Source organism: Pseudorasbora parva, chromosome 21, assembly GCF_024679245.1.
Source record: "Pseudorasbora parva isolate DD20220531a chromosome 21, ASM2467924v1, whole genome shotgun sequence".
Lineage (NCBI taxonomy): Eukaryota > Metazoa > Chordata > Actinopteri > Cypriniformes > Gobionidae > Pseudorasbora > Pseudorasbora parva.
Window position 1 is genome coordinate 12,248,090 of NC_090192.1, and position 124,974 is coordinate 12,373,063.

Consider the following 124,974-nt stretch of genomic DNA (forward strand, 5'->3'; position numbering starts at 1 on the left):
TGGGTGGCTGCTGTCAGCGACGACTGAGAGGGCCCCTTTGAGGGGGATTCCGATAACAGTGTCATTGCACTTTACTGCATTGGCTATCAAAGGGGCGCTCAAGCAGTTTGTCCTTGCATGTTATTCTTAACCTGTCGTTGTCTTGAGGTCCCAGGCCAGCTCGGGGCCCCAAGCAATTGCTTGACTTTCACTTTCGAACGGGTACCCGAATATGGAAGTGAATGAGGCTTTGCGAATTTTTTTTTTTTGTATCTAGGCCTACGTGAAATTCTGCATCCATTGTACGATTTTTTTATTAATTTTTTTTCCACCTCGGAAGGGCAACATGAGTCGAGAAAGGCATATGGGCAGTTGCCCGGGCAACCTGAGCAACCCCCCTGTGCACGTCCCTGCATATGATGATGGTATTAAACATCTGCTCAAACTGAATCCTTCCAAGCTCCAAAAGGTAACGAAAAAGGATTTATTTTATTCTTCTGTAAGTGTTACTCTAACATCAGGAGTTTTATATATTATCACGACAGAGGTCTATCCATGTTAAATATAGATCCGGGACGCTAACCCGAATATGTAAGAATGTTTGGCGAAACGGTCATGCATTTAAGGGTTAATAAGTTTGCTTTTAAATTCGTTATCTGATGCTATAAAAATGGGGGTGTGACATCATGATTCTCTGAGTAAAGTTTTTTCGTGATTTTCAGGAGGAGATTGGAGCTTTAACTTTAATTTCTACATTTTCACAACGGTTTATTTCACACCAACATAATGAAATGTTTCTGCAACTAACAGATACTGCAGGAGTGTGGATGGGGTTTTGATAGCGGCTCCTGCACTCTACTGCTCAGACTCCAGTCCCATTTACATTTACGCATTTGGCAGACGCTTTTATCCTAAGCGACTTACATTGCATTCAAGGCACACATTTTTACATTGTTATTTCTTGCTTTCCCTGGGAATCGAACCCATGACCTTGGCGACCACGCTCTACTGGTTGAGCTACAGGAAAGAGATGACTACTGCGCAGAATCGGGAGATGTCAGCGCCAAATTCAGACTGGCAAATTCACTTCTCTCCAATAGAAGATAGTGAAAGGGCGTCTGTTATATTTTTAACAAGTAATCTTTTGTTTACTGTAAAAAACAACAACATTTTACTCTGTTTTTTTTCTTTCTTTTTAATCTTACACCTTTCAAAATTCTCAGTTTAGGCCGCGACACACTAGACGATTTTCAAATCAATTTATAAAACTGAGGGAGACCACAGACATAAGGGCAGTTTCAACTGATTTTAGCATTACGATCCTCTAAATGCACATAGAAGTTTCGCCAGGACCGCGAGACCACACACCTGTCGATTGTAACGTTTTCACAGTGAGATGAGATCTCACAGAGACTCGCCAGGAATAGAAAAACAACTGTAGGGCAAACAACGTCATCAGCACGTTCTCCTGGCGTGAGTTTTGTTTTACGGAAAGAAGAAAAAGGAGGAAAAAAAGAATATGGGTGATCTTCTTTCTCAATACTCCACTTTTGTGGCATGTTGTGGCTGCCAAGTTTCAACATCTGGTTGGTAAAGCTTGATCGCTCTCATTGGGCATCAGCGGCAGCCCAATCAAGACTCGTAAATAAGATACGACTATCTGGTAAAGATATATTTTTGTTATACAAAAATGAGAGTTTTGAGCAGAATTTTGTGGTTAACTTAATAATTATGTTATGTATGGAAAATACCATATACACAAACAGAAATGGACAAATAATAAACCTAACATTATACTATTTAATTAAAACTGAACTTAAACATTATATTGAGGCCCTAAATGCAAAAAAATAAAAAAGCGAAAAGAATGTATATAATTTTTGAAGCAATTTTTTTTTCAAAATGCTTTCCTCTATAAAGTTTCTTTTTAGTTTTTATTTTATTTTCCTTTCTGTTGTTTCCTTTGATGCTATTATGAATGTAATTATGTAGTGTAAATAATAATACACTGTGATCCTCTGTATGTATATACCATACCAATATACCATTACCAATTTGTCTCATAAACACACAATTGCAGCCGCCAGAGAAAAGCTAATGTTAAGCAGTCAAAAAAATAAAAAATAAAAATAATAATTAATTTGGGGAAAATTGCTTCACATACCTATGTCATTTGTTATTACACAGAGGCATTTTTTGGCCCTCATATCTTACATTTTGGGGCCACATTTATATGTTTATGGATTTCGTACCTTGCTGGATAATTGCACACAACATTCTAGAATTGTGGTGGTGAGATTACATGGAAAAGCAGCAGTCACATTTTCTTTGCAAAATATAGTGATAATGCCTAAACATCCACTTTAACATAATAATAAGCAATGTCAGACACTTCCAGTTATTACAGCTGTGCAAAAGAAGATTATTATCCCGATCGATGTTGCAAACAGTTAGTGTATTTTTTAATATTACTGGTTTGGCACATTTGACCATTTACTGTACTTTGTTATTATTCTTGTTATTATACCTCTAGCAGCGAATGAAGTCTTACACATTCACAGGAAATAGCTTACTTCTGCGTTGAAAAATAAGGATAATTTGGTTCGAAACTCAGCAGTATTAATACTGATGTGTAATACAAGACAATCCACTTGTAAAAAAATATTGGCTCTTTATAATCTTTCTTGCCCATCTTTCTCCTCGGTGGCATCTTTCCTGTGAAAGCCTGTGTTTGTTGAAGTTACTGTTACCAGCGCCACCTCACCAAGGGTGTATTTTAAAGGGAGATTGGGTGGGATTGATACGATGATATCATAGATTGTATCGATTCCAGAAGCACACTTTTCACGGAACATTACAGCACAGGACACACATCTAATTAGTGATAATGCTTTGTGAAGAAATGCCATTACATAATAAAACAGCATTCTGTATGTAGTTCAGTCTGTAATGTATGGCCTGTATTATAATGTTGACTTATGTTTTGCAAAGTGATAAAGTCAGTCATATTTACAGCATCTTGGATATGGCTGAGGTCCCACATGTAGGTTCATCGGATTTTAAAGCTGCTTTATCACCAGGTGAAATCAAACGGCAACATCCCGCAGTTTCTCTTGAAGCCAATACGAAAGTAACTTAAACTGCAATCCCTCGACTGGCCACTAGGGACGGCTCCAGAAGGGAGCAGAATCTCATCGAGCCCCATGTTAAAATTCCCATCTTTACAGCAGAATAAAACATGTTTACAGCCTGGAACAAATTGTGGTTTTGGTTTATATGTGTCACATGCCTGTCCTGTCTTGTGTGCACATTTGGGTTTTGTCAGTAAGGCCATTTGTGCTTCTGTCATTGTCTGATCCCTCCCCCCTTGTTACCTAATTAGTGTTTGATTTCTCCCACCTGTGTTCCCTCGGTCTCTGCCTCATTTGTTCCCTTTTATAAGCTCCTGGTGTTTGTCAGTCTTTGTCAGATCGTTGCTATGTCTACGTCTCCCGTTCCCTGTGATTTCCCAGTTGGTATGTTTTAGGTTATGTTTGATTATTTATTTTGCCCCCTCGTGGGTTTTGTTTTGAGTTTATGTTTTATGTTGTAAATAAATCACCTTTTCTTGCACTTAAATCCTCGGACCATTTTCCTTTGTGTTTGTGTCGTAACAATATGGCTACTTTTGGCCTTCATGACAACTGTGAGGGGGTGATTTTATTGTATAACTGTGTGGCCACTTTGATTGACTGGTGGATAGCCATTTATCTGCTGTCTGTTAGCCATTACATCACCTAAGCTCCGCCCATATCCCGCCTCTGCCTATTTTCTGTTATCTGGGCTTGACGCAGGATGATGCGTTGCCAAGATGGCGACGGCCAGCTCGTCTCTACTTTACGCTTCAAAACTGCACTCCAGAATCTATGGGTGAAATGTGAAATGGGTGAAATGTGACCATTGAGGAAATCAAAAGAACATTTGAAGTATCATTCATGTCTGTAAGTACAAATGGTACTTGAGTTGCTGGAGTTGGAGTTACTGAGCTGAGTGTGGATGCAGTATCTCTCTTGCTGTCCTTGCATGCTGAAGAAAAGTATAAATTACTTCTTTTTTTTAAAGGAAGTGTATGTAAGATTGTGGCCAAAACTGGTACTGCAATCAATTTCAAATGACTGTAGAGCGGTGTATTCCCTCTCCCCCTGGCTCGAGGTTGACAGATAGGCTGCATGATCTAGCAGGAACGTTTGTAGCTGCAGCTGTGGAAACTAGAGCAGATCTGGCAACCCGGATGCCCAAACATTACTGACTTCACGATTGGTCGATCGGTGGAGGGCGGAGCTTCAGGCCAAAGCACAACATGTCAACATCAACATCAGTTGAGGGCTGCAACAACAACTTTTAAATGACAATAACCTGGCCGGACTACTGCTGTCAGTGATATAGGTATTTGAAATTAACATGTTTCTTAATGTCTAGGGACATATCAGGGTCATTTTATGATTAACTGAAATACATTTCTCACATACAGTTCCTTTAAGTCTTACTGAACCCAAACATTTTTTGAATGGTAGTGCATTGTTTTATCACTAAAATACATTGCCTTAGTCTAACAGAGAAGCACGCAAAACACTTTGAGAAGAGAGTAAGGAAGTGGAGAAAAGCAGGTGCAGACAAAACTATAAAAAATAATAGGCTGATTTATAAACTGCAAGCTACTTCCTTTGAGCCAGCATGGAGGAAGGTGCTCACAATCTCCTTTTGTTTCTTTTTAAACAATAATTTCTCCAGGATGTATCACAGCTGCAAAGCTTATTGTGTTGATCCATTGTGTTGATCCATTCCAGAGCAGTAGTTCTTCAACACTTTTCATCATAAAGAGCTGAGCAAAAAAGTTGGCAATTTTACACGTAGCCATAGTGTAAACACACTGACTCGCATATCATGCTGTGTGCTAAACTACAGCTAAACACAGATTTGTCTGACATGCTGTTCTGCATTGCGTGTTTCTGTAACTAAGCCCATATTCCCTGCATCCATTCATCTGGCTGTTCACTTCCCACTTTATGATGTGAGTGTATCAAGCTGGGCTCATGTCAGATAGAGCACAGCATTCCGGGAAAACTGGCCTACCTCCTCCCCGAGTTTCCTGAAACAATCCCCAGGACAAGTGAGTCACTCTTTCAGAGCATTATTTCACTCAAACAACTTTCAATTCTGGCACATCATTTGGTTTTGCTATGAATCAATTAGGTCAAACGTAAAAGAGACTAGAGAAAATTGACTTTATCTCAGAATGCTGACTTTTTCCTTGCAATTGCAATTGCATTGAAATAAAAGTTTATATTTCACAATTCTGTCAAATTTTCTCAGAATTGTATAGGATATAAACTTTGTGGGTGAATTTCTGCTTCTATACCATTTGACTTTGCAAATTGATTCATTATAGTAATTGTGAGAAAAAAACGTCTAAAAATATCTCACAATTCTGGAAGAAAAAAATCAGCAATTGCAATTTTTCATGCAAAAAACGTTATATCTTGTAATTTTGACTGTATAACTCGCAATTGATTGTTTACTACATATCCCAATTCTGAAAAAAGTCAGAAATGTGAGATGTTATAGCACAATTGAGTGAAAATAAATGTCAAAACTGTGAGATAAATAGTAATTACATTAGATTTTTTTAAATTTCATGGCAAAACCAAGCTCCCACAGAAAGAGAAGCTGAATTAAAAACACATAACAATCACGTCTGTGTCTGAATATCCCCTGTGTCTGAAACCTCTGATAATAAACCTTGCACTTGCACTAATCCCTCTGTCCGCTTCTCTCAGACCAGGCTTTCCTGGCCAAACTCAGCACAGACCTTCTGGCTTCTGACTTCTGAAAAGTTACAAATTCACATAGACCTTCAGAATAATTTTAGATAAGCTATCACCAGCATATCTTAACAACTACTATATGACAAAATGCTACAACCTGCTAGCAATATGTTAGCAACATTTTAAACATAGAAATTAGATAAAACATGTAAGGATCATAACAACAATGTTAAAACATTAGCAAAGGAAACATGCTAGCGTCGTGCTAAACATGCGATGTGTCCAAGCATTCAAACATCATCACGTTATTCTGTTAAAATACGCAAACATGATGAAAATGTGCTAAAACATGTTAACAACACTGAATCATACTGACAAGTTTTTCATGTGCTAACAATGTTATAAAGGGTACAATTCTCACTATTAAAGTTGTTTATTAGCATGCATATGATATGGCTGTATATATTAGTAGCCTACTTATTAATAGGCTACTTATTAATATCATCACATATTTTTCTGCATGACCATTTTTATATATCTTAAAGGGGTGTTGAATTGAGAAATGAACTTTCCCTTGAGCTTTTGATATATAAAAGGTCATGGTAATATAAACAACATCCTGTACGTTTCAGAGCTGAAAACTTCCTGGTTAGTCAAAGAAAAGCTTTTATAGACACCAGGCCCAGGAAACAATCAATTTCAGAATGTGCCTCATCTTGACGCATAGTGTGATGAAACACCGCCTCTACAGAATAATAAGTATGCCAAATTCTGTACCTCTGCCCACCGACTCGTGGAGCTGTTCAGATCGTGCTAACCAGCAGCAATAAACATGCCGAAGATAGCAAAATATAGCACTATTCCTGTTTGTGGAAGAACACAGTCGCTGCATAAGGTTCCTTCAGATCCTAATATTAAGGAAATAAATAAATAGTGAAATAACATTCCTTTTTTGATCTGTGTTGATCACTCTCTTGACTTGACTTCATATTTGCACACGTGTGTGTGTGGTTCGTGCTTATCGGGCGGGCCAATTAATACAAAAATAATATACCAATCAATCACGGGTGGATTGATAAAGACGTTTACGAGCTCTGTGATCGAGAAAATCATTCCGGTTGCCGCTTTCAAAACAACCCCTTCCTCACGTGAACTGAACTGACAGGGAAGCTGAAGCTCATTAAATATGCAAATCTTATCCAATCCTAGCCGTGGGCGTTTACTTCCAAGTCTCCAGTGCGGCACGCCCATTAAAACCCAGCGTTCAGAAGACAGCCTCAAAACCAGTGTAGAAAATAGCCTATTACTTATTAGTTATTATGTTGTTGAATGTAAAAACCACATGAACATCATTAGTTGACCTCAGACAACAGTATACAAAAATAAAAGCCGGTTCATGACACTTTAATCCCACCCAATATCTAAAGTTAACAAATACCTTTCTAACTAATAAGCAATAATTAGGAGTTTATTGAGGCAAAAGTTGTAGTTAATAATTTGTTAATACTGAGAATTGGACCCTTATCTACAGTGTGACCCATTAGGTCTTTGAGGTCTGATAAAAATAAGTCAGACAAAACCCAGTGAGATGCCTACCTTTAAAGGGGGGGTGAAATGCTGTTTCATGCATACTGAGCTTTTTACACTGTTAAAGACTTGGATTCCCATCCTAAACATAGACAAAGTTTCAAAAACTAATGTTGGACGTTTGATGGAGTATTTCTGTGTCAAAAATACTCCTTCCGGTTTCTCACAAGTTTCGGAGAGTTTTTTTCGAGTATGGGTCTACTTGACGTTAAATAGATCGGAAGGTCCTTGTATGGGCCGTACGGGCTCTTCTCCCGGTAGGGTGCGCGCGCGCGCGTGACTAGAGCGAGAGAGGAAATGCACGCCCGTAAACACACTCTCAGGTGCAGATCCAGTCCTCCGTGAAGACTTATGTCGCGCGCCGCGCTCCACTTTATTCCTATGGGTGACGTCGAGCGACTTCAACGCTTCAGCACAGCATTCCGGGAAGGCAGCGCTGCATTTGAACCGATTTGAACGCAGAAATGACGGGAAGCTTCAAAGCATCGCTTCAGTCGCGTCTCAAAGTGGATTTCCACCGTTCACTGCTGTCACAGGACTTCACCAAATCATACCAAAGAAGTGTGTTTTTGACGGAGCGGTCCCAGCGATAAAGGTTCGATCCTGCTTTGGAAGCAGCCGGTGAGTAAATCAACTTCAAATGTCTCTGCTATTGGCTACCGTCGCATGAGTAAACATCCGTAAACGACATGATCGCATGCTTCGTCATTCAAATGCGCTAACGGTTACTCCATTGTTGTTCTGTATAACGTTACACTAGTCTGACTCTGACGTGAAAAACCGTTTTGCTTGCTACATCTAAGGTCTAGTCGCATACAATAGTCCATAAACCGAATCATGTCCTCATAAACTGCTTGTAAAGACACAGAAATGTTGACAGGCCCCTAAATACAGTACATACCACAGAGACCGACGTCCTGATGTTGCCGTTTCTCCTGTTCAATTGATTTCTGCCTCAGATTTGATTGTGGATCATTATCTGTATTAGCTGAGATAGCCATTGGGTTTCTCCACGCTTGAGGACGTCACCGCTTTGCGCGCTTGTCATTCTTTAGCTCCGCCCACACGATACGCCTCCAGGCGCTCGGTTTTTTCCGGAAAGACTCGGTACAGCCCATATTTCTTTTATAAATATGATAAAACTAAAGACTTTTCGGAGATATGAAGGATGCAATACTACTCTATAGGTACTCAAGATTGACATGAGATTGACTGAAACTGAGTGTTTCACCCCCCCTTTAAAGTATTTTAAGGCATCATTGGTGCACTCCTGATGCAAAAGCTCTTTCAAAAGTAATATATTTATGAATTGTTTTACCCACTGTTTGTTTGTGCTGAATGTCATTAGCTTAGCAACATGCTGCTAATGTTAAACTCTGGAATCGATTGTGAGTCGAAACTTAAGGTTTTAAACAAAAGCATTTGAACTACTCTATTTTTTTAAATCACAGGACCATAGCGTGCTTTGCCTAACCTTTTTTTTCCCGACAATGCATTGGTGGTCCTGATTATTATCCATAACCAGCTGTGCCTTATGACGCAGGCCTGTGAACGAGCTGTGTCAATGCCTTTGGGAAGCAGTTATGAAGTCAAGGTCCAGTGAGTTCCTGATATCGTTCATCATTTCTAAACTGAACTGAATCTCCACAGTTAAAGCGACTATTACTCTTTTGTTGGTATTGGTACATTATCATAATAATTGGTGCTGAAATATTTTACATTCAATCATCTTGCACAGTGATTCTAGAGGATCTGATTAGCTATATAAATTGGGTGTTAAATAAAGGACACATCCAAAATGAATGAAATGCCAGATTCCAGGACCAAGGCCGAGAAATACTGACAAAGCAGATGTTGAAAATGAGAAAAAATATTGGTAATACTTTATTTTGAAAGTCCCCTTCAGACATTCTACTGACTATAAGTAACTTGGCAACTCAGCCACTAAGTGGTAGGCCCCGTAAAATCATAGTGCGGGGTCAGCGCATGCTGAGGTGCACGGTGAGCAGAAGTCGCCAACTTTCTGCAGAGTCAATAGCTACAGACCTCCAAACTTCATGTGGCCTTCAGATTAGCTTACAAACAGTGCATAGAGAGCTTCATGGAATGGGTTTCCATGGCAGAGCAGCTGCATTCAAGCCTTTCATCAACAAATGCAATGCAAAGCGTCGGATGCAGTGGTGTAAAGTATGCTTTATTCGTCTGGAATGACGAATCACACTTCTCTGTCTGGCAATCCGATGGACAAGTCTTGGTTTGGTGGTTGTCAGGAGAAAGGTACTTGCCTGACTGCATTGTGCCAAGCGTAAAGTTTAATAGAGAGGGGATTATTGAGGGGAGTTGTTAAGCTTGGCCCCTTAGTTTCAGTAAATTGAACATTTTAGACAATTTCATGCTCCCAACTTTTGTGGGAACAGTTTGGGGATGGCCCCTTCCTGTTCCAACATGACTGCGCACCAGTGCAAAAAGCAAGGTCCATAAAAACATGGATTTTGTTTGGTGCAGAGGTGCATTGACTTGCCTGCACAGAGTCCCAACCTCAACCCAATAGAACACCTTTGGGATGAATTAGAGAAGAGACTGTGAGCAAGGCCTTCTCATCCAACATCAGTGCCTGACCTCACAAATGCGCTTCTAGAAGAATTGTCAAAAATTCCCCAAAACACACTCCTAAACCTTGTGGAAATTCTTCCCAGAAAAGTTGAAGCTGTTATAGCTGCAAAGGGTGGGCCAACTCCACAATAAACTCTACGGATTAAGAATGGGATCTCATTAAAATTAATTATATAAAGGCAGGTGTCCCAAAACTTTTGGCATAGTATATATTAAAAAGTGTATTATCTCCATAAGGAGTAACGTTGAATGCTCAACTGTTTTCTTTTTTCACAAGGGAAGGTTTAATACATTCCAAATCATAAAGATTTTTGGCCATTTCAGTGTTATGGCTGCAGAGATAAGATTTAGCCATGTGTTAGCCGAATAAACAACCCTAAAATCAGCCATCACCTAAGCAATGGCCAAAATTTGCTCTTCCAAATGTTCATGGATTTTAAGTGAGGATTTATCAAATACAGATATTCATGAGCCCTTTTGCCAGCACTTATATAAGAGCATTAATCATAGCCTATCAACTCAAACCATTTATCAGTTTATCAAATCCACTCTTTTATGTTTTAATGATCTTTCAAAGAAAAAAAGAAAAAAATGTCACATTTTAAAGGGTATTTTTGTTCCTTATTTACCCCTAAAATGAAATACCTTAGGTGTACAGATTACTAGTAGAAACTGGTCAACATTCTTAAAAAAATAAAAAATAAAAAATATGTTCCTCAAAAGACAGAAAGTCGCACAGGTTTGTAATGAAAAGAGTGAGAGTAAATAATGACATAATTTAACATTTTGGAATATCAAGGTAAAGGTAGGCTACTGCAGTGGCAATCTTTTGTCCTTCTCCTAAAGGTAGGCTACCATTCTTTTTTTCTTCTTTTACTGAGAGTGTACGCTGAAAGATGAACAAAGCACTCAAACCAAATGAGTCAGCCCCCTGAAATGTACAGTTGTGGTACATTTGTGTCTTTTTAAGGACAAAATTATAAAAAATAAAATAAAAAAAATCAATCATCGTGATTGAAAGACCGAAACCGAAAAGAGATTAAGCGGTTGTTATTAAGAAACTATACAGTAACAGGATCAAACCAGCAGAGGGCACTATATGAACATCGTATGAAGGATACACAGGCCTGAACAACAAATCAATCTTCAACCGTTTAATACTAGCTAACTATGACACAAATATATGAATCAATAGAGAAAATATGTGACTGCATTGAGTGTTTTTCTACATGAATATGGTTCGAAAGTACCGTAGGGCTAAAATGTATTTGGGCATATGGACTAAACTGAACTTCTGTTACTCGCTGCATTTTGACCACTGGGTTTGTTTTCTTCTTTAATCTCTTGCAGTAAAATGGGGGGCTAGGGGTGGGGGGTTTCGGGGGTATAAAACTCCTAACATTTGTAATTTGGCCTATACTGCCGTTCTAAAGTTTTTGAACTGTAAGATTATGCTTTTAGAAGAAGTAGCCTATCTTATGCTCCAAGAATGCATTCACTTTATAAAATGTAATCAACTGTTCTATTTATTTATATTAAAATGTAATTTATTTCAGAATTTTCAGCATCACTACTGCAGTCTTCAGTGTCACATGATCCTAGACATAATTATAATGACATTTGATTATTATCAACGTTTAACCTTGTTTGTTTGTTGTTTTAGGATTTTTTGAATGAATAGAAAGGTAACAAGGATGCTTTTAATTGATTAAAAGTGACAGTAAAGACATTTATAAGTCACAAAAGATTATATTTAAAATAAATGCTGTCCTTTTGAACTTTCTATTCATCAAAATTCCTAAAAATAATAATAAATAAAACGGAACTGTTTTCAATATTGATAGTAATCATAAATGTTTCTTGAGCAGCAAATCAGCATATTTGAATGATTTTTGAAGGATCATGTAACACTGAAGACTGGAGTAATGATCCTGAAAATTCAGCTTTGCATTACAGTAATAAATTACATTTATTTAAATAGAAAGTGTTATTTTACATTACAATAATATTTTACAATTTGACAGTATTTTTGTAGGGGAGAGCAGGGGCGAAAGTACCTTTTTCAGAAAAACTTAATTTAAAAAAAATATATTTTTAGACAGAGATATATATTTGCTCTGGTCAATAACTCACAAGTCTGGTCTATCAATAGCAGGTGGTATTTTGAACAAATGCAGAAAGACTACAGTATAATTTTACTTTAAACGTAAGATGCAGATTGTTACTTTTGACCCCATCAGTTGGGACGAAAGTAACACACAGGTGGGTCAAAAGTAACACAACAATATAAGCTAGATTGTTTTGTGTTACTCTTGTTTTTATTAAATATAGCTGACTATGAACTTGTTAATATGTAACTGCAAACATATTTTGTAGCTACTTTATTTTTGCAAAAATAATAATAATAACATTTTCATTTTCAATTTTAAGTGTAATCAAATGTTTCAAATATAACCTGACAAAACAAACTTGTAGGTTTAGAATATTTTTTTGTGCAATGTCAATCTATTTGATAATTTTTTTCTTCAACAATATGAACAATAAGAAAATTAAATTAGCATAATATATGATTTACTTTTATACTGAAAAACTCTGAAAAGACAGACCTTCAGGATGTGTAACAGCAATAAATAATCTGTAGAGTGACCATTACTGTGACACATGAAACGAGAAACACAACTTGTAATTAGAAAAAAAAGTACTGCTTCAGTAATTTACTTTTCGTACTCGAAAACTATATTTTGGACCCAACCGCAGGAACGATGACGAAAAAACATGATTTTTGGCAGATCCATCAAAGGTTCCGTGCTGAACGTGCTGTCATAGCTTGGAATGCAAATGTAGTCTGGGCTTTGAGAAAATCGCTGTTACTTTCGTCCCGCATTACTTTCGCACCGGTTCTCCCCTACTTTTAATAAAATAAAGGCAGCTTTCTTCTTCTTCTAAAAAAATATTTTTTAAACTTTTAAACAGCATTGTGTTTTTTTCCGTTTTCTAGTAGTGTTACAACAGCTCTGATGTGCCGATGCATGGACTCCACAAGACCTCTGAACTTTTCCTGTGTATCTGGCACCAAGACCTGCAAGTTGCATGGATCGGATTTGTTGGTCCAGCACATCCTTCTCAATCGGATTGAGATATGGGGAATTTTGGATGCCAACTGCACTCTTTGTCATGCTCAAACCATTCCTGAACAATTTTTGCAGTGTGGCAGGATGCATTATCCTGCTGAAAGAGGCCACTGCCTTCAGGGAATATCATTGCAATGAAGGGGTGCGCATGCTTTGCCACAGCCTTTAGGTAGGTGGTACTGTCAGATTTACATCCACATGCATGCCAGCCAGGACCCAAGGTTTATCAGCAGAACATTGCCCAGAGCCTAGCACTGCCTCCACCGACCTTCCCACAGTGCATTCTGCTGCCATATTTTCCCCAGGTAAGTCATCCACCTGATCTAAAAGAAAACGTGATTCATCAGACCAGGCAACCTTCCTTTTTATTTTCATAGCAGTGGACAGGTGTCGTCATGAGCTCTCTGGCTACGCAGCCCCATACACCCACCAAAGTGTGATTATAATAATAATTTGTTACATTTATATAATGCTTTTCTGGGTACTCAAAGCGCTTTACACATAGAAGGGGGGAAATCTCCTCAACCACCACGAATGTGCAGCATCCACCTGGATGATGTGACGGCAGCCACATTTTTCTAGAATGCCCACCACACACCAGGTTATTGGTGGAGAGGAGACGGAGTAATGAAGCCAATCCTTATATGGGGATGATTAGGAGGCCATGATGGACAGACGACAATGGACAAATTTGGCCAGGACGCCAGGGTTACACCCCTACTCTTTTTCCAAAGGACACCCTGGGATTTTTAACAACCACAGAGAGTCAGGACCTCGGTTTAACGTCTCATCCGAAGGACGGTGCTCTTTGAGAGTATAGTGTCCCCATCACTATACTGGGGTGTTAGGACACACACAGACCACAGTGCTGACCTGCTGACCTCACTAACACATCTACCAGCAGCAACCTGGTTTTCCCAGGAGGCCTCCCATACAGGTACTAGCCAGGCTCAGCTTCACACTACAGGGCTTGATGCCCAATAGAGTGGTGCAGGTTTGATGTCAGAACCTGAAAATCTAATTTGCCACTGGTTCCTATGGCCCTTTTCAATGAGTAAAATAAAGCCGGCGGTAAACATAACTTAATGATACTTTGACGTTTTGTTCTACAATGTACACTACATGCTCACAACCCAAGCTGTCTTATCTAGTAACTTATTAACTCTTTCCCCATCAGCGTTTTTGAAAAAAAGTTGCCAGCCACCACCATTTTTGACAATTTTCAGGGCCCACTAAATATTTTGTTGTATGAATATCTGAACATGTGCTATGTCAAAAGAAAGAACAGACCCTCTGCTTTTAAACAAACAAACCTAAAGTTTTATTCTAGCTTCATGCATTCCTTCATCTACTCTCGCAAATGGGTAATTTTCTTTAAAAAAAGATCAATTGTGAGCAAAAGGCTGAGCTCCAGATCAGATTCAGAATGATGAACAACCAAGGTTTTACAGTTCTATATCTCATCCTAAGTTGACATTTCATTGAATAACATTAGGCAGTTTTGATGTTTGATAAGTGCATTATTTTACATATGCATCTGTTTACATATGATATTATTTGTTTCGGCTTCTTTTTTACCTTTTACCTGTCTTTGATCAGGAGATCCAGTACTCTTTCAGAAGTTGCGTAATAGAGCCCCCTACCATATAACAGTGAAACATGTAAAGCCAAAAATGTTCGTCAAAGGGGGGAAAACGCTGTTTCACAAATGGACATTTCCATCAATGTCGTCGGGAAGTGCTAAAATTTTATTCAAGAGAGTTTATTCAAAATTCACATTTTCGATATGGGTTTGTGTAATTTGCCTTGTAAAACAGAACGTCTTTAGCCTAGAAATCTAGATGCACCCTAGCGGCAGCAAATCTAATCTGCCCGCGAGTGTGGTCTAGCAACTCTCAATACCCTTCTGAGCTGTAATCGCCAAACTCTTGCCGGGCCAATCACATCGTGTATAGAGTCGGTGGGCGGGGCCATAATGACGACGGCCGAGTTGCGCTTGCGTGCTTCTAGTAACACAGAAACTGGCGAACGGCGGTCTTTCAAATCAGCTTTGACCAAGACCCTTGGTTGTAGCGCTATCCTATCGCGTGCAGAGGGAGTTTGAAAGACAACCGTTTATCCCGCCCCTCGGATTGAGCCCTGTCAATGGTGAGTTTCCAGACCAAACATCTTGATGTGGATCTGGCTTGTCAGGCTAGAACGTCACAGTATAGTAAAATTATTGTTTACTACAGGCTTTATTTTACATGTATATCGAAAAAGCCCATTAGGAACATTTCAAAGGATAGAGCGGCGAATTAGACTTCCGGGTTCTGGTGTCATATCTGCACTACTCTTCCAATGTGTTACTATATCCTTTTTACATCCATCTGTGTTATCAACATCCATAAATGTTGATATCTGATATGGGCCACCTTTTAAAGATTAAAGGTGACCCATATCTGATATCAACATTTACACTATATATTTGGTGAAACAACCCAAGGTAGATGACCTGAAAAGGAAGTCAAAATGCAAATGCAATGGATGCAGATGAAATAATAATACAAGCTTTTGTATCGAAGAAGGAAAAAAAGAGCCATGCCCTTGTTAAATCCTGGGCATTGAAAAGAGTCATGTGATTGTTGGTGTCCACCTGAGTTGATGTCATGTGCGTATCTGATTCAAATCAGATTTATTTCCACATAAGAAAGGCCCGAACTCATTCTGAGTATATCGGAATGCATGTTCTTTTTTCCAGCCTACACATTTGTGGGTCATATCCAATCTGTGCCACATCAGAGAAAGAAAAAGTAAATTCACAATTCGGTCACTTGAAAGTAAATGAATCCCAAATGACCCCAATCTTTACAGCTGTATAATGCATACTTCGCCTAATTTAATATTTACTTAAAGAACTACAGTATGAAACAGCAGGCTGGATGAGGCCCATTAAAGGGTTAGTTTACCCAAAGATTAAAATTAGCCCATGACTTACTCATCCTCAAGTCCAAGTTGTATATGACATTCTTCTTTCAAAAGAATTCAATCAGTTATATTTAAAAAAAATGTGCTGGCTCTTTTAAGCTTTATAATGGTAGTGACTTGTTGGGTCATTTTTGAAGCCCATAAAAGTGCATCTATCCATCATATAACTGCTCCATATGGCTCCGGAGGGGTTACTAATTATTAATTTGGAGAATGCGAGTCCAGGCTGGTCCCTGTTACATGTGGTGTTCAGCAGGGGTCGGTTCTCAGCCCAATCTTATTCATTCTCTACATGCTTCCCTTCGGTCCTGTTATCAGCAGACATGGACTGTCCTTTCATTGTTATGCTGATGACACGCAACTTTATATCAAAACTGCCCCAAGCCCCTCCACAGCTCTGTCACGACTCACCACTTGTCTTGAGGAGATAAAGGCATGGATGAGAAGTAACTTCCTCCAGCTGAACTCCAGTGAAACTGAGGCACTACTGGTTGGCACCCCTCATTAGATCACTCCTCTCCCATATCCCAGGTCATCACTTTCTCTTCCTCCGTCACTAACCTAGAGCTTCGGTTTGACCCCCAGCTGACCAATGACCATATTAAACACATCTGCAAAACCTCGTTCCATCACCTTCGAAACATCTCCAAACTCCGTCCCCTTCTAACCTTTCCAGATGCAGAGAAACTTGTCCATGCTTTTATCTCCACCAGGCTGGACTACTGCAACAGACTCTTCAGTGGTATTTCTGGCAGAAATATCCAGATGCTTCAATACATCCAGAAGAGCACAGTCCTTATGAGAGTCTGTAAATATGATCACATAAATACCATTCTACACTCCCTACACTGGCTCCCTGTTACATCCTGAATCGACTACAAAATCCTCCTGCTCACACATAAATGCATCACCGGACATGCACTACCGTATCTACAGGAACTCATCACTCTGAAATCCTTCACTTGCACCCTTAGATCATCAGGCCAGCTGCTTCTTCAAGTCCCCACCACCAGGCTCCGTACAATGGGAGACCGAGCTTTCTGCTCGGCTGCACTGCGGCTTTGGAACCACCTTCACAGTGAACTGAGAGCAGTACAGAGCCAGGACCATTTTAAAGCAGAACTGAAGACTTTTCTGTTCAGAAAGGCTTTTATGTGTTGTTTGTTTTTATTATTCTATATTTTGACTTTTCATTTTTTGTTATTTTCCTTTTTCCATTGTAGCACTTTGAGATTCTTCTGAATAAAAGGGCATTATAAAAGGGGTGATGAATTGAGAAATCAACGTTCCCTTAAGCTCTTGATATATAAAAGGTCATGTAATATAAGATTATCCTGTAAGTTTCAGAGCTGAAAACTTTCTTATTAGTCAAAGAAAAGCTTTTAAAGACACCAGGCCCAGAAAACGATCGTGTGCTTCATCCTGACGTCATCTAGTGGTGCAACACCGCCTCTACAGAATAAGCACATGCAATTCAGTAGCCCCAAGCTTACCATGGCAAGATATTGTGAAAGACCGCAGTCGCTGCATAAGCTTCCTTTGGATCCTAATATTAGGAATGTGTGATACTTCATTTATTTTTAATGAAGTTCCAGCTCACGTGGGGAAGAACGTATAGGTGTGTTTGCTTCATTTCACTCCGGAATCGTTTGTAAACAAGTCTCAGGTGCTGGATTCGCAGACACAATGCTGCGCCTTCTATATTGGATCCGACAGGAATAGTGCAAAAAACTTATGTGAGTAAAATGTCTTTTTTATATGTAATAGTAGTCCTGGGGCTGTGTGTTTTCCGGACAGGTACCAAAACGTATGCCCGCACGTGTGTGTGTGTGTTCGCGCTTATATCCTCAGATCGTGCGGGCCCTGTAATACAGAAATAATATTCCAATCATCCGTGGCTAGATGAGAAACAAATAATTGTGTTTGTTTGATAAAGACGTACTTCAATCATTCTGGTTGCCGCTTTCAAAACAACCCCTCCCTCATGTGAACTGCACTGACAGGGGCATATGGGCGTTTACTTCCAAGTCTCCAGTGCGGCACACCCATCAAAACCCAGTTCAGAAGACAGCCTCAAAACCAGTGTAGAAAATAGCCTATTACTTATTAGTTATGATGTTTTTGAATGTAAAAACCATATAAACATCATTAGTTGACCTCAGACAACAGTATAAAAAAAAGAGAGAAAAAAAGCCAGTTCATGACACCTTTAATAAAGGCCTTATGAAAAGAATTGGTGTGTTTGTGTGAGAAAAATAGACTAGTACTAGCAGTACGCAAGTCGACTTACGGCGAAAGAGTTACACAAAAGTGCTACTTCACTTCAGAAGGCCTTTATTAACCACCCGGAGCTGATGGATAGATGCAATTTTAAGGACTTTAAAAATGACCCAATATATTATAAATGCCATTATAAAGCAGAAATGTTTAATACAACTCAGATTTTATTCATCTGAAAGAAGAATGTCATATACACCTAGGATGGCTTGAGGGTGAGTAAATCACGGGCTAATTTTTATTTTTGGGTGAACTAACCCTTTGATATAAGCATGCAAATGTCAGTGTTCGCTCAGAATACGGCTCCGATTATAGTATTCGTTGTAGCCTATATTGTATTCAAATCAATATCTGCTAATAATGCTGGAAATGTGGTCGTTCAATATTAAACAATTAAAATGAATAATAAAAAGTAAAATACTGTTATAATTGCAACACCAAAAAAAGAAAAAAGATTAAAGCTTAAGAGAAAGGTTTTTAATTTTAATATTTTAAAATTGTATTTTTAATTCAGCATCATGTGCGAACCTTCAGAAATCATTCTAATATGCTGATTTGGTGCACAAGAGACATTTATATTATTTAACACATTTTATATCAGGATAAGGACATTTTCTATGGCCTTAACAAAATCCTTAAACCTACCCTACATGAGCAAAACAGTAGATTAAAAAAATAAAAAACATGTTTTGGCAGATTTATAAGCCATTTTTAACTAGTGAGGATAAGTAAAATGTCCTGATGTTGACAATATTAGTGAGGACATTTGTCCCTCACAAGTGTGTGCACACACGTGATACGTTTTCATGTTTTATGGGGACTTCCCATTGACATAATTTTTATTACTGTACAAACTGTACATTTTATACCTACAACCTACCTATCAGTTCTTATTTTTTCATTGGGGCAAAAATGTCCCTACATGGACAAAGATTTTAGATATTGCCATCTTTGTGGGGATATTGTATCCTCATAACGTATAGGCCAGGGGCCTATTGTATAAAACTAGGATAAGGGATTAAGCCGGGATATCTTGGTGATCCTGGCTCAATGTATCCTCTAATATAGTTATCTTTCGTTAACGTTTTCGGTGTGAGTGTGCCTTCATGGTACGTTTACATGACAGCAGTGTACTAAATTTTGCATACAGATGATAAGATCACCATGATATCCGGCTTAATCTCTTATCCTAGTTTTGTGCAATAGGCCCCTGGTTTCACAGACAGGGCTTAGATTAAGCCAGGATTAGGCCTTTCATAAACATGTCCTAGAGAGAGAGAGAGAAGAAAAAAAACATTATTAATGTGCATCTTGATACAAATCTTGACATATTTTAAGATATTTCATTTCAAGATTGTTTCAGTTAAATCAGCTGCAACACGCAATTTAGTGTAGGACTAACATAAAACCTTGTCTGTGAAACTGGGACACGCACACATGTTTGTTTTTGTGAAATGTGGGGACATTCCATAGGCGTAATGGTTTTTATATATAAGCATTTTGAAGAGTGGGGACATGGGTAATGTCCTCATATTTCACCCTCTCCTTGTAATACCTATATCATACCCATACACATTTGTATCCTGATATTTCATAGAAACAAGCACACGCACACACAATACTTCTTTTGATTTGATATAAAACTGCTTCTCATTAGTATCGACTAACCATGACTCAAAACTCTAACCCTAAAAGATCAGCAAAAACATTATTTTGACTCATTTAAAAAAGTTAATAATTCTTCCAGCCAAATACATACTTTACAGGAGGGGGAAAAAACATGGTGCAGCAAATGAATCCACAATCAAACAACATGCAGTGTTTTATCACTGGAGTCATCGAATCAGTTTACATTCACACTAATACTAACATATGGACCCTTTTCACATTTCCAGGGTTCGTAGAAGCGGGATCTTCTATAGTAGTGAATGGAAACCAAAACAAACATAATTTTACACGTTCACATTTGTGTGAATAGTGTTTCTGACTTTCACAAAAAAGAGAGATTAAAAAAAGAGAGATTAATAATGATCAGAAGAGAAATATGTCAAATTTGCCATCACTCCTCAGTCATTGTAGAAACATTCATGCAGCAGCGTTAACTAGTTGTCTGTAATTTATTGCCAAGGTAACAACGCATAATGCACGATTTAAATACATATATCAGACCTTACAACTAGATTTACAATGTTAACAACTGGAAATGCATCAGAAGTCTGTGAAAAGGGTCTATACAGCTGCATTTTACGGATGCCTGTGCTTTGTTGGAACTACTTTAGGTTCAATTCATTAACATTAATTAATGCAATCGGTTTAATGAACTAGCAATGCAAAATCCTCAGCATTTATAAATATATTTGAAAGATTTATTAATTAATTCATCTCGATTGTGTTAGCGTTCATGATAGCCTGTGTAATACATAAACCAATATTAACAAATTAAATCTTTTTGCCTAACTGGTATCAAACATCTCTGGAGTGTTTCTCGGTGTAGAAATATACAGTCATGCGTTCACATGCAACTGCTAAACAAAAGTGCCACTTAAAAGAGAGCTTTAACTCAGCTTAAGAGCGGCAGTATGTTACACTGAAATACAAGCACATTCTCTACAGCATTATGGAAAAGCTATTTCTATGTTGTTTCGGTCAAACACTACCACAAAGTCCAATTCAATTCATACATAAAGCATTCAAAACAGAAAATGCAATTCAATTGACAATAAACACAAGAGCAAGGATCAATGACCTATCAAGAAGGAATATGTTACTATAGGGAAAAAGCCTAAACTTGTACCCCAACAAAAAGGATGTAAAAGAATAACTCAACTAGGATAACTCAAACAAAACCAACCAGAACTTATGACATGTTGATCCTAGGATGCAGGATAATGAGCGGCCTTTCTCGGCCATGATATTAGCAATAGATAGCCTTTTTTTTATTCATTTATCAGTATCAGTCTGATTTGGTCAATACTGGAAAAAATTATTAAATCATAATATAATAAATAATATTATAATTAAGTTATTTTTATTACATTTGAAAAAATAAATACATTATTTAAACAATATAGTTTTCCAGTTTAAACCATATAGCCTTGTACTGAACATCCACATTCTTGACTGTACATTGACGCCTGCAGCAGCTCATTTGCATTTAAAGGGACACACAAAAACGACGTGTTTTTGCTCACACCCAAATTGGGGCAAATTTGACAAGTTAGAATAACATATTTCAGGGTATTTTGAGCCGACACTTTCAGACAGATTCTGGGGACACCAGATTTATATTCAATCTTGTGAAAAGGGGCATGATATGTCCCCTTTAACTGAACTGCAGCCAGCAACTTATTGCTCATGTCCGCACTTATGCGCACGTAACATACAAGACCAGACTGATCTCATGAAATGGCGTATGTATGACACGCCAATTCGCATGCAATTTTGGCGTGCTATGAAGACGCATAATCACTTTTTAGCGTGTTTATCAACGCCGTTTCATTCTATCCCCCTACACTGTCCCTACCCCTAAACCTACCCATCACACACACACAGCCCCTAAACCTACCCATCACACACACACCTAAACCTACCCATCACAGGAAACATTCTGCATTTTTACATTTTCAAAAAAACATAATTTAGTATATCTATACATCCATTTACCTTGTGTACACACACACACACACATATTCAGACACATTTTAAACGCGTAACTCAATCCCTTCCCTAAACCTACCTATTTATGCATTATAAAAAAACAGGATATAACAATTTATTCAGAGAGTACAACTATTCCAAGTATTCCGAGGCCAAACGATTGATTTGTGTGAAGAAAACCCCCAAAAGTGATCAGAACATTGAGTCCATCCGCCAAAGATTAAAAATACATTTCAAATATTGCCGCCAGAAGAAACGTCACGTCAGCTTTGACAGCATTGGCTGTCGTGTGTCTCGTGACCAAATGCGTCATTACTTTAGCTTTGATTGTAAAATGCCATTGGCTCTCGTGTGTCTCGTGACCGATCGAGTCATTCTAAACTTGTGTGTATCATTTGAATCAGAAATATGAACGAGTGCATGCGTGTTCTGTTCAAAAAGGAGCGCGATCATCATTTCAACGACTAAAACATTAAGATCAACTCTGTTCTTCACATGAAGATATCGTATGACATCAGAAGACTTGGAATGCAACATGAGTTCATTTTATACAGTTTTTTGGTCCGTTTTTGCAATAAATACATGTGACTGTACACTTATTTGCCTGTTACGTGTTTTATATTGTTGAGAGTTGGTAAGTTTAGGGTAGGAGTGGAGTTAGTTGCTCCAAAATATAAAATTAGGCTATAAATATTAATTCTTTGAGATCAGGTTGGCGGAATCACATGGCGTAGACATACACATGGATATGATGGTTTGTTTAGGCGTAGACATACACGCGGAATCACACGCCATAAACATACACGCGGATAGCTCAAAGTGCGTATAGATAACACGCCACTTGGCTTTGAAAAGGGGCGTGTATGTTTACGCAAAGTCATGATGTCATGTTGTACAAGACACTGAATGGGATTCAGTGCCCTGAAATACTCACAGCAAAGTTCTATTTCCCTAGTGATGTGGATGTGTTTAGTCTACAGGCTCTCATAGACAACCTGGGAAGTCGGGGAAGTCTTGTTTGTTACATTTCGTTTCAAGCTGTTCACACTTTGGCAATAAAAAGTGATTAATACATGTTACATATAGACTATTAAACAAACGGTCTAGTTGATGAATCTAGGTTATAGTGTACAGTTCTTCTGAAAGGCTTGAGAATGACCATGGGAAACTCCAAATTCCATAGTCCTCCATATCCCACGATGCAATGGGCTCGATTCACATTCATCCTGAGGCCCTGTTCTGCTTTTGACGTTAATAATTTGTTGTAATATGTGTGTGTAATATACCAATTACATTGTTACACTTTGGTAACATTCCGGCCTTTATCTTTAGGGCCATCCGGAGGCTGCGTTACGTCGCTTCTCCGTTGCCATGGCGACGAGTCATCAGCATTTACTTGAAGATTTGGGGCGACTCCTGAAGCGACAGGCGTGCCCGGGCCCCGGGCGGCAGGCTGTTCAGGTCTGGCCCCTCCCACGCCATGCTGAGGGCCCGAGGGGGAACGGCATTCTGGGTAGTGGAGTTCGGTGGGGAGGGGAGAGCGAGGAACTGGGAGACACGGTTCACTGTAGTAGAAGATGGAGGTGGGTTCAGGTTGCTCCTGCAGAGATTGAGTAACGGTTACAGAAACAGCATGGCTAGAATGCAGCAATTGCCACGTCAGAGAAAACTGCTTTAGTAGAGAGGGAAGACGGAGCAAAGAGTCAAGAACAAGGTGCAGGTGAAGCAGGAAGGCACAGCAGGAAGTTTAGAACATTTTAGGACATGGGTCACATCAGCAAACAGTGGCAGTGAAATGGCAGACTGTAGATCATTCTGGGATATAGCAGGAACAGGACAGCTGGTAGTGCAGAAGAAGGGCTTGTTTTTGGATTGTTAGTGTCTCAGTGTCACATCTAATCTCTGAAAGGAGAGAATGAGAAGTGGACATCAGCTTAAACGGCATTAGAAGGAGGCACAGACAGGACAAGGATTCTACATTAGGCAGATAAAAAAGCATTGAGGAGATGGTATTCCTCTTCCATCGTTTTTTAGTTCGAAAATAAATGTCTGTTTAGACCAAGACGAATGTTTGCATTTTTATTTGAATGAACAGTTGTTCATGCGTCTGTTAAGATTGACAGGAACATTTGCATGCATAGTGAATTTGCGTTTTCATTCAGCCCATCTGCTGTTTGTTTCACATTGACATGAACAGATAGCAAAAATAGGATTGAAACGTCGTGATGCACATTTGTGCTGGTGTGAACAGGCCTTGACATTAAAAGAATCCCTTGTGAAAAAGAAGTACACTTTGGTATGTTTTAAAAAGAGAACTTACGGAAATCATATAATTGAAAAGAAACTGAATGTAATATTTTCAGACAACTGCTTAAATGCTTTTTAGAATTAATAAAATGAAATGTAATGAAAATGTATAATAGTTATACTCGTATAACTTAAGAGTCCTTTTTTGAACTTACGCACATTTTTGTATGTAGTAATTTTATAATTACTTCTTTTGTCTTTGAAATATGATTTCAGGATCTGACAGGCAATTATGGTAAAAATAATAATAATTCATATTAAGACAATATGATAATATGTCATGTTTTTACATAGATTTGTAGCTACGCATTTGCAAAGCTGAAGTTGCAATTTAGTATTTATTTTAATAAAATAAAAAAACTTATATCAAATAACACTGCAGTTAAAATTACGACCTAAGTACTTTACATATGCTTTGTAACGCATCAAAATAAGTGTAGCCTACTTCTTTAAAACATGAAAAAAGATTATTACAACATAACGATTTACAATGTACTTACTTGACATTATTGAAAAGTTCACCTTTTAAAAGTAATGTGTAATGAAGGGCCCTATTTTAATGATCTGAGTGCATGGTCTGAAGCGCATGGCGCAGGTGCCCTTAGGGCGTGTCCGAATCCACTTTTGCTAGTTCATCAATGGAAAAAACGGTCAGCACGCCCGACACGATCTAAAACAGTTGTACCTAGTCTCTTAAAGGGATCCCCTGTTGTGGAGACTTGTATGGCTTAATATAACATAAATGATGTCTCTTACTGAATTATGTAGTAGAAAACCCATGAAAGATCTACGTTATTTTAAAAATCGATTTTATATTTGGACCATGGGCGGCGCCATTTTGTTTGCGTTCTAGGTTGATGACGTAGAGTGGTTGAACTCCTCAATCAGCTGGCATTACCCGTAGCTATTTTTACCACAACGCAACTCGAAAATTGTTTCAGAGTTAAACAAAACCAATGAATTCCTTTGTAATTATACTTAAAACACACTCAAACATACATGTGCACACAAACTCACCTACACAAGTCACAAACAGATCGGCGGGCGCGCACACGACAGGCTCTGTCTCAATCGAGATGTTGGGCTGCTCAGTCTCCACGACAGGGGCTGAATCTGAAATCGACCCTATACCCTTAAATAGGGCATTATTTGAAGGGACGGCCATTTGTAGTGTTGTCCGACACCATAGTGGACATGTTCGAGTGCAGTCATTCAGTCTCACGTTCCACCGCAATAACGAGTAAAGCCGATTTACAAACAGCTGTCCGACTTCACGCACCCAAACATACATGTGCACACAAACTCTCTCTCTCACACAGACTCTCACACACACCCCAACAGATCGGCGCGAACACACACACCCCAACAGATCGGCGCGAACACACACACACCCCAACAGATCGGCGCGAACACACACACACACACACGCACGCACTGCGCGCGCATACATAACCCTCAATCTATTCCCTGTGTTGATATCCTGTTCAACACATCCTGTTCCCTAGATAGACTGTTGATAGTAGATTAAATATAATGCCTAATGTGACCAGCAGAGGGAAACATCTAGGTAGGACGATGGGATAAAGTAACGTGAGGAAGAGAGGCAGGATGTTTTGGTGATGATGCATGCGATTGAGACAGAGCAGTCAGGTGTGTGTGTGTGCGCGCCCGCCGATCTGTTTGTGACTTGTGTAGGTGAGTTTGTGTGCACATGTATGTTTGAGTGTGTTTTAAGTACAATTACAAAGCAATTCATTTGTTTTGTTTAACTCTGAAACAATTTTCGAGTTGCGTTGTGGTAAAAATAGCAACGGGTAATGCCAGCTGATTGAGGAGTTCAACCACTCTACGTCATCAACATAGAACGCAAACAAAATGGCGCCGCCCATGGTCCAAATATAAAATTGATTTTTTAAATAACGTAGATCTTTCATGGGTTTTCTACCACATAATTCAGTAAGAGACATCATTTATGTTATATTAAGCCATACAAGTCTCAACACCATGGGATCCCTTTAATGAGTCACGGTTGTGTATTGCGTTCAATAAACCAATCAGGCTGACGGCTCCCATTCTGAATGAAAAACTGAACGCTTCTCCAGAGAGGAATCCCTAGATTCCTCTCATTCCTCAATAATGAACTGCTTACACAGGGAGCGTGCTTGGGACTATTTCCAGGTGCTGCGTAATATCATAGCGTCTGCGGCACCCATGGTACGGCAGCAAAGTTGCTTGATTATTATGCAGGAATGAGAGAATAGTTCTTAGCCATATCGGCCTAGAAAACCTGAACTTTTTACTTTCCGTCTGTTTTAGTACACGATATAAATACAGAAGAGTCAAGTTTTAAATAGGAAAAATATTGAAAGTTTTTGGTCATTTTGTGTGATGCTAACGGTCTAATCAGATTCAATGATCTATGCTAAGATATGCTAAAAGTGCTACCGCCAGATACAGAGATCAGCTGAATGGATTCAAAAATGAGGGAGTTGGAAAATGAGCCTGTTTTCAAAAAAAGTCGTTTCTTTTAGAAATATAGTCATGAAAGGGTAACACTTTATTTTAAGGTGTCATTTTACACTATAATCATACATTTAAGTACTGAGTAATATTAAGTACATGCACTTACTATAGAGTTAGGATTAGGGTTTGGTTTAGGATTAGTTGCATGTAATTATGCATAATTTATAGTTATTACTATAGTAATTGCATGTAACATATGTAACAATGACATTGTAAAATAAAGTTTTACCCATGAAAGTGTACTCACTTTAAGTGCACTTCATTTAATATTTCTTTCATATTTCATAAGTGCACTCCCAAAACAATCAAATACACTTCTTTTTCACAAGGGATAGCTTAGTCAGAAATTAAAATTCTGTCATAATTAATTCATCCTTTGTCACTCCAAACCTGCATAACTTGCTCTCTTAAGTTAAGTTCATGCATATTCAAATCAACAAAATTAGGGTGCCCAAATTATGACAGAATGTTTTGCTGAATTTTCCTTAAAAAGGTGCACCCAATCCATTTTTGTTTGTTTTGCTGGCTGATTCATCTAAAATGTGTGTTTATGAACTTGGTTCTTCATAAAATGTGTTAGTTACAGTCTCCCGTATCACCTCTGTGGAATTCACAACATGCATTGCAGTTTAGTTAAACAAACTTGTAACTCTTTTCACTAGTATTACAATTTTGATATTCCAAAACATAGTCCCTGTAACATCAAACATTAAAACATTTTTAAAGTAAAAGCAGGTGAGGTTATGAAATGGATTGTTAAATGTAAGTAAATAGAAGTAAATTTAAATGTTGGTTAGGGTTAAATATAATGAATACAATACAATATAGATTTGATATATATGTTGAAGATAATGTACTGTACAGTACTGTATATGATGAAGAAATGTTGCTAATGATTATGAATATTTGGCCAGTCTAGCCAAATAACCAAAGACCTAAACTTACCAACTGCATACTACATATCAGAACCTTCAGAACGAAGAAATACGAACAATTTGTTCCTGTGTGTGTGGGATAGGGTTACAAGTAAAAACTTTAAACCACCCTGACAAAAGACCTGCATGGGTCAACATTTTCAAACTATTTGATACATCACGTACACTCTGGTCCTCTTCGTTTGACGGTCACACTTGTCCTCTTCCCGGTTAAAAGTGACCGAAGTGAACGAAGCCTTAAAATGTAGCTCCCACCCCCACCCCCAGGAAACCAATGACATTTATTTTAATTCAATAATATTTTTGGATTATTATTTAGAATTTGGAGGGTATTTTGTGATAATATTCAATATTTATACAATTTTTATTAGCTATTTTTCCCCATTGAAAATATATATATATATATATATATATATATATATATATATATATATATATATATATATATATATATATATATATATATATATATATATTATTATTATATATTTTTAAATTAAAACAGTATTCCATGTTAAAATAGAGACAGGGCTTTCAAAATAAAACATTTTTGAAGGTAGTTATTGCCCTCTGGTGGCAGTAAATAAAGAAAAACGGATGTAATGCCCTGTTATGATATATGGTTCCTATATATCCTTTATAACTCATATAAAGTGGCTTATAAATTCTTTAGTGTTTTTAGACACAAATACTTATTTTCATTAAGTTGTGGATTTGGATTTATACTTACACATTCTCAAAGACTACTTTTTGTCAAGGTTTAGATTTTTTTTTATTTTACTTTTTTATGTTGATTTGAATATCAGTTTTTGCATTAATTTTACTACACTCAAACCTGAGCACAGAGGAGAACATTTTTAAAATATAACATCAAAATTCAATAAAAAATAAACAAAAATGAACAGGTATGTTTTATCACCGCATAATAGATCTGATTTTAACCTCTTATTTGAAACTTTTGGCTCAATTTTACCACATTAATAACAGCCATACCAGCTTATTTGTATGCGTATTATTGTGGTTTGTGTGTGTGTCTGTTAGTGTGTTTACATGTGTGTGTGTCTGAGTGTCTGTTCTGAACTCTTGATGTATTAGTGTAACCTCTTCCTTGTTTTTGTTTTGTTTTTTACTGCATTGTGGCTAAATTATTGATTTTGTTTCACACATTTGCAAAAATGTGCTCTGTGTTATAGTCGCACTATATATGTGTGTGTGTGTGTGTGTGTGTGTGTGTGTGTGTGTGTGTGTGTGTGTGTTGGGGTGGGTGGGCTAGGGTTGGTTGTGTCTGTTTTGCATTCTTGATATTTTAGAGTGTCACTCCTACATTGCTATGCACTTTTTTCTGGTTCTGGTTCATTGCTGATTTGCCATGAAAAACAAATAAATGTTACATTTATTTAAAATAAATGTTCTTATCAATCAGTGTGGACAGACACACTAGTAAATATTGATCAGCTGTGCTGGGAAATGTTATGATTCAAATATTGTTTTCAGGCATCACTGTGATATCCAGTGGTGAAGCCAGAGGGTTGCCCGGGGTGTCCCCTGACATCTGATTGGCCACCCCCGGGTTCCACCCTAAAATTAAATTAGCTGCTTTCATATCGCCTCCTGTTGAATGAAGCATTGATTTCGATGTGTGGAACATTTTTAAGGCATTAACGTAGATTATTAAAGTTAGTTGCAAATGATGATGATTAAGAATAAAAGGGGTGCACAAATGCAGCTTTTCAAAATCCTGCTGTGCCTCAGAGCACCACTCGCATAGTTTTCCATTAAATGACATAATTTATCTCAAATCCTTGGTAATGTATCTACATAATGACTTCACCCTAGGCTGCAAAAGTGTGTATAGACATTTTTCAACATTAAAATGTTTGTGTATTTAATAAAGTCTGTACTTATGGAGAGATCATTTCCTTCCTGTTCGCGAAGATTTTACAGCAAAACACATCGACGCTACGTTTTTCATTCTCGTAGTGAACTTTTGGCCTGTATGGTGAAAAGATTCAGTGTTTCAATGATTCAATGTTTGGCGCTTTGAACTTGAGAACGCATCTGGTGTGAGGCATATGTGATGCTTTATCCATAGCGTTCACACAGAGTGCACAACTACTCTTTTTACTCTTGAACAATACAAATAAAATGATGGCAAAATAGCTGTCTTGGCGAGTATCATAATAAACACAGTCAGTTATGTCTTAAAGGGGTCATGAATTGAGAAATCCACTTTCTCAAGATATCAACATTTGATATATAAAAGGTCATGATAATATAAGAATATCCTGTAAGTTTCAGAGCTAAAACCTTCCTTGTTAGTCAAAGAAAAGCTTTTTTTGACAGCTGGCTCAGCAAAGATTGATCTGTGAATGTTCATACCCGTGAAGTCAGAGAGTAGTGAAATGCCACCTTAACCGAAGAAGACAAACACCTTCTGTAGTCCTGCCCACTGATTCGTGCCTGGCATGTTAGTTAAATAACAGGCCTATGTGATCGAAAAAACTGGATCGAAATTCTAAGCAATAAAGCTTATGGCATGTTTAATCTTCCTTCGGATTCCAAAATGCATCTCAGCTCACGTCGGGAGCAAGACCCAGCTCAAGTCGAGAAGACGTGCATTTGTTTGCTTCATTTCAATCAAGAGAATGGATTTGCAGACAGAATGAGATTAAAAAACAATGCTGTGGCTTCTGGATCTGAAAGGAATGAAGCAACACAATTATGTGAAAAAAACGTTTTTTTTATATGTGATTGTATTGCACTGTTACGTTTGATATCTACCGATTATGTACATGCCTTACAAAACATAACTTCCACGCTGTCACAGGCTTTGTTTTTGAGGTTTCGTTGGTTCATTCTCCTGCGATTCATGATCAGACTCGAACATGTATGGGCCAGGGCTCACAATCTCAAATAGTGAAATGCTGTGTGTTATGCACGGTTCGCAGTTATATCCACCGATCGGGCCGGCCAAGTAATAAAAAATAACATTCCAATTAATTGCGGGTGGATGTGAGATGAATCAATTTGTTTGTTTGATAGAGACATTTTGCAGGCCCTGTGGGCGCATTATTCCGGTTGCTGTTTCTCAATATTGGACGTTTTTTAAACAATTCCTCACGTGTAATGACTGGGAAGCTAAAGCTCATTTTAATATGCAAAACTGTTATCCAATCGTAGCAATGGGTGTTTTTTTCCAAGTCTTCAATACGGCACACCCCCATAAAAACATTATTCATTATGATGTTCTTGAATGTAAAAACCACGCAAACGTCAAGTTGTACTTAGACAATAGTACAAAAAATAAAATAAAAGCCAGTTCATTAACCCTTTAATCGAATGTAAAACGTTCATAAAAAAATCAGATGTGTGTCAATATTTTGGATGCAATATATTCTATTCGGTCTTAAAGTGTCAGCAGCCTAAAATAACCTGCCTGCTTTCTAAACAAACCTCTGTAAATCACAGTTATGAAATATTTGCATTACTGAGCCCCAGAGAGAACTGTTGGTGAGATGAGTAATGAGATTTAGTTTAGTATGGATGTTTCAAAGGTATATTAAAAGAGTAAATGGGATGATGGATGTCAAAAGGTCACTCTAGCAAGATATGGCTGGTTTTAGTGCGGTTTGTCTGCGGGGATGGATTGTTTAGGTGAGGCAGCTCTACCCTGCTCAGATCTAGTTAAAGGTCTACAAAGCCTCTAAACTCTAAGCAGGGGGCTGAGTGCAAACAAACAGGGACAAAGTGCGAGAGGTTTGATCTCAACACATACGTGCTGCATTCACCATTGCAGGATGTATACCTCTGTATACAAGGGTTTGAGAGCCGTCTGGCCTGACGCATCTGCAACACAGCGCACATTCATTAGGCACGGAAACGGCAGAAAAAGAGACAAAAGGGCTTTTCACACTGGAACTTAACCCCAGTATGTTGTCATTATAGACACAGTTTTTAACCCTGGGTAAAGGAACGTTTCACACATTTAATTTAAAAGTGGGGTTAGCACGGCTTTTTACCATTGGCAGAGATTAGGGAGTCCCTACCTCCCCAGACCCACATTTTTTCTGAGCTATGAATACAAAAAAAGAAATAATTATAGAATATGTTTTTTCTTATCTTATTATTTTAGAGTAGAATGAATAAAGCTGTTTGTTGCTAGGATGACAAAAAGTTTTAACACTTATATTTTAAGGCTGATCTAAATGCTTGTAAATGTCAAAATGATCGAGATGGCCAATCAAATCAAAGAAGGTGGGTCTTACTGTCACTGTCAAAACACAACAAGATTTTGCGGAAAGATGTAAGTAGATAGCCTGACAAGCCAGACCCACATCAAGATATTTGGTCTGGAAACTCACCATTGACAGGGCTCAATCCGAGGGGCGGGATAAACGGTTGTCTTTCAAACTCCCTCTGAATGCGATAGGATAGCGCTACAACCAAACAGAGCAACGAAGGTGAAGCGGAGCTAGTTGATAGATTAAACTTTCGCTGTATCTGGTCGGCAAAACTCTGAACACATCTTCCCTTTTTAAGAATGACTCCAGTGCCGTTCTTTTATCAGAGAAAAGCTTAATGGGTTAGTTTACCCAAAAATGAAATTTATGTCATTAATGACTCACCCTAATGTCGTTCTACACCCGTAAGACCTCCCGTAAGACGTTCCATCTTCAGAACACAGTTTAAGATATTTTATATTTAGTCAGAGAGCGTATCCAAGTGTATGCACACTATACTGTCCATGTCCAGAAAGGTAATAAAAACATCATCAGTCCATCTGTGACATCAGTTAGTTAATTAGAATCTCTTGAAGCATCGAAAATACATTTTGGTCCAAAAATCACAAAAACTACGACTTTATTCAGCATTGTCTTCTCTTCCGCGTTTGTTTTCAAACCTCAAATAAAGATTTAAACTGTTATGAATTGATTCGTGATTGATTTATTAGCGTATTGATTCATGATTCGGATCGCCAATGTCACGTGATTTCAGCAGTTTGACACGCGATCCGAATCATGAATCAATACGCTAATAATCAATCACGAATCAATTCATAACAGTTTAAATCTTTATTTGAGGTTTGAAAACAAACGCGGAAGAGAAGACAATGCTGAATAAAGTCGTAGTTTTTGTTATTTTTGGACCAAAATTTATTTTCGATGCTTCAAGAGATTCTAATTAACTAACTGATGTCACATATGGACTACTTTGAGGATGTTTTTATTACCTTTCTGGACATGGACAGTATAGTGTAAATACACTTTCATACACTCTGACTAAATATAAAATATCTTAAACTGTTCCGAAGATGAAGGTCCAGAAGGTAATGAAAACATCATCAAAGTTGTCCATATGTGACATCAGTTGGTTAGCTAGACTCTTTTGAAGCGTCGACAATACATTTTGGCTCCAAAAATAACAAAAAATACGACTTTATTCAGCATTGTCTTCTCTTCCGCATTTGTTTTCAAACCTCAAATAAAAATTCAAACGGTTATGAACCAGCGTATTGATTCGTGATTCGTATTGCCAATGTCACGTGATTTCAGCAGTTTGCCAAGCGATCCTAATCATGATTCATGACCGTTTGAATCTTTATTTGAGGAACATGGTGGAGAAGACAATGCTGAATAAAGTCATATTTTTTGTTATTTTTGGACCAAAATGTATTGTCGACGCTTCAAAAGAGTCTTCGTGGACAGCAAGAGGACATACACTTACATTCAAAGGACAGAAAGCCCTCGGACTAAATCTAAAATATCTTAAACTGTGTTTCAAGGATGAAAAGAGGTCTTACGGGTGTGGAACAACATCGGGGTGAGTTATTAACTAAAGAAATTTAATTTTTGGGTGAACTAACCCTTTAACTCAAAGTCTTCCAGAGTCGCGGTCAAAGCTGATTCGAAAGACCGCCGTTCGCCAGCTTCTGAGTTTACTAGTAACACGCAAGCGCAAATCCGTCATTATGGTAATGAATGTATTCTGAATGTATTCTATTTGGTCTTAAAGCCCTGCCCACCGACTCTATACACGATGTGATTGGCCTGACCAGAGTTTGGTTTTTACAGCTCAGAAGTGTATTGAGAGTTGCTAGACGACAATCGCGGCAGATTAGATTTGCTGCCGCTAGGGTGATAGATTTCTAGACTAGTAAGTAGATGTATGTATTAGACAACTTTTTTAAGATTTTAAATTAATGCTACAAGAAACATTCATGTTTTCGACATATTAGACATACAAATAAGAGTGAATGTGTGTGCATGTTCAAGTGTTATTTGTTATTGCACAGTTTAAATCAATTACTACAATTAGACCTAGACCTTATTTTACCTTCCTCATTTATTCCTTAAAATTCCCTTTAATCCTTTAATTCTTTAATTCCTTTATTATTATTAATATTATTATTATTTATCAAGTAATAACCCCCCCACCCCACCCCACAACAGCCAGTGTTAACCCCACACTGTGGTACCAAAATTTTACATTGTGAAACGATGCAGTGTTTGAATTATGCGACTAGATGCTTAGCAACCGACAGCCAATTACATATATCCACGTGCTTTGGACAGCCACAAAAACACTGCAAGTTGTATAAACAGTGTCAGTGTTTGAGGGGAAAAATGTAAAATAGTGACTGGAACAAGAAAACTGGATTGAAGCGACCATTTAATTCTTACCTTTATAGTCTGAAAAGCCCAGATAAAACAAAACCAATGAAACATGGCAATATATAATATGAGGATGCACAATACTACAGCCTTTATATAAATGTATCCAATGCTGCATTCTTCCAATCAGTGACACTGACACAAATATGCAAATAAGGACATTAACCCAGGGTTTAAGAATATCCAGGATTGATTGTAAACCATGGGTAAATTATAAGCAATGTAAAACTTGAAGCAAGATAACCCAGGATTCAGTTTACCCATGGTTTACAATGTCTTTCAAGTGTGAAAAGCCCAAGAGAGACATACAGACAAAAAGAGGATATCGTAGAGTAGGCCCTCTGGTAAAACGTGGTAAACTCCGGTAACGTTTAAGATTGGAACTTTGGCTGTTCCATCAGCCAACCTTGAAGAGAAGCATGGTTGGGCTGGACATGGACAGTGTAGTGTAGGTGGCTACAAAACCTTTGAAAAAAGGCAAATAAGACCAGAAGCGCAGAAGTCCGCTGAGAACTCAAAATATGTCACTAAACAAAGTCAAATCTTACAGAGGCTGCTGAGCGTCCAGGACCCCGTTGGGCCACTATGGCCCCAGAGATAGCCTTGATCCAGCCGTGCATCTCCTCTGGGCTGTCCGACTGAGACAGAAAAATACAGACAGATTTATTGGTTTTATGTTAAAAGGTTTTGTAAAAATGATTTGAAAACAATCAATTAAAACATTTACTCACGCTTGAAATTATTTACATCAGTGTAAAACCTAAAAAGACTTATTCCTTGCAACAAAATTATATTTATAATTTTTTTTAGACAGGATTCAGGCCCCATCATATCACAGAAAAGGGATGTGTTAAAGGGATAGTTCAACCAAAAATGAAAATTATCCCATAATTTACCCACCCTCAAGCCATCCTAGGTGTATATTACATTCTTCTTTCAGATAAATAAAATCAGTTATATTAAACAAAAAATCATGTCCTGGCTCTTCCAAGCATTATAATTGGAATGAATTGATGCCCAAAAATTGATGGGTTTGTGTAAATTAAAAAAAAAAAAAAATCATATTTCAAAACATATTTCATGGAATTGTCACCGAATGGGGCCGGATCGCTTGAATTGTGGGCTCATTAGCTTATTATTCTTAATGAAAACCCCAACAACAAAACAGTACAATGACAAACTCGCTTAAATAGGCGCTTTTATATTTAGCTTCTTTGCTCTCGAGATGAGTGAAATCTGACTCCTGCTGCTGGTCTGTGCTGCGACTCTCGTTTGGCTCACACTGTATTGAACAGACACTTTAGTTTTTAATTGTATTGTCTGCTCTAAACTAAATCATTTTATTACTATACAAATGAAAACGACGGTGGGGGCGTTGCCGCGGTGGGTAAGTGATGTAACCGGTAGGCGTGGCTTGGGAGTGGCCTCGTAGAGCAGAAAAGCAAGTGCATTCTGGGAGTTGTTGTCATTCATTCACATGAGCCAAAAATACATTTTCTGGCTTTTCTCAGTCCAGAAGGCACCAACTTCTAGAATAATTTCGCATTTCTACTAGATAAATTATCTAATTAAACTACACATTCATCTTTCCAGCAGTGAAGTATCCCTTTAAGTTCTTCCCTTTTCACTCAGTTTAGATGTGTTGTCATCTGCCTTGAGATTGTTTGTGATGAAACTACATTTTGAACTTGATTAATCTTTATTAGTCTTCCTGCCTGCACGTACCCGTGACAGTTGTTTTCTCTATCCTGAGTACTTAGTGGATTCTGGATTGTGTTTAACAAATAAAAGTTCCACCATTAGTTCCACAAGCAGAGACATATATAGAAATTGTATAGTGATAGAAATATATGAATGATACATTTATAACCCTTTTCTTTGGCCAGATTGTTGTGATTGTTTCAGTTACTGAATTTGAATAAATACTTAAATATTTAAAGGTGTTATCTGTAATCTTACAGTGCAAAATGATAACTTACAAAGTATTAAATGCATCACAGTTATTTAATGAACAAATCACAAAGCCCTAAATCAGACAAGTAATCGCGGGTCGGTCGCCCAAGCAGGATTTTACCACCTCCACCTCATTTTGAGCCAGGAAAAAACCCTGAGCAATTGTTTTTTTTTACCTGCCACTGAAACGTTATTGTAATATGCATTTAGTTCACCAAATCAATGCATAATTATATAAAACCCACTGGAGAATTAACATGAATGTGACATTCCTACCTGAATGTAGAAAGTTCTTGAGGTAGTAACCAGTTCAAAAAGATTATCCCTCATCATCAAGTCACTAAAAATATGAATCAACATCAGACATAATTATGGGTACAATTTTCAACCGTTGAAACATTGCATGCAGTACAGCTGCATGATGAGAAAGCTGTCATTGTTTTTAATAATGTTTGCTTGTACAGTATTATGAAGGGTCTGCCCAAGTCCCAAAGCACGGAACTTTTAGACATTTTGAACTTTGTCACATGTCAACATTAAGATAAACTTGGCTGCCTGGATATAAATAAAAATATAACAAATGCCATGTTTGCCTGAGCTACCCTGACAGCACACATATATCACCATGACATTTGCTCAGAGGGTGTTTTCAACCAGAAGATGCAATTTTTAAAATGTTTTCTCATCTGTAAGATAATGTTAACATCACTAATGTTTCCTAAGAACAAACAAAACAAAAGCACAAATCAAGTAGTACTGACCTTTGTTTACACTCCTGCACCTTATTTACTTCTTTCAGAGGAACAACTCGTAATGGTTCTCGGTCCTAAAAACAGAGATTAATTCAGCGAATTAATATTGTCTTCATGTGAATGACTGTATAAGTACTGAGCAAACATTCCAGCCGCGCTGAGTGCGTGCCGAGAGGAAGTAAAGGCCTGAGCAGGATGCTGCAGCGAGCGTAGGCCTGTGATTATCAGCCCTGAAATAGCCTTTATTGACATCTACTGTATGATTTAGCTTTTGACCAAGCCTCTTCATGCCTACAATTTGTCTGCCCTCACACACACACACACAAGTTTGTTTTTCTGAAATGTGGAGACATTCCATAGGCGTAATGTTTTTATACTTTACAAACCGTATTTTCTGTCCCCCTACACTACCACTACTCCTAAACCTACCCATCACAGGAAACATTCTGCATTTTTACTTTCTCAAAAAAAAAAACTCATCCTGTATGATTTGTAAGCATTTTGAAAAATTGAGATATTGGTAATGTCCTCATATTTCACCCTCTCCTTGTGATAACTATTTCATTATGTCATTATGTCATTATATACATTTGTGTCCTGATATTTCACAAAAAACAAACACACACAATCTTTCTGGGGACTCACCATAGACGTAATGGTTTTTATACTGTATAAACCATATATTCTGTCTCCATACACTGCCCCTACCCCTAAACCTACCCATCAGAGGAAACTTTCTGCATTTTTACATTTTCAAAATAACTCATTATGTATGATTTATAAGATTTTGTACACATGGGGACCTCAATTTAGGTCCCCACAGTGACAAGAGTCCCCATGAGTCTGTGTGCATTCAGGCTGAAGTCCCCACCAGGCTAGAAAAACACGCACACGTACACGCACACTGTTACCAAAAACATCACTTAGTATGATTTACAAGCTCTTTTCCTCAAGGGGACCAAAAAATTTCCCCACAAGGACAAGGATTGTGGGGAAATTTTGTCCCCATAAATGTAAGGTTTACCAGTTTATTAGTAATATAAATAAAACGGGTGCAATTTCTGTTAAGTATGACTGACAAATATATCACATTAAGCTTATTAGTTTGCAATTCAACTACTTAAATCTACAATTTTAGGCTTACATATTTTTGGTCCAACTTTATATTAGGTCCTTAACTAGTATGTACTAACATTTAATAATTAAATTTAAAAAAAATAATTAATAATTTGTATACATCTGTTGTCTACATTATACATCTATAATTACACTGTTGACCCTTCCCTTCTCCCTTAACCCACCCTTAAACCTAACCATACCACCAAACCTGTCCCTAACATTGCTCATCTCTCACCACAGTAAAAGCAAAGTGTTTGCTGAGTGTGCAATACCTTTTTTTTTTTTTTCACTGTCAGAGGCAGAAGATCTGTCTCTGCTATTTTTAACTTCATGGGAATAAAAATAATTAGGCTACTATAAATCTGTGGGAAATAATATTTGTCAAAAAACTTTCAACAGGAAGTTGTGTGTTTGAACAGTGTTGGACCGACTCTCCATTGTTCTGCCCCCTCAGTCAAAACAATTTATAACCGTTTACCAGGATTTTAAACCACTACAGCCAAACAGTGAGCCAATGATGGTTCCCTCATCAGACAAGACATGGCAGTCCCTTTATTTGAGAGGAACTGTACGTCACATGCCAAACAAATGTCCACCCATCCGTACTCCCCAACCCTTTACCCAAGGTAAGTAATTCACAATTTTAAAAAGCAGGGCTTCATAACCCAGAGTTGAAATTGGAGTCAACCTTACAAAATTACTAGTGGCCTTGACCTGTTTGATACACATGACATATATTACTTATAGCATAAAAGCCTATTTATATAGTTGTGCCTATTTATAGTTAGTTTTATTTGCATGTTTTTTTCCCCTCTAATTAATGTTGCGTTTTTAAACTACCTCTGAACACAATTGGATAGAGCTACAACCCACCAGAGCAACGAAGGTAAAGAAAGCGAGTTAAACTTTTGTCGTATCCGGTCGGCAAAACTCCGAACACATCTTCCCTTTTTAAGAATGAATTCAGTGCTGTTCTTTGTGATTCGAAAGACCGCCGTTCACCAGCTTCTGTGTTTACTAGAAGCACGCAAGCGCAACTCTGCCGCCATTATGTTAAGCCCCGCCCAATGACTCAATACACGATGTGATTGGCCTGACCAGAGTTTGGTGTTTACAGCTCAGAAGTGTATTGAGAGTTGCTAGACGACACTCGCGGAAGATTTGATTTGCTGCTGCTAGGGTGCGTCTACATTTCTAGGCTAGTAGAACACTAAATCTGCATTTAGATTTAGCTACTATTGAGGTGGAATGGTTCAAATGAAGGTATGTATATGCTCTTATAAGTACTTAAGTACTTGAACTGATTAATTCATATTTTCCTGTCATTGATTCTGATTGGTGAATAGCTGATAAAACATGGCTATGACCGCTTATACCATGGTCTGTTTAAATACTCGATTCTGATTGGCTGGAAGGTGTGCAGTAAAACCGTTTAATGCACAGGTAGTTCCAGTCAGTTTGATTACAGTTCGAAATTAATCCGCCACTATTAACGCTGGTAACCATGGTAACACAGTTACGCTTCCAAACAGAGTGACAGTGGCAGTCATAGATATGTATACGTATAACGTTACATATCTATGGCAACATTAAGTGACATGAGACATGACGTGACACACAGAAGCCAATGACCATGGTATAAGCGGGATAATCCACGGCTAGCCATGCATTAAATGATTTTAATGCACGACCTAGAGGCAACCACTCCGCTTCGCGTCGGGCAGTTCTTCGCCTCTACGCAGTGCATTAAAATCCTTTAATGCATGGCTAGCTGTGGATTATCCCTTACGCCGCATTCACACGGGGCGTAGGCGTTAACGCTTGACGGAGGGCGTGGCTGAAGCTGGGTGCTGACGCGATCGTCATAGTGACAACAGCCAATCACATTAACTTGCCGCTTGGACCAAAACACAACACAAAAAAGCGCCTTTTTATGACAGCTAGTCTGTGAGACGAAATGGATGCCGATTTGGTTGTATGTGCGAGTGCGATTGCCCGTGTAGTTGTGCACGAAGCTGTTAAGTACATTAAATCCTGAAAAAGCGCAGACAGCGGGAAGAATATCACGTAGTGGTCCGGGAGCTGCGTCTGGATTTTTAACGGTCTATGGTGTGGATGGTTCACGGAGCAGTAATGAACGCAATTGGCTAGCGTCTGCTGTAGGATATTTGCATACGGCGATCTGATTGAATGACGCCTGCGCTGGCGCTTGAAAAGTTGAGAATTCTTCAACTTCTGCCGCTTGCAACGCGAGTGAAGCGCCGCGACGGAACCCACAATTCAGTTCGGCAACGGATGATGTCACCCATTCAAAGTAAATGGAAAGCGTTAACGCCTTCGCCCCGTGTGAATGCAGCGTTACTTCATCAACGGTTCTGTGTATCACTGCACAACACCCTTAGCAACCACTCTTAGCAACATAAACATATATTTGTTCTCAATTGATATTGTTCATTTAAGCTTGTATTATGTAGATTATATTACTGTATTATGTATTGTGAAAGAGAGATTGAGTGACTGAGTGTATTATATGCATTCAGATTTCACATTTTCCTTCAGGTCAGTCCTATGGTAATTATAAAAAATCAGTTTGAATGTCCGCTGCGATATCTTGTCTTTTAACAATGTCTGTTAATGGGTTTCCTCGTGTCCTGACACTAGCCGCGTTTCCATTACCCTTCAAATTGCGCAAATTGAAATTGCGAATTGAAAATACGCCCAATGGAAACGCGGCAATTTAGCAAAAACTCCCATATATCGCAAAAAAGTTTTTACACTCTCATGAGGTGGTTTTTCAGGCAATTCGAAAAAGGACATTTTCGCAAAACTGCAATGGAAACGTTTTTTTCACATTTACATGTCACCTGTTGCGGTGACGCATTGCTGCAACATATTTTCATATTACGATTCTTGCGCATGCTGCTCACTTTTCATAACCAACATATAAATTAAAATAATAATATTACAGGCTAATGTTTATGCCTAAACGTAGCCTATTTAGTTTCGTAGTTAGGCTATGTTTTCTTTAACCCACGGCCGATAAAAGCGCCGACGGTCTCATTTTTTCCTTCTTCCTTTAAGAGAGATGAAACAATTTACAATACTCTTGTCATTTTTAGCTATACAGATGAGTTCAAGACATAATTATAAACTATAAACTGTCTATTTTTAATTATTAATTATTTTGCATGCACTCACTCCAAACGCTGTCTCCATTTCAAAAAAATTATTTTGTTTATTAAAAGCCAATTTTTTCTTTTCCAAAGCATTTCTGAATTCAGTTCAAATGCCAATCAAACGAAATATCTAGCCAAAATAACGAAATTGGTAAAAATAAAAAAACATTTGAGTTAACATGGAAATTCAAACATTTCGCTCTACTCTATATGCGTCAACCTGCCGCGCGTAAAAGTCGATCATTCTTTACAGATGACGGGTTCGGTTTGGAGAGAAGACGAGACGGAGTTCTTTATTAAACTCATAAAAGACAATATAGGATTACAGTAATACTGGATTCTAAACACAGAAATTCTACATTATCATGAAGACCTTGAAGCAGATCTGACACACACACACACACACACACACACACACACACACACACACACACACACACACACACACACACACACACACACACACACACACACACACACACACACACACACACACACCTCATATCCGTGCCGCTTAAGTAAACTAAGGGGCTTTCCTTGCCAATAATTCTTGGATAACACATATGTCTCCTTCCAATAAAAATAATGGCTAGTGTGATGGATGGGATATACAAACCTACCAAGTGCCATCATTTTGGACTGACCTATCGCGAGAGGAAAGTAATATGTTTTAGTCGCATAACTGCAGCTATGGAAACGCTGTCATTTCGCAACAGTTTTTTAGCGACATTTAAGAATTATCGCAAAAGTTTTTCGCAACTCTGTAATGGAAACGCAGCTACTGACAGCGGTAGTCAAAGCATTTGTCAGTTATGTCTAGTTCTGTGTTCACAATAAGTTTCACGCCCTTCAATATAAAAAATCCTCACTACTGACTGACTCACACATAAAGACAGTGTTTGCCACCATTTAATGGCATAATAATGAACCTTCTGTTGCTGTTCGTGGTTGGGACTATTTTTGTTCCAGCGGAAGGAAGGCTTTTAGTGATTTTACTTCATGAAAGTTGTTTTACTTCATGAAAGTACTTCATTGATACATATTTTTTGGCTTTAATATTTGTATTGTCTGGTAACTTGGTCTGCGTTGTGCCTAACAACACCATTCAGCCGTGACTTATTCACAATACAGCACAGCCTTGTACATTATTGCTTACATATAAAATGCGTCAAAATATTTGAAGTAAAACTGAATTCTTTTTGTTTCTAAATATAGTTATAAGCTGCCCAAATTCTGAGGAAATTTAAAAGGGAAATGTGCTTCCTGTGAAGTCCTAAAGCAATCGGCAATAATGCAGACATGTTTAGACACTGACTGACTGTTAACACAGCGAGAGGAATTCATAACACTGTGAACGAGTTCAAACAACCACCCAAGTACATGCGTGCACACGCGTGCACGCACGCACACACACACACACACACACACACACACACACACACACACACACACACACACACACACACACACACACACAATAGCCTCCACTAGACTTTCACTCCCACATGAGTCACTGGTCTAATTCTGGGGACACATGAAATATGCTTCATTGCTGAAATGTGATTGGACACAGGATCAGAGGGCATTAACAAAACACAGGCCGGACTTTCACTTATCAGATGGGAGCTTACAGACGGGCTCACGGACGCACAGGTGCAAAACACAATGAAAACAAAGAGTCAAACAGGTCAATGGGTTCTAGCAGCATTCAAGGACGCAGAGCTCTGGAGACATGAAGGAGGAGGTAGATAGAGAGAGACTGACCATTTCTGATTTAAAGTAGCTGAATGCATTGTCATCCAACATGAAGTATCTCCTCTTCCAGTTTTTCATCTACAGAAAGACAAAAAGACAACTCAGTTATAAAAACTATAAACAGAAGTTAAAGGCACATAAGCAGTATGATTATACATTTGACACACTACAGATGTTTATTTAGGAAACAGCAGAAAGGTTGTTAAAGGCGCGCAATTGCGTGTTATAAAGTCATGATTAAGTGATATGAAGGTGCAACTGCGTGTTATAAAGGCTTTACAAAGTTAAAGGCACTTCATCATTTCACTTTTTACTTACCACGGCTCCCTGTTTGACACAATACCCGGCTTTTATAACCGACTGGTCTTGGTTACTCCTGCTCAGGTAATACGGCAGCGCACCTTGAGGTTTCCTCAGCCCACTCCTGTCTGCACCATTCTGACCTTCACCCTTTTCCTGAGAGTCAGTGCAAAGCAACATATAAAAAAATCCATATTTTTTATTCAAATGTGTTACATTAGCTTCATCAGTACTGATACAGCACTAAAAAAAAAACTAAAAAAAATATATATAAATAAATACATTAGGTATATAGTAGTAAGTGTATATATTCATAAGTATAATAATTCATTTTCATGTTGCATATCAAATTATTCACCTTGATAATCAAAGTATTAGTGCTATTTTTAAGTTTTTATTTATATTTTGAATTAGATTTTATTTTAATATTTTTAGTTTTCATGTAAAAGTTTTTTGTTATTTTTTATGTGCTTTTGTCAATTTAATGTGTTTTAATTTATTTTAAATTTTTAGTTTTAGTTTATATTTATCCAGTTTATAATTTTAGTGCTTCAACTTTATTTTATTGTATTTCAATTAAAGCTACACTGTGTGATATTTTCCCCCATCTAGCGGTGTAAAGGTATATGACCATCCAGTGAATAATAGTTTCTGTTCCTCTCAATTCCAATTTCGTTTTAACTCCTACGGTGGCCGATTTAGTCCAAGATTAACATGGCAATCCCCCTCTTCACTTTCAACACGGTGCCGTTGAGTGTTAAAACGCGAAAGGCGAAGCTTGAATTTACAGGTATGTCCCTCTTTGGCTACTGTACTTTCAAAATGGAGGGACAAAATGGCAACCGGCATTCAAACCCCTCACCCGTATGTGTTTTCAATGGCATATTATAAACTTACGAGAATGCTTTATTACTTGAAAGAAGTAAATATACATTAATGAGCACATATATTTTTGTGTTATATAATTTATGTTTTTTTCGCTAAGAATAAACAAAAAAAGTTACACAGTGTAGCTTTAACAGAAAAGTTTTATTTGTTTTAGTTGACAATAAGTCAAGTCACGTCAACTTTATTTATATACGTAGTGCTTTTACAATGACGATTGTTTTAAAGCAGCTTCACAGTGTTAAACAGGAAAATATTGCAACAAAATTTGATTGGGCTGTACAGTTGTTCTGGAGAAAACAGTGATGTTATCAGCTCATTTTAATTTATCATATAGTGACAATGTGGGCAGATGATATAGTTGATATAGTTAATTTAGTAATTCATTTTATTTGGATATTTAGTTGAAAACATAGATCGAAATTGTAGTATCCCCAACTGAACAAACCAAAGGCGACAGTGGCAAGGAAACAAAACTCCATCAGGGCATGATGGAGAAAAATAAACCTTGGGAGACACCAGACTCAGTCGGGGCACCAGTTCTCCTCTGGCCTATTAACAAACAGTTTATGATTATTATTCTGGCAACCTTAAAGGTCGGAAATCATATTAGATCGGAATATTAAAAATGTCTGGGTATCACGCAAGATACGGGTTTATTAAGGATGACGTGTCGATTTCACACAAGAATATGAATATTTGAAGGATCAGAGTCATCACGCCAGAGACGGGTTTATTTAGGATGACGTGTCGAGTAAACAATTATTGAATAGAAATATTTAAAAGAGATCGGAGTCATCACGCCGGAGACGGGTTTATTGAGGATGACGTGCCGGTAAGGCAATAATAACCCTGGTATAAACTATGTGATATATGTCAAGATGACTCATGGGGTTAAAGGCTGCTGTGTGTGACCTGTGTGGTGGTGATGATGGGCACTCCAGCGATGATCTCGGTCTTGTAGGACACTTGTTTCGTGACACCCGGCGTGTCCACACACGCTTCTGCTGTATTATGAGCCACCTGCTCGCCTGACTTTGGCACCTGGAGAAGAACAGAGGAAACACAAACAGTATAAATTGACAGTCAATTTATAATGTTACAAAAAAAGCTATTTAAAAATAAATGCTGTTCTTTTGAACTTTCTATTCATATAATCCTGAAATGTATCAAGGTTTCCATGAAAATATTAAGTAACACAACTGCTGTCAACTGATAATATTACGTTTCTTGAGCACCAAATAAGCATATTAGAATGATTTGTGAATGATTTGTTTGAAGACTTTTAAGACAATTCAGTTTTGCCATCACAAGTATAAATTACACTTTAAAATATTAAACTAGAATTTAAAATAACAACAGTAACAATATTAGTGTTCTACTGTATTTTTGTGTGTTATTGTATACTGTGCCTTAGTGAGCATAATATATCCCAATTTGTTATTCGGGTGTTCTGGAATAACAGTATTTAGCAAAGTTTGTAATGCTTTTTTATGTTATTGGAATAAAAATACTGAAATTTAGCCTAGAAAAAAAAACTAGATTTTTTCCTCTCAGTTAAATGATTAATTTGTCCTGGTCCAGCAGATTCAGTGATAAACCGCCTGCTAGTAAACATCGACTGACATTAAAGCAGCATCTGTGGGGATGGCAGTTAATCATTCACTGCCTTTAGGCTAAAAGCACTTCAACTGATCAATACACCATCACTACACGCGCTGACTCTGACCCAAAACAAACTGTCAGTGGTAATCATTTTAACATCTTAGCATTCAGTGGTGAAAAGATGCATCATAACACTGCCATTAACATTCAAAACAATGGTATTAACAGCATAGAAATTATGATTTGACAGTGTTCACTTTGAACATTCTGATTATGTATGCAGCATAAATATCCTAACGTGTTTGCAATACAATGATTAAGCTGTATGTATAACGAAAAAACATTTACAAGTCTAGACATCATATCCGGGAAAAGTCAGTAAATTTGAGTAAAATCACAGGCTTTGCTTATCCCGTGCGAAAGTGTGTCACATGCCTGTCCTGTCGTGTGTGCACTTGTGGGTTTGTTATGTTGAGCATGTGCTCGTGTCCCTGTCAGTTCCCTCCCCCTTGTTATCTGATTATTGGTTAATTTGCCCCACCTGTTCTCCCTCATTATCTGCCTTGTTTGTTCCCTTTATAATCTCCCTGTGTTTGTCAGTCTGTGTTGATCCTTGTGTAATGTCTGCGTCTCCCGTTCCCCCAGTGACTTCTGTTGGTATGTTTTGAGTTTTAGTTTATGTTCTATAATGTGTTTTGCCCCCTCGTGGGTGTTTGTTTGGTATTTGTTTTATTTGTTATAAATATATATCCTTTTCTGCACTTGAGTCCTCGCACCATTTCCTTTGTCTGTAACGTGACAGACAAAGGAAATGGTGCGAGGACTCAAGTGCAGAAAAGGATATATATTTATAACAAATAAAACAAATACCAAACAAACACCCACGAGGGGGCAAAACACATTATAGAACATAAACTAAAACTCAAAACATACCAACAGAAGTCACTGGGGGAACGGGAGACGCAGACATTACACAAGGATCCAACACAGACTGACAAACACAGGGAGATTATAAAGGGAACAAACAAGGCAGATAATGAGGGAGAACAGGTGGGGCAAATTAACCAATAATCAGATAACAAGGGGGAGGGAACTGACAGGGACACGAGCACATGCTCAACATAACAAACCCACAAGTGCACACACGACAGGACAGGCATGTGACAAAGTGCCACGCAAGACTCAGATGTGGGGGAGTAATTTTGTTTAAATCACAGAGGTCCCATAATAATCCTGTGCGAATAGTACTATAGGAATTAATTTGAAACTTTGAAAAATTTTGCTCCACACCGCTCTGTTAACAACTGCCCTGAGCCGAGCGCTCTGAGTGCGATCCCACCCCCCATGGACTGGTTGAAAACATGCAGAAATAGCTCCCTCTACTGGCTGTAGTCTTTAGCCTCTGGCCAAAATATCTGGCAAAATGACGATATTTGCATTATCGGAGGATTTTTCCAGAAATAAAATACATAAATCTCTCATCTAAGATGGATATTGGGGGAAACACGATCATTCAAATATACCGAGTTTCTAATGAGTATATATACTCATATTTTCTGAGTATATATACCGAGTTTCTAATGATACAAAGCCAAATGCTAAATTGCTGAAGTAACCCTTTAACGCATGCGATTAATTTAAAGTCCTTAATGCGTTAAAATAATTTACACAATTAACGCAAATAATTTACAGAAGTACGTAAAGCTGCGTCATTAACATAATTTTCGCCACACAGTCAAATGATGTTAAAAGAAAATTCTAACTCTTTAACCCGATTCTGCTTCTCTTTTTGTGATCAGGCCATTTTAAGGCGTTAAACTTTAGGAAAGTGTTCAGTGTCTTCGACTATTCGGGGTCACCCCTAGTACTTGCCAATACCAAGTACCTGTATTTTCATAGCATTTATTTTTTATATTGGGCAGAGAAACCAAAAGAATGCTGTCTCTTTCACTAGTATCCTTTCACAAGGCAAGTATCCTTGTGCAACATAACCGACTATGTTTCACAAGAATACTTGCCTATACGAGCATTTTGACACAATTTTGTTTCAATTTGAACAAAACTTTTGAACGACTTAAAAGAGAACTCAATTCAGTGGGCTATTCTGTATGTGCACTTTGGATTTAGACCCAGAAGACTTGAAAACCATTGAAAACCATTGAAAACGTCATATGATTACTGTACCGCCTTTCTGTAATAATTCAGGGAATCACTAGTTATACATAAATCATGTAACAGTCGTACTGTATGCATCATTCTATGGTGGTTAAGCAGTGAGTTACATCATTGTATGAGTTAGTAAGAAGAATCTGATCCAAGGTCAGGGACTCACTGTGATTTTGGTGGCGTTGTTGAGTGCACTGATCCACTCCACTAAATCCTGCTTATCATTCGCCTGCAAGTAAAACTTCCTCATTCCAGCGTTGATGACTGTGGCAAGACACACAGATTTATATTTAAACAATCTGGAGGTGTTGATATAATTACATTTTTGTGGCCTAAATAATTGGGCAACATGTCGTACAGACAGTCTCTTCCTCTTTTAAATGTGCACTCTTAGGCCTGAATAATGGTGCATTCACACCAGCACTTTTAGAGTGCACCTGGGTTTGTTTTACAGCAAAGTTTGGTTCATTTCGTATGATGTCAATGCAGTTTAACAAACTTGCCCACCAGGGTTAGTAGTTAACTAAAACTAAACCAATAAAACTGTTACTTGAAATAAAATAAACTTTAACTGAAATAAAACTAAAACTTAATTTAAACTACTTTTATTTAAGCTATTTGCCAAAGTAAAAATACTCATTTTCATTTAGTTTAACTAGATATATAAAATGAAGTAAAAATGAAATGTGGTGCTAAACACATTTCAGAGTTAGACCCAGCACATATAAAACTAATTTAATACTTGCATGCAAAAAAGCTAATTAAATCACCTGTGATATCAAGAAATATTACAACATAATAGCATGCCATGATGCTGGACTGTCTTACTACATAATAAAAGTATGGACTTTCCCATGACAAGTGAAGAACATACTAGTTGGTGAAGTGAGCCATATACTATATTGCCAAAAGTATTGGGACATCCCTCCAAATCATTGAATTCAGTTGTTCAATGACTTCCATAGCCACAGGTATATAAGCACCTAGGCATGTAGATGCTTCTACAAACATTTGTGAAGGAATGGGTCGCTCTCAGGAGCTCGATGAATTCAAGTGTGGTGCCGTGATAGGTTGTGACCTGTGCAATAAATCCATTCTTAAAATTTCCTCATTACTAAATATTCTTCAGTCAACTTTTAGTGGTATTATAACAAAATAGAAGCAATTAGGAAAAACCTCAAAACTTTGAGCGGTCTTGAGATTAAATCAATAATGGCTTGAATGGCTGAGCAGCTGCATTCAAGCCTTATATCAATGCAAAGCATCGGATGCAGTGGTGTAAAGCACACCGCCACTGGCCTCTAAAGCAGAGATGTGTTCTCTGGAGGTATGAATCACACTTTTCTGTCTGATAATTCGACAGGCGAGTCTGGTTTTGGTGGATGCCAGAAGAACGCTACCTGCCTGACTGCATTGTGCCATGTGTAAAGTTTAGTGGAGGGGAGATTATGGTGTGGGTTGTTTTTCAGGGGATGGGATTGGCCTCTTAGTTCCAGTGAAAGGAACTCTTGATGCTTCAGCATACCAAGACATTTTGGGAAATTTCAAGCTCCCAACTTTGTGGGAACAGTTTGGGGATGGCCCCTTCCTGTTTCAACTTGACTATGCACCAGTGCACAAAGCAAGGTACATAAAGACATGGATGAGCGAATTTGGTTTGGTGTGGTCCTGACCTCAACCCGATAGAACACCTTTGGGATGAATTAAAGAAGAGACTGCGAGCATCAGTCCCTGACCTAACAAATGCACTTCTAGAAGAAAAATTCCCATAAACAGACTCCTAAACTAGGAAAATATGAATGTAAAGGCAGGCATCCCAAACCTTTTGCCAATATAGTGTAGTTAACATTACAGAATGAAAAAGAGCAGTTTCCACTGCAGCTAAATCACTTCAGGAGGGTCGAAATAAGGTCGGGTTTACACAGATTGCACTTTTGTGTTGAGATGAATGTCAGTGGAATGGAAAACGTTTAAAAAACAAAACACAAAAAGATGCAAGAGCAACAGTCAAATACAAGAAAAGCAGCACAGTGAAAAGCAAAAACATGTATAACGGCTGCTATTAAACACTTAACACTAGTTAAGTTTAGTATCTTTATTATGTTGCTGACACACATATGTCTCAAAAAACACATTTGACTTTGCCCTCCAGTCTAACTCCGCCAGGTAAAGACCCAAAACCTCAAGTGTATGATTGTCTCTGGCTCTGATCTCAGAAACAATAGCTGGGGTCAGGGGTCATGGTGTAACATGCCCCCTGGTCGCCCTTCCCTCTGCATACTGTATCCTCTAAGAAACATGGAGAGAGAGAGTCGCTGGCTCACCAAAGCAGAACTCCGCCTTTGGCCGCAATTTGGTGGCATCGCTAACCTTTAATGACAAAATAAGAGCAGATAAATAACACTGTACACACATATTCAAAGGTGAAAACAAACATTTTCCTATATAAAATATTATGCCCCTAAAGGAAAAATCTGGGTACCTATAGAGTAGTATTGCATCCTTCATATCTCCGAAAAGTCTTTCGTTTTATTATATTTCTAAAAGTAATATAGACTGTACCAAGTCTTTCCGGAAAAAACCGAGCGCCTGGAGGCGTATAGTGTGGGCGGAGCTAAAGAATGACAAGCGTGCAAAGCGGTGACGTCCTCATTCAGAGGCTGAAATAAATTGAACAGGAGAAACAGCAACAGCAGGACGTCCGTCTCTGTGGTATGTACTGTATTTAGTGGCCTGTCAACATTTGTGTGTCTTTACTTGCAGTGTATGAGGACATGATTCGGTTTATGGACTATTGTATGCGACTTAATCTTAGCAGTAGCAAGCAAAACGGTTTTGCACGTCAGACTAGTGTAACGTTATACATAGAACAACAATGGAGTAACCGTTAGCGCATTTGAATGACCAAGCACACGATCGTGTCGTTTACTGATGTTTACTCACACGACGAGCCAACAGCATAGACATTTGAAGCAGTTTTACTCACCGGCTGCTTCCAAAGCAGGACCGAACCTTTATCGCTGGGACCGCTTCGTCAAAAACACACTTCTTTGGTATGATTTGGTGAAGTCCTGACAGCAGTGACCGTGGAAATCCACTTTGCGACACGACTGAAGCAATGTTGTGAAGCTTCCCATCATTTCTGCGTTCAAATCGCTTGATGTCACCCATAGAAATAAAGTGGAGCGCGGCGTGACAGAAGTGTTCACGGATGACTGGATCTGTACCTGAGAGACTGTTTACGGGCGTGCATTTCCTCTCTCGCTCTAGTCGTGCGCGTGCACCCTACCGGGAGAAGAGCCCGTAGGGCCCAAACAAGGACCTTCCACTCGACGTCAAGTCGACCCATACTCGAAAAAAAACTCTCCGAAACTTGTGAGAAACTGGAAGGAGTATTTTTTAAACTTTGTCTATGTTTAGGATGGGAATCCAAGTCTTTAACAGTGTAAAAAGCTCAGTATGCATGAAACAGCATTTCACCCCCCCCTTTAAAACTTGTTATCTGTGTTCTGTTATTAATTGTCAAATACTTAATTTCAATCAATTAATTCAATCAATCAACGCTGAAAAAATATGTGTAGAAACAAATCTCTGATGCAACATGAGTAGATCTAAATGTAATGCCACAATTCACACTTTTCATGAATTTTCACATATCTCTTTAATCGCGACAGCTGTAATAAATTTTGTTTAATAGCACAAGGGCATTTCTTCACCCCTTATATTTAATGTACAATCACATACATTCAGATGAAGAATCCTATACCGGTCTAGATTTTTTTAAAATTAAGCATAAGAGTGAACCTTCTCATGGTATTTGGTTCAGAACGGATTACGACTCATTTTATCACTAGGAGAAAATTATGAATATGTAGAAAAGTCATAGCACACTTTTTCTGCACAATTTGAAGTATCATTCATGTCTGTGAATATAATATAGGCAATAAATAGTTAGCATTAATCAGAAATGGCAAACCTTGGATATATATGTCAGTTTTAGGGAGCCGACGTTGAATGTTCGTTCTGGAAGATTCTGTAGAGAGAGAGGGTTGAAGTCATTAAAACTGAAATGATGAATATAAAATGATACACACCGACTTGATGTGAGAAGTGAGTTTGTTTTGAGCAGTATCTGAAAAAAAAAAACGTGGACAGAATACATTTGTGGCGAGTGTACGGTTTTCTCCAAAGTTGTAGAATTGCACAGGGGTCTATGAAAGTTTTAGCACACAACTACAGATGCAGTGAGGTAAATTATTCAAAGTCAGACGTGGCATCAATAAAAGATGCTGGCTGGGGCTACTGACTGAGTCTTAGATAAAGTGATTGGAACAGAACCTGCAGCAGCCAGGAGAAAAAAGGGAATCCATTAAAATAAACAAAGAAAGAATATCAAGAATCAGAAAAGACAGGTCCTGACATGGGCTCTTTCTTAGAGAACCAGAGTTTGCTTTTACTCTAAGCAAAAGTATGAGTATCACTTTACAAATAACTTCCCAGTACTTCAAGTTTAGTAAATGCATTAACATTAACTGACCATGAACAATACATTTATTACAGCATTTAATAATCTTTAGCCCCTCTCATACAGGGCGTTGATCCCGAAAAATTGCAATAAAATTGCGATAAAATTGCCAGTGCCTGTCTGTGTGAATGCAAACATGTCCTGGGATTGATTCCGGGATCGATCACGGAATGGGGACCTAGTAACTGTGCGCACTGTGTGAACAAAAGCCTTAATTAATGCCATAAGGGGAGTGTCATAGTTTCTAAACATTACACGTCACATCGATGTCACATGTCTTTACAGGATCTTTATGGGATGTGTGTGAACACACGCGCACAGATTCTGGGAAAACACTGGCAGTGTGACTGAACCAAAATCAGTTCCTGGGACAAATCTGGGACACATTACTATTTTATTATTTTCAAGAATCTCTATATGAAAGTGACTTTTGTTAAAGGAACTGTATGTAAAAAATGTATTTCAATTAATCATAAAATGGCGCTGACATGTCACTAGACATTAAGAAATCATGTCATTTCAAATAATTATTTCACTGACAACAGTAGTCCGGCCAGAATATTGTCATTTAATAGTTGTCTGAGCCATCGGATTTCAACAAAAATATCTTCATTTATGTTCTGAAGATGAACGGAGGTCTTACGGGTGTCGAATGGCATAAGGGTAAGTAATTGATGAGTTTTCACCCATTTTTGGGTGAACTAGCCCTTTAAAACCTGAAATTGCAGTTATTTGAGGAATTATTATCTTTACATGGGTTGTGCATCGGCAAGGCTCCTCAGCGCGGATGAACTTTTGAGGAGTATATGTGGCTGTACTCCATGTTTTCCGGTGTGGATACTGTACATCGGAATCACAGACCACAGAAGAATCTTTCCTGCAAAATGTCATCTGAACAAGTAACACGTCTGCCACTTTTGTTCTGACCAACTGAGAAAAAAGCATTACAATAATCGTGCTACCAACGGCTTATAATACATAAAACCGTGCAATTTATTATTATTGTTATACTTTGTCTTCAAATTGTTAATATTAACAACAACAGCATTGCATGACTATGTGTATAGTGAGTATTAGCATTAGATATAGATTTAAATGTCTTATGAGTGATCCACCACCTGCATCATCCTCACATGCGATAGCCTACTAGTCGGACTCCTTCTTTATTATACAGAAGTGACGTAATGACGCAAAGACGAACATGCTCAAATTTTCCTGTGAAAATCCAGCAGTACCATTCAAATTATGAAACATTGGATGAGTCCGAAAACCTAGGCAGCTGACTCGTTGCCTCGCTGCCTTTTGAGACAAAGGCAGAATTTTGTGCATGAAGGCACCTCACGAAACTGATTTCGGACAGACTTCTAAGGCAGTGTAACAGTTCAAGGATCTACAGCAAAATAGAGAGAGCTTTGGTGAAAAATTAAAAAAAAATATTGATTTACTACATTAGTAATTTCTAGAAATGACATCAGAAGTGAAAAATATTGGTTAAAAAAAGCTAACGCAACTTTCGGACACCCTTTTCTCCCCAGCTCAACTGTCACTGAATGGAAAGCAAAGGATTGTGGGATATCAAAGACAGCGAAGGATACATGTATGCTGCCTTGCCTTCAAAAATCGATCAGATGAAGGTATCTCAGGAGACAGGATGTGAACAAAACATTCGTTTCGGGCGTGGCTTGATGCCTTCCTGCCTTGAAATGTGTCCTCCGGAGGCAGCATTTTCCAGGTTTCGGACGCAGTCATTATTACAAGCTTACCGTTGTAAATCTTGCTAAGGCATTTTGAACACTGGCTGGTTATGTACTTGCTCAAAAATGTATTTAGGATAAATAAATAAAAAGTTACAGACTGCAGCTCTAGCAAATGGAACCTTACTGTAAAGTGTCACCAAATCATGTAATCTACGCATGGTTTTAGAGTGTATTTCTATAGCTAAGAGAAGTTAAAGGGAACCTAGAATGAGTTGAAACAATATGTTCTCTGATATCTACATAGAAATTGTTCTCTGATATCTACATAGAGGGTATGTGGCTTATTTAAGGGCAAAAATTGTTTACACCTCTAGAAATTGTCCCTGGGATGTAATGCTCTGTTTTTGCCTTATTTAGAAGAGTCATTAATATTAAAATTAGAGCTCTGCTCTGATTGGCTTATTTCAGCCGCTCACAGCTCACAGCAGTTCAGTTCAGTGAACCCGCTCGTGAGTCCTGACTGTCCTGACAGAAAACAGACCGACTGAATGACACTTTAAGCAGAACATCTCAAATGGAGATTGCTAAAATTCAGCTTACTTGTTTATTGGTGTTTTCAGATCATCCGTACGCGAGAGAGAGCTCGCGTGCATATGGTTGCCAGATTATACAAGTTTAGGTAAAACACCGGATAGTATACGTGTTCTTTTCACAGAAAAGCTCTGTTTGGGTGATTTAAATGACTGAAATCTGGCAACCGCACGAACGCTCTTTTTTCCCAAACCAAAACCAGTGATTTTAGAATCGGCTTTTTTCATCAACGATATTGCATGTTTATATAACGTTAGTCACACAATGTAGGCAACGCAGTGACTGTGATGTACTCTGAAATACAAGCATACAAAAACATCATACTTAAGTTCTCAAAAAAATAAAATAATAATTATATATATATATATATATATATATATATATATATATATATATATATATATATATATATATATATATATATATATATATATATTAGGGATGCAACAATACAGTTAGTCCACGGTTCAATACATACCTTGGTGTTTAGGTTCGTTTTTTTTTTGCTATTCTATTCTTAGGCAACAGGAACAGAGAAAGGTTAAGGAGAAAATGTTTTTATTGCAATACTCTTTCTTTATTTTACTTAAAAGACTTGAAAACCCTAACTTAAACTTAAAACTTTACCTAAAAACCCTTTGTAAACATTCCCAGTGTATTGTATAATATAAAATAAATATATATAAAGATTTACAGTGGCAGCTCAGAGATGTACAGTAGCATTTAAGTATGAAATTGAATGAATAAATGAAGGCTTAAATTAAAACTACATCGTCTTCAATATACAACATTTATTAAAAGCTACTGGCATTAACATAATTTTAGAGGTGAACTGTCCCTTTAAGGACAGCGTGTTCACTAGGCTGCGCTGCTGTCAATTGAAGACCTGCTCACATTTCATATTTAGACGCATGCGATTTTACTTTCACTTTAGATATAAGTTAACCTTGTGTGTATTTGACAGTATTGGCGCAGTAAGACTGTCCAGTAATCGCGTGTGTTTGACAGACGTTTAGTGCGCACTCAATGCAAAACAGTGCATGCATTGAACAGTCCGTGCCTTGCCAGTTAAACATTTCATTCGTGTGCATGAAATGTTTAACCGACAAGGCTTTAAAATGCAGCTAAACACCCCTCTGCACAGCCTCAACATGACCATGAGCTGCCGTTTTCGCTATCCTTGAGTGTCGCTTGTTTACCTGCAGTTACGATGATTCGGCTCCATCAGTTCCGCCTGACAATGAACATGTTTGGACAGATGCAAATGTTAGGGGCGTGCATTTAAATGATCCCCAACGATTGTGTCACAGTTGGCCTTATGTTGAGAATCACTTATTTTTCCATGGTGTTTTTAATGCACGAGATTTACATATGAAGGAGGAGGCAATGGTGTTTGAGACTCATAGTATGTGATGTCCATGTACTGAACTCTTATTTTTTCACTATGGCAAGTTTAATTCCATTTTCATTCTAGGGCACCTTTAAGAGAAATTTCAGAGAAATATGTATATGCGTTAAAATCTATATGGTAGTACACTTCCTAAATTCAACAACAAACTTTTGCAGAATACACAGTATACAAATGTACAGTTCTCTCTTCAGAGAAAACCAACTAAAAATATCAAATGACAAGCTTGCACAGTTTTTGTTCAACAAAATGTGAATGGAAAATGATATGAAGAGCACATAGCGTTTTTCATTTTCAAGTTTTCATGTTTTTACAATAGTGAAATCATAATCTCATGGTAATTATTTTTTTGTAGGTTCCTGCCATGTAACTAAAGACAGTCAGGATTTAGTTTGCTAGTCTTGAAACTCAAACAAAGAAAACCTCATAAAGGTGCACACAGTAAAGCAAAGTGTGCCTCACACAGATGCATACATTTATGCACATACATACACTGTAACTGTGTTCACTTTTAATGTGTAAAGTGGTCTGGAGGCAAAGACAGGTCAATGAACTCAAAACACTTCTTGAGATAAGAAGTCAACCAGAGGCCACAATGCTCATATCCTTCACCTAGAGGATCAGGGGAAGTGAAAGTCAATATCTGCGATGACAGTTGACAAACTGATGCTTTTCAAAACTATAATAATACCAAGGTGTGTAGGAGAGGAAATGTTAGTGTCACACACGTTTTGCATAACAAGATTCTACATATGATAGCTTAAAAAGGTCAACTGTGGCTCAGATGGCTTACTGCAGAAGTATTGTGTACAGCAGTGGTCGGCAACTGGCGGCCCGCGGGGCAAAACTCCCCTTATGTCAAGAGACGCTCTAGTCTAGTGGCTTATGCAAATAGTTGCAGTGCAAGTTGTTGTTAGAGCGTCAGACTCCCATGCGGAAAGACCCAAGTTCGAGCACCGCTTATAGCGTGCGGTGTGACCCAAAGAAATTACAAAAACAGTTACTCACAATCAGTTTGTCTTTAGTGATTTTGCCTTCAAAAAAAGTATGATAACATTTTTGCAGCAATGTTTTATTTTGGGATGAATTCAGAGCTTTTAATTTGAAAAGTTCTGAAAGACATTCAAAAGAGTCTGTGGAATGGAAAGAGCCGCCATGAAATGTGTGGTATGATAAAACGAACAGAGAACCGGACTTTGCTTATAACGCGGGGCCTCAGCTCCAACATGTGGACAATAACAACTCAAATTCAGCTTCCTTATTTCAAAATCAAATACATTGACAAGAAATTAGCCAAAAAAAAAAAACAAAAAAAAAATCAAAGTGCCATGCTTCATCTCATGGTGCCATCTGATATTATATTCTTTACAAACAGCCACAACTTCGTTGCAGATACGCCGGCTTTGCATTCACAAAATGAACGTATAGTTGTCTTTCCATTCTTCTTTGTATGCCCTATTTTCGCTGTCACCTTTCCTGTTTTAGGCTCTTTGATAGTGCCAGCTTAAATGTTAACATCACTCTGCACGCAACGTAATAATCGCGTACCTTAAGTATGCAAAACAATTGGAGGATGCCAAGGAATAATTCAGTGTAAAAGTATGCTACGTCAAATAATTATTACAATAAGTAAGGCTCCATTGTCAATTATTATTTACAATATGAAGAGAGTAAATAATAAAACAGATTGTTAAGAGCATGACTCAAGCATGCCATTAATGGGCTTATTCAAGTCCTCTTTTATTGTTTGAGTTATTTTATCCATTCTGTTGCAATTTAGTGAATGAAGATACTTGCCAGGTTACATGTCACTACTGCTTTATTCATTTATCCAGTTTTTTTTAACAGAGTAACAGCTCTATACCAGTAACAAAGGACAATGTAACAGTATGTCAGGGCAACTATAGTTGTATTTTTCATCAATTTATTTCTTAAATTATCCCTTGACTATATTCTGGGCCGCCATCTATTGGCGTTTTTTTTTTTGGCCCGTGTATGTACAGTATGTCTACCCAGTGGTGTAGTTTGCAGGGGGAAGGGGGTGAGGTAATAAATGTATTACTTTTATGTTTATCATACGAAGACTTTTTTCAACAATTTTAAAGCATTCAGTACAAATGTGCCGACAAATTCAGTACAAATTCAGAACCGTGCTGTCTGAGAGACGGTTTTCTCTGCACTCATACCCAGAACGCACACACATAAAGCTGCCCCTCAAACAGCTTGCGAGTACCAAACTGAGTGTTTTTTGCAGCTTATTTCACTTAAATAGTCAAAATTAGAGATCTGTCGTTGTCCTGATATTTAAGCATTTTCCTAGCCTGGGAAAACCCATACAACTTCCGGCAAATTTAGATTTGCTCAGCAAGTAGTCTGGCAAAGAACCCATTCAAGCCCATTTCTAATCTGGCGAAATCGCGGCACCAATCAGAAACATTGAGGCGGGCTTTAAACAATGACAACAGCGCAGTGATGGTGAAGCAGGATGACGCTGTGGAATATCACTCGTTCAAATCAGCTATCGCGCCCGTTTTAAGCGATTTAAACTTTTCGTTAAAACCTGAGCAAAGAACAACACTCGGCTACCAGATGTGGATTACACCGGCTACTTTGATGAGGAGGATGGAGAGTGTGATCATTTGCTAACACCACACAGCAGCTCTGGATCTGGCCTTTCTGTGGTTATTTCCTCACACTAGACCTGGTAATCATGTAAAAAAACAATTATTGTAAATAAATAACTAGCGTAACTATGCTCAAGTCTGAAAATGTTCTAACACATCTGAAATGACTGAATTTGAATAAAGTTTGTGAGACAATTTTCCAAACAATCCTCAATATTATTTTCTTTTCAAAATATTGCAAATCGTAATACAAATGCCTTACAAATGGGCAAATGCAATCAGAGCTTTATGTTTTCTGTTCGACCGTCAATCCGAGATGTTTCAATTGGTCTGAGATGCTATTAGGTTTTCCAAATTGTTGATGGAGTGGCCGTGGACACCAGCTATTATCATATTTATTACGCCAAAAGTCGTCAGAAGCCATTGCAACATCTTCCCCAAAATCACAAACAGAGAATAGTAGTCTCAGATGTTTCTCCGTCGATCTGCATAGGCTAGGCTACGTCTTTGTCCGTTGGTGACGCTCCTTTGGAAATGATTTGTCTATGAAGCTTTGCCAGACCACAACTCAGTTACTACTGAAAATGGTCTGGTTTTAATCAGGCTAGCATTTTTCCATAATAAGGCATCAGTTTTGTAATATCGGATTTCACCGATAAATGTGCAATCTTATGGCTGTTTTAAAAATAGCACACAAGACCACCATTTAAGCTCTGTGTCTGAGGGGAGATGAGTCAACATCGATGTTCGAAGGTAAAATAACTTGCACCCCTTAATAAACTTTATTTAACATAGCAGCCATTAATGCAAAAAGCTCAGTGCCAATAAAGATGTAACTTTACGTGAATTAAATAAAACAGCCATGAATGAGTGCATTTTAGAAATAAAAGCGTTTTTATTTTATTTATTGCGCTCTCATGCTAATTTGCCCTGTTCAGTAAATCAGGGGCCGTATTCACTAAACATCTTAAGGCTAAAAGTAGCTCCTAAATTGCAGATTTAGAGAAACTCTTAAAAATAATGGGTGTGTCAGTCTTAATTTTAGGACTCCAAAATTTTTGCTCTAAGAGTATTTCACAAAGCATTTTGGCACTAAAACTAGTTCCTAAATCCATGAAACGCTAGGAGTAGTCAAGGGGACTTGTAACTGTGGGTTCACACCGCCGCCGGCGAGAGCGTAAAAATTTGCTTTTGCCGCCCTGTCAACAACGCTGTAGAAAGCTTTGTGGACGCGCTGACACTCTGATGTAGATCAAATGGTTAGTCTTTTTTTAAACTGTATTTAAAGGGGCCGCAAAGCAAACAAGCAAGTTAACCTCATGAAATCGTTTGAATGTGAAAGTAAGAATGAATTGCATTCCCGCTGAAAAACGAGTGTCCTAGTGCCTATAAAATAGTGTTGCACGCCTTCTTAACAAATTACATATCACTATGAATGATCACGTCTTAAATGATAATGAAAACCGCACAGCAATGATCAACTTCTCTTACATTTTGCTTGGGAACTAATGTGGTCGGAACCAAAGTTTACAGGCCTGCGTTCTCTGGATTTCTCACAAGCGGAGCACTTATACATTCCAGTTGGTTGCCGCCGAACCGCGTCATAGCTCATTACCATAATTTGAGCTTATTTCAACTCTCGGCTCGGCGCCGGCTCCCATTGAAAATGTATGACTTCTGGCCACCTTGATGCTCTCGCCGCCGGCAGTGTGAACTAAGGGTGCTTTCACATCTCTAGTTCGGTTCATTTGGTCCGAACCAAGGGCAAACAATTATACATTGTTGCATTTTTCAGATTTTTTGGTTCCTTTTCACACCACACTGATTGCTTTGGTCCGAACCAGTTGAAACGAACCAAAACGCAGGCATGTGACAACATCCACATCACTCATTGGCCATGGCGTATTTCCTAAACTGCTTTTCGATTCGTCAGAATTTACATGTGGGAAAATTCCAACAGGAGAGGCAAAGCCAGCAAACTATAATAACACTATGGAGAGACGACTGCGCGGGCCAGTTTTGTCCCTGGCAATAATCTACTACACTGTGTGTATTTACCACAGTATGCAAACAAAACATTTCTATAATGAAGCGCGGATGCGACATGAAAACAACGTTCTAATGCACTGCAGACGGCGAGCGCGCATCGCTCGTCACTTCAAGAGGAGGCGTGCATTAATTATTAACTCGACATGCTTCCATCTTCCGAAAATATTGCCAACGATCTTTCAGGCAATAATATCATGCACACAATGTCAGCGCAGCTAACTACGGCAGCTGGTTCAGTCCAAAAATGATCAGTACTTTTGCAGTTGGTTCTGTTCGAGGTCAGATCACGTTCTCACCACCAACTAACCGCTCCAGAGTTCGTTTGAAATCGTACCGAGACCACCTCTTCAAGGAGGTCTCGGTACGCTTGTTTGGTCCGCTTTTGGTGCGCACCCGAGTGCGATTGCTGCTTTCAGACCTGACCAAACGAACCGCACCAAAGAGGGAAACGAACTCTAGTACGATTCAACCGAACTAAATCAGGGAGGTGTGAAAGCACCCTAAGTCACTAAGTCCAAATCACTAAACAATCCTACTGGCTGCCAATCCTGCCCAAAGACACTATACAACATTGAGGCAATGGTGATAATAAATGTATCTTTAATTAAAATAAATTATAATAATGTCATAATTACCTGTGGCAGTTGTTTTAATGAGTTCTCACTTACAAATGATCGAATATAGTAAAGAAATATAAGCATATAAGGCGCACCGTCTGAGGGGATCGAGGCATCCGAACTCAGAATTTAGCCCAAACCCTGCCACGTATCGCAGACCGAGAGTGAGGAACGGGGTTGGCGGAGGGATGCAGAAAACTGTCGAGGTAGCTTGGTGAGTCGGCTCTCGACTGTGTATATTATATATATATATATATATATATATATATATATATATATATATATATATATATATATATATATACGTACCTCCTCTTGCCCTCATTAGATGGACAGTTTGAACATGCAACTCATGAACTTTACTAGTATACTAGTTCAATTAGTGACAGCCTACTTTTTAAAATCTTTCTTTGAATATGGCAACATTTTTATTTTTAAATCTTTATTTGCATATGAAAACATTCCTATTTTAAACATTTTATTTGAATATAGCAACTCATTCAACAAAATATTTCTATAATTAAATTACTGACAGTGACTCCTCTCCTATAAGCCAATCACTGTGGTCATAGTTAGTCAGCGTGATGACATCATCCATAGCAACCCAGTTGCACCCCAATGTTCAAACCAAGTGTGCCGCACATATTTTTTACGGTCTATGATTTAAACCAAAACTATACCCTTGTGTCTACCCATTTTCTTCCCATAATTCTTAAGTCGTACGAAATTGTGTGAGTATGGTTCCATTGCCAGATTAATGAGTAAGAGATACTTTTGAGGGAAAGATTCAGTAGTTCAGTAAATGCATATGATAAATTCTGCAACAGCTGTTAACTAGAAAGAATGTACAAAAAATGAAATAATATGGAAATCACTTCATTCTGATATTTTTCGTTTGATTCTCAACGTTATCATAAAAATACAATATTATGTGAAACTCAACTGGGTCAACGACTAGCCCCAGAGGGATGCCTTGCATATTTGATATGTTATAAATTCTACAGGAAAGATAAAACAAGGGAAGCCCTTCAGATGTACAACTTAAGAGCCACTGCATTTAGCGACGCACTGACAGAGTGAATGAGATGAAGATGGCTTGGTACCTGAGGGTTATCCATGTACCACACCAGGCTGCCCTCCAGCGTGTCCAGAATGAAGTAGCGCCGTAAAAACTTGCCGCTGTTCTCCATTTCCTCGATGTCTAGAAAGCCACAGATCCGATTCTGACGATCTACGTACGGCATTTCTGAGGCTAAGCATTACCCTGCAACACAAAGAAAATTATGCTGATTATAGGAGATGAGAATAAGGGTAGAGAATGAAATAGAGGTGGAGGATGTTAAAATAAATTTGCCATCTTCGTGTGTAAGTGCCAGGCATTTTCTATGATGTCACTCATGGTCATGCTCCATTGAAGTGACACCTATTTCATTTCAGACCTCTGTGCTGATGAAAACCCTGTAAGACGAAGCTGTATGAATACAAATTACTTGACTGTGACATTCATCAATGCTGTGAAGCAATGCACCCACACTTAAACGGTGTAATTTCCCATTTACCTACAGCCTCTCTAAATGTCATAACAGCACTATGATAACTGTGACTAATGCAGTTATGATGTATGACCATCAAGGTCAAAAATTAGCCAGGGATTGGGGGACAAAAAGACACCAAAAGTGATGAAAATGCCACAGATATTAAAAATGTGGGACCAGTCAATTAGTGGCCAGCGTCAGTCCTTTTTATATGGCCCTTAAATGTGTTATAAGGATATTTAAATGAACACATCTTCAGTGTTGTTGGACAGGGCTTAATATGCGGAAATGGATGTGGAAACGTTGCTGTGTTGCACCCAGTGTAGGATGTCTCAAGTTGAAAGCTAATAGCTAGGTAAAGCACTCAACCCACAGGCCGCTAATAGCTCAAAAGCTATGTATAAATAAAGCTGTATAGCTTTATTTTTGATGGACTATGTTTCATTCCAGTTATAAAGGATATGTGAGGGACTAAGAGACAATTCTGAGAGAAAGGGATGGTTCCCTATTTTTATCGTCTGTAGAGCTGAAATTCCCCTATGAAGGCATTTAGCATTTAGGCTTGGTTGTTTGCCATGCAAGGATAGTGCGTGTGTGAGAGAGAGAGAGAGAGAGAGAGAGAGAGAGAGAGAGAGAGAGAGAGAGAGAGAGAGAGAGAGAGAGAGAGAGAGAGAGAGAGAGAGAGAGAGCTCAGTCTGGTGCTCAGTCATATAATAGTACAGTCATATCAATTATTTCACAAATAACGCATGTGAAGATTTTTATTCTATTCTTTGATCCTCCCAAGTTGACACCCAAATCTGAGTAACAAGATTATAGCTATGAACAATTACAGAAAATATTGTGATGTAGAGATTAATTTAAGATTGTTTTGACGGTTAAAATTAAATACATGCCTTTTGTTTTTAAGGCTCCCATTTTATTTAATAAAGCTTATATTTTGTCAAATAAGAATGTATAGGACTCCAAGTTCATGTGATTGAGTGGTGGCAGGGCATGGTTCCGTATATACTAAATGAAGCAAAAAATGAAGTTACATTAAAAAAATAAAATAAAATAAAAAATCACTTTTAAGGGAGAAAATGATTGACTACAGGGGGACTTTAAACACATTGTTCCTGACTCAAAAAATGCAGTACATGTAAATTCATTAAACTAAGCATGTTTGCTCAGAATTACTTCTTCTCTACAAAGTTTTGAGACGTTTAGGCTTTACACACACAAGATATAGGAATATGGATCATAACAGACACAAGAAAAAGTAGGTCATTTAGAAAATACCAAAAGGCTGGAAAAAATGTATAGGTTGAAATTAATAACTCTGTAGGGTTTGACACAGTGATTCCAGGAACATTTTGTTTGTAGCCCCTTGGGTTCAAAAAGACAATTGTGCAGCTAGTGTACCTGAGTCTCAGTGCAAATTGGGACCATCCAGCCGAGCTGGGGTCTCATAACGCCATACACTTTTAAGGCAGAAAATAAAGAAGAAGAATAGGAAGAAAAAGAAAAAGAAATACAATACAAAATGGTTCCACCTTTGGTACTTGGACCCCCTCAAATATACAGCCTATGCCAGTGGTTCTCAACTTCGGCCCTCAAGATTCACTTTTAATGCACATTTTAGCACCGACATTTTGTCTTGAGTTACTCACCCTCATGTTGTTCCAAACCCTTAAGACGTTTCAAAACACAAATTAAGATATTTCTCAGAAAATGTGAGTGTGATTCCTGTCATTCCACTGAATGTACATTACACCAAAACTTTGAGGTTTCAAAAAGTTCATAAAGAGATGGCAAAAGTAATCCATATGAATCGAGGGGTTATGTTTAAGCACGTTTAAGCTTAGGTTTACCATATTTGTTTCTGTTCTTTATGAGCGCTCATATAAACCGATGATGCCTCTTCTGAAGACTTGGATTTAAACATTTAATTCATTTGGATTAATTACAATCTCTTTGGCCCACTTCATAATGCACATCTTGCAAGGGCTGCCTCGTGCGAGGTAAGTCCATGAAACCGTATGGCATCCCATTTGTCATTTTAGGATTTAGAGGGGCACCCCCTTTGTGGACGATATTGTGCCGACTCAAAGGAAGACCGCGAGTGTTTAGGGTGCCATTTCGGACAGGGCCTTTATTACATTTTTAAAGCATCAAAGTTTTGAATGAGCTTTCAATCGAGAGACAGACATCTGACAGGTTTCATTAAAAATATATTTAATTGTGTTTGTGTGTGTGTGTGTTTGTGTGTTTGTGTGTGTGTGTGTGTGTGTGTGTGTGTTTTATGAACGGAAAAGTCTTTTGAGCTTTATGTATAACACAATATTGATTTTTGTGTGAACTAACATTTTAAGAAAACAACAGACCATTTAGTAAAGAATATCTGTTTCTAGCAAAACAAAGCTAGTTTGGTTGTCATGTAATGAGCGCAGTGCTGTGTTACAAGAGAACAATCTGAGAAGACAAGCACTCAAACTTTGACACAATTTCCTCCAGGCTCTGATTCTTGCTGACATAACGTGGAAATCCTAAAAAGCTATCATGGTCAGATCATGTTTCTAACAAAATAAAACAATTTCAGCCTCTTTCTGTGAATCATCGATCCTCAAAAAATAAGAAATTGTCAGCTGGCTCAAAAGCGATGAAAGATTTCATGTTAACTGTAGAGGAAATTGTGAAAAATCAGAATCATCATTGCATCTATTCAGAAAATACTAAAGTCTGTCAATAAACAAGAATAAAAAGTGTCACTAACAGCAGGGCTTGACATGTTCATGTGCTTGTCCTTGAAAAGTAAATCGTTCATTCACTTGTCCGGGTAAAAAAATTGCTTGTCCAGAAAAAAGTTGTGTGTGTGTGTGGGCATGTTTTGTGACATATCAGGACACAAATGTGTATAATGACATAGGTATTACAAGAAGAGGGTGAAATTTGAGGACATTGGCCATGTAAAGGGGTACTCCAGCGCTGGGAAGATGAATCTGTATTTTAACTGGGTCGTTAATGTAGTAGAAATGTGAAATTATTATTGAATTTGGTGTCTTCTAGACTGAGAAAAGACAGAAAATGTATTTTTGTCTAATGGGGGTGAAAGACAACAATTCCCAGAATGCTTCGCTGCCCTGTGAGGCCATTCCCAAAGCCACCGCTACTGGATTACTGTGACTGAGTTAGAGAACAGACAATAACAATTTAATACTGAACATGTCTGTTTAATATAATGAGTCGCCGCGCGAGTGTCACAGCACAAACGCAGCAGGAGTCAGATTACATTTAACGTCATGAATGAATTGACTCTCGTGATGAGAGCTAAGGTATTCACGATCACGCTCGTGGCATAGATTCACAGCATGTGTTCAGTCTGGCGCATTTTCAGTTCATACCTTTGGAAGCTTAACTTTCATATAAATTAATTTGAGAAGTTAAAACACTTACATCGCTCAGCATAGCTCCATTTACATCAGGGGTCTCAAACTCGCGGAATAACAGCGCTCAGATTGCCAATCCAATCAAAGTAGGCAGGGTTTACATTCTCTTTTGTAATCTTCACACACACAGTGATGAGCACGTCAACCTGTCGCGTAATGCTGTTGCGGAGAGCGCCTATTCTATCAAAACGCGCACACAAAATGCAACGTGTCCATGCTCTTAACTCTTTCCCCGCCAAACACGGAAATTTCCGTTATTTGTGAGACAACGCTTCTAGGCCAATAATGGAATTTTCCGGGTTTCTGGGTTTTCACTGTCGGACGCTAGGGGGTGCTATTGCGCTTCTTCTGAATGAGAGTACTGAATCTCCTGATCAAAACACACGCGAGTAAGACGCAGTGAAACGAACGATCGCGTGTAATCATATGCATATGAAAAATAACCTGATCATCGTCAATAAACAGCATATGAATCAAAACTGCCTAATGTTACTGAATGAAATGTGGACCCAGGACGAGCTACAAGACTGTGCAAGCATTAGGGGTGTTGATGGACTTGATCTCCTCCATCTGCGTTTGATCGTCGCTCTAAATCTGATCTGGAAACAGTCTTTCACAAAAATGTGATTTTCTCAGCTTTTTGTTCAAAATTTTGTTTTTTTTTATGAAACCTACCCATATTCAAGTGTTGATAAAAAAGGAATGCATGAAGCTAGAATAAAACAGGGTTTTTTTGTTTAAAAGAAGAGGGTCAGCTCTTTATTTTGATATATTGCATGCTCAGATATTCATTAAACAAAATATTCTATGGGCTATTAAATTTTTGTGAAAATTCTTAAAAACCCTGGCGGTGGATGGCAACTTTTTTTTTAAAAACGCTGGCGGGGAAAGAGTTAATATACAATCATTGATGAACATTTTAATAAAGAAAACTATATGAGAGGGGATTTGAGACGATTTACTAAAAGTCTAGTGTTAGACCACTAAGGAACTCAAATAAAAGCAGCGGATGTATGTATTCATACACTCATGCGAAGAATCTCGGGACTAATAATATATTTGACGCAAATTAATGCAAATATTGTTTGCAAATCCCAAATAGATAATATCCCAACTAGAATTAGACCTAGAATTGCGTTCACTGTTCTGTTTGACCTGGTTATTGCCTCGCTTTGAATTAGTCTATTATTTTAAATTAAAATAAAAACATTTAATATTTCCGTATTACATAATGGTTTCATTTCTATAGGCTATATATATACATATATATATATATATATATATATATATATATATATATATATATATATATATATATATATATATATATATATATATATATATAAAAAAACACGGGAACCATTATTTTTCTGAAAGAAATGTTCACATTCAGAGGAACAGTTCATGTTCAGAAGAAACATTCGTGTTGAAGAACTGTTAATAACAAAGACTGAGAAGATTGGATCAGTTGTGCTCTTGTTTTTTTTGTTTTTTTGGAATACTTGATACGGCCCAGCCTGACCCAGAGTCTACCTCCAGCGGCCCTCGGGTAAATTGAGTTTGAGACCCCTGGTTTACATGAATGCCCGCAGCTGCGAGCTGAGCTGTGAGTGTAATCTCCCATCCCCTAGGCTAGTCTTTAGCCTTTGGCCAAAAATTCCTCCGATGACGCAAATTTCGTCAATTTGCGTAATAGGAGGAATTTTTCCAGAAATAAAATGCATAAATCTCTCGTCTCAGAGGGATGGGGGGGGGGGGGGGGGGACAATCATTTGATTATACTCCAGGGTTTCTACTGATAAAAAGCCATATGCTAATCGCTGAAGTAACTCAAGTGTTCTCAAGTGTAGCTCAAGTGTTGTAATTTCTCCTTGAGAGGCTGCATGAGTGTCAACAGCATGACCTTGTTACCGTCAGTTCATTATATAAATATCCACTATCGATCACCACTTACTCTAAATTAATGCACAATCATTCTTGCATTTTGGTGATTCGCTACTTATTTTTTGTTATTGGCGCTTTATTCAGGCTCTTGCCCGTCGGGGAAGTAAGATTCTCTTTCACTCGTCCATTTAAAAAAATCCACTTGTTAATATAGCATTGACAAGCGTTAATGTCGAGGCCTGACTAAGTATCCACTAATACAATATAGGAAAACTGGGTCTACGTGAAAATTTTGGATTGCACAAACTATTAATTTTATAAGACCACCACTTGTTTCAAAGGCTCCTATGAGGTTTGCAACCAAGCACAGTGATTTACCCATATATCAAAGTTACTTTTCATTAATACATAGTTTGTGCGTGATTTGCATATGTACAATGAAATGCATTACTTCTGTCACCTCTGATAACAGATAACTCTAAATGGTAATGTAGAAACTCTGTAACTGTAATGCATTTTCTATAAAGCTGCTTTGAAATGATATGTAGTGTGAAAAGCACTATACAAATAAACGTGAATTTAATTGATTTTAATCAAGATGACAAATGGCAAGAGAAATGGAATATACTTTGTGGATTCAGGCAGGAGAATGTTGATTTTCTCCATGGCTACCGTCACTGAAGAGCTGTATTTCTAACTCAAAATCTTGATGAGAATTTCATGGCCGAAGTGTATTTTCTGTGTGACAGCTTTCATCACTCGAATGGCCTTAATCTGGGATTGCAGTGAAGGGATAAATTGGTCAGTGATATTTTAGCAATACTTAACGGATATAAACTTAAGATGTGCTTGGTTTTCACTTGTTTTTACTACTTGGACCATTGTGAAAATGCTCAATTTTCCAACACTGTAGGACTTCATAAATAACTTGTCAGAACAAATTAGTAGAGATACGACAGAATTTTGCTGCATGGTTTAACGACTGCAACACAGCCTCAGAGGTAATTTAATTTACCAGCAACCCATTTACTATTGATGAAGAGTTTGTTCACATAACTGGTTGAAGGTTCCTTACAATTAGAGCTGACAGACATCCAAACATCACCTGATTTGAAGTAGGGGTATAGTCTGGGGAACACTGATCTAATGGTAATGTTCATTCTGACTGTCTTGTGACACTTACACATGCAAGTCAAGCTTTTAAAATATGTTTAGTCTTTGTTACTGTTAAGAAACACACAATTAAACTGTAGTTTTTCATTATTTATTATGTTAACTTCTGTATTATAATACCGCTTCCTATGTATTTGCTGTAGATTTTATTTTATAACAAAATTGTTCATATAAATATTGAATTAGTTCAATGTATTTTAACTAAATGTTGCCCCTCAATAAAAGTGACACTGATGCCTGTTCTAAATGCTGACTCTTCTAAAACGTGGCAGATCCCTGTGATATGTACCAATCCCAACCTCTACATTTTTGCAAAACCCCAAAAATGTACAATTTCATTGAATTTGCTGTAGTTTCCAGCTGAAATTAACACTAGAGGCAGTAAAAAAACAACACAAATGTTATTGCACGGTTTTCACCTTAAAACACTTTTAGTACATGATTTGTAAACTATTACATTTTAAAATTTGCATCCTACTGACATCACCTCAGGTATCCCCACTGGAAGCAATCCCCACCCCTCATTAAGGGGAGGTCACACTGCACTTTTCGTTGCGTTGACTTCAATTCAAACTCATCTGAATGTGTCAGACCAAAAACGCAAGCTCATGTGAAAAGTTTCGCATTTCACTGCGTTCCAAAGTTCAAGCTTGGTGACCTCTGAGATGCGAATTCGCAGTAGAAGATCAATACATCGCGGGGTGACCTATAGGCGTAATTAAAAGAGCAACATTTTTGCAGTAAAGTCGAGTGGATTTTATTTTATTTTTTTACATTTTGAGTGTATTACTATTTATGTTGAAATCATGTTTGTAAAAAAGACGCTTCAGAGAATTAAGTTATATCACAACCGCTGCAGTGTCCGAAGATATTTTAAATGCTCAAAGTCTATTGTGACCGTGGCTTTTCTTGAGTGAGATTATTTCTTCGGGCGGGATTACACACACCAACTCCCGACCAGCGGTGCGTTTACCAAAAGCACCGTAGCCAACTATGGTCTAACTAAGTTGCATCGTTATCAACATAGTTTAACCAGTCTGTTTCTCGAAACCATAGTTCCAACTAACATTTGCAAACAGCATCGCAAACTTGTGTAGTTGGAACGACAGCTCTCGACCTATGGTTAGAAGTGTCGTTTCTTGTTTACATGACGTGAACTTAAAAAAATCCTTATCTTGCGCTAAATAAGCAAGCTGTTATTTAGTACAATTTATATATTTTATATATTCAAATGTCATTTATGTATTAAGTTTGTCAAGAGATTTAAAGGGGGGGTGAAACACTCAGTTTCAGTTAATCTCATGTCAATCTTGAGTACCTATAGAGTAGTATTGCATCCTTCATATCTCCGAAAAGTCTTTAGTTTTATTATATTTATAAAAGAAATATAGGCTGTACCGAGTCTTTCCGGAAAAACCGAGCGCCTGGAGGCGTATCGTGTGGGCGGAGCTAAAGAACGACGAGAGCGCAAATCGGTGACGTCCTCAAGCGTGGAGAAACCCATGGCTATCGAGCTCAGCTAATACAGATAATGATCCAGAATCATTCGGAGGCTGAAATAAATTGAACAGGAGAAACAGCAGCAGCAGGACGTCCGTCTCTGTGGTATGGACTGTATTTAGTGGCCTGTCAACATTTGTGTGTGTGTCAGTTTATGAGGACATGATTTGGTTTATGGACTATTGTATGCGACTAAACCTTAGCAGTAGCAAGCAAAATGGTTTTGCAAGTCAGACTAGTGTAACGTTATACAGAGAACAACAATGGAGTAACCGTTAGCGCATTTGAATAACGAAGCACGCGATCGTGTCGTTTACTGATGTTTACTCACGCGACGATAGCCAACAGCACAGACATTTGAAGCAGGTTTACTTAGCGGCTGCTTCCAAAGCAGGACCAAACCTTTATTGCTGGGACCGCTCCGTCAAAAACACACTTCTTTGGTATGATTTGGTAAAGTCCTGACAGCGGTGAACGGTGGAGATCCACTTTTGCGACGCGACTGAAGCGATGGTGTGAAGCTTCCCGTCATTTCTGCGTTCAAATCGGTTCAAATGCAGCGCTGCCTTCCCGGAATGCTGTGCTGAAGCGTTGAAGTCGCTTGATGTCACCCATTGGAATAAAGTGGAGCGCGGCGCCTGGATCTGCACCTGAGAGAGTGTTTATGGGCGTGCATTTCCTCTCTCACTCTGGTCACACACGCGCGCGCGCGCACCCTACCGGGAGAAGAGCCTGTACGGCCCATACAAGGACCTTCCGATCTATTAACGTCAAGCCGAGCCATACTCGAAAAAAACTCTCTGAAACTTAAAAAAAGGAGTATTTTTAACACAGAAATACTCCATCAAACGTCCAACATTAGTTTTTGAAACTTTGTCTATGTTTAGGATGGGAATCCAAGTCTTTAACAGTGTAAAAAGCTCAGTATGCATGAAACAGCATTTCACCCCCCCCTTTAAAGCACCGTTTTTGAAGTGCACGTGCAGAAGAGATCTAGTCCGCAAGAGTGAGCCTTTTGAATCTGGAAATAAAGCAAAATAACTCAGAAAAATAAGAATTGGTCCTCAGATGGGTTCATAATTAAAATTTATAGCAAAAAATCTAGCATGAATTTGATCTCAATCTAATTTATTAAAAGCAGTTATTACTCCACCACCTGCGTGACATCATTAACCAATGAGGTTGAACGACAATATGGTTATGGGGAAACAGTCGTGACTAGTTAGTTGATTTCTTCAACGATGCAACATACTATGGCAGCTAAGCAGTGAGTAATGTATTGTACGGGAAACGCACCCCAGGTTAATTGACTCACACGGGGACACAATATCACTAACCTGCAAATCAGCGGAGAAAGCCTGTTTTCGTTGTTTCATTTTGTGCCAGCGTCCCATGTCGGCCCCTTCAAGATTCTTACTTAGGTGGCTGCCTATGCCTAAATCTGTCACTGCAACATGCTTCTCTTTGTGTTTGTGTTTAATGTGACTGCGAATTGAGCATTAGGAATTTATTTTGTTGCACCACATCTAGTGTAGATAGCTTTACTCATTATAATAACAAAACTACATAGAGCTGCACGATTCTGGATAATTTGAGGCTTTTTTTTACAGTTTTTTTGGATTGCTTACACACTAAAATTAATAGTACACTATTAGCAAAACCTTGCACTCAATATGCACTCAAAAACATCAGCCTATATTTGCACAACAATAAGCACATTGTCAACCTCACACTTGTTGCAAAACTCTACACACAGTGATTTGCAAAACACTAAACATACTTAACATACATTGCACACAAAAATCTATCATGAAGTCGCTTCCTTGCAATACCAAAGCACTGACTGTCAAATTACCGCACCGTCCAAACAATTGGTTCAAAACAGTCATCAGCTGTGCAAACACTTGTTTGTTTAATTGTAGACACACCAATCAGGTGTATAAGCACTATAAATTGGTCTTTTCATCGGTCTTCAAGCACAATGGAAAGAGTCAGAGTAAGAGTAAGACGAGGAGGAGAACGAGGAGGCCAAGGAGGAGGCCTGTGACCAGATGGAGGTCAAGACGTTTCTTCCAAGGTGTCTTGCTATGACAACATTGCCTGCGCTGTTGATGAAAATCTCTGGCCTGATCCAGCTAGGCGGAGAGACAATGTCTAGGTGTTTTTTGTTTTGTTTGTTTTTTACAGTAGCTCACAGTACAATATGTACAAAAAAGTGACATTTTATTACAGTATAATGAATGTCCATGTCAACATTTTGGGCATGTTGAAATAAATGAGTTTCTTTAGTCTGCAACATTGGTCTTGTGTAGTGTTTGGTGGATTCACATTATATTTGTACTTTGTTGATGGTAGCCTACTTTAATCATAGGGAAGTAGAAGTGCTAAAAGTGTTTTAGGTTTATCACAGCAGAGTGTAACTCGTGCAAAGAGAGTGTAGTAATGTGAAACGTGTGTGTTTCATATGGTAACAAAGTGTGGTTTTTAAACAGAAGTGTATAGTTTTTAAAAGAGTGTTTAATTATGCAAAGGATCTGTAGTGTTTTGCTAATTGCGTGTGTGGTTGTGCTAAATGTCTGTAGTGTCTTGAAAACACGGGCTCTATTCTGAAAATCATGCGGAAGCAATCCAAAAAAACTGTAAATGGAGAAAAAAAACTGACAACTAATCAAAATACACATGAAAAATGGTAATTGCATTAGACTGACATATTTTAATGGAGACAATGTTTCCTTCATAAAGACTTGTTCGTCTTCGAGTTTGTTGTGTATGGGGCTGCATATCCACAGACCAGTCAAGGTGCCCATGCTGACCCCTGTCCACTGCCGGAAGCAGCAAGAGTGGGTATGTGAGCATTAGAACTGGACCACGGAGCAATGGAAGAAGGTGGCCTAGTCTGATGAATCACGTTTTCTTTTACATCATATGGATGGCCAGGTGTGTATGCATCACATACCTGGGGAACACATGGCACCAGGATGCACTATGGGAAGAAGGCAAGCAGGCGGAGGCAGTGTGATGCTTTGGCCAAAGTTCTGCAGGGAAACCTTGGGTCCTGCCATCCATGTGGACGTTACTTTGACACGCACCACCAACCTAAGTATTGTTGCAGACCATGTAAACCCTTTCATGAAAACAGCATTCCCTGGTGGCTGTGGCCTCTTTTAGCAGGGTAATGTGCACTGCCACAAAGCAAAAATGGTTCAGGAATGGTTTAAGGAGCACAACAACGAGTTTGAGGTGTTGAATTAGCTTCCAAATTCCTCAGATCTCAATCCAATCGACCATTTGAGGAATGTGCTAAACAAACTAGTCCGATCCATGAAGGCCCCAGCTTGCAACTTACAGAACTAAAAGGATCTGCTGATAACATCTTAGTGTCAGATACTACAGCCCACCTTTAGGGGTCTAGTGTAGTCCATGCCTCGACGGGTCAAGGCTGTTTTGGCAGAAAAAGGTCACAATATTAGGAAAGTGGTCATAATGTTATGCCTGATTGGTGTATATATGAAACATTATTCCCATGTTTTCTTTTCAACAATACAGTACAGGTCGTGTTTAAGTTTAGGGTTAGTTTGGGAGGAATGTTATTTCTCACATGCGATAGACCTTTCAGCTTCGCTCGACAAACATTTAATTTTAAAACTGCCAAGATATGTGTAACATTGCAAGATTGGTAGTCACATTTATCTGTTTCGAATAAAACTGAACATGCTTTTTAGCACCACTCACAGCACATTTTACTTTGAAGCTATCGCAAAACATGCACAAAGCAAGGTAATATAATTTTGGTAAAAATATTACTTCTGGCACAGATATTTCAGCCTGGGTTGGCCAATCCTCTTGCCCTTCACTCCAAAGGAATTTCCTGTCACTTTCTACTGTATCTGTGAGTGATAAGCAGTGTGCACAACAAACATATATTATTATAAAACAGTAGTCAGCACTTTGCCTGAACAACTAGTAGAGCAGTTGGTCTCATAGCCCTGTATAATTAGGTTGCGATTGTGTGGCATTATAAAATATTTTGGATTCTGTGTGAAAGGACAAATTACCTGTCACTGGAAACTTGTTGAGTTACTTTGAACACTGTTTAGAACATTTTAGGAAGGTGGAGATTTGAAAGTTACTGTTCGTTTAAAGAGGAAATTAGACTGCACAGTGGTTTACCCCATCACAGGTAGAGTGTGTACTGTACACATGCACATAACAGCTTTAAATCTTTTGCTGTGGGCTGTTGGGAGTTTCGAACAAGGACCGTATTTATATCTTGCTGAAATGACCCAAAGTGGGCCCTCAGTTTTTCATACCATAACATTTTTTTGTACACAGTTAAATGCCACATTATTTCATAGAGTAGTGATAGCAATAGCAATAATGCTATGTTCTGAAGAACAACATTCTTAAAAAACAACATTTTAACAACCCTTTCACAGACATATAGGTACATGTTTTTACAACAACAACAAAAAAAAGAGTAAAATGCACATGAATTCACACTTAAAGGTAGGATAGGTAGGAATTGGTTAAAAAACTTTTTTTCCAAATTTGTTTAAACTTTCTTTATACATCAATACAAAATGTAAGTACTCTGAAAAAGACAGTATAAAAAATTAGTGTCTGTAGACCTCTCACGACTGTTTTAAAGGGGGGGTGAAATGCTGTTTCATGCATACTGAGCTTTTTACAGCTTTAAAGACTTGGATTCCCATCCTAAACATAGACAAAGTTTCAAAAACTAATGTTGGACGTTTGATGGAGTATTTCTGTGTTAAAAATACTCCTTCCGGTTTCTCACAAGTTTCGGCGAGTTTTTTTCGAGTATGGGTCTACTTGACGTTAAATAGAGCGGAAGGTCCTTGTATGGGCTGTACGGGCTCTTCTCCCGGAAGGGTGCGCGCGCGCGTGACTAGAGGGAGAGAGAGGAAATGCACGCTATAAACAGTCTCTCAGGTGCAGATCCAGTCGTCCGTGAACACTTATGTCGCGCCGCGCTCCACTTTATTCCTATGGGTGACGTCGAGCGACTTCAACGCTTCAGCACAGCATTCCGGGAAGGCAGCGCTGCATTTGAACCGATTTGAACGCAGAAATGACGGGAAGCTTCAAGGCATCGCTTCAGTCGCGTCGCAAAGTGGATTTCCACGGTCACTGCTGTCACAGGACTTCACCAAATCATACCAAAGAAGTGTGTTTTTGACAGAGCGGTCCTGCTTTGGAAGATGCCGGTGAGTAAATCAACTTCAAATGTCTCTGCTGTTGGCTACCGTCGCATGAGTAAACATCAGTAAACGATACGATCGCGTGCTTCGTCATTCAAATGCGCTAACGGTTACTCCATTGTTGTTCTGTATAACGTTACACTATTCTGACTCTGACGTGCAAAACCGTTTTGCTTGCTACCTCTAAGGTCTAGTCACATACAATAGTCCATAAACCGAATCATGTCCTCATAAACTGAACACAAAGGCCCCTAAATACAGTACATACCACAGAGACGGACATCCTGATGTTGCCGTTTCTCCTGTTCAATTTATTTCAGCCTCAGATTTGATTGTGGATCATTATCTGTATTAGCTGAGATAGATGGGTTTCTCCACGCTTGAGGACATCACCGCTTTGCACGCTTGTCATTCTTTAGCTCCGCCCACACGATACGCCTCCAGGCGCTCGGTTTTTTCCGGAAAGACTCGGTACAGCCCATATTTCTTTTATAAATATGATAAAACTAAAGACTTTTCGGAGATATGAAGGATGCAATACTACTCTATAGGTACTCAAGATTGACATGAGATTGACTGAAACTGAGTGTTTCACCCCCCCTTTAAAGACAGCCTTCTCCCTTCTGGGCTCTTTCCAAAGCCACGCCCCCAAAATACATGAACGCGCTACACTGGCCGCTCAGCTGGAAGACGCATTATTGACCTCAGACGAGCCGTGTGCATGTAGTGACATCATGTCAGAATCACATTTAATAAAAAAATCTAACTTTATCAGTATGAATATAAACAAATAAGATGCCTTTTAGTACTCACTATCAAGCTAGAATACAGATACTGGTAAAGTTTAAAATATATTTTTGTTTGATTTGGTAACGAGCTAGTTATATTTATAAGGCAAAGAAAAAGGGTAGCATCATGTTTTTCAAATAACATCAGTTATACTGTGATGAAGATGAATTTCGTGTAAGATTCATAACATATACTGTGTTTTGCATGTAAGAGTTTCCATGATGAAAGCATTGTTGGTTAGTAGTAGCTAAAGCTAACTCTAAAAAATAGTTCCTGGATGCGGTGTACTAGCCTTTACACATGCACTTTGTTATCTAAAGTTAAATTTTGCGAAATTCAACACAACAGCGATCAACTTGAGCTAAACATATTGAGTATTTATCATCTCTACTTAGGGCTGGGCGATATGACGAAATATATTGTCTGGACGATAGAAAATGTCTATCGTTTTACATAAGGCTCTATCGCTTACGCCAAGATAAGGCTTTTATGGCAGAATTTTACGCCAAGATGCATCTCACGCCACGGCATGCCCATGCACGCTGCAATACATAAACAAAACATGGAGGAAGACGGTAGTAGACACGGTTCAAAACAGGGTAATTCTCAGAGTAATTATGCCAGAGTGGTGGCATAAGCGCTCAAAACAAACTTTAGACACAGACGCTGCAATGGGCTTTTACCCGTGGCACACCATATAGCCATATTGAAATATTTTAATGGCAGGTGTAGGGATTAGGGATGTGCATTTCAAGCAAAAATAATATTCGATGATCGCTGGGAATTATTCGAATATTATTCGAAAATCGCACCCCTCCCCCGCATGCACGCAAACTGGCATAGGTATATCCTTAATTAAAAGGCCTTTGGTCAATTAAACGCCGGGTCTCTGATAGTGGCGGTCAGCATAAACAAATAAAGACCGTGGGAAAATGTGTGTATAATTTCCTAAATGCCTTTCATTTAATGTGCACTCAAGTTCATCGTGTAGGCCAGTGGCGAGGCCAGAAATTTTTAACTGAGTGGACCTTGGTGGAATAGGGTGGACCTCAATGACTACTCTCAAATTACACACATTTAACAATATGGGACAAAATCACTTGACAGTAAATATAAGCTATATTTGATTTATTTTTTGCCAACAAATTCATATAATTCATATATACAAAATTAATTTATAACAAGCAGCTACAAAGCCTATTGCAAGGAAGACAAATATAGATATTGTGCTGCTATATGACCACTGTAACAAGACATCAGTGTTCAGTAATTGGGTTAATTTTAAAATGGAATAACCAGTTCTTGTCACTTATGCAACTCAGTATAACTGTTATCAAACATGTATTTGCAGCTTAACCTGTGAGAATTTCGTCTTGTGTTATGCACCGTGGCCCGTGTTAAAAGTTTATCTCACTAGCAGACGTAAACTCATCTTCCCATCCCCTCAACAATACGTGATTGGCTAAACATTACTACTAAGCTTATTGATTGGCTGTTGCAATAAGGCAGTTATATGAAAATGTTTTCGCTCTACCGTAATTATTTTTTTATAGGGCTGTCAATCGATTCAAATATTTAATAGCAATTTAATCGCACATTTTTAGCAATTGTAAATCTAAACTTAAGTTTTTAATACTCTAATCAACATGAGTATGGACAAATATGCATGCTTTATGCAAATGTACATTTATTATTAGTGAAACCATACTTATTCAATAATAATCAATACAGCATGAAGATTAGACGTATCAAAGGTCATAGATGTTTATCTAAGAAATTATTCATGTCTCTTAAGCCTAAAATTAAAAATTAAGTGTAAGTAGTGATTTCTCTCATTTTAAGAATATAAAGGGAGTTTTTACACAGGAAGTTTAATTCAGAGCAGGGCAAAGTTCGTATGAAAAATTGGTAATGTGTACCAGTGAGCGCACCAGAGCCACACCACACCCGGAGGAGGTCCATAGTCAACGAGTAGGAATATAGTGCGGCCCCTTTAAGAGACGCGCGCTCCCTATTGAACTGCCGGTATTTTGCGTGTGCGCGCCGAACTGGGCTGCGATTTACGTGGACAGTGTGAAAAACATGGACTCGGGAGCGCGCTTGTTCAGGAAAGTAACCTGTGCATTCGTTTTAGCCGATTGTAATGTATTTAGTTCAATAAAACAGGTGTACTGTAATCGGTGATAATGATTTACCTCAGACATGAGCGAGAGTGAGCTGCAGTGCATCGCGCTCAGACTGCAGAGAATGCGCTCTGTGAAAAAAACGCACTTTTCTTTCTGAAGTCTAATAAAAGTTAGCTTATGTTGGCAATAACTGCTCTTTTGGTTTAGAATCTTAATGTCAACCCTTTTCTTTCCCTATTAATGTTTGGTGCTGCATCCTTTGCGTCTGACTGCTCTCACTTTTTCCAACTATGGGCTATGCCACAGATCAAACAGAAAATGCGCGCTGCGGTAAAAATAAATTTAGTGCTGTTAAAATGAATTTGCGTTAACGCGTTATTAACATATTTGACAGCCCTATTTTTTAATGAAACTTTTTGTACGTGTTTGTGTTGTCACATAGGCATATTCTTTCTGCTATCCCAATTTTTTTTTTTTTTTTGTCTGTTCTGATTGGGTGGGCCAGCCGTCAATCTGAGTGGGCCAGTGCCACCCTGGCCCTTATGTAGCCTCGCCCCTGGTGTAGGCTACAGTCGGGTTGTGCCGTGAAGGCTGACCAACATCACGCAATCATCCTGATGCCACGCGCCCGTTCTTGCGAGTGCGACACACACTAATTCTATATAGTCTCTTCTATAGTTAACCTAAAAACTTTGTAGGGATGGCTCTGTAAATTAAATTGAGAATATAACTGATGCATTTATGCCATTTTAAATAGGCTAAATGATGAGAGATGAGATCTGTGAAAATACCGTGTCAGGCAGGCTACACAAATATTGATCTTCTCGTCTTTTTTATACGTCTTAAACACTATTCGCACGGTATTGGTATTATCTAGGGACCTCTGTGATTTAGAAATTACTAAAATAACCTCACGTGCAACCTATATAAAAATTAAGCGAGGAATAAGCATTTTACATTTTTCTCAATGCTGATTACCGATTAGGCTACAGTAATTCTGGCCGAACATCTGAGTTTTGCGTGGCGCGCATTCGCACGGGATAAGCAAAGCCTGTGATTTTACTCGAATTTACTGACTTATTACCCGGATATGATGTCAAGACTTCGTTATAGATATAGCTGTATGAAATCATTAAACAGGCATCGATTTCGTTTTGATTATTTTATAGTAATAAATAAACATAATTTCGTTTTTTATTTATTACGCAAAACTCAGATGTGGGGAATTAGCCTAATTTCAGAGGTCCCTAGATAACACTAATCCCGTGCGAATAGTGCTATAGCCTACTCTGCATTTAACTTAAAAAATATTTTATTTTGTACACAGAACAAACAGAATAGAATAGGCTTCAAAATAAACTATGTTGATGAAATATTGTAAAGTGGTCATGAACTAGGCTACACGAACGACCGTTAATAAAAATAGGCAAAATCAAAAATGAATAGGCCCTATCTCCGAGAAAAGTGCGTCAACCTATTGGAAGCACGGGTGAGTATTAGTTTGGTCAGAAAAATAACTAAATTATAGTTAAAAAAAAAACTTAGTTAAAAAAATTATGTAAAGCGACATATAAAGTGCATAAACTCTTCTTAAGTGGAAGGAAGCTTTTTTCCCTCACGTGCAACGATAGCCTATAGAAAGCGCGGAGTCATTAATTGGGTTAAAAAAATAACGAAATTATATATATTTTTTAATAGAAAATAATATTTATGTAAAGAAATATATTAAATTAAAGAGTGCTTAAAAGTACACTACTCTTAATGGAAGAAAGCTTTTTCTCTCACGTGCAACCTAGAAAGCACTGAGTAGGCTAATTAGTTGGGTTAGTAAAATAACGAAATTACAGTTTAAGGATAAAAAATATTTATGTAAAGAGATATAGTAAAATAAAAAGTGTTTAAAAGTGCACAACTATTCTCAAGTGGAAGGAACCTTTTTCCCTCATGCGCAATATAGAAAGCGCAGATGGATCATTAGTTGGGTTGGAAAAATAACGAGATCAGTTTTTTAAAGTAGACAATAATATTTATGTAAAGAGATGGCCTATATTAAAATAAAAAGTGCTTAAAAATAGGCTATACAACTCTTAAGAGGAAGAAGGCTTTTTTCCCCTCACGTGCAACCAGGCTGTAGAAAGCTGAGTGGTTCGGCTAAAATAACCTCACGTGCAACCTATAAAAAATTAAGCGAGGAATAAGCATTTTACATTTTTCTCAATGCTTGTTACCGATTAGGCTACAGTAATTCTGACCGAAATTGCTTTGTCGACTTTCTAGCTTGTTGTTGTATAAATGGTGATATGTTTGCATGTTTCGGAAAAAAGAAAAAAAAAATCAATGATAGATAGGCCTATCTGTCCACTGGAACGTTATCGCTTTTATTCGCTATTAATTTAAAACGGTTTAAAGGCTACATATATGAAGAAAGAGAGGGAGAGAGACCAATGGTGACTGTTTAATTCATTATGGTATAGTTAACAATTAATTCACTGTAATGTGGATAAACGCGCTGTCCATGAATCTGTCGTCAGTGCCATTTTTTCAACTATCCCTAACTGACTGTGCAGCTCCCATGGTCATCAAAAAGTTTCTCCAGTCTGGCAGTGATCGTCTTTCTAGACGGGACAGTAAACTCGGGTTCTACAAACTCCATCAGACTTCTAAAACCCTCTCCTTCTACAAAGCTGATCGGAAGCATATCTTTAGCGATCATCTTCGTGATGAGGGCCGTTGTTTGCTCTGCCCGTCTAGCATCCGACTTGGTTGATCGGATCATAAAACTAGCCACTGATTGCTGCTGACCTGTGGATGGACCTGCTGGGTATTTTGCTCTCAGATGACTGCATGTGCCTTGTAGTGGTTGACCTATGATAAGCAAGCATCGCATGGCAGAGTTTGCACTGCACTTCTTTTTCATTAATTTTATTATAAGAACTCCACACAGAACTCTTATTCGACATCGTGACTCCACGTAGTGTGCATGATGATGTATTATTTTTTTGTTGTGTGAAAATTGATTGACAGCTTTTATGTGCGGATTTGACAGCGCGCGCCACCCGCTGGTTACATTAACACGTCACCACCGCATCAGCGCAGCAAACCTGGATTTTTTTTAGACGACAATCGCACCCTATTCGATATTCTATAGTTAAATCAACTAATCGAATATTCGAAAATCGTGACTCATCCCTAGTAGGGATGGCGAAAACTAAACATTTTCTTGACCGACCACCGAGCCTCATTAGCCGGTTGAAACCGGTTAACCGATTAGTTTAAAATATGCTGCGCTATCTCTCTCTCTCTCTCTCTCTCTCTCTCTCTCTCTCTCTCTCTCTCTCTCTCTCTCTCTCTGACACACACACGCACTGTCCTAGCGCTGCCGCCTCCCTTCCACTCACGTCACTTTTTTTAAATCCCCCACAGCGCGAAACACTCGCGCGAGTCCCGCAAATGCGCCACCGAGGAGCTTGTTTGTAATCTGAGGACAATGCCTCCTTAGTTTCGAAATGGTTTGGGTACAAGGTGATCGCGTTGAAAATAAAGGCATTTGTCCAGCGTTATGAGCTCATTTGAAACATTGCCGCGGCTCATTTAAGAAAATGACAGCTCCGAAGAGACGCCACTTTAGTTCGAGGTAGTGCTAAAAATAATAAAGAAAGACGATCAACACCTTATGTGTTACTACTGAAATGTAGATGTAATATATTTCCAAAAGTAAGCCCATTTTACGAAATGCACGCTTCATAGTGTCGTCTGCCCTGGCTCTAACCTCGAGTGTTTTAGCCTGTTTACTTTTTGCAAACCTTGTGAGCGCGCAAAGCCGCAAACCCAAACGCTGTGACCTCGCGTCAAATGTGTTTATTGGTTTATTAAGTACAAACAGGCGAGTTATGAAAAATTGAGTGTGAGGGATTTGTTCACTTCACACAAAAAGATTTTGGAATGAGATGGCTAATTGTAGTAGCGTTTAGTCCACTGTATAATAGTCTAATTTAGAGATCACTTTTTTTTTTTTTTTACCGACAACTTTGATCGGTTAACGTTGATACGGTCAACCATCTGTCAAACGTTCATCGGTTAACATCCCTAGGAAGGTGTTAACTTTACCAACAGTCTGAAAAAAAGGTTCTAAATAAAATTAAAATGTAGTCCATACTAGCCTACCTTTATTTGTTTTTTTATATCATTTCAAACTGCATTTCCACATTGCAATTTTGTATAGACTATTCATAAACTGAATTAACAGAAAAATTGCTATATCGTTATGTATATCGTTATCGGGATATCAAATGAGCTATATCGGGATATGAAATTTTGGCCATATCGCCCAGCCCTATCTCTACTAATGGCTAAGTGTATAATATTGTAACTTTATGCTTAGTAATGTTATGTTAGCTATATTAGGCAGCTTCATGTGCTCTTGATACATGCTTCATGAAAATGTAAACCAAAAAAATGTTTAATCAAAATGAAAGATTACCTGTCCAGCAGAAATACAGCCAGCAATGAGTCGTTTTTCAGGTCCCTCAGTTCTCACCATCGTTGAAAAGCCACTTTACTCGCGTTTGATTTCTTTGTTTATCCAAAGACTTTCTGTGCATTGCCTTTTCTCGTACTGTCTTCCCTTTTTGCATTGTTTGCCTTCGCTGACTGCAAAACCCTGCACTGTGAATTTTGAATGCCATTATTTTGCCTAGGTTTCTTGCCTCTTGAACTGCTCAAATCAAACGAGCGTGCGCATGTGGGCGGATCCTGTAGCGAAAGCGGTGGTCGCCATGGTAGCGAGAGAGAGTGACAGTCGCCCAAGCCAATAATTTGTTTCGTCCCCAAACGAAAATAGAGTGGTGTTTATTGCAGATTAAAAAGTCTAGAGTCACTCGATGTTTATACTCTCCTTTTCAGAGTACTTACATTTTAATTATGTATTGACATAAAAAGAAAGTTTAAACAAATTTGGATAAAAGTGTTTTAGATCAGTCCTACCTATCCCACCTTTAAGATGAAACCCATATCTCATCTAGAGAGCTAGCATTCACCAAAATATAAATACAACTTTAAATATATCACTGGGCAAAAATCTAGTTTAATTTGATATCACTATATGCAAGTATACTATAATATATATATAATAAGTAATATGAGTATATAACTGACTAATAAGTAATATAACTATATAATATATCGCTATCATCACAAAGTGTAAAATATATAATCAATAAAATAGAGTATGATTTGACAAACACAATGATTTATTTCTCATCGACCCGCGATTGATTGGACTAGTATTTTTATATTACACATAGCCCGCAAGATCGGACGATATAAGCGCGAACCTATAATATGGCACATGTGTGTGTGTGTGTGTGTGTGTGCGCGCGCGCCGCCCCTTCAGATGTCAACTCGATAGAGAGAATAGCAGAACAAGAACGGAATATTATGAGATTCATCGGCCTGCCGGGCTTTGCGAGCTCTGGCCCATACGTCTCTGAGTCCAGCGTGCTAAATGTATGCTCTGTTAGACACATACACATAAGCAAAACAATCTATAACAATGCAATACTATTACATATAAAAACACGTTTTACTCACATACATGTGTTGCACCATTCCTGTCGGATCCAAATCCAGCATCGACCGGAGATTTGTTTACAAACGATTCCGCAGGGAAATGAAGTGGACATGTCTTCCCCACGTGAGCTGGAACTTCATTAAAAATAAAGTTCAATCACTCATTCCTAATATTATGATCCGAAGGAAGCTTATGCAGCGACTGTGTTCTTCCACAATATCTTGCTTGCTATCTTCTTCCACATGTTTATTGCTGCTGGCTTGTAATCGACTGAATAGCTCCATGAGTCGGTGGGTGGGCTACTGAATTACGTTTCGTCGCGCAGTGACTTAAAGGTCCTGTTCTTCGCGTGTTTTCGAAGCTTTGATTATGTTTACAGTGTGCAATATAACGAGTTCATGTTTCGCGTGTAAAAGAACAGTATTTTTCACACAATTTACTTATCTGTACAGTGCTGTTTCCTCTGTCCTAAAAACAGCCTGATGATTTCATTGTTCTATGAAGTCGCTCCTTCAGAAACACGTAACGAGTTCTGATTGGGCCAGCGCTTCCTGTGTTGTGATTGGACAGCAGCTTAGCGCACTTTGCCCGGAAAGGTCCCGCCTCTTACCATAACAGGGAGATGCAAGTGCTGAATGCGCGCTCTTCTCCACGTGGGAGAGCAACAAGACCACGCCCCCTATTTTGCGTGTTCTTGTGGGCGGAGGGTTAGTCAACAAACAGTTCTAGTGACGCCATTACATCCCTGCACTTCCTGCTGTAGTCCAAACCGACCGTTCGCTGTAGGCTTTGAAAGTAGTGATGTCCGGTTCGCGAACGAATCGTTCTTTTTAACCGGATCTTTATAGTGAACCGGTCGAACCAGTTCACCAAATCGAACTGAATCGTTCTAAACGGTTCGCGTCTCAAATCAGGGCTGATCCCACAAATACTGTAGATATTAACTTTCTGCCATCAGTGACAGTCTCTCAAACTAGAAATAAAACGAATATCTTGAAGTAGTGTTGGGCGATATGCCTAATTTTCCAATCGTCATATCGTCAGCCTGTGAGATCGCCGATACACGATCTTATCGCGTCGGGGCGGAGCAATCAGTGGCGTAACTTTGTTTTAAAAAGTGGGTGGGACAGTCTCACGAAAATGCGTATAAATAGTACGAGTGTGCAATCTGGTGGAATGTATACGTCAAAATGAGCTTTGGCTTACAAATGGTAGGCTACGCAGTTTTATGTGTGCATATGATACACACTTTATGGCGTATTATAAGGGGATGCATTTAAACATAATATAGTGTCCAGATTTTTCACGTGAATAAAGGCATAGATTTGCACCCTTTAAATCCTCGTATTTTTTTCTCATTAAAACCGAATATCATCAGTGATTTACATCAAGAGCAGGGACAGTTTTTGTGCATTTTGTTTCGTGATTTTACCGGAACGAATAAAAAAGTTCGATTAAAGTGCTCTGCACATGCACGAGCCACGAGAGAAATTTGCACCCCTGAAAACGGCAACGAGCGCCAGATCGCCTCTTATTTAACAAACGAAATGATGCTCTTCTAGTTAACCATGTGTTGTGTTTGTATTAGTTAGGTTCATCCGTGAAGCAATCCGTGTGCAACTGATCCGCTGTTGCATACCACAAACACAGCATTTAGGCTATTCATTATTTTTTATTTAAAATCCAAAAGTTTTTACTGAACATGGCTCGTCAGAATTGAGGCTCGTCAGAACATTTATTCATATTTAGATTTAGCTCACAGAAGTGGCAAAACATTTAAACATAGGTTATAGCCTAAATCACAAACATTTTAAATTAGAAACTTACAATAGGCTATTCAAAAACAGCCGACTCTCGTCTTTTCTTTCGTTTTTAAACCTTTTAAAGGAAATCCTGCAGTCTCGTTTCCTTGCGAGAAAAAAAGCCATGTGTTGACTTTGAAACAAGAGTATATTTTAAATTATATGCATCTGTGGTTAAAGGGTTACTTCAGCGATTAGCATATGGCTTTGTATCAGTAGAAACCCTGGAGTATATTCAAATTATTGTGCTTTCCCCCCTCATATCTCCCTGAGAGGAGAGATTTATGCATTTTATTTCTGGAAAAATTCCTCCTATGATGCAAATTGACGATTTTTGCATCATAGGAGGAATGTTTGCCCAAAGGCTAAAGACTACAGCCAGCAGAGGGAGCCATTTCCGCATGTTTTGAATCCGCGCATGGGGGATGGGAGATAACACTCAGCTTGCAGGGAGAGCTCAGTTTGCAGCTACAGGATCATTTAAACGGAGCTATGGTGAGCAATGAGCAAGTCTTTTAACTTCTCAAATTCATTTCTATGAAAGTTAAGCTTGCAAAGGCATGAACTAAAACGCGCCAGACTGAACTCGCGTTGTGAATGTATGCCGCGAGTGTAGTCGCGATTACCTCAGCTCTCATCACTCGTGCAGTCAGTGCTCAGGGCTGTGATACTCGCGCGGTGACTCACTCCTTATATTGAACAGACACGTTCAGTTTTTAATTGTAGTGTCTCTAACTCAGTCACAGTAATGAAGTTGGTGGTGTTGGGAATGGCCTCACAGGGCAGCGAAGCATTCTGGGAATTGTAGTCTTTCATCCCCATGGAACAAAAATACATTTTCTGTCTTTTCTCAGTCTAGAAGGCACCAAATTCAAAAATAATTTCACATTTCTACTGCATTGATGACCCAGTTTAAATACAGATTCATCTTCCCAGCGCTGAAGTACCCCTTTAAATTACTAGATTGTCGGGCTCCATCGGAACGCGTGTTCAGTGCAGCGGGCAACATAACTCCCCACCGCAACCTTCTCAAACCCGAGAGAGTAGGCTAAACCAGCTGGTTTTCTTTATACAAAACATTTTTGGGAATAGATTCCTGAATTGCATAACAATAATTGTTGTCTTAATTGTTTCTGGCCTTGTGTTTGTTTTAGCAATAAGTTCATTCGAGTAGCCTACATTTGAGGTGATTTAATTGTTTTGCCGTTTTATTTGAGTTCTTTCATTGTGTTTTTTATTTATTAAAGCCTATTTCGTTATTTATTATTTTTAGGCTACCGTCAACCTGGTGTCGCAGCCTGTCTATTTTAATGGACTATTTATTTCTGTAGCCCATACAGCGGGCAAGGGCTAAAACACATTATTAGAAAATACATTGTCTGCTGACATTTAAGTATTTCACTGCACTTTAACAAGAAATCTTAGCTTAACGGCCAGTGCAATATTTTTTGTTCGTTGTTGTTCAGTCGTAAGTCGTTTGAAATAAAGCTGCTTTAACTTTTTTAATGGTTGCTCTGTTCAAATTTATAGGCTATAGCCTATAATTATAATATAGCAATTTGTTATTGTATTATTATAAGTATAAAATAAATGTACATTTATGGAAAAAAAAAATGCTTTAGCCTGATGATGATGATGATGATGCCGTTTTCGCCGTGGCTTATGTGAATTTGTGAATATAGGACTAGGTTGATCACCTTGCAATTAAATTCTGAAACTACGTAGTTTTTTAGTCTTTAAAAAAAACATTTTTTTCACTGAAGAGTAACTCATTTTTACATTTTAAAAGCGTGTGGTGTTGCACTCGCAGTATATATGCGGCACATAGCCTGTGAGTGCAACACCACGCGCTTTGATGTTGATGTGAATAGTAAGGCTAAGCAGAATAAGTACAATTAATGTAATGATGATGATAATAATAATAACTATGATCATAATATTTTCATTTAATAATGATTTTTTTTTTTTTTATTATATTCATGGGGAGCGAGCCAAATATCGCCTTGAAATCGCCAACAGCTTCAGCTTTCGGCGATCTCTCTGCCTATCGTCGATACACGATACTATCGTCTATCGGCACAACCCTATCTTGAAGTAGATGCTGTAACTCCAATCGTTAGCTGAAGTGAGACATGTTTTGCTGAGAGATCTGATGAACTCACGAGCAGCTGATACTGAGCATGCGCGTGTAACCGAACGTACCGGTTCGGTTGTCGGACCCTCGGATCAGCAGTACAGAATCAAAACCGTTTCTATCGGACACGTTCGATACTGAGAACCGATGAGCCGATGAGCTGCGCATGCGTGTTATTTGTTCAGAGGAACGAAATGCAGGTTAAGTGTATTTAAAACTAATCACGTTTGGAAACATTATAACAAAGCTGTCCCATCACTGTATTATTTTAAAGTTTTGGAAACAATAGATTGTAAAACGGTCAAATTAAACATTTATTTGTTTTATCAATAATGCATGATATTTTCAGGAACAGCTTTTATCTTATTTAATTTCTAAGTCGATAAAGATTTTAAAATAGATGTAATCAAAACAGTAGCCTATGATATAGACTATTCAGCTTGCAGCAGTTCGCAGCTCAGCACCCTGTGCTCAGCACACACACACAACACACACACACACACACACACTGATACAGCGGTTCTCGAGTCAGATCGACCGGTTGCAACGGATCACCGGTACAGAATCGAGAACCGTTTCTATAGGACACGTTCGATCTTTCGGACATGTTCGATTCTGAGAACCGGTGAGCTGAGATACTGAGCATGCGTGAGAGCGTCGTAACCGAACTGTTTCTCTCGGACTGGGACAGCTGATGCTGATAATACATGAGCCCGGGTGAACTGAGGATTTGTGTAATGTCAATGTAAGTTTATTTAATCCGTGTAAAACATCAGTGTGTGCACGACAGTGACAGTGACAGTCTCTCTAGAAATAAAACTAATATCTTGAAGTAGATGTTGTAAATCGATTCAGTTCGATTTGGTGAACTGTATTGAGTGCTGTTGCTAAACATAAATGAAAAAATGTTTCCAAGATGATGATGATGTCAATTATAATTATTACTATACTAAGTTTTGATTACAAATACTTTATATGGATGTGTTTGAATGTATATTCATCCGCCGGGACGATAGAAATGACGTCATTACGTAAAGACGTAAAAGAACCGGTGATCCGGTTTTTTTAACCGGATCATTGAAACGAACTGTCCGAAAGAACCGGTTCGCGGAAAAGAACCGAACTTCCCATCACTATTTGAAAGGGCACAATGTCCCCCTTCTTTTAATGCACCTTAGACACTACACACAACTTAAAAAAAAAAAAAAAAAAAAAAGTATAGGGACTAAAAAGATGTGGGGGGAGGAATAGCTTATATTATTATTATACTATGTGAATTTTATTGACCCATTGATAGTGGTGAGAATGATAAATATTACATAGGAAAAAAAAAAAAAAAAAAAAAAAAATGGGACACTGATTATTACAATGATGATGGTATGATGATGATAAGTGATGGTAGTGATAATAAATAACAAATTTGTAATTTTGCTTATGAATACACACCCACACCTACACTCACCCACACACACCTTATACATTAACACACTTTTATCTCACTTCTAGAATTATGTAATTACTCGATTGTCAATTACTGCACTATTGTGGTTTGTATGTCTGTATGTCAATAAAAAAAAAAAAGAAAAAAAAGAAAGGGAACTTCTGTTGAATAAAATATCTCGCTTGGCATTGAACTTTGAGCTTTATAATTTTACAGGTATTATTTATGCTCTAACAGCAACATTACACACTAACTAAAGTTTGAAAGATGGAATCGCGAAGAACGGGACCTTTAAGTATGAAGCACAGGACCTTTCGCTGAGCTTGGTGTCTATAAAAGCTTTTCTTTGACTAACGAGGAAGTTTTCAGCTCTTAAACTTAGAGGATATTACCATGACCTTTATATCAAAAGCTCAAGGGAAAGTTGCTTTCTCAATTCATCACCCCTTTAAGAATGGGATGTCATTAAGTTAATAAGTTAATGTGCATTTAAAGGCAGATGTCCCAAAACCTTTGGCAATATAGTTTGTGCACTGTATGTATGCGGGTAAAGTGCCAACTTTAAACGTGCAATCGTGTATCTCCTACAGAACACATCCTACAGGTCCTACCTGTGCTTCTGTTTAGATTTACTTTTGTGTGATAAAGACAGGCACTAACATTTAAGAGTCTTCACAGTCATGAGACATCTTACTATCAGACTCTGGTCAGACTCAACAGAAGCCTAATACATTAGACAAGTCCACAGTGTAAGTTGCACTGTTATGTTAGTTAGAAAGATATTTGGCCACAGCACATACACAAATAGTTTCTAGGAAGATAAACGTAGACAAACTGAAGAAAATGCAAACTGGATTGACTGGATATAGAGGAAAGAGCAGTAAAGTGTTCTAATGCAGTGATATCAAGCTAGTGGCTGCAATACAGAGAATGATTTCAAACCCGATATAATGAACATGCACAGTATTGTTAACGCAAGCACAGAATGCATTTTCAGAGTACTTTCCCTTCAACTGCTAAAATGTACACTACATCAAAAGAGGCATGAGCAAACCAAAGACCCTTTAAAGGAAAGTCCGTTCACTCTGCGGCCATAATTTTTCAATGCCTCTGAGCAGCTATTCCGAGCATCCAAGACCAAATTCAAGACTGAAATCTCAAAACCTGCTTGCAAAACTCCCTTTTAAATAACATATTTCAGATCAGGGCCAATGGATTGACCAATGAGGATGTGGGACGCATTTAGCTGTAGATGTGCAACTTTTCATATTTACTTACCTACCATATCCCCCTCAGTAGGAAGGGTATCAGGTAGAAGATTGGGACTTGGCGGCATTGGAGCCCAACTCTACACGCAATGTAGAGGATGTCCATATCATCTCCATAATGCAAGCTTATGGAGATAAATAAGGGAGTGATTGTACAATCATTCTACCTCCTTAACAACCATTTAGCTTTACTGCTACGAGTAAGGAGGAGACGTACTAATATCTTCCTCTTTAATAACACACTTAAGATAGAAAAGTGGATCAGGAATGTGAACACTTCAACTTAAAAAGGCTGATTATAAGGGAATCACAATAATCAGCTAAAAAAAGTAGGGCAATGTGGAGCCAATTATTTAATTTGCACCTGTACTTATCAGGCTCAGATACCTGGATAATAAGATAATACCCAATACTGATTGTCATTCAAGAAGTAAGCAATCGTGAAAGATATCTCCAGTGCTGGAGAGAGCTCCTGCTTTTCCTTCTCCAGGAACCTGTGTTTAGGTAGTAAAACTTAACCTCAACCGCCGCTTCACTCATGCTTTCATCATACAAACTTTCCTTATTGCTCAGACTATTGGCACCATATACGTCTTGTCAACGAGCCTTGACGTCTGTTGGCAAGGTCACGATGGCAAGGCTGGAGTCTTCCACACCTCACCGGGCACAAGATAGCTTGCGAGTGCTTCTTCACCCTCTGGCATCCCCATACAGCCTTTGTCATCAAGACCCTTTACATAGGTATAACTAGTTGTTAAAGGGGCATGAACATACTCCCGGTATGCTTTATCCCATGATCTCTCAAAGTCATCATGGAGTTAACCCTTAAAGACCAAGACAGCCGCCCGCGGCTAAAAATAACTATAGTTCTAAAATGTTTAATAACTTTTAAACCGCTAATCCAGTTTGTGCAGCAAACTGTACCGTAAAGAGGAGATTCTTCGCTTTCCATAGGTATAACATTTATCGCAATTGATAACACTTCTACTAGGGGTGGGCGATATCTCGATATTTAAAATATATCGAGATATTTTTTAAGCTCGATATGGATTTTGACATATCGTATATATCGATATATTGTTTATATTTAATTCTGATTACGCCACTTTGCATGTTTGCCTTCTCTGTGTTGTGCTCGCGCGCCTCCTGCCCTCGCGTGTTGTCTCATTGAACACGGCGGCGTCCGCAACCAGGTTAGGATTAGTTATCATGTTGACAAGCACGTACGTTGTTTAAGACTTAGTTTAAAGACCACGATTTTCCTTCTAACACAACTGCTTGCTAAAATTCATAAAGAAATATTAATGGCAAGTTTCACCCACAGTCAGGTGATGACACTATTGGTGCGAGATGCACTCTCAGTCGCAATCATGTCAGTTTATGATTTGTGTCTAACTGATCACATGGTTTTCGGTTAAAATGTCAAAATGATCACATATTCTTTAAAAACATTTAAAAATTATTGCAATATCATAATTATTATTATTTTGTCAGCTTTATCACGGGATTATGATGAATCTATGCATGTTTTAACCAAGAGGGAAAGACACGACATCCCGGGTGTCCTGAGAAACAGTGGTGTGCTCTTCTGTAAGTTGTACTGTATCATATAGCCTACCTTCTGACGTTCATATTTTGTTCTGTAACTGGAAAAGAAGGGAAGCTCGCCTCACGTGTAGCCTACATGATCTGCATTATGAGGCGCTCATGCTTTATATTAGTAAAGAGCGCGACATCTAGCCTACTGTTTGAATCTTGATACAAATTTAACAGGAAGTGGTGTTATGACAAAATAAGTTAATTTATATCTCAGTCATGCCCCAATCTTTCTGCAAAATGCTTACTGTTTACTTTAACTGTAAAAAAAAAAAAAAAAAGGGGGTCTTTGATTCATGTTTTGAAGGCATGAAATGAATGAAAAGAATTAAGGCTATATGTATTATTTCTTTTATTTTACAGTTAAATTATTATTATTTATGTAATCAGGGGGAAAAAAATGTATGTCAAAAGCACATTGTTCCTACACAAACTGACTACCTCTTTGCACTTCAATAAAAATATTATGCCTATGATATTTGGCTGTACTCTCAGAAGTGCTATTCCGCTGTACATTATAGTTCTTCTTTTTAATCCGCTTAGAAAAGTGCCACGTTTTATTTTATATCACCATACTTGGTCGTTCAACTATTAGTGTAACTGTATTTAAATAGGGAAAACATGGAGGTGTTTGGTCGCTTCTAACTTGATCTCTGTTTGGTACCATAGTGAATGAACTGGGCACAGTGGGCTAAGCTAAATTTTGTCAGATCGTCACCGCGCGTCAGAGAGATTAAGTGCATGCACTCAGACGAGAGAGGTATGTATCAACTCGTTTTAGTAAAGGGAATAACATAGTTAAACACGAAAAAGCGGTGAAGTATCCCTTTAAATAACTCTTTTTAACGTCAAGCAAGTGACATAAGTAACAGCCGTGTGCCCAGTCTATTCTCTAATGTATGCATCGACCTAAAATGTACACTTTTTCACAATGTTTAAGTAGCATATTAAAATCATTCTGATATTGTGTGCCGTTGTGATATCTATATTGCCAAATGTACATTTGTGATATAGCAATCATTTCGATGGCGGCGTCTGTAAACCTAGGGAGCTGACTCGTTGCCTTATGAGACTTGTAAGGCAGTGTTTTGTGCACGAAGGCACCTCACGAAATTAATTTTGGACAGACTTCTAAGGCAGTGTAGTGTAAAAGTTTAATGATGGTGAGAACTAAACACATATTTTAGTAATTTCTCGCTAGAAATGACATCAGAAGGGCAAAATAATGGAAGAAAAACATACAAACTGACCAGCTCAATTGTCACTGAATGGAAAGCACAGGATTGTGGGATATTAAAGGCAGCGAAGGATACATGTATGCTGCCTTCAAAAATCGATCAGATGAAGGTATCTCAGGAGACAGGAAGTGAAGCAAACAATAGATTCGGACGTTGCTTGATGCCTTCCTGCCTTCAAATGTGTCCTCTGAAGGCAGCATTTTCCAGGTTTCAGACGCAGCCAATATATTGCGCAGCCCTAGTGTACTAGCCTAGAAATCTAGACGCACCCTAGCAGTAGCAAATCTAATATGCCGCGAGTATCGTCTAGCAACTCTCAATACACTTCTGAGCTGTAAAAACCAAACTCTGGTCAGGCCAATCACATTGTGTATAGAGTCAGTGGGCGGGGCTTAACATGATGACGGCAGAGTTGCGCTTGCGTGCTTCTAGTAAACACAGAAGCTGGTCGAGCGCGGTCTTTCGAATCAGCTTTGGCTGTGACTCTGAAAGACTTGGAGTTAAGCTTTTCTCTGAGAAAAGAACAAAAATGGCACTGAAGTCATTCTTAAAAAGGGAAGATGTGTTTGGAGTTTTGCCGACCGGATACAGCGAAATTTTAATCTATCAACTAGCTCCGCTTCACCTTCGTTGCTCTGGTTGGTTGTAGCTCTATCCAATCGCGTGCAGAGGGAGTTTGATAGACAACCGTTTATCCCACCCTTAGATTGAGCCCGAGCAAATGTTAGTCTGGAGCCCTTGAAAACAGTGGGCGAAAAGTACCTGGATGACCTACTACCTCCCTCATGATTATGAAGTGTGCATTTGATGGAGACTTAACCATGAAGCCACAGGAGAGTATTTATGAACACCAGAGAAGCGATGCAACTGACCTTTGGTAGGTCAAATGACAGTAAACAAGCGGTATGCCCAAATTTCATTCATATTACCACATTCATACTACATAAAAAGTATTTTTTCACAGTCACAACAAGCAGATGCAATGAGATCTGTTTTCCTGTTTGTTTACATAGTAAATGGACTGCACTTATATAGCGCTTTTAACAGACCCTATGGCCATTCAAAGCGCTTTACATTTTGCCTCACATTCACCCTTTCATACACCGACGGCCATGACATACATGACAAGCCATGTAAGGCGCCATCCAGCTCGTCTGGAGCAGCTGGGGTTAGGTGTCTTGCTCATGGACACCTCGACACTTGGTCAGGTGGAACCGGGGATTGAACCACCAACCTTCTGGTTTGTAGACAACCGACATGAACCACTGAGCCACTGACGCCCCAACATGACATTTAGCATAAAGCCAATCGCACAGGACTCATACCAAGCATACCATGTGATACAAAGTTTGCTACATCAGAAAAGCCAAATGGAGCTGACTGTGTGATGCAAACATTAAAATGCTTTAGATACAAATACGTAAAATAAGTATATGTATATTTTCAAAAATAAGTATTTATTAAACAATAAATTCCGCCATTGTAGTCGTACCTTTTGTGAAAGGAATAAAAGTTGTTGTTACTAGTGTTCATCACAGCAGGAAACTGCAGTGAATTGTAAGTGTGTGGAGTTTGGAATTGCAAAAATGTAGATCAAGGCATTTTTCCCCAATGAGTCTAAAGCCCCATTCGCACGGGACTAGTATTATCTAGGTACCTCTGGTGATTTGTAATAATTGCAGATCCCGTGTGAATCGGCCATGTCTGTAATATGTAAAGTAAAAATTCCCCCGCAAATTACCTACCATATTTCGTCGAACACCGAGGTCCTGTGATAATAGTAAACCGGGTGAATTTGTTTAAGAAACTCAAAATATTACTGTATCTGGACCACATAAAAAATGTAATAAATCATGAAAATAGAACAATTTGGCTGCGTCATTAGAAATAAAACACACACAGTTACCCAATATGCTAACAAAATCTTTTAATAATATTTTAATAAAGGTTGTCGAATCTCAAAAAAATGTTCATTGTATTAACTCAAAATTTTAATTTCAATGAACTCAAAATTTTAAGGCAACCAGGTAACTTTTTTTCGAAATAATTTTTTACAGTGTAGATAATACTAATCCCGTGCGAATAGTGCTTATGTTAATCATTTATCTAACAAAATTCACCATGTTTTGGGGTTTTTTTTTACATACATGTTCCCAGCTGGCACCTTGACATCAATTTCACATCAACAAATAGTCAAGATTTTGACCACCATGTATGACATGCATGAAATGCAAAATTTCATTTTATTTTTTAATTATTTTCTTGTGGTTGTAAAGTGGCTCAACAAAGGTATTAATCTGACATGTTTTTTCTGACATGTTTTTTCCTGCATCTCAGGTCAATATCATTGACATTAAATCAACGTTGATTTGATGTCAGGAAATAAAACACGGATCGATGTGAAATTTATATCAAAATGTCTGTTCACTGTCTGAAAAAGTATATTTATTACTCGTTGTAAATCAATGTGACTCATTTTCAACATCTGAAAGATCTAGCCTCAATGTTTTTGAATATCGTAGGCCTAGGTATTTTTTTATTGCGTGTGTGTTTTTATTTATTTAAATCCTAGCATGTTTAGATTTAGTTCACGTTTTAAAATGACAGCATACACTTTAATTGCCTATAGCCTACTTTAAAGCAGGACTGTAATCACCATAGACATTGCAAAAAAAAAAAAAGGCAGATTAGAAACTAGAACTTTTACATGGTTTGCTAACATTCTACCACCAAACCACTAGGAGATTTAAATGTTGATGGCGGCTCTATGTACCATATTTATTCACTAAGGGAAGAATCTCGAAACTAACAATATGTTTGATTCAAATGTATGCAAATATTATTTATTTCACCAAGTGTTTCTTTTCTCCCTAAATCTAGGGTCTTATATAAAACGAACAGGTATGCAGTACAAACTTGTATCGGCCTAATCATACCGACAACATGTTCATCTTCCACCCTACAATGTTGGGGCAGCTTAGGAAAGCTATATATGCCATAACATGGCCTCCAAGATAAGGCATTTCTGAGTGTAGAAATTATACAAAAACAAAGGTCAAAAAATGCATGAAAACACTGGAATTTATATATACACTTAGCAAAATCTGAGACTGGCAACCATTTTCCTGGATGCTGTCTGATTTGACACAGGATGACCCACTATTCCTTTGGAGCATGATTTGACTTGAACCACATAATTTAGAAACTTGACTTGTGCAATTAAAAACCAAAATACAATTTCTGCAGTACATTTAACATTAGCCATACTTCATAGTAGGGTAATCAAGCACTTATGCTCTTACTGACTACTTTTTTTTTTTTTTTGCAAAAAACAAACCCTTTCATATGTACATTAGCCATGCCCTACACGCATATGGATTTTGCGTTGATACATTTTGAAACCCCTTCAATACACGAAACATGAATATATGTTCTAATTTCTGTAAGTTTTATATAAATTAAATCATTTCAATGTGTATGTTGTCATTGTTCATTTAGGTTAAAATTTAGTGATGCTTGACACTGATATGATGTCAAAATATATGTAAATAAATGATGTCATTTTGACAATGTTTGATGTTGACATCGAAGCTTATCAAATTAACATCAAAACTACATTAACATCATGACATCTTGACATAAAATAAATTTTGAGCTGATATCAAATGCCAACATCAACTAAACATCAAAATGACATCAGCAAAGGTCAAAATCTTGACATCACATTGACATCAAAATGACTTTCATTCTAGACTGATTTTGTGACGCAATTTTGACATCAATGTTCGATGTCATACCGATGTAAAATTGACATCAAATGGCCACTGGGTTGATGCCATGTTTTGGACATGATATCATTGTGTTACCATGTTTTTGTACGAATACCACGATAATACAAAGGCTTTTGGACATGCATGGTACAGTTAATTGGAAGTTTTGCCATGGTTTGCATTTGAACCACAAAGTGTTTTTCAACAGGTAGCATGGAAGTCCCATGTTTTACGGATTTGTACCATGATATGACCAAGGTTTTCTTTTGAACATGTGTCATGGAAATAGCATGCTTTTTTAAAAAATTTATATTCTCACAGAGGCTGCAATTATTTGATCATGAATAATAAAACAGCAATCTTTTTACAATTTAAATTTTTTACAACTGTTTTCTATTTTAATATATTTTAAAATGCAAGTTGAAGGGTGAAAGCTGAATTTTCAGCAGGCATTACTCATTCTTCAGTGTCACATGATCCTTCAGGAATCATTTGATGAATCACTTGAAAAGTTTCAAAAGAACAGCATTTATTTTAGCATTTATAAGATCAGAATTGTCTACTGTCACTTTTGATCAATTTGATGCTTCCTTGCTGAATACAAGTATTTATTTATTTTCTAATAAAGTCTCACTGCCCCTAAACTTTTTAAAAGAAGTGTACTAGAACTGTAATATGGTATCATCCCAGTACTTTTTTTTTTTTTTTTTTACAAATTCTATGTTGTTTTATGTGCAAAACTGTAGTTTTCACTTTCGCACTCCTTTTGGAGGAACTTTTATATATATTTGATACCCTTGACATACTTGCTTGACAGGTTTGACATACTGGTATACTTGAGTAAAATACCTTGAGCATAACATCACACAAGAACCCATTAATTATGTAACGGCTGGTGTGCTCATGTTACAATCGTACTGTTAATGCTTCCATAGTTAGAAAATGAACACATTTTTATAAACGTCAATCAGCTGTTTTAACTGAAACTGATCAGAAAACATTAGGTGGTGTAAAAAGATGCACTTAACTGTAAGGGGTTACAATCGTATGTGTGTCACAGCTCTTAAAATGAGTAGATTATCTGGGTATTTTTGCCTTCTGTTTTATTAATTCAGGCATACTATACTACTATGAAAAAAAAAATTGTATGCAATAGTTGGATGCAAGAAGTGTTATGTACTGTATAGAAAAGAGCAGCATGACAAATATTGAAAAATGACAGAATTTTCTACAATTTTCAACCTACTTCACATTGCAGCAATTACAGATTTGTGACAAATAAGGAAGACAATGTCACAAAAGGGAATATTGTGGTACATGTTTAAACCATGGTGAAAAAGGCATGATATTACCACAGTATTTTTTGATTACTGAAAGAAAAACAGTGACAGTGGTGTGGCTTAAAAAGCAGTATGTTAATGCAATTTTGGAGAGTGCAACAGCTGGGTTTCAGAAGGGGAATTTATTTTTAATAATAATTGTGAGTTACTTGGTTTGTTATTGCATTTTTTGAAGTCATCAGCCGACATTATTTCAACTTTTTTTTAATAAATAATCATGTTTAACAGTGGGAATCCAGGTGAGAAACTATGATTCTTAAAAAGAGGACTCCAACAATCAGAAAAGGGTTGTGTTTTAAATTATATTATGAAAGTCTGCATTATATGAGGGGACAACCTTTGTTTTGGGTTTCAAAACCATGGACTTTATCGAGTGCACTCATTCAATCCCATAATGCACCGCAATGAGTGTACAACTCTTGTACAATCAACGGATAGCCACTACAGCAGGAGTACCCAATCCTGCTCCTGGAGATCTACCTACCTGGCCTATCCCTGATCCTAACCCTGTCAGTAATTATCGACAGGTGTGCTCCTGCCAAGCTGGTTATTATTTTAGCATTATATCTGGGTTGGACCTGAACATTGCAGGATCAGGACTGGGCACCCCTGCACTGCACTACAGAATGCTTATTGGTGCTGTGAGCACCGCGGTTATAAGTAATTCTACCAAATTCTACCAGCACTTCTGGAGCACTCAGTGACTGAAATTTGTTTTCTTTTAATGCGCTATATTAGTGGAGTAATGTAGATGTAGATTCAAAAGTGAATGATATAGAGGATGATTTCGGATGCAGCCAAGCAAATCTGCTAGACCCCCTCCCCCCACCCCCATCTAGCTCTCACTTTACTCCCATGAGGCATTTAAAATTATGTAATTGAGATTCATGTAATTGAGTATTTCTTTAATACTTCGATATTTATATATAAGCATATTTGCCAATACATGTATTGTTTCTGTATTAAATAAACATATTAAATGCAAGTTTTTTATATGTCCAGTTTTTGTAATTGTTATCTGCAATGCTGCATGCGATTGAAATATCAGAGAAAAGATTAAATGGGGGTCTAATGCCATTTCATGCATTCTGACTCATTTACACTGTTAAAGAGTTTGATTCTCATGCTAAACATGGCCGATTTTTTCTTTCCTTCATTAAAGCCTTAACTCCGTTAAGGAGTTTTTGGCACCGTTTTTTTGGCAAGCCACCGCCAGGGTTTTTGACCATTTTCACCAAAGTGAAATAGCGCATAGAATATTTAGTTTTATGAATATCTGAGCACTGAGCATGCAATATATCAAAAGAAGAGCTGACCCTCTTCTTTAAAACAACAACAACAAAAATAAGTTTTATTCTAGCTTCATGCTTTCCTTTTTTATCAACACTTCAAGAAGGTTAAGTTTCATAAAAAAGCAACATTTTGAACAAAAAACTGAGAAAATCGCATTTTTGTGAAAGAATGTATCCAGAGCGATGTTTAAACACAGATGGAGGAGATCAAGTCCATCAACGCCCCTAATGCTTTCACAGTCTTCTAGCTCGTCCACATTTAATTCACTAACATTAGGCAGTTTTGATTTATATGCTGCTTAATGTTGACGATCACGTTATTTCACATATGCATCTGCTTACATATGATCGCTTGTTGTTTTACTGTGTCTCCCTCATCTGTGTTTTGATCAGAAGATTCTGTAGTCATTCAGAAGATCCATAATATTGCCCCCTAGTGTCTAACAGTGAAAATACGGAAACCTGGAAAAATTATGTGTTTGGCTGGGAAGTGTTTTCTCACAAATAACGGAAAATTCTGTGTTTGCCGGGAAAAGAGTTAAAGGGTACAACACACACAGTTTCTGCCAATCTCATGTTAATATTGAGTACCTATAGAGTAGTATAGCATCCTTCATATCTCCGAAGAGTCTTGAGTTTTATACTTATAAAAGACAGATACGCTATACCAATTTTTTTCCGAAAACGGCCAAACTTATAGAAGAGGTGTGCAGTGGGCAAAGCTAAAGAGTCACGCACGCACACACACACACACACACACACACACACACACACACACACACACGGCATTATCCCTGGATAACATTCGATTCACTATACGTTTGTGTTGTTTACATTATATGACCTTACACACCGATTGCCAACAAAACACAGACATTTCCTTAAGTTGCTTAAGTGTGGTTTATCTGGGAGCTGAACAAGTTTATCTTTCCATCACAACAAAAAACAGACTTCTTTAGTGACAGCAGCTACTTTTACATGCAATTTTTTTTTGTCATTCCGATTAAAATCATTCCGATTTAAAGATTCAGTGGACTGTTTACATAAGACGTTATCTAAACCGATCTGGGGTTTACATGTGCTGACTTTCAATCTGAATTATTTTGTGATATGCACAAACAGTTTGTCTGACACATCAGAAATGTAGACGCTACCCTCTCCTCTCCAGCAGATGGAATGTGTAAACTGTAGAAACTCTCAACGGCCACCAGGACTTATACGGTTTTATAAAAGCTATTTATTTGTTGTAAAGTGTAATAATCATCTCAGAAAAATAAATTCTTCTGTCAGGCACAGTTGAAGTAAAAAGTGCCTGGGACAAACGCTGTCAAGATGAGAGGGTTATGTCTAAGTCATTATCTGCATAACTTCCTACGAAATAAAAAGTTTACCCCTCAGAAAAATGTACCTTCCTCTTGTCAACTCTTCAGCTGTAGAGGTGCGCTGTGTATATCGCGTCACATAAGGACGTACACGCAAAAGCAATCGGGTCAGGATGTTTACATGGTGGAATTTTTCGTTTGATCGGTTCTTGAAGAGGTTTATCCCACCCCTCCAATTAAAATTTCATTTGGTTTGGGCATTTGTATCTTGATTGAGGTGTTTATATGGAGCATTTTCATTCGGATTGGACTTTTAAACCATACAGTGCTCCACCTATTGTTGATGATTTTGTGGTCTAAAAACAAAATGACAACGCTGCCGGCGGCTTCCGTCACCTGAATGAAGCTCGTTGGTGGACGTGCTCTTGCCCTCGTTCTGGTTGATGTGTGCATATATCAGGATAAGTGGCCATACAAGGAATTCTGCCCTTTATGACATCATACAGGACCATACTCAGAAGAAAAAAAAAACATTTGGCACAGAAATACTCTGTCATACATCCAACACAGTTTTTTATTTATTTATTATTATTTTACTCTTTAACCATGTAAATAAGTCAGAATGCATTAAATAGGATTAGACCCACCCCTTAATCTTGTCTGATATTGAAATCATTTTTAAACTCAAGTAATTTGCAATATTGCGATTCACCTTGTAGCTGCTGGTTTGGTTCATGACTTATAGCTTACTGCTTATTTATGTTATTTTTTTCATCCCAATGTGAAAAATGAATGAGAAAAATACTTCCAGGAGGACCAAGGGCTAAAAAGGTGGACGGACACTGTTAAAGTATACAGATCAAAACAGAGATTGACAGCTGTCACAACACTACACATAAATAAATACTATGGTACTTCCATCGTTTTTTGAACAAGGTATTATATATCATGAATTTCAGTTAGGGCTGGGACAACGCGTCGACGTCATCGATGACGTCGACGCAAAAAATACGTCGACGCAAAATATGCGCGTCGATTCGTCAGACTCAAAATAAAGATGGCGGCGCCGGAGAGTAGTAGCAACCATAGATGTACATAATAAAGTATATTATGTAATTAAGTATATTATTTATTATGTATATCTATGGTTGCAACACGAGTGGCTCCTCAGACTTTCAGAAGTGCAAGGCTTGCAGGTTGGCCAGTCTATGGGGTTGGCGCGCGTTGCGCACGGAGCATCACAGGCATGCGCGCACGCGTTTTGTTGTCACGGCTACATAAACAAATTTCTGCACACAGGAAGACAGATGTTTTGGTAATATTTGATGTATTTTAATCACAAAAACAAACGTTTGCATCAAGTGAAAGCATCGGACACATTGGCTACGTTACCTACATAATAAGCTGTTTTAATTTTAAAATGTTCAATGTCTAATCGCGCTGATGTGACCAAGGGTATCCATCCTCTAAGTGAGCAGTTTCATCCCAGGACTATTTCGGTTTTAAACGGAATATTGGCGCCCATAATGCACTCTACATGTAACTGTTTTCACTGTCATGCCGCGGATGCGCGTGGCGTTTCTGTTGCGGGTCAGCCACGGGGCTGCGTGGCGTTTTCTCTGCCTCTGCACTCTAGAAGCGTGTCTGACGCGGCACTGCTGCTGCTATTGATGCGGAGGGAAGCCCTCCCAGCAAACACAGCAACGTTGTAAAAACGTTTTTTTCATGTTGTGAAAAGGTCGCGATAACGTTTTTATCCGACGTATTTAATACGACAGATGTCGGGTTTTTTTCACGTTATAAATACGTTTTTTCACAACGTTGCAGAAACGTTCTTATAACGTCTTTATCACGTTGCCACGTCTCCTTGTAACGTTGCAGAAACGTCTTTATCACGTTACCGCGTCTACTTACAACGTTGCAGAAACATATTTATAACGTTTTTTATCACCTTACCATATCCTCTCCTTCCAACATTGCAAAAATGTGTTTATAACGTTTTTGTCACCTACCACGTCCATCTCCTTCCAACGTTGTAGATACGTACTACATTCAAACTGGTTCTTCACTTCACACATGCTGTAATCAAAATGTTTTTTTGTTTTTACTGTTATCTTTAATATAAAAACAATATTATAATTACAGTAAGAAAAATATATTGTGGTCTTTTTAGATCTCTGTATAATTTGTCAAGGCTAATCACACGTTATAATATTTCTGTCAGTCTTAATATTCAGCTTATTAATAACGCTTTTTACATTTCACCTTACCTGTAGGCCTTACCTCTGTTTGTTTCCCATTTTATTAAACTACATAAAAATATGTAGTACTAATAATTTATACTACACACAACATTTGTCAGTCATTGTATTTATTCACACAATATAAAAAGCAATATGATAGAGGTAAGTTCACAAAAAAGAAAAATCTGTCATTTACTCATCCTTGCATTATTCCAATCTAAATCTGTATGACTTTCCTTTGTTAAACACAAAGGGAGGTGTTAATGTTAACCTTAAGTCAGGAGATATTAAGCATAATGTTCCTTATACACTATTCACTTTTTTGAACAAAAGAAAGTGAATGGTGAATAAGAAACATTAACTCGAATGTCTAACAAAGTCATACAAGTTTGGAACAACAACAGAAAAGTTACATGATAACAGCTTTTTCATTTTTAGTAGAGATAATGTAAATTGAAATCCTTGAGATAATTGTAGAAGACTACAATTAAAGCTCTCATTAATAATAAGAAAAAAATTCTAAACAGATAAATAAAAATACCGGTATGCCAATAAAACAAAATGGTACAAATAAAGTACAGCACATGCAAATTATGCAATGACTGGGAATTTAAATAAGAACATGAACAAAAAAATGTAGAGAAAAATCCATAAAAATTCAGTGCACAGATGTTATAACAAAAGAGATTAATCTATAAAATGTAAATTCTCATTTTAACTAATTACAGATTATGTTATTGCATATGTTATTTTACTGCAATCTATTTTTTCTATTGTACCTAGTGTACATTAAACAAGCTAAAAACCCCAGGAACAAAACCCAGAAGTTTTTATAAGCTGTTGACCCCAAAAAAACAACGAGTGTTTAAAGACTAAAGTGGATACAGGCACTTGAGACAGAGCGCGTCATGCTATATTACACTGAGAACTACACACACTGGAGGGGAAAGTAATCAGCGACAGGCAATATAAAATATAAAACTCACATTTGGATATTTAACAAAAGGTTTACTGCACACGTAGGCATATGGAGTGTCAGGATCCCAAAATTGACCCATTCTTCTTGCTGAAGCTTCACGTCTTATTGCCTGTATCCACTTTTGTCCTTAAACGCTTGTTTTTTGGGGTCGACAGCTTATAAAAACGTAGTTATGTGTTTTTTACCTTGTGTGCTGCACACCTCGTCACATATGAGCTTTTAGACATTGCCGTTTTTGTTATAAGTAAAAAAAGACGAGGTGACCGCTTCACGCAACACAAAATCAATGGAGAGCGTTGGAATGTTTCCTCCCCGGTGTGGGCGTGGCCTAAATACACTCTGTCTCTATTAATGTTCAATAAATAATATTTTATAATATTGGCATACCTGATTTTGAGAAACAGTCAAGTGTTTTAGTCTGTTTCACATTGGTACACTAAATAGATGTATTATAGCAAACAAAGTTTAGTCGTGTTCCTGAGTAATATCTGCATGCACCTAATTCTGCAGAGAACATATAATACACCATTAGACAGCAATCCATATGAGACAGAAGTCTGGTCTGGAAGGTGGATCTGGAACCGACTTCTGTCCTGGTTTTCACAACATCTCTTGTTTATCCGTCTTCACAAACTGCCCTGAAATACAATTCAAACATCAACAAGGATTGTTATAAATATAATGTGAGGTTCATACATTCACAATGCTCATCTGGCCTCGGTGGTGAAGTGTGCAGAAAATTCTGCCGGACTGAAATTTAGTCTTTTAGTCTTACCCTTCTTATACTAATGGTAACAAATTTATAACACAACAATAATTCACTCTCAAAACTACCTCTCTTTAATACTGCAAATACCACGTAGAGCCAAACATGGATGAATCACAGAATCCAGTCACAAATGGAATTCACTGTGTTAAGCAGAACGTTACAGAATTTGGAAATATTCTTTATGTATAAATCAAAATAAGGGCTCTACAATGAATCAGATATTGATACAGACTAGTGTCTGAATATTAAAGCTCAAAAAGACTGGAACTGAAATCTGAAGTCTTTGTTCTGCCATGTCTATAGTATGTAAATAACTACTACTACTTAAACCGAAGCACGCCAGACACTCGTGATGATTTCAGTATCTACTGTCTCCCTATACGCACACATGAACTGCATCTGCAAAGTTGATCTCAGAGTTAATTAATGAACATTTAACCATTTAATTTGCTAGAATGATCAACATATACACACAGGAATGTATGTATGGTTGTATGTATGTATGTATGTATGTATGTATGTATGTATGTTTTACTTACAAGTCAGATGGTTCATAGTGCTGGACAGCCATCACAATCTAGGAACATAAACAATTTGTCACAGAGCCAACAATAAGTGGTAAACTATACAATGTCACTCAGGTAGGTTTATTAGAAATAAATAAACTAGTGCATAGGTGAAAATGCAGCAAAAAAAAAAAAAGATTAATATACAGGATATATACAATATATAATATCGTAAGATACCAGAATTTACGTTTAGGTTTTACAGATGCATGGTTATATACGTGGTCAATACTTGTTTACTATGAAAGATCAAACATGTTTGAAATAGCGCATGTGAGTGACGTCACCGAGTCACGTAAAGTGCAAACTGTTTGGTTAAATACTTAAATTAACGTTCCTTTCATTCAACCATTGACAAATAGCCAGCAAAACATTAAAACAAAACCTCTTATCTACACATAATATGGAATTAAAAGCCCAACTTTCATAAATAAGAGCTCAGGGCTATAGTTAGCCTAACGTTACCTCTCAATTAGCCTAACGGTTAAGACGCTAACGGACTTTTTCCGAAGACACTAAACCATTTCTTTACAGTAAATATTCAACAGAAGCGTGTTAGAAAGTGTCAAGAACAGTTGTATGTATTATATGTGTAATATTAGGGACTAAACTTACCTGAAATTAGTGAAAACAACAGTGACAGACGGAGCTTTGCTGCTTGTTGTCAGACGAGCTGAACCGTTTCCATGGTAATTCCATCCGCTCCAGTTTGTTTAAAAGCGACTCGAATGTTCAACACGCACGCACGTTAAACACGTCATGTGTAATTTGTGCAGTGTTGCGTTTACATGAATACATATTTTTATACTGAAGTATAATATCCCGATAGTTAAGTAGGCCACCGTTTAAGTGGAAACTGCAGCCTATGCCTACGTAAAACTTTAAATGGAATGAGAATGAAAGCTTGTATAATATAATATAATATAATATAATACTCTAATAGCTATTCTATCAGTTAAATGAGCACCTTAAAATATATTCACAACATTGATATAGAATGCTCAGCTCTGCATCAGCCTCATCTGTTACTCGATCAGTCACTGAATCGTTGATGTTAAAATGTTACTGTCACGTTCTGTTTATATTCTGTGCAGGGGCGTGGGACTGGGGGGATAAAGGGTACTGAGTAACCAGGGCCCGAGGCAGGGGGGGGGGCCCTTAGAAGTCAGTTTTCTATACATACACATACATGGTACGGGGGCCCAGCAAGATGGTTTGTACCCAGGGCCCAAAATTTGGTGCTACGCCCCTGATTCTGTGTATATTTTTCACAAACAGAACGTAGCCTACCGTTGGAGGTTTGGCATATGGTTGTATACCATGACGTTTTTAAAACGTTTTATTCCAACGTTCAGATCACGTTATTTTAACACCTGGATAAAACGTCTACCAAAGGTTGTAGTTTGGTCTAGTTTTGTTTTCGTAGTAAACAAACGTGATATTTACGTTTTTTTGACTACTTAAAGAAAACGTCCCAGGTTGGTATTTTCACAACGTTTTTAAAACGTTTTTTTTTTCCAACGTGCAGATAACGTTATTTTAACACCTGAATAAAACGTCTCCCAAAAGTTGTAGTTTGGTCTAGTTTTGTTTTCGTAGTAAACAAACGTGATATTTACGTTTTTTTGACTACTTAAAGAAAACGTCCCAGGTTGGTATTTTCACAACGTTTTTAAAACGTTTTATTTTGGTTACATTATTTTTCTATTTTAAAAAACGTTTTTAAAACGTCTTTAAAACGTTGTACTACAACATTACCTAATTGCAACCAGAATACAACGTTGTGGAACGTTGTAAAAACGTTTTGTGTTTGCTGGGCTATTCATAATGTTAAACATAAATAGCCTACTGATACAGCAAAGACAACGTCGGCAGTAGCCACATATCTATGGTATTGACGGCAAAATAGGCTACAGAATATTTCGTTCTGTATTGACAGTTGCAATATTTCAAAATCGATAATTGACGTTTTTTATTATTACAATTAGGCCTATATCTGCATTTATGTAAACCTACAGACTTTCAAACATGAAAATGTAATTTAATAATATGTATTCGTGTCAAAATGATATATAAACATCTTTTCCTATTCTATTTTGCCTGGAGACGCTCCCAACACGCGTGAAAAATAGGCACTCTTCTATTTCCAGCATGCACGCGTTTTCCGCGCGTCACAGTCAGTGAGCAAACTCCAACCTGTTAACATGTGAGCCGAAACAAAAACGGACACGCCACGCAGCCGAGACGCTCACGCTTGCAGTGTGTCCCTGGATTTGATTAACCAACTTGTTGATATTTAATCGATGGGCATAGCCTGTAGGCTGAGTTGCATACATAGAAAAATCGTATAATATGTTTCTTTGTTGTAGGTTAATACTTATTTATTTGTGTGTGTGTGTGTGTGTGTGTGTGTGTGTGTGTAGCCTACTTTATGTTTTCAAGGTTTTATTGAATGCATTGCTCTTGTATAGTCTTACTTTGGAATTTTAAGAGCAATAAACATATATTGCAATGTTAAGGAATTCGTTTTTTCATTCAGATAATTAAATCAACATGTATAAATTGCTATTAGGCAATTAATGGGGAGATAATCGGTAATCGAATCGAATCGTAACCGAATCGGACAGGAAAAATTAATCGTTAGATTAATCGATGCATCGGAAAAATAATCGCTAGATTAATCGTTTAAAAAATAATCGTTTATCCCAGCCCTAATTTCAGTAATATGGCAATGCCACCTGATACCATCACGGCATCACTATACCACAGACCAGTGGCCTCTATAGCACTTTCTGCGTTTCATTTATGCCTATAATGCCTAAAAATGCTGTCTGGTTAGGCAATGCACTAGGTTATGGAAAAAAAAAAACCATGCCATTACACACAGAGCTAACTTATCCACAACCAACGCATCAATGTCATATCCTCAGACATAATTAATCTTTTGAGAGAGAGAGATAAATAAAATCCCATCGGTAAATAATATTTTTTACCGACTGTCTGAAATAAAAGCGACAGGTTTTGCATAAAGTGAGCTAGTGAACTGCCAAAGTAAATGTGTTACTACTGATTAGAACACAACGAAAACACATTTAAAGTGTAATATGCTAAAATATACCTCGTTAGTATATGAGCAGATAACTTACACACTTATCAGCAGCTGTGACACTCCAGTGCAGTGGTGTTCTGTCTGCCTTGTGCTAGACTTTCAGCCCATCTCCCACAAACTTCCGACGGTCTGCCTATCCCGCAACTGACGGGCGGGGAACGGAACTGCAAATCCTACTAGGACCAAGGTTTATCTCATGAATATTGATTAGTACATGCTGACGTCGCTAGGTAAACTTCCTAGACCGTCCAGTCATGTTTACTAATTAATAATCATGAGCCAAGCCTTCGACTGCATTTGGATGCGGCGATTCGGCAGCTGACTAACGCCCACGTTCCTACGTCTGCATTCAGCCAATCAAATAGGCCCATTTCAGGGGATAACATTATTCATGAGCCGAACCTTCGCTATAGTAGGATTCACGAATTCATACGGAAAAGGCCCTTTCTTTTCCGGATATAGAGAAAAGGACGATGGGAATTGTAGTAATAAATAGAATGCATGCTGTTGGTTGGTTTCGTATAGCGTATTCATCTTCTTTTCTGAAACAAATATTGCAGTTAAGCAATTGATTATTTCAAAAGAACTTTTATTTTTCTTTCAAATAAATCCTGTTAACTGAACTTTACTTATGTAAGAATCCCGATGAACAGTGTAGTCACAAACATATAAGCAGTAAAACCTGTTATCAATGTTGATAATAAGAACGATTATTAATAAAAGAGACCCAGTAATAACTGAAAATAACTGACGAACAAATCAGCAAATCAGAACGATTTCTGAAGGATCATGAGAGAGAGAAAACAACACTTAGCCTAAAGATTTTGACCGGTAATATGCTGCCAGCCTGCCACCGTACATGAAAAGCATTTTTGGCCGTCTTAAATGTGTATGAATGCTTGATTCATACCATCTAATGTCATAGGTGACTTAAGAAACTGAAAAAGGAAACTGCATTGCACAGTTTTAAACTGAAGGAAATCCTCATTGTATTGTTCAGATGCACGTTTAAGATTTGAGTAAAGGTTATTAGAGGTTATAGTGACCTCCATTCAGGTGTATCGAGATAAGCACACACACACACACACACACACACACACACACACACACACACACACACACACACACACACACACACACACACACACACACACACACACACACACACACACACAAAATATAAAATGCAGACTGTAACTGGTCCAAACACAATTAAATTTCACAATAAATGTATAGATGCATTTTGAACAATGCAAATACCGTGTATTATGCAAGGTCTGCATGGACAAAATGTTATGTATGAAATTGCTTTCTGAATTTCTAAAATTACTAAATAAATAAACTCACATCGTTATCACAGTTTTTGTTGTTGTTGCTTTTTTGGGGCCACTTTCTCAACACTCTTCACAGATTTCTCCTAACCAACTATTAGCAGCAGTTTAACCTGCAGTAACTTTTTTTGTTAAAAAATGATCCAAAATCAATTTTTGAGCAAGTACATAACCAGCCAGTGTTCAAAACTATCTCCTTAGCCCAATTCACAATGGTAAACTTTTAATAATGTTATAATTTAAGTGCATGGTACTGGTATTTTTCCGCGGGATATTCAAGTGTAAAGATTTGAGCGAGTCTGACAAGGGCCAAATTATGATGGCTAGAAGACTGGGTCATAGTATTTCCAAAACTGCAGCTCTTGTGGGGTGTTCCCGGGCTGCAGTGGTCAGTATTTATCAAAAGTAGTCCAAGGAAGTATCAGTGGTGAACCGGCGACAGAACCATGGGCGGCCAAGGCTCATTGATGCACGTGGTGAACAAAGGCTGGCCCGTGTGGTCCGATCAAACAGACGAGCTACTGTACCTCAAATTGCTCAAAGGTGTCAGAATGCAGACGGTGAAGGCAGCGTGATACTTTGGGTGATGTTTTGCTGGGAAACCTTGGGTCCTGCCATCCATGTGGAAGTTACTTTGACATGTACCCCCTTAAGCATTGTTGCAGACCATGTGCACCCTTTCATGTAAACGTTATTCCCTGGTGGCTGTGGCCTCTTTTAGCAGGATAATGCACACTGCCACAAAGCAAAAATTGTTTAGGAATAGTTTGAGGAGCACAACAACGAGTTTGAGGTGTTGACTTGGCCTTTCACTTGTTCACACTTTCATCAAATGAAATAGAGTAAAGAGTATGCATATTTGGCATGCTGTCCGGGGAAGGGCTCCAGGCTCGTAATTTGGCCCGCACCCAGAGTACCTCAATCCCAGTCAGTTAATAGTGAGAACTGTACCCTAATCTAAAATGTGACCTTCATATTTTAGATTTAGAATATATTTCAGTAAATTGTTATCACTGTAGAAATGTAGCAAATTAAGCTTATTCAAGTTTGTTACAGAAGATTGAGTTGATTTGAGACATGTATGATGAAGTGACATGTACTGCTGTGCCAAGCTGAAAGATGGTTAGCAGAACTGTGTGAAGAGTTTTGAAAAAGTATTGAGAAATGTGTTCTAGCGATTGAGCTGTAGTCCGGCCAGGATATTGTCATTTAAAAGTTGTTGTTGCAGCCCTCAAATGATGTTGATGTTAACATGTTGTGTTTTGGCCTGAAGCTCCGCCCTCCACCGATCTACCAATCACAAAGTCAGTAGTGTTTGGGCATCCGGGTTGCCAGATCTGCTCTAGTTACCACAGCTGCAGCTAAACGTTACTTATGATCCTACAGCCTATCTGGCAACCCGAGTCAGAGGGGAGGGGGAGAGGGGATACACCTGCAGTACCAGTTTTGGCAACAATCTTACATACACTTCCTTTAAAAAGAAAGAATACGTAAGCATGTGCTAAGGCATAGAGAGTTTTGGTGGTGATGTGTAAAAAAATATATTCATGTAATCTGAAAGATGTGGTCATTAAATGCCTTTGTGCCAAAGCAATGACTGTCACGGTTCATGGATTCCCTGTCTCACTCTTGGGTGCATGTTGAATGTAGGTGAGGGCGGAGCCTGGGATTACGCACCTGTGGCTGATCACCTGCACCAGCTGCAACTCATCACCTTCACCCTATTTAGTCTCTCTGTTTCTCTCTTGTCTTTGTCAGAGCGTTGTTGGATGTTTCCCCTTGTGTCTCCGTGTTGGTTGTCGTTTCCCCCTTCCGTGAAACGCTGGATCCCTTCCCGGATTACCTCTACCGATCTCCCGAGTCACAACTGCTCACAGCCTGCCCGTGTCGCCAACGGAGCCTCTCTCACTGCTCCGTCTTACCCGGACTTCTTCAGTGTTCTGAGTTTAGACTTCTGTGACACTATCTGTCTAAATAAACTGAGTTACTTGCAATTGAATCCTGCCTCTGTGAATCCGTTACAGAACGCTCTGACCAACCATGGATTCAGCGAGTATCAACGCCCTACTGACCAGCAGCAACGAGAGACTGGACCAGCAGGAGGCGAACTTAACTGCCACAGGACAGGCAGTACACACCTTGGTGGCACGGGTGGCCGAGCTGACCCAACAGATGCAACAACTCGTCGGTCCCACTGTGCCCGACCCACCGCCGATTCCCCACACACCATCTGCATCGCGGCAACCGGAACCACGTCTGCCTACCCCCGAGAATTATGCCGGTGAGAGCAATTATTGCAGAGCCTTCCTTACCAAGTGTTCCTTGTTTTTCGCTCTTCAACCGCAGACTTTCAACACAGAGAGATCCAAGGTGGCATTCGTCCTCACCCTGCTCTCCGGACGAGCCGCACTTTGGGGAACGGCGGTGTGGGAGAACCAACATCCTTGCTGCTCCTCGTTCCAGATGCTGGCGGCAGAGATGAGAAGGGTGTTTGACCGAGCGGTGACCGGAAGAGAAGCGGCACGTCAACTCGCAGAACTCCGCCAAGGTAACCGCTCGGTCTCGGACTATTCCATCGAGTTCCGCACCCTGGCCGCCGAGTGCAAGTGGAACGAGGAGGCACAGTGGGACATGTTCCTGCATGGGCTGGCTGACCGCATCCAGAAGGAGATATTCGCCATCGACCTTCCGGAGAAGATTGACGGTCTCATTGATCTAGCTTTGAGGGTGGACGCTCGTCTGAGTCGGCTGAGGTCCAGGATAGAGCCTCAGCATGGGAGTGTCGAATGCCCTCAGGCCAGCGCTACGGATGCGGTCAGCTACACCTTAGACCCGGAGCCCATGCAGGTGGGTCGAGCTTGGCTCTCCCGGGAGGAGAAGGCGAGACGGAGATCCCGTGGTCTTTGCCTGTACTGCGGCGGGAACGGACACCTGCTAGACTCCTGCCCGGTAAAAGACCACGCCCGGCGGTAAAAGGAAGGCTATTGTCGGGCGGGATCTCCGTGGAAAAGACCTCATCCTCCACTCTCCTCCCGGTGAGATTGCTGTGGGCAGCTCAGGATTATTCCAGCCTCGCCCTCCTCGACTCGGGAGCGGAAGGTAACTTCATTGACTCTGCCCTTGCTCACAAACTTAACATACCCACCATTGCACTCAAGAACACCATCTCTGTCAACGCACTCAACGGACAAGTTCTCCCTGACATTTCATTCACCACTGAACCACTTACACTGATCACTTCCGGCAACCACACCGAACGCATTTCATTTTTCATCCTGGACTCCCCTTTGGCTCCCGTTGTCCTCGGTCACCCTTGGCTGGAGTTACACAATCCAAGGGTTGACTGGGGACAAAACTCTGTGTCTGCGTGGAGTGATAGATGTTATGAGTCTTGTTTGGTGTCTGCTTGTTCGTCTGTTTCTCGTTCTGTTTTTCAGAGTGAGACGGTGAATCTGTCTAACGTGCCTCCGGAGTACCTCGACCTGAAGGAAGTGTTCAGTAAGTCCCGAGCTGCTTCTCTCCCTCCGCATCGTCCCTATGACTGTGCTATAGATTTACTCCCAGGTAAGTCTCCGCCTAAGGGCAAACTATACTCTCTTTCTATTCCAGAGAGGGAGGCCATGGAGAAATATATTTCTGATTCTCTAGCCTCCAAATTCATCCGCCCTTCCTCTTCTCCAGCGGGGGCGGGGTTCTTCTTCGTGGGGAAGAAGGATGGTTCTCTGCGACCTTGCATTGATTACCGAGGGCTGAATAACATCACGGTAAAGAATACCTATCCTTTGCCGTTGATGTCTTCAGCTTTCGAGAGGTTACAGGGAGCATCCGTCTTCACGAAGTTGGACTTACGTAACGCTTATCATTTGGTTCGCATCAGGGAGGGGGATGAATGGAAAACCGCATTTAACACCCCCAGGGGGCATTTTGAATACTTGGTCATGCCTTTCGGCCTTTCCAACTCCCCAGCGGTTTTCCAGGCACTCGTCAATGATGTGTTGAGAGACATGGTCGACCAATTCATATATGTCTACCTGGATGACATTTTGATTTTTTCTTCGTCTCTCCAGGAACATGTTCGACACGTCAGACGAGTGCTTCAGAGGTTGCTAGAGAATGGGCTTTTTGTCAAGGCGGAGAAATGCGCTTTTCATGCACAGTCTGTTCCTTTTTTAGGGTACATCGTGTCATCGGAGGGAATGCGCATGGATCCCGACAAGGTTAAGGCTGTGATGGATTGGCCAAGTCCAGATTCCCGTAAGGCCCTACAGAGGTTTCTGGGGTTCGCCAATTTCTATCGGCGTTTTATTCGCAATTTCAGCCAACTAGCCGCACCTCTGACTGCCTTGACCTCTCCCCGAACGACGTTCAGGTGGTCCGATACAGCCGAGGCTGTATTTGCCAAACTGAAAAGCCGCTTTGTTTCGGCTCCCATCTTAGTCGCCCCTGATTCCACACGTCAGTTCGTGGTAGAGGTCGACGCGTCAGAGGTGGGGGTAGGAGCGGTTCTTTCACAGCGCTCTCCCTCAGATGACAAGATGCACCCGTGCGCGTTTTTCTCCCATCGTCTTTCTCCTGCCGAACGCAATTATGACATTGGTAACAGAGAGTTGTTGGCCGTCAAGTTAGCGTTGGAGGAGTGGCGTCATTGGCTTGAAGGGTCGGGGGTACCTTTTATTGTATGGACGGATCATAAGAACCTTGAATATATTAGATCTGCTAAAAGACTCAACTCCAGGCAGGCTCGGTGGGCACTTTTTTTCGGACGTTTTGACTTTGTTCTCTCGTACCGCCCCGGGTCTAAAAACATCAAACCCGACTCTTTATCTCGTATTTTTGATGCTTCCGAACGCCCGGTTACTCCCGAGTGTATTTTGCCAGAGAAGATAGTTATCTCTACACTCACATGGGAGATCGAATCGAAGGTCAAAGTGGCCTTAGAAGGGGTAACGCCCCCGCCCGGCGGCCCACCGAGTTGTTTGTTCGTTCCGGAGGGGTTAAGATCCGAGGTCCTCAAATGGGGTCACTGCTCCAACATTGCTTGTCATCCAGGGGTAAACCGCACTTGCAGTTTAATAAAGCAACGATTTTGGTGGCCACTTATGGCTCGCGACATTCGCAGTTTTGTTTTGGCTTGCTCGGTCTGTGCGGTTGGTAAGACATCTAACCAACCTCCCCATGGGTTACTTCAGCCGTTGTCTGTTCCTTCGAGACCCTGGTCCCACATCGCTCTAGATTTTGTTACCGCCCTCCCGCCCTCCCAGGGCAAGACGGTCGTTTTGACCGTCGTGGACCGATTCTCGAAGGCAGCACATTTCATTCCCTTGCCCAAATTACCCTCAGCCAAGGAGACAGCGGTATCTGTAGTAGACCACGTCTTTCGGTTACATGGCCTCCCGATGGACGTGGTCTCCGACAGAGGTTCCCAATTTGTGTCCAAATTTTGGCAGGAGTTTTGTAAATTACTAGGAGCCACGGTTAGTCTGTCTTCGGGTTATCACCCCCAAAGCAACGGTCAGACCGAGAGAGCCAATCAGGATCTGGAAAGAGTGTTGCGATGTTTGGTATCCAAGAATCCTTCATCCTGGAGCCAGCAACTCTCTATGGTTGAGTACGCTCATAACTCGTTACCAGTGTCATCTACGGGCCTTTCGCCATTTGAGTGTAGTGTAGGTTACCAGCCACCTATTTTTCCTAGTCTGGATTCCGAGGTCGCGGTCCCCTCTGTTCACGCCTTTATCCAGAGGTGTCATCGCACATGGACCAGAGCCCGTGAGACTCTGCTCCAGGTGGGAGCGCGCACCAAGGCTAAAGCCGATCGCCACCGGTCTAAGCCTCCCGTTTACGTCGTGGGTCAAAAAGTGTGGCTTTCTACCAAGAACATTCCTCTCCGCTCCGTATCTAATAAACTTGCTCCCAAATTTATCGGCCCGTTCACTGTCACCAAGATCATTAGTCCGGTGACAGTCCGCCTCAAACTCCCTCCGGCGTACAGGAGGATTCATCCCGCCTTCCATGTATCCAAAATCAAGCCTGTTTTTCACTCCCACCTTAATCCGCCAGTCCCGGTTCCCCCACCGCCGCGACTCGTAGATGGGGAACCAACGTATTCGGTTAATCGCATTCTGGATTCTAGACGGAGGGGACGCGGTTTCCAGTACTTGGTGGACTGGGAAGGTTACGGTCCGGAGGAGAGAAGTTGGGTTCCTGCTAGGGACATTCTGGATCACTCCCTTATTGATGATTACAATCAACAGGTAAGGTCGGCTGGGAGCGTCAGGGGACGCTCCTAGGGGGAGGGGTACTGTCACGGTTCATGGATTCCCTGTCTCACTCTTGGGTGCATGTTGAATGTAGGTGAGGGCGGAGCCTGGGATTACGCACCTGTGGCTGATCACCTGCACCAGCTGCAACTCATCACCTTCACCCTATTTAGTCTCTCTGTTTCTCTCTTGTCTTTGTCAGAGCGTTGTTGGATGTTTCCCCTTGTGTCTCCGTGTTGGTTGTCGTTTCCCCCTTCCGTGAAACGCTGGATCCCTTCCCGGATTACCTCTACCGATCTCCCGAGTCACAACTGCTCACAGCCTGCCCGTGTCGCCAACGGAGCCTCTCTCACTGCTCCGTCTTACCCGGACTTCTTCAGTGTTCTGAGTTTAGACTTCTGTGACACTATCTGTCTAAATAAACTGAGTTACTTGCAATTGAATCCTGCCTCTGTGAATCCGTTACAATGACAAATGATCCACAGTTTAGCCCACATAGGCCGAGTAAGAGGGACATACATGTTGAGAAATGTGTCTTAGGGAATGTAAGACACATTTTATTATAAATTATTTATTTTTTTAAAATCACATAATTTACAGTATTGCAGCACCTCTCTTTCTAGTCTGTAAGAAACGATCTTGGATGCATTTCCCATATGTAAATCGATAAACTACTATAACAAGATGCATTGTTGGAGAAACCTGCCAACTCTCAACTGTTTCCCAAAACCGTTGCACCTCTGTTGTTTGAACCACATTGGATCAACAATATAGGAGTAATAACGTTTGCTAATTGGTCTATTTGAGATCTCTGAGATGCTGCTGTAACAAAATATGGCCCCAAATGACTTTATCACCATTTGTTCAATGTCATTTAGCTTTATTTGATGTTTGATTCATAGTTCCAACCACCACACTATGCAAATGTTTGTTGGAACTATGGAAATGCCAAATCATTGTTGGTTAGTTCTGGTCTCTATAAAGCCCCTCCTTCTCAAAAGCACAATGTGCTTTGATTGGTCGGCTGGACCAGTGTGTTGTGATTGGTCAACCGCTTCGAGAGTGTTTCGAAAATGTCATGCCACTTATCATAACCGAAAGTTTCAACACACTACTAACATAATTCAACCAGGCCTTGATCCTTAATTACATATTCCTTGGGAATAATTTAAAGGCAGTGGCTATTTGCACTAAGTGACAATAGCAGTTTTTTTAGCAATGCTTTTTACACTAAGTCACAATAGTGATATATTCTATTGATACCAAAAGTAGAAAAAGTAGCAGTTCTTTAGCCTGACAAGCCAGACCCACATCAAGATGTTTGGTCTGGAAACTCACCATTGGCAGGGCTCAATCCGAGGGGCGGGATAAACGGTTGTCTTTCAAACTCCCTCTGCACGTGATTGGATAGAGCTACAAACAACCAGAGCAACGAAGGTGAAGCGGTCGGCAAAACTCTGAACACATCTTCCCTTCTTAAGAATGACTTCAGTGCCGTTCTTTGTTCTTTTCTCAGAGAAGAGCTTAACTCCAAGTCTTCCAGAGAATCTACAATCTGCGAAGCTAAAGCTGATTCGAAAGACCGCCGTTCACCAGTTTCTGTGTTGACTAGAAGCACGCAAGCGCAACTCTGCCGTCATTATGTTAAGCCCCGCCCACCGACTCTATACACGATGTGATTGGCCTGACCAGAGTTTGGTTTTTACAGCTCAGAAGGGTATTGAGAGTTGCTAGACGACACTCGCGGCAGATTTGATTTTCTGCTGCTAGGGTGCGTCTAGATTTCTAGGCTAGCAGTTCTTTGCAATATGTGTAAATAGTAATTAAATTAAATTTATACTTTATTTTGGCAGATGAATACTATTTGCACATCAGTACTGTTGTACATTAACAGGATGCAATAATAATAGAGTGTCAATTATTATATTTATTGAAATTATTAAATAGATACCGCCTTAATGGGACAATAAAGGCCCTCCCTTCACGTACCGTAACTACCCAATACATGCTTTTATTATCATTATTAAACATTTCGTTAGGCACTTTATTTCCCATTTTAGAATCTTTCTTATTTTTTATTGGAAATAAATGCCTTTGTGATGTGATATGTGATGGGGAAAAGAAGAAGAGTGAGCTTTGCAAAAGGAGGATTTGAACCCGGGTCGATCACTTTAAAAGTAGTTTCATAAGCCTTACACTCTACACCTCTGAAAATGTTGAAATGCACACTTTTTTTATCTTGTGTGGCCCAACCAAGCATTGTTGGGTGAAGCTATAGTGCAAATAGCACTTTCCAAAAAAGCCACGCTATATGCACTTGGTGTAAATAGACACTTATGGGCGGCAGTGAGTAATGTGACTTGTACCTTTGTGGTAGAAAACTCAAGACTACAATCTAGGCTTCAGAAACACTTACTGATATAAGTGCCTTTGGAGTGGTGCTTTGTAACTTTTCATACATTTTTTCATGCTCAAACAGCAACTCACCTTAAGAAAGTTGAACATGTAAAAAAGCATAAAATAACCCCTTTAAAATCTAAGGTTTTCATACTTACTTTCAGATTGAAATGTGGGTCGGGGAAGTCAGTCACGGGGTCAAAGCAGCAGAGTAGCTTTATTTAAAGCATGCAGCGGGTCAAGGAGTCGTGTAGTAGTCTGTGGACGGCTGCTGTATATCCGCACTGCTCCGCTGAGCCTTTTCCAGCGTGTATTGTGATCAGGATAGCTTTGCTTCCTCAGTGGCAGTTTGCCCATGTGAAAACACAGAGCACACCACGCAAAGCACGTTTCCTCTTCCCTCAATTTGCAGCCCCTGAAAACAATAGCATTGCAGCACATTTCAAGTGGGGGAAAACTATTTTGAGGTCGTATTAGCCAAATGACGGCAGCCCACAATGTTGACGTGGACAGTCTGTCAGATCTATGCATGAGAAATGAACTTTAAAAATTTTTATGATGCAATAACTGCTTCCTGCAGAAAAGCACTGAAAGTTTTTAAACATGAACTTTCAGAGATTATAATGTGTAAATAATATAGGCTTTTGTCTGTGTGCATTAAATACCCTGATGAGCTTCTATGTTTGGCAAAATCTGCAGTACCTGAACACAGGGCAACATATTGTATCCCACAACGCAATGCATTTGACTTGCACTTCAATTTTGCCACAAGTGACCAGGGTTTTTTTTTTTTTTTACAGCCTCAGCTGTCTAATATGAATTTTATTATGTTTTATTATGAATTGTATTATGTTTATATATGTTTTTTATTTTGTGATCCAACATAGGAGTTTGAAATTCACAAATTTGTGAATCTTTAATGGTGAAGGTTTGGTTAATGAATATTAATTATATTTCCAGACATATGTTTAATTAAATTGCTGAATGCAGACACATGAATGTGGAGGGCGATAGTCGAATCTGACTGCATCAGCAAAGGCTTGGCTTAATTAAAGGATTGTTCTAGTAATGTTAACTAGTGTGATGTCAGGATGAACTAATTAAAATTCATGAGAATTGATCAAATTAATCTATTATATATATATATATATATATATATATATATATATATATATATATATATATATATATATATATATATATATATGTCGGGTCTCGGGTCTGATCACCTGTCCATGTGCTCGTGTTTTGTGTTGGTGCGTGGCGTTGTTTTGACAGCTCGCCACGTGCTTGTGTCTCCGCCCCTACCTGTGCCTGCTCGTTAGCTCTTTCACTCACCTGGTCCTTGTTCTCCTCGTTATTAGTTCCCTTTATAGCCCTGCATGTGTCTCTGTCCTTTGTCAGACTGTTATGGTTTATACCGCTTTTTCTGACTGCCATTATCCGTTTTTGTACTCCTGTCTTGTCCCGTCTCTTCCCGTGTCATTCAGGCTCCAGTGTTCGTGGCTGCAAGTTCCCTCGCCATTCTACGGTACTCTTTGTGGACTCGTTCATCCTTCCCGTTTAGTGACGGTGGTCTGGATTTGTAAGCAGCCTTCCTGGTGGTGCCGATTGCCGCGATCGCGGCTTTTTCTGACCCACGAACTGTTTATCTGACTCCTCAGTTGTTTTCCTGTTCAATAAACTTTCTGTTTGCACCCGCATCTGAATCCCGCCTATTATCCTGACAGAACAGTCTGACCAACGATGGATTCAGCGGGATCCGACACGCTCTGTTCTGGTCTCGTTCAGCAAGGGGTTTTGCTGGGCCAGCACTCCAACCAGATCAACACTACTGCTTAGGAAGTGGACGCGCTGAATGGCCGTGTCACGGAGCTGCTTATACAGGTCGATAAACTTCAGCAGGAGGCGGCTAATCGGACGCCCGCTCCTCGCGCAGCTATTCCTCCCGAACCCGAACCACATGCCAACAATTCCCCAGATTTATGACGGCGATCCGAGGTCTTGTCAAGCATTTCTCTCTCAGTGCGCTCTGGTGTTCGCGTTACAGCCACGACGCTACGTCGCAGAGGAGACTAAAGTGGCGTATGTCATCACCCTTCTCTCCGGGCGCGCCCGCGAATGGGGCGTGGCCGTGTGGAATTCTCGTGCTGACTTTTTTGGCTCTTTTGAGGATTTTCATCAAGAGATGACGAAGTTATTCTATCGTTCAGCTCAGGGAGATGAGGCGGCGGCGCAGTTGTCTAGTCTGACTCAGAAGAGGAGTTCAGTGACTGATTATGTGATACAGTTCCAAACTTTGGCGGCCGCTTGTGCCTGGAATGAGGGGGCATTACGTGCTCGTTTCCTTGATGGACTGGATCATGCCATTGCCGACGAACTGGTGGCTTTGGATCTTTCCCGGGGGTTGGATGACATAATTAATCTCGCGCTCCGTGTTGAGGGACGTCTTAATCGTCGCCAGCAGCGCCAATTTGTCTACTGCTCCGTGGGGCCACCTGGAGTCCTCCTCGCAGGAGGCCACAAGTTCATTGTCCGCTGAGGCTGAGCCGATGCAGCTGGGTCGGCTTCGATTAACACCACGGCAGAAACAGGAGCGTTTAAACCAAGGATTATGCTTGTATTGTGGCAAGCCGGGCCATTTTGTTCTTCAGTGCCCGTTAAAAGCCAAGGCCCACCAGTGAATCGGGGAGTCCTGGTGGGCGCTTTCTCCTGTTCTAACTCTCCAGCCACACGCACTCAGATGACGTTTCAGCTCGCCTTCCGGGGGGAACGTCCACGCAGGCCTAGCGCTTATAGACTCTGGCGCTGAGGGTAATTTCCTGGACTCTGCCTCTGCCTCTGCTCGCGAATGGAATATTCCCACCATTCTCTTGGGTGAACCCATTGTAGCATGGTCTCTGGCAGGTAGTCCCCTCTCTACCATAACACACGTCACACCTCGTGTACGCCTTTCACTTTCCGGTAACCATTGTGAGGAGATTGAACTGTTTGTTTTAGACTCCCCTAATGCGGTGTTGATATTAGGGCATCCTTGGTTGCGTAAGCACAACCCGCAGGTTGATTGGGTCAATAATTCTATTTTAGCCTGGAGTCAGTCTTGTCATGTGTCTTGTTTAGGTGCTGCGTTTTCTTCTGTCTCTGTGTCTTGTGATTCGCAAGTGGATCCTCCTGACCTTACCGGCGTTCCTGCGGAGTACCTAGATCTTCGGGTGGTTTTCAGTAGGTCTCGGGCCACCTCACTTCCTCCGCATCGTCCCTACGATTGTGCCATTGAGCTCCTCCCAGGCACTTCTCCGCTTAAGGGTCGTCTTTATTCCCTTTCTGGTCCTGAAAGAGAGGCTATGGACAAGTATATTGGGGAGTCCCTTCAGTCTGGGCTCATCCACCATTCCTCTCCTGCTGGTGCAGGATTTTTCTTCGTTCAGAAGAAAGATGGCTCCCTACGTCCTTGTATCGATTACAGAGGTTTGAATGACATTACTGTTAAGAACAGGTATCCCCTACCTTTAATGTCTTCTGCTTTTGAATTATTACAGGGAGCTCGGGTCTTCACCAAATTAGACCTCCGCAATGCCTACCATCTAGTGCGCATTCGGGAGGGGGATGAGTGGAAGACGGCATTCAACACACCATCGGGGCACTATGAGTATCTGGTTCTTCCGTTTGGTCTTACCAATGCTCCAGCCGTCTTCCAGAGCCATATCAATAGCGTGTTGGGGGACATGATTAATCAATTTGTCTGTGTGTATTTGGATGATATTCTTATTTTTTCTTCCTCTCTCCAAGCACACACCCAACATGTTAGGCGGGTCCTCCAACGTCTGCTAGAGAACCAACTGTTTGTCAAGGCGGAGAAGTGCGAATTCCACGCCGAGTCTGTTACGTTCCTTGGCCACATTATTTCATCCAGGGGGATCAAGCCTGATCCAGCCAAGATAGAAGCTGTCGCTAAGTGGCCAGTCCCCGACTCTCGCAAGGCTTTGCAGTGCTTCCTGGGTTTTGCCAACTTCTACCGCCGTTACATCAGGAATTTTGGTCAGATCGCTGCACCTCTCACTGCATTAACCTCCACCAAGGTGGCCTTCAGCTGGAACCAGGATGCTCAGGTAGCCTTTGATAACCTTAAGTCCCGATTTATCTCTGCACCCATTCTGTTGGTTCCAGATCCCGAGGCCCAGTTCATTGTTGAGGTTGATGCATCTGATGTCGGGGTTGGCGCAGTTGTATCTCAGCGTTCCCTCCATGATGGGAAGGTGCATCCGTGTGCTTTCTTCTCTCATCGTCTCAGCCCTGCAGAACGTAACTACGACATTGGCAACAGAGAGCTGCTGGCGGTGAGATTGGCTCTGGGTGAGTGGCGTCACTGGTTGGAGGGGTCAGTGCAGCCCTTCTTGGTCTGGACGGACCATAAGAATTTAGAATATATCCGTTCGGCCAAGAGGCTCAATTCGCGACAGGCCCGTTGGGCACTCTTTTTTGGCCGGTTTAACTTTACCCTCTCGTACCGGCCAGGGTCCAAGAACGTTAAGCCTGATGCTCTCTCGCGTCTGTTTGATGCTCCGGAGGGAGAGCTTGCGACCACCGCCATTCTACCTGAGGGGGTGGTGGTTGGGGCGCTCTCCTGGGGTATTGAACGGCGAGTGGAGGAGGCCGGCTGAGGGGTGCAAGTGCCCGAGGAGTGTCCTACGTGTAGGTTGTTTGTGTCGGTTGCGCTGCGCTCTGAGGTCCTTCGGTGGGGTCATTCGTCCAGGTTGGTCTGCCATCCAAGGATTCGGGGAACGTTGTCTGCCATCCGTCAGCGTTTTTGGTGGCCCGGGCTTCCTCCCTCGAAGGGGAACACGGTCATTCTCACGGTGGTGGATCGGTTCTCCAAAGCAGCCCATTTTATTCCCCTCCCCAAATTGCCCTCCGCCCGGGAGACCGCTCAGCTGATGGTGGATCACGTCTTCAATCTCCATGGTTTGCCGGTTGATGTGGTTTCTGATAGGGGTCCTCAGTTCGCCTCCTGGTTTTGGAAGGAATTTTGTAGACAGATCGGGGCCTCTGCGAGTCTGTCTTCTGGTTTTCACCCTCAGACCAATGGGCAATGTGAGCGGGTCAACCAGGATCTGGAAAGAATGCTCCGCTGTCTGACATCCAATAACCCGAGTTCCTGGTGCCAACAGCTCTCTTGGATTGAGTACGCCCGTAATTCCCTTCCGATGGCGGCTTCAGG

At 39.1% G+C, this 124,974-nt stretch overlaps 1 protein-coding gene and 1 long non-coding RNA gene across 7 annotated transcripts; both read right to left on the reverse strand.

Annotated features, from left to right (window-relative positions):
• Positions 1 to 20,958: 20,958 nt before the first annotated feature.
• plekha1b (pleckstrin homology domain containing, family A (phosphoinositide binding specific) member 1b) lies at positions 20,959 to 120,061 on the reverse strand. 6 transcript variants are annotated; one of them, XM_067429124.1, is made up of 13 exons: positions 109,806 to 109,929; positions 62,777 to 62,937; positions 52,139 to 52,195; positions 50,487 to 50,532; positions 48,329 to 48,426; positions 45,307 to 45,435; positions 43,525 to 43,662; positions 43,216 to 43,284; positions 37,166 to 37,230; positions 36,681 to 36,744; positions 35,000 to 35,089; positions 31,556 to 31,626; positions 20,959 to 23,615 (listed from the first exon to the last, which is right to left on the reverse strand). In XM_067429124.1, exons 2-13 carry the CDS (start codon positions 62,915 to 62,917, stop codon positions 23,408 to 23,410), a joined length of 1,176 nt encoding a protein of 391 aa, XP_067285225.1. In that variant the 5' UTR covers positions 62,918 to 62,937; positions 109,806 to 109,929; the 3' UTR covers positions 20,959 to 23,407. The 6 variants fall into 6 exon arrangements, with proteins under 6 accessions (XP_067285225.1, XP_067285224.1, XP_067285223.1 ...); XM_067429125.1 differs by having other exon boundaries at positions 23,474 to 23,917; XM_067429126.1 differs by having other exon boundaries at positions 23,532 to 23,615; positions 31,569 to 31,626.
• LOC137056052 (uncharacterized) lies at positions 105,379 to 107,336 on the reverse strand. The gene is made up of 3 exons (XR_010900180.1): positions 107,275 to 107,336; positions 106,633 to 106,670; positions 105,379 to 105,962 (listed from the first exon to the last, which is right to left on the reverse strand). It is a non-coding gene; the product is annotated as an uncharacterized lncRNA (long non-coding RNA).
• Positions 120,062 to 124,974: the final 4,913 nt, after the last annotated feature.

Bases quoted from the DNA above. Each gene is read 5' to 3' on its own strand.
- plekha1b (XM_067429123.1), bottom strand. From the start codon at position 62,917: ATGCCGTACGTAGATCGTCAGAATCGGATCTGTGGCTTTCTAGACATC. The intron at 50,533-52,138 runs GTTTGCCATTTC...TTGTCATTAAAG, and splicing joins AACTGACATATATATCCAAG to GTTAGCGATGCCACCAAATT. The intron at 43,285-43,524 runs GTAAGTAAAAAG...GTCTTTCTGTAG, and splicing joins GTGTCAAACAGGGAGCCGTG to ATGAAAAACTGGAAGAGGAG.